The sequence below is a fragment of the Pelodiscus sinensis genome, chromosome 23, assembly GCF_049634645.1.
Source record: "Pelodiscus sinensis isolate JC-2024 chromosome 23, ASM4963464v1, whole genome shotgun sequence".
NCBI classification, from domain to species: domain Eukaryota; kingdom Metazoa; phylum Chordata; order Testudines; family Trionychidae; genus Pelodiscus; species Pelodiscus sinensis.
In genome coordinates, this window is record NC_134733.1 from 10,295,846 (window position 1) to 10,397,653 (window position 101,808).

At 47.7% G+C, this 101,808-nt stretch overlaps 5 protein-coding genes across 7 annotated transcripts; 3 read left to right on the plus strand and 2 right to left on the minus strand.

Moving 5' to 3' along the window:
• Positions 1-10,373: 10,373 nt before the first annotated feature.
• On the plus strand, positions 10,374-20,569 carry LOC102463762 (chymotrypsin-C). The gene is made up of 8 exons (XM_006132725.4): positions 10,374-10,491; positions 11,923-12,011; positions 12,532-12,629; positions 13,951-14,073; positions 15,325-15,461; positions 17,244-17,389; positions 19,177-19,326; positions 20,414-20,569. Exons 1-8 carry the CDS (start codon positions 10,452-10,454, stop codon positions 20,429-20,431), a joined length of 801 nt encoding a protein of 266 aa, XP_006132787.2. The 5' UTR covers positions 10,374-10,451; the 3' UTR covers positions 20,432-20,569.
• Positions 20,570-34,355: 13,786 nt separating this feature from the next.
• Positions 34,356-42,980, plus strand: LOC102464019 (chymotrypsin-like elastase family member 2A). Its single transcript, XM_006132726.4, has 8 exons — positions 34,356-34,408; positions 34,714-34,802; positions 36,846-36,943; positions 38,435-38,563; positions 39,958-40,094; positions 40,795-40,940; positions 41,722-41,874; positions 42,815-42,980. Exons 1-8 carry the CDS (start codon positions 34,366-34,368, stop codon positions 42,830-42,832), a joined length of 813 nt encoding a protein of 270 aa, XP_006132788.2. The 5' UTR covers positions 34,356-34,365; the 3' UTR covers positions 42,833-42,980.
• Positions 42,981-44,790: 1,810 nt separating this feature from the next.
• On the minus strand, positions 44,791-61,764 carry CASP9 (caspase 9). Its single transcript, XM_006132727.4, has 10 exons — positions 61,516-61,764; positions 60,035-60,248; positions 59,110-59,199; positions 57,057-57,094; positions 54,811-54,987; positions 53,501-53,590; positions 51,785-51,932; positions 49,435-49,614; positions 48,075-48,184; positions 44,791-45,344 (listed from the first exon to the last, which is right to left on the minus strand). The coding sequence occupies exons 1-10, from the start codon at positions 61,645-61,647 to the stop codon at positions 45,252-45,254; spliced, it is 1,272 nt and encodes a 423-aa protein (XP_006132789.2). The 5' UTR covers positions 61,648-61,764; the 3' UTR covers positions 44,791-45,251.
• A 1,296-nt stretch (positions 61,765-63,060) lies between these two features.
• Positions 63,061-85,247, plus strand: DNAJC16 (DnaJ heat shock protein family (Hsp40) member C16). 3 transcript variants are annotated; one of them, XM_014578377.3, is made up of 15 exons: positions 63,061-63,199; positions 65,334-65,519; positions 67,392-67,458; positions 68,534-68,867; positions 70,841-71,025; positions 72,660-72,764; positions 73,305-73,463; positions 74,606-74,736; positions 75,450-75,633; positions 76,672-76,854; positions 77,915-77,991; positions 78,815-78,895; positions 78,989-79,084; positions 80,178-80,345; positions 81,490-85,247. In XM_014578377.3, exons 2-15 carry the CDS (start codon positions 65,353-65,355, stop codon positions 81,884-81,886), a joined length of 2,334 nt encoding a protein of 777 aa, XP_014433863.2. In that variant the 5' UTR covers positions 63,061-63,199; positions 65,334-65,352; the 3' UTR covers positions 81,887-85,247. The 3 variants fall into 3 exon arrangements, with proteins under 3 accessions (XP_014433863.2, XP_075762653.1, XP_075762652.1); XM_075906537.1 differs by lacking the exon at positions 63,061-63,199 and having other exon boundaries at positions 65,317-65,519; XM_075906538.1 differs by lacking the exons at positions 80,178-80,345; positions 81,490-85,247 and having other exon boundaries at positions 78,989-79,839.
• Positions 85,248-85,957: 710 nt separating this feature from the next.
• Positions 85,958-101,512, minus strand: LOC102446543 (agmatinase, mitochondrial). The gene is made up of 7 exons (XM_006132740.3): positions 101,053-101,512; positions 98,792-98,994; positions 96,076-96,124; positions 93,130-93,325; positions 91,147-91,326; positions 88,613-88,697; positions 85,958-86,281 (listed from the first exon to the last, which is right to left on the minus strand). The coding sequence occupies exons 1-7, from the start codon at positions 101,391-101,393 to the stop codon at positions 86,208-86,210; spliced, it is 1,128 nt and encodes a 375-aa protein (XP_006132802.2). The 5' UTR covers positions 101,394-101,512; the 3' UTR covers positions 85,958-86,207.
• Positions 101,513-101,808: the final 296 nt, after the last annotated feature.

The window sequence follows — 101,808 nt, forward strand, 5'->3', positions numbered from 1 at the left end:
GCATCCTAAGCCAGTGGAGACTGAGCCACACAGGGTACGTCTACACTTGCTCCTTAGTTCAAACTAGGGATGCAAATGTAGGTGATCGAAATTGCTAATGAAGCAGGAATTTAAATATCCCGCACTTCATTGGCATGATCTTGCCGGCGCATTACTCCGCTCAACCGCTGTTTCGAAACGCGCCAGTGAGATCAGGCTAATGAATGTGGGATATTTAAATCCCCGCTTCATTGGCAATTTCGGTCGCCTACATTTGCATCCCTAATTCAAACTAGGGAGCAAGAGTAGACGTACCCACATCCAACAACTGGCTCAGCCCTGCAAGCAGCCCCGCCTCCTGCGTTCTCTAGCTTCCCTGGGCAAAAGATGTCATCTGATTGCTTCCTCCTCCTAGGCTCAGGTTACAAGAAAGTCTGAGCCATTGTGAATGTGCTGGGCTGGGCAGCCTGGGGCAGCCTCCCCTCAATGAGAGTAACACCCAAAACTCCCATCCTCAACCAGGCATCAATGCAGTGCCCAGGGAAACTAAGGCAGGGCGCATGTGCGTGTGTGCGCACGCGCACACACACACACACACTCATCACAAGGACTAGATCACACTGCCCCCTAGTGTGTGTAGAATTGCAACAGGCAGTTCTGTTCACTGTGTGGCTTTTCCTGGCTGCTGCATAAACCAGTGAGTCCCAAGCTTTTTCATGACCTCCAAACTCCTGGAGGCCTCTTCTCCTGCATCAATAGCTGCTCTCTGCAGACTAGTTTAGGAAACACGGCTTGAGACTCATAGCCTGGACTAGGAGACGGAGAGCAGTCTGAGGGGGCGATTCTGCCCTCGGACACTGAAACCAATGGCAGTTTGTATGTGTGTTTCTGAGTGGGCTTTGGTTCTTATGACATGGGGCTTGGTTCATCTGCCCCATAGACTGGCAGCCTGGCCTTATGGAGAGCTGTAGCAAGCTGTGTGGAACGCCGAGGCAGGCGCATGAGTCTCAGGAGAAGTTTGCAGGAGGCACCAGGAAGCCAGCCTCCGTGGAATGTGAGCTGCAGCACCTCTGTCAGCAGTGTGAATTTTACAGACGTGGAGTCCAGCATGTGGGTAATTAGGAAAGCTGGGAAGAAATTCAGAAAGAAACGGCTCAGCCTGAAGATAAGGGAAAGGTGTCCTGCTGGAGGATGTTGGACTGTGTAACAGCTGCAAGAAAAGTAATGGAACCCTCATTACAGGGGCCATTTAAGCCACTGCGCCTTACGGTGCACCCTGATGTAGGGAACGCCGAGCACTGAGCTAAAGAACAAGGTAGCGAACGACCCTGTGCAGCCCCGGGGGCCACTTCAAAAATTTTTGAAGTAGCCCTGGGCCACCTTGGAAGGGGCGGGGCCTAAATGGGAAGGGGTGGGGCTACCCCACCCCCAGACCATGATTGGTCTGGGGGTGGGAGAGCCCCTTTGTCCCCCCCCTTCCTACTAGGCACCCATGTCCTGGAAGAGGCTTGGCACGCTCCCCCGCCCTCAGGCCAATCAGGGCCTGGGGAGCGCGCGAAGCCTCCTCTGCTCTCCCCCCACCCTGCGAGCAGCGTGCGGCACTTCGAAGGCTTTGGGCAGAGCAGAGAAGGCTTCGGGTGCTCCCCTGCCCCCAAGCCCTAATTGGCTTGAGGGCGGGGGAGCAGCAGGGCCTCCGTGGGCCAGATCTACTCACTTGGTGGGCCGGCTTTGGCCCACGGAGGCCCTTTAGCCCACCCCTGCCCTAGGAGATGATAGTGGAACTCTCTCTCGGCTGAGGCTATGCTTGGCCTTAGAAATTCACACAGTGGAATTATGGCCAAAAAATACCTTTGTCATTGGATCATTTTAGATTCTGGTTTCTAAGTCAGGGATTCTTAACGCTTATTCACTAATCCTCCTGCTAGCGACTCTGACTCATTGGGTCACTGTGGAGGCTGTTGCTCTGGCAAGTTCTAGATGAAATTTTCATCACCCCAAATCCTTTCATTACCAGCAGACCCCCTAGTAAACAAAATCTCCATGTGCCTGTGGATTGCTCCTGGATAATTAAATCTCAGCAGCTGTTTATTTTCCTGCGCATGACCCTGTCAATGAGCTCTGAGGAAGGGGAAGGAAGAAATGGTGCAAAACTCCTGTGTTTTCTAAAACACAATAACATGAGCGAGTTGCCCATGAAAATTCCCTACTGCTGCCAGACCACATCTCCCAGCAAAATGCAGGACAATGTAGCACTTTAAAGACTAACAAGATGGTTTATTAGATGATGAGCTTTCGTGGGCCAGACCCACTTCCTCAGATCAAATAGTGGAAGAAAGTAGTGGTTGTGACTACTTTCTTCCACTATTTGATCTGAGGAAGTGGGTCTGGCCCACGAAAGCTCATCATCTAATAAACCATCTTGTTAGTCTTTAAAGTGCTACATTGTCCTGCATTTTGCTTCAACTACCCCAGACTAACACGGCTACATTTCTATCACTATTCCACATCTCCCAGCTTTCTCTTGCAGAGAAATCAGTAACTCAGCACAAGCTGAAAATGACAGTATTGGGCATTAGGAAAAAAGGAAGATGGGCTAACGAAGAAGGGGAACAAAAACAGCACAAAGACATAACAGAATAGGGCAAGAGAGGGGTACAAGGGAGACCAGCGAATGAGCTTGAGCTGTGGGGAGAATGGATTTTGGGACATTAGACACAAGGAGATGCATGAGTGGGGAGGAGATACCAAGTGCTAGTCAGGGTCTTCCAAGATAGGGCAAGTCAAGCAGAGACCACTGGGGGGGGGGGGGGATGATGCTGACTATGACCATTGTCAAAGTCAGACAGGACTCACAGATTTGTCAGACCGCTCTGTTTATTAGCAAAGCTGCTCTGCTAAATTAACCCAGAAAATGTGAGTGCCATACAAGGTTCAAACCCCTTGATTTATACAGTCAAAAGAAAGTCAAAATTAACAGGATTAAAAGGGGGCAAAACTTCACATAATTAGTGTGAGGCTAGTCAAGTATCTTCATTTCCACATCAAGCACACAGCAATCTCCTGTCCATATCTCCTTGGTTATCTCACTTGCGTTCTCCCTAACACCTAGGCTACGTCTACACTGGCCCCTCTTCCGGAAGGGGCATGTAAATTTCACTAGTCGTCGTAGGGAAATCCGCGGGGGATTTAAATATCCCCCGCGGCATTTAAATAAAAATGTCCGCCGCTTTTTTCCGGCTTTTAAAAAAGCCGGAAAAGAGCGTCTAGACTGGCCCCGATCCTCCGGAAAAAGTGCCCTTTTCCGGAGGCTCTTATTCTTACTTCAAAGTAAGAATAAGAGCCTCCGGAAAAGGGCACTTTTTCCGGAGGATCGGGGCCAGTCTAGACGCTCTTTTCCGGCTTCTTTAAAAGCCGGAAAAAAGCGGCGGACATTTTTATTTAAATGCCGCGGGGGATATTTAAATCCCCTGCGGATTTCCCTACGACGACTAGTGAAATTTACATGCCCCTTCCGGAAGAGGGGCCAGTGTAGACGTAGCCCTAATGTTCCTTTTCCTATTAACTCTGGCTAGCACTCTGGAATCTGCATACCTACAAACAACATTAATATCCTTTTCTTCTTCCTGTTCAGAGACAAACAGTATTCCTTCAACTTATTCAATTATTACAGCATAATTCATCTTTCTCTTACAGTATAATTCTTTCTACTTTCACACCATGCTAGGTTTTCTTGTGCTGTTGACAGTTATTGTTACTACTCAATAATCCTGCCATTTTCTCCTCCGTCCTGCATAGCCAGCACTAACTAGTGGAATCTCTGGTGCCATTAAGTTTAGAAACAATGAGCAGTCACATGCCACTAGGAAATTATTTCGAAATAATGAAATTTGAAATAATTCCTGAAATAACAAAATCGAGCTAGCGTTATTCCCCGAGGAAACCAGGAGAACAGGTTTTGAAATAACCAGCCCCATATTTTGACGTAACGGGCTTGGTAGTGTGGGCGCTCTGCTTATTATTTCAAAATAAGGAGGGTTATTTTGAAATAGCTCCCTAGTGTAGACTAGGTCTTAGAGACTACACTGCATGCTTATTTTGGAATATGCTATTCCAGAAGATATAGTCCGAAATAGCTTATTTTGCAATACAGTGTCCACATTACAGGGAAGCCTCAAAATTAGTCTGAGATAGGCTCCCAGTATGTGAACATGCAATCTCTATTTAGAGCCCCAGGAAGCACTGAGGAGAAATTACTTAGCGTGGCCCTGGTGAAGAGCTATTTCAAAATAGCAGCAGTGAAGCAGCCAAATAGCTATTTGAGAAGAAGAGTTATTCCTTGTGGAATGAGGTTTACAGAAGTTGGACTAAGCCACCCATTATTTTGATATTATTTCAAAATAATGGAATTGCTGTGTAGACACTTGGGCTACGTCTACACTGGCCCCTTTTCCGGAAGGGGCATGTTAATTTCAGAAGCCGTAATAGGGAAATCCGCGGGGGATTTAAATATCCCCCGCGGCATTTAAATAAAAATGTATGCCGCTTTTTTCCGGCTTTTAAAAAAGCCGGAAAAGAGCGTCTACACTGGCCCCGATCCTCCGGAAAAAAAGCCCTTTGAAGTAGGAATAAGATCCTCCGGAAAAGGGCTTTTTTTCCGGAGGATCGGGGCCAGTGTAGACGCTCTTTTCCGGCTTTTTTAAAAGCCGGAAAAAAGCGGTGGACATTTTTATTTAAATGCCGTGGGGGATATTTAAATCCCTCGCGGATTTCCCTATTACGGCTTCTGAAATTAACATGCCCCTTCCGGAAAAGGGGCCAGTGTAGACATAGCCTTGCATTGTTATTTTGGAATAATGCTAGTTATTCAGAAATAATGATGCAATGTAGCTGCACCCTTAGGGTATGTCTAGACTGCATCCCTCTGTCAGCAGAAGGATGCAGATTAGGCAGGTCGACATTGCAAATGAGGCCTAATTTGCATAAAAATGGCTGCCACGTTTTGCCAACTCAGCACTTTGTTGAAAAAAGCTTTCTTTCTCGACAGAGCCCCCTCTAGACTGCCGCTTTTTGCAGACAGTTTCCTTATGCCTCCTGCAAGGAGGTTTACAGGCTCTGTTGAAAAAGGCTTTCTTTCTTGACAGCTCCCCCTCTAGACTGCCGCAAAAGCAATGGGGCTCACACACAAACGCACATGCCACCCCCTTGGATAGGTTCCCGTGTAGAAGTATCTATTTCAGAGCTGGCAGGACTAAATGTCTTACCTGACAACGAAATTAAAAGCCTTTTACGGCCAGAAGGGACCATCTAAGCTGCTCTCCTGCCTAACACCCAACCAAATGCCCTGCCTCAGGACTTTCACCTCTAGCTTCTCTTGGCATGAGAAGGTTTGGCAGTGACATTTGCTACATGCCACCAGCAAGGGCTGGGGATGGAGTTGAGCAGCTGGTTACACAGTTTTCGTGACAGATGGAAAAATGGGGCCTTGAATAGCTGCGTGTTTGTCTTTCGGGGAAACAACTGTTAGCAAATCTCTTCACTCTCAGGACCCTTCCAGCCAGAAGCTAAGACCACATGGCACGGGCTGTGGGAGAGCAGATAAGCAGCCTCGCTGCATTAAACTAGAACTGGCCTCAGGGCCTCATTCAAATCTTGACTCTGACCTGACTTTCCCAGTTGAGACGCACTACTGAGTTCTGGGCTGCGTGGGAATTGGAATACTGCCCAGCCTGGCTCGTTCACCAACAATGGTCCAACTAGCACAAACTTCTTGGCCTGAGGGCCACACTGAGGTTCAGAAGTTGTATGGAAGGCTGGTTAGGGCAGTAGTAGGGGTGGGGGATTGTCCCAGGTCTTGCACCCCTCCTAGAGATGGCGTTGAGTGACATCTCCCACCTGTGCCCAGGTCTTGTGCTCCGTGAAAGGGTAAATAACACTTCCTGGTCCAGGTGCTCCACACCATTCACCAGTTGATAGCCCTTAGGCAGCTCTGTGCTAAGCTGAATAGCCCAGTCTTTTTAATGGTTAATCGCTTTAATTTGCTCTGCCTATAGAGGCTGTTCCACACCCCATGTCATTTTCATGGCCCTTCGCTGCAGCTTTGCCAATTCTTAGGTAGCATTTTTGATGTGAAGCGATCAGCCCTGCAAGCTGTATTCAGGGTGTGGGCCTAGCCCATGGCTTTATCTAATGGTGTGAGGGGAATCTTCTCTTTATTTTCTAGCCCTTTTCTAACCATTCCCAATAGCTTTTTGGCAGCTGGTGCATATTAAGCTCACATTTTCAGGGCTCCACATAAGCTCTATGCTGATGTCTTTCTTGCAGGGTAACAGCTAATGTAGCACCATTGTTTTGTATGTATAGCCGGGCGTATATTTACCAACGTGCCGTACTTTGCACGTCTCAGCCCTGACTTTCCTCTGACATTTTCCGGCCCAGATTGCAGTGACATCCCTTGGCAGCGCTTTGCACTCAGCCGGAAGTGTTGACAAGAATGTCCAATTCAGTAGTAGATGCCAGGCACAAAATTGGGCTCTGGACTTTGAACTCGCTCGTGGTTTTTGGACAGTTCGTTGCAAACAGGGGCACTGGCAGGACTACCCTAGTTGGAAACTCCCTCCAGGCAGCCCATGGTGGCTAAATGTCCAATGCCTGGCAGAGCCCTTTCACCAGCTCGTGAGGAAGTTTAGCGTGGAGGCTACTAAAACAGCACGTGCCACCTGGCCATGGTCAGCTCTGCTAGGCAGCTGCTTTCCAAACACTAAGGCCAGGAGGGCCGGAAGGGTCATGCAGATAAGAGAGATACCCAAGGCGGTTCAGAAAGTCAGTGGCAAACCCAGGAACAATCTCAGGTGCCTAACTCCCCAGTAGATTAGCTTACACCAGATGCCCATTAGCTGCGTAAATATGGTACAAGACCTCCCTATGGAGGCTTGAGAGTGAAATGTTGCTTTGCTTTACTGACACCAGGCTCTTGGTATGGCATTAAAGCTGGTTCATTGTTACCTTGCAGAACATGGGTACACTAGGGCTACGTCTACACTGGCAGCTTCTTGAGCAAGAACTGTTTTGTGGAAGAGTTCTTGCACAAAAAGTCTTCCGCAAGAGCACGTCTACCCTGGCATGTGCTTTTGCACAAGAGATGTGCTTTTGCACACGAGCATCCATGGCAGTGTGGACGCTCTCTTGCACAAGAAAGCTCTGATGGCCATTTTAATTATAGGGGCTTCTTGTGCAAGAACTTCATGTTGCCTGTCTACACTGGCCTCTTATGGATGAGCTCTTGCGCAAGAGGGCTTATTCCTCATGGGGAGAGGAATAACTCTTCCAGAAGAAGCCCTGTTTTACAATACTGTAAATTTACTTGCGCAAGAACGTATGTGCAGTGTAGCCAGCAGGCAAGTTTTTGCACAAGAACGGCTGCCAGACATAGCTTAGGGTTAGTGTATCTATGGTACCAAGGGGCCACAGCCTTCTATGTTGGACCAGTAGCAAGCCAGAGCAATGCTACTAGATGCAATGAGGCTAGTGTAAGGGAAGGATTTGGCTCAAATACTGCTGCCCCCAAAGGTGGCTGAAGCCACACGGGAAAAAAAAATCAGTGTTTATGATTTTGTCCAAGTGGCATGGACCAAAAAGCAGAGTCCAGTAGCTTCACCCAGTAGAAGGGCAGGAAAGACTCCCTCCCACCCACAACACTACGACTTTAGAGGCATCTTAGCAGTATCCTTACCATGCCCACTACCAGCTTTTAAAATACAGATGGCACAAGAGCGTACATAGTCTGCCACAGCTGAATGAGTAGTCTTCCAAGGAATGGCTGCCAATCCGTATGCTGCTGTACTCCGCCGCCTGAGGGCTTGGTTAGCATTGCTCTCAGCAAGTTTCCCAAGATGCAAGTAAATGCTGCAGAGAAGCTGGAAGCGATACCCCCAGTGACCTGTCCCCTGGTTGTGAGTGGTGAAGTATGAGCAATGGCAGGCAAGCCAGGAGAAGGGCCTTGCAGCGAGAGCAATTACCCTGTGGCAAACTCTCCCCAGGGTGCCAAGGACATTGCCTGACATACTTAAAACTACTCTGCACAAAGCCTTGCTGTGGGAAGAAACCTGCTTTGTCCCAGGCTGAGGTGACAGACAATTTACTTCAGTCATACGTCACTCTCCCCGCTCCCCCACACCCCTTTCCTTCCTTGGCTCTCAAAAATCAGCAAATGAATTTGCAGACGTGTGCAATGGTTAACGTCTGAAGGTTTAGAAACACCCCGCACATGTTCCTTTCTCAAGCGAGTAGCAGCCTGAAGCCAGGCCAGCAGGCTGGAGAAACCTTGAACAGGTTGAAACAGCGCCCACCGGCAAGGCTCAGCAAGCAAGGACGAGAGGCCGCTGTTCCAGCTACTTCATGCCGGTGTGGCTCCCTCAGCTGTATGGCACGGCAGGGCTTCCTGCAGAAGAGATGCTGGGAGGGCCACTGTGAGGGGAAGGGTCTCACAGTAGCTGCTGCCATCCCCGATGCATCAATGAATAACCTAAGCCAGAGGGCCCCACACTGTGGCGTGTGACCCCCTGGAAGGGGGGTAGGAGAAACATTGAGGAGAGGAGCAAGCTGGGCCAGCCCCCAGCAGGGGGAGAACACTACTCCGCCCTGCTCTCCTGCCCTCCCTCAGTTCTGCTCTAACCCTGCCCCCAGCTTCATCCCTGCTTCCCAGCCCCATGCCTGGCCCAGTTCTCAGCCTCAATGTGGTTCCACACCTGGCCCAGCCCATGCTCCCAGCCTCTGTCCCAGGCCAGGGCTCTGTTCCTGGTCCCAGACCCACCCACTCCAACCCTTCCCCCCGCTGCAGCCCTCTTAACCCAGCTTCATCCTCCTCCCACCTACCCCCACCCCATGTCAAGGCCCTGCTCCTGGTCCTGGGGTGCGGTGAGGGAGGAGCATGCACAATCCTCAACCGTTCAGGGCCACTGACCTATGTGCTGATAACAGAGCTATTGCCAGAAGCAAAATTCACAGTCTGGCTGCAGGAGGAGAGAGACTTGAACTGGGCTGGGCCCAGGGAAATGCTGCTGTTTGGTTCCCTGCTCCATTACATGTAGCTTCCTGGACCTTCCCCTTGCTGGCTATAGCGCCCAGTAAAGGAGCCCTGCATTTGGCAGGGTGGGGGAGGGCTGTCAGTGTCAGCTGTCAAGGTCAGCTGTTCTGTAAGACATAGATCTGCAAGTGCTTATCTGTCACTGGGACTGTGGTTCCTAAATCCCTTAGGTGCTTTTGAAACACCTATGTGATGGCTGAAGGAAAGGAGCTAGATGACACAGCAAGAGGGACAAGAAGTGAAGGTCCAGGTTGAGACGTCAGCCTTGGACTGTAGGAGAGACATCTCAGTAGCCACGTCCAAGACAAAAGCGTGATCAGCGCTTGCCTGTCCCGTGACATTTGCCCCTTGAAACTGCGGAAAGCCTGGGGAGGGAGGGTGTAAGACCCAGTCACAGAGAAGGAGGGCCCAGTGGGGAAGAGAGAGGAAATTTAGGGTGCAGGAAGCCTGCGGGATGCTCCGATTTCCTCCAGGCGCACTGAGCGACAGAGGAAAGTGTTGGCTCAGTGTTTGCCACTGTGAACGGACGGAGCTCACCCCTTGTCCAGCATCTGGCACATAAGCAGCATGCGTTACCAGCAGTTTTACCAGCCACTCTCAATCACATCATCTGCCAGGGGAGGTGCGGCCACCTCTGAGGTGGAAGATGCCAAAGGGGCAGCAGCTCACAGCAACACGATGCTGGGGGGGTGAAGAAGAATGCTGGAGACAAGTGAGTCTTCAAAGGGGGAAGCAGGAAGGACTTTGCCACTAACGACCCCGCTTTGGCACCTGGACATCCATGGTGCCACAACATGGGTTAGCTACTCTTGCTTTGGGGGCTTTCATGCTCCCAGGTGACCAGGATCTCAGTTCTGAAATGTCTAGATAACGCCCAGTAGAAGGCCTTGCCAACGAGCTCATGAGAGGCATCCAATCAGCAGCTCCCTGAAATGTCTCTGCTCCCTGACAGGATGACTCAACTTTTCACCCTGAAAAGGAAGCGGACTTGGCTCTGTACAGTTCACTCTGCAGACATCTGGCAGGTTTCAACCATGAGCCCTACCCAGATAAGGTGGTTGCCAACAGCCTTGGGCTATACAGTTCTCTTTCCCCACTTTCTCCTGAGCCCCAGGGATGCCTCATGCAGTCACAGCTAGGACTTCAGTGCTCTCTCCAGACAGAGAAATGCTACTAGGGTGCCCATTGCAAAGGCAAGGCGTTACTTCTTGTTCCCCAGGCATCATGTTTGCTGAACGATAACTTGCCAAGGTTAGGAACAAATATTGATCTGACCGCGCATTGGTTCTGCGCTTCGGCGACTCTCCATTCTTGGCTTTAGGTCAAAGGGGGCTTCCCTTATAAGTAGTCAGCCCTCGGCATTGCTCCTCACTGCTCCTATCCAGTCACCATGCTCAGGTTTGTGGTCCTCACTTTTCTGCTGGGCTGTGGTAAGTTGTTTTATGTGGCAACTCCATTCTCCTGGGCTGGGAGGGGAGGCCTGAAATGAGTCTGGGGCAGTGTTTCCCAATTTTATTTGGCCACGGAACCTTTTTAAACTTGAAAGAATTTTGCAGAACCCTCCTCATAACAGTCTACTATATGGAGCTGAAAAAAGTGGACCACAAATAAGTAAGGATAATAATAAACAAATGTTTAACAAGGTCCTGAGATCAGCATTTAGTTTCACTGCACATATTTTAAAACAAAAGTCACATAATATTAATTTTTTTTAATCATAAAATGTTACTGTAATGGAATTTTCTTGCGGAATCCTTATTTTCACTTCGTGGAACCCCGGGGTTCCGTGGAACACCATTTGGGAAACACTGGCCTGGGGGGTCGGCCAAAAGACAGTATTTGCAACTGAAGGGCTTTCACTCATAGAATCATAGATCCATAGAGCTGGAAGAGACCTCAGAAGGTCATCAAGTCCAGCCCCCTGCTCTAGGCAGGACCAATCCCAACTAAATCAACCCAGCCAGGGCTTTGTCAAGCCGAGACTTAAACACCTCTAGGGATGGAGACTCCACTACTTCCTTAGGTAACCCATTCCAGTGCTTCACCACTCTCCTAGGGAAATACTTTTTCCTAATATCCAACCTGGACCTCTCCCACCACAACTTGAGCCCATTGCTCCTTGTTCTGCCATCCATCACCACTCAGAACAGCCTTTTTCCAGCCTCTTTGGAACCTCCCTTCAGGAAGTTGAAGGCTGCTATCAAATCCCGCTTCACTCTTCACTTCTGCAGACTAAACAGACCCAACTCCCTCAGCTTCTCCTCGTAGGTCATGTGCTCCAGCCCCCTAATCATTTTGGTTGCCCTCCACTGGACCCTCTCCAATGCGTCATCGCCAGCTGGAGAACAGGCAGCTGCCTGGTGTGCCTCCAATCTACTTCACAGGGACTTCTTCCAAGTGCAAGACGGGAATTCAGTGTCCAGGCCCCCCATTAGACATTGGCCTCACTAGAGAGATTCCAGACAAGGTGACCCGGTCACGCCTGCTGAGAATGTGACAGCTGCACTTGAGAATGTACCACATGCGGGGGATTTCCTGGGTGTGATTTACTGTCAGTGCTCACAGCCTATGCAAGGCAGGTGTGCCGTAAGAAGGCTTCTCCTCCGCCTGCCTGCATCAGCCCTTTAGGGAGCATCGCTTCTGCAGACTCCCAGCTCAGCTCACCCAACTGGCACTCAATACAGCAAAGAAGGCAGTGGGTTTGGGAGGAAATAAAGCTCCCAAGCAAAGTCCTCATCCTGAAGTGCGCTTGGGATGCCTCAGCAGAGGTGGTCAGCTAACAGGAGCATAAGGCCAGGCTCCCTGTTGGAGGTTGTGGTGCTTTGTAACTGCTCATCTCTCTTCCCTGCTGCATTTCCCAGCCTACGGCTGTGGCGAGCCTGCCAGCCCCCCTCTTATCTCCCGAGTGGTCGGAGGTGAAACTGTCAATCCCCACAGCTGGCCCTGGCAGGTAAGGAAGCAGTGTTATTATTGCACACAATTGGGCTGTGTCTAGACTGGCCAGTTTTTCCGGAAAATCAGACGCTTTTCCGGAAAAACTTGCCAGCTGTCTACACTGGCCGCTTGAATTTCCGCAAAAGCACTGACTTCCTACTGTCTGAAATCAGTGCTTCTTGCGGAAATGCTATGCTGCTCCCGTTCAGGCAAAAGTCCCTTTTGCGCAAAAGGGCCAGTGTAGACAGCTCAGATTTGTTTTCGGCAAAAAAGCCCCGATTGTGAAAACAGCAATCGGGACTTTTTTGCGGAAAAGCATGTCTAGATTGGCACGGATGCTTTTCCGCAAAAAGTGCTTTTGCGGAAAAGCCTCTGTGCCAATCTAGATGCTCTGTTCCGAAAATGCTTTTAATGGAAAACTTTTCCGTTAAAAGCATTTGCGGAAAATCATGCCAGTCTAGACGTAGCCCAGGGCTTTATTTTTAGCCACTAAGTACAATCCAGGCTAACGGCCTCATGACTTTGGTGCATTCCAGATCTCCCTGCAATACGACAAAAGTGGCGTCTGGGCTCATACATGTGGCGGGACCCTTATTGCTGACAACTGGGTCCTCACAGCTGCCCACTGCATCAGGTAAACCAGCAGGTCTCAACTTTTACAAGAGACTGCACCCCTTTGCAGGATTGGTGCAATGTTCCTCCTAATCTTTTCCTTCCATGAGTGGATTTTTTCCCATGCATGTGCAGAATAAATTTTGTCACATGCACAAGGGCATGTGTGAATGTGCACCTCTAGGGGAATCACAAATCACACAGGGGCACTCTGCTAATCAGCTGAGCAGCACTGGAATCTCTCCTGAATGGCCGCACAAGCACCCAGCTTACAGGGAACAGTACTCGCGTACCCCAGTTTTCACCTCACTTACCAAACACTTGCTTACAAAAATCAGACAAATAAATACAAGTGTTCCAGCACATGCTTACTGAAAAATGGCATGCTTTCTCATTTTTATCACAGAATTATAAAAATAATTGGAATATAAATATTGTATTCACATTTTATGTATAAAGTAGTATAAGCAAGTCATTGTCTGTATGAAATGTGACTTTGCTAGTGGTTTTTATGTATGTAGCCTGGTGTAAAACTAGATAAATATTAAGATGAGGTGATGTACCCCCCAGAAGACCTGTGTGTACTCCCCTCCGCTCTCCTCCCCCCCCTCCCTGAAGTGTACAGTGAGAACCACCGAAGCAAACAAACAGCTATGGGTGAAAGAGGGCAGCTAAGCCATGAGCACAAACTCAGAGCCAAAGTCTTTTGCTAAGGTGGGGCGGGAAATCTTTTTTGGGATTGGGTGCCACTGACCCACAGAAAAGTCAGTCGGAGGCTGCACAAAAACCCACCTCATTGATGTGGACCCTGACTGAGAAGCAGAAAGACACCTCACATATTCCCTTTGCACACCAAAGCATAAGGGCATGGGCTAGTAGATTTTTGTGGGCCCTCCTAGGCTCTGGGTTGGGGCTCCCCAATGCTGGGGGGGGGCAAGGCTTGGGGGCAGGATCCAGACAAGCAAGGGCCGGATCTGGCCCCCGGGCCATAGGTTCCCCATCCCTGTCTAAGAGAACAGGCCCAGAGTCTTTGACAAGGAGGCCAAGAAGTCCAAGTGTTTAGTGCAGTAAAACAAGCATGTGATCAAAGGCCAGGAAGGGGACCAAGAGTGAGACTATGCAACACATGCTAGGCATGTGTGTTGGGTTTTGCCTTTATCTAGTGACTGGTGCACATTGAGGCTAATAGTTGGCCGCTAACGGAGTTACTTCCTTAGCTTGCATGGATGGCCATGTCACAGCCAGGCAACTAGAACCAGGCCTAGAAGATCAGCAGGGAATTTGGAGGAAACCAAGAGAGGCGTAAGTTTAACCGGGTTTTCTCCCGCTGTTTGTTCTTATAGCAGCAGCAGAACATACCGAGTTCTCCTGGGGAAACAAAACCTGAAGGTAGAGGAGCCAGGTTCAGTGGCTGCTGCTGTGGAGAAGATCATCGTCCATGAGAAATGGAACTCCTTCCTGATTGCGTAAATTGGCTGGTTTCTAAGGCATGAGGGTGGGGGTCAGGCACTGCAGTCTCTCTCTTTCTCGCTCTCCAATACTGCTGTCAAAGCTTAGCTCAAATCAGTCAGATCTGTCTCTATTTCACCAATTGGCCTCAGAGCCACTTGGATTAAACCATGCCTCTGGCAACTGCAGTTAGGAAAGTTGCTATTCAGACGGTCCAATGTTTGCTGAAAGATCATAGAATCCTAGGGCTGGAAGAGACCTCAGGAGGTCATCAAGTCCAACCCCCTGCCCAAAGCTGGACCAATCCCAACTAAATCATCCCAGCTGGGGCTTTGTCAAGCCAGGACTTAAAAGCCTCTTGGGATAGAGATTCCACCACCTCCCTCGGTAAACCATTCCAGTGCTTCACCACCCTCCCAGTAAAATAGTTTTTCCTAATATCCAACCTAGACCTCTCCCATCGCAACTTGAAGATGTGCAAAGAACTCTTTTCTAATGTCAGCAATCTTCATTCGCCCATGCCCATCCCAAACACACTGCTGGCCTATCCCTGCTTTGACCTGGAGTCATGTGACTAGAGTGGGCGGGGCAGGTTTTTGGTTCCCTTATCTGAGGGGGTTGCAGTGAAGGATGAGGTTTGGTGAGCTCGTTCTCAGGAAGGATTGCTTTTGCAATGCAGTGCCACAGTTAAAATGAATCAATGCCACCCAATTCAAAAGCCAGGCAGGCGGGAGACAGAAGCACGGCAGCAGTTATTTTATGGGTCTATGAGCTAGCCATGTATTTTGGACTTTGTTTATGCTTATAACTCAAGATAAAGGCATGTGGGTGAAAAAGTGGCAGGTAAAATGCTCGAAAAGGCCCAAGTGACTTAGGCACCTAGGTTTCACTGACAGTCACAGTACCCTGGTCATTTTTAAAACTGGGACTTAAGCCATTTTGAGTATGTTGCTCTTTTGACAGTACATTGTTAATATTGTATCTCCATTTGCAGTGGGCTTATTTTTAATACCATCTTGTCAAAGTTTGGATCCTACTCTCATATTGTTTCAACACCCCAGTCCTGCAGCCTTTCCACAAGCAAAATTCTCACTGAAATCTGCCCTGCCTAGAGCTACTGAACTGGGTTTGTGTCTTCTCTGCTCAAACCCATGGAGAGGAAGGGAAGTTCCTGCAGAGGGAGAGCTCAGAAAGTTTCTCAGTCCTCAGGAGTCCAGAGTTTCCCGGCTGAGTTTAAACTCCCCCTCCTAATCTCATTTGGTTTTCAGCAACGACATTGCCCTGATCAAACTGGCTGAGCCTGTGCAATTGAGCGACACGATCCAGCCAGCCTGCCTGCCCGCAAACGGTGCTGTCCTGACTAACGACTTCCCCTGCTACATCACTGGATGGGGACGCCTCTGGAGTGAGTAGACCACCTTTTCCTATAGCCACGGTCCCATCTCTAGGGCTATGTCTAGACTGAGGGCTTCTTTCAAAAGAAGCTTTTCCGGAAGAGATCTTCTGAAAAAACTTCTTCCGAACGAGAGGGTCCAGACTGCCAAAGCGCATTGAAAAAGCTATCTGTTTTTTTGAAAGATAGCGTCCACACTGATTGGACACTATCTCACGTTTATGCTGTGATTATTATGGATGGAGTGGCCACCAGGGCACCTGTGCTTTTCCTCTTTCCTCTTCTTCCAAAAGAACTTCCTCTTCCCCATCCACACACATCTTTTTCTGAAAGAAAAAAGCTTCTTTCTTGTAAAATGAGGATTATCAATGTTGGATAATTAAATCTCAGCAGCTGTTTATTTTCCTGCGCATGATCCTGTCAATGAGCTCTGAGGAAGGGGAAGGAAGAAATGGTGCAAAACTCCTGTGTTTTCTAAAACACAATAACATGAGCGAGTTGCCCATGAAAATTCCCTACTGCTGCCAGACCACATCTCCCAGCTTTCTCTTGCAGAGAAATCAGTAACTCAGCAGTGTGGATGTAACTCAAGTTTTTTCAGCAAAATGGCTGTTTTTCTGAAAAAAAAACCCCCCTCTGTAGTGTAGACATACCTTAGAATGTTTCCTAATACCAACAGATTCCAGGCTTTGTTGAATGTTCTTCAAGCACCCTGTTTCAACAATGTGTCCCCCTCTGCAAGCTTCCCCTGTCACTGTCCCCATGGCTATTCGCCCTCTCCTAAAGCCCATGCCCTGTGACAGGCTAAAGTGAGCAGTATCTGGTTCAGTGGAGGTCAAAGCCTGGGAACTGGTACAGGTGGCCAAAAAGATTGGAAACTATTTTGTTGGAGCGAATAGGACACAGTGCCTCCAGGCTGACTGAGCTCCTGAACCATAAACCCATGGCTGTCTGAGCTTGGACTTCTCTTGGAACCAGATCAGCTCTCAGACTCTCAAGGAGAACTTATGGCTCTTCCACTCTCTCTGATTTATAAGAGGAGAGTGACTAGTTTATCTGTGTGACAATGCAGCGTTGTACCCTACTGTACGCTCCTAGTCTTCTCCTTAAATGCACCTTTGCTCAGTTTCTTTCCATGACACTTTTACTCACCCTCAGGGTATGTCTACACTACCCCGCTAGTTCGAACTAGCGGGGTAATGTAGGCATACCGCACTTGCAAATGAAGCCCGGGATTTGAATTTCCCGGGCTTCATTTGCATAAGCAGGGAGCCGCCATTTTTAAAACCCCGCTGGTTCGAACCCCGTGCAGCGCGGCTACAGGGGGCATGAACTAGGTAGTTCGAACTAGGCTTCCTAGTTCGAACTACTGTTACTCCTCGTGGAATGAGGAGTAACGGTAGTTCGAACTAGGAAGCCTAGTTCGAACTACCTAGTTCGTGCCCCGTGTAGCCGCGCTGCACGGGGTTCGAACCAGTGGGGTTTTAAAAATGGCGGCTCCCCGCTTATGCAAATGAAGCCCGGGAAATTCAAATCCCAGGCTTCATTTGCAAGTGCGGTATGCCTACATTACCCTCCTAGTTCGAACTAGGAGGGTAGTGTAGACATACCCCAAGTGAGTCTTCTTTGCTGTTTGCATCCTTCATATACGGGTATCACGTGTGATCGCCAATAGCCAGTCAAGCTGATGTTTCCATTCTCTGGTGTGGGCAGAAGACAGAAGACCTGGCTGCCCACCTGTGTACAATGTTCCTGATGGTTCTTCTTCTCTTTGTGACCCACTCTATTTACCAGCCAATGGTCCCATCGCGGATGACCTCCAGCAGGCACTGCTGCCCGTGGTGGACCACGCCACCTGCACTAAGTGGGACTGGTGGGGCTCCAGGGTCAAGGACACTATGGTCTGTGCCGGAGGAGATGGAGTCGTTTCTGGATGCAATGTAAGTCTTCCCAGAACTATAGTGCTGCAGGAAGGTGAGCAAATCCTGCAGGCAGGATATGGGGTATATGCTGATGTGTTCCCAGCTGCCTCAGTGACTCTTAGGGACACCCTAGCTATGCAAATTAGACCAATTGCTCTGCGTGATGACATCAAAGTGAGGCTCAGCATCTGACATTTGCTGGCAAGCTGAGTCATGTATCAAGTTTGGCCCACAGAACTCCTTGGAGGTTCCAACCCAAAGAGGGGAGTCAAGTCATATCTCAAGCCAAGAGATGTTATTTACTTCTTTTTGGGAGATGTAGAGAAATGTTTGGACTCAACCTTACAAACCAGTGCCCTTTTTGATCTTTGCAAAGTAATTAGAGATCCCACCATAATTTTCAAAAGAGCCCTATGTCACTTCTCCTAACTGCTGAGCACCAACACTAACCAGCCACACCAGAGTGGCTGCATTTCATTGCTGATCGATGGATGTTGTTGACTGAGAATGTAAGCGATTAGTCAACTAGTCTACTAGTGCCTCAACTAGTTGGTTCCCCCCACCCCTTGCTGCCTCTATCAGCAAGGGCGGGGAGCAGGAGCTGGTACTGGGGGCAGCCGGCTTAAAAGCTGGTTCCACCCAGCACCGTTTCCACAGGAGACAGGGATGCAGGGGGGTAGCGGGGACTGGGAGCAAGCCAGGAATCAGGTGATTCCTAGCTCATGCCCTGTCCCAGACACAGTGCCTCTGCTTTTTAAATGTATTAAGAGTCTGCCGATGCTTAATACATTTAAAAATCAGAAACGCAGTGTGGGGAACCCGGTGCGAGCAGACTCTCAATACATTTAAAAGCCTAAAGCACAGCAGAGGAGACCCAGTGTGAACTGGGAATCCGCTGTCTCGGCTCACGCCGGGTCCCACTTGCTACTCTCCAGCCTTTTAAATGTAGTAAGAGCCTGCCAGCTCTTAACACATTTAAAAGGCAGAAATGCAGCGGGATTAGCTCCTGGCGCGGCTCCCAGGCTTATTGACTAAATTAGTCGATGGAAAATCCATCGACTAGTCGATTAGTTGTTTAAACTAACTTTAACATCCCCACCGTTGAGAAAGCATTTGGACTCCAAAGCACACCATAAACGTAAAAGAGTTATCCACTTCACAGCTGGGCAGAAGGCCCATCCTCTGAACTAAAGAGGCTGTTGCAGGTTAGAACTGAAGTGCATTGGTGGCGAGGAAGCCTGAAAGTGCTTGCCTCACGCATGTCTGAACATGAGCCTCGAATTTTCATGCAGAGACTAATTCACCCACATCTGGAATTCAGCTTGGCCACATACCTGATAGAATGAGTTACTCAAATGCATGAAAGAAGATACACAAAGCTGCCTTAAACAGGTCAAACTACTGGCTATTTCCTACTCAGAGTATAGAGGAAAACAGGGTATTTTAAATAGTGACCGTTCTGAATTGCCCCTAAGAATTTGCAGAGATGCAGGACACACACACACACACACACACACACACACACACGCGCACAATCATGGGAAGGACTGTTAGGGCATGTCTACACTAGGAAATTATTTCAAAATAACTAAATTTGAAATAATAACTCCCGCAATCACAAAATCGAAATAGCGTTATTTCCCGAGGAGAGCAGGAGTACAGATTTCAAAATAACCAGCCCGTTATTTTGAAATAACGGAGTTGGTAGTGTGGACGCTCCGCTTATTATTCCAAAATAAGGGGAGTTATTCCAAAATAAGTAGGGTTTACTATAATTAAATTCTCTCTGGCTTACGTTCTGTCAGGGCGACTCTGGAGGCCCACTGAACTGCCATGGTGCTAACGCTTGGGAAGTACACGGCATTGTGAGCTTCGGATCTGGCCTTGGCTGCAACACTCGCAAGAAGCCAACTGTCTTCACCCGGGTGTCTGCCTACATCGACTGGATAAACGAGGTAGGGATCAGCCCATGAAAGCAAAGCTCCTTGTTCTCAACTAGATTTCTGCACACTTGCATGAAAGGGTTATCTAGTTGCTCTTACTGAAGTATCTAAAAGCAAACCCATCCCAGAACCACCACCTGTTTGCTCTTCAGTCAGTTTTAGATGACTAAATCAAAGGTATAGGACTGTACCAACCCCCCAGTTCTGAATTCCCTCAGACTCTAGGGAAGTTTTGATCAGGATCACAATTGATCAGCCTTGGTCCATCTCTACCCTGCAAATGGTTTTGTTACAGTCACACAAAAATGAGGCGTTCTAGTGTCTAAAGTGTGGCTCCTAGGTCATTATTTAGTTGCTGAAGTAGCCTGAGGACCAAAGAGAGTCCATTGACTTCAAGGGGATTTCAGGGAGAAGTACTGGGTAATGAGCAATGTTGAAAGTCCAGCCATTTATGAAAACCCCAGCTTTGAGCCTCCAGGCCTAGAAGTATTACACTGTGCTGTACATGCCAAGAGGAGAGCAGGCAACTTTGAGAGATGTACCTCAGCTGCACCATGCAGAAGCATTGGGGATTTGCCTCAGATGCAGAAGTTACCTTAGAGGATAACAGCTGTTAGGACATTCTGAAATTTGCATAGAAATCTCCCAATTTTATGACATGCTTGTTGCCCGTGTATAAATCTTATTCGTTACCCCAGATATTGGACCCATCTTTTACAGTTTGCCACCAGTTTTCCCTCTGATTTTTCCATCCATGTGTGGAATAAATTTTGTTATGTTCACCAAGGCAAGTGCAGATGTGCATCACCAGTAGAAACACATGTTGCCGTCTTTGGGCACAGTGGGCAGTCTGCTAATCAGCTGGGCAGCATTTGACTCTCTCCTGGATGGCCACCCAAGCGCTCAGCCTACAGGGAACACTGCTCACCACAGTACATGTTACACCCCTCCAATAGGAGAGTGCTATTGATGCTTCAGAGACAGTGGCTTTGCAAATAAGTATGTGCTTTCCCAAGGAACCATCTACATTGGTTTAGTGTAAAGCTGTAATTCATGTTTAAACAATTATTAACACTGCTTCTTTTCTTCCCATCACCAGAAAATAAATCTCAACTGAAGAGCCTGGCTTATTTCATGGCTTGTAAATCCCAGGACACCTTAATAAATGTTCCCATCATAACTGTCCGCGGTCCAGAGGCTGCTTGAAATGTGTCAGAGACATTGGTTCTTGTTACATTCTGCAGGCCAGATCTGCAGCTACTGTAAATACACACAGTGCCCAGTGTTTTACTTTTTCCCAGGGACTTTTCCCCAGGGAGAAGAAATAACTGAGACTAAATGATTGAATCATGGTGTGACTATCAATAGGCAAGAGGTGAAAGCAGAGGGTTGTCCTTAATACTGTTATTATGGCAGCAACACCGAGAGTACTCAGTATTATATGCCACCAGGCACTGTCCAAATGCAGAAGAGAGTGCCTCAGACAGCCAATTCCTAAAGGACTGGCAATCCCAGGCCAAGCTAACAACAAGGGGTATCAGCTCAGCAGAGGAATGAGCCAAAGTAGTCTGGCATCTGTGCACAAAGCTGTAGTGAGACTCGCATTGCCTTGATTTGAGATGTGGACACATTCCCTGATACAATGGCTGTATCTCACCCGTCTCGCATCCCAAATCAGCAATCCCACAGCAGTTGCACATGACCAGGCTCAGCTCTTTGAGGAGGGCGATTATAAAATATCCCTCTTCTACAGGGCAGTACCTTCAGGGTCAGCTTGCCCAAGGATAAAACATTTTCCTCCATGGCAGAGGGAAGCATGTCCAGCCATAGGCTGACTGTCCTGTGCTTGCAAAACCGCATAACACAGGTCTGTGGCCTCGTTTCCCTGCAGCCACTCAAAGGAAGATTTTTGTTATGCACACACAACAAAGCAAAGGGTGAGAAAGGGGCCGGTCTTACCTGGGATCCCTGCTTGCTCCTTTCAGTTTGACTTTGAAAGAGATGTTTGGATGTACATACAAAGCCATCCTGTCCATAGGATGGTTTGGGGCAGCCGCCCCAGGCCACGGGCCTGCAGCAGCTGCCTCCACTGTCTTAAGGATGAGTGAGACCTAGGAGATTATGGGGGCCTGGTGCAGGGCAGCATAGTACCCTCCCACGCCTTCTGCACTCACTGTGGTGGGATCTGAAGTGGCCCCGCAGCCACTTGTGCTCCAGCTCCCACTGGTGAGTGTGGGAGGGAAGGGGGTGACCCCCGCTGCTGCCCCATGCCACTGTAATTCCCCAGTTTGCATTACTCGGGATAGGGGGCAAGAGAGTGGAGCAGGGGTGGGACGCAGGCAGAGTAGGGGGCAGGGCTTGGAGAAGGGGTGGAGTGGGGGCAGGGTGGAGCGGAGGCAGGTTGGGGGCAGGGGTGTTGCCCCAGGCCCCCCAGGGATGGCCCTGCCCACATATGCCTTTCTATATCATCCAGCAGATCTGGCTGAGGGAACTCAGGGATAAAACGACACGTTTCCATCTCCCTTCACACCCCCAGTCTCTGGAGTGAGTGGAATGTGCACTCGATAGAGGGAGGCGGAGCAAAGCTGTGGAGCCACTCCATGGCGCCCCCTGCAGCCTCACGGAGGCAGTAGCCGCCGCAGCTGCTAAGCACCCTGCCACCTTCAGGACAACTGCACCTGTGGTCCAGCAAGGCACCCACGCTCAGGCTTCCAGCTGCCCAGCTGTCACCTCTCCTGGGTGGAGACCTGCCTGGCTCACATTCAGACAGGGTATTTCCCAGCTGCGCTGTTCCTTGCCTACACTGTGAGCTCCCTGGCAAGCCAGACAACCTAATCCAGTCAGCATCCGCACTTTGCTTTCTCCGCAGAGTACACAGGGCAACAGCACAACCCTTTCTAAGCAAAGCACGTGGAGTCTTAAGGTGAAAGCATTACCGAGAAAACATTAAAAATAAAAAAAGAACCTGCATACCTGCAGGTAGCTTACTACATCACCCCCTAACTCAGGGGTGGGCAATAACTTTGGAAGGAGGGGGGCACTTCACAAATTTCGGAAGTGGCTGCAGGCCGACCTGGAAGGGGTGGGGCTTGGGCAGAAGGGGCAGGGTTGAGAGCTACCCTACCGGAAGCTTTGCTTGCCCTGGGGTCCCTCCCCCTGACTTCTGGCCAATGGAAGGAACCTGGAGCAGATGGGAGGGTGCTGGGGGTGGAGGCTTGTCTGCGGTGGAGGCTTAGAATTTACATAACACAGCTAGTAGCTCCTGGCCCTGCTGCTAACCTGTTGCCCAGCAGGGACAAGCCCTCTGAACAGAAGCAATTGAAAGGGCTCGCACCTCCCAGGCAACAGGCCAGTGGGACTGAGTTCTGCGAGCCCTTTCAATTGCTACTATGAAAGGGAGTGTGCCTTTCCCATGCCTGTCGTTGCCCTAGAGCATTGCTAGGGAGCCAGAGACATGCGAGCCCTTTCAACTTCTATTATGTAACCCTTCTGCTGGGTAGGCCTGGCAGTAACCAGGGCTGGGTTCAATATCTTGGGGTCCATCTCACATAGAATCGGCTCGTGCCCCCACCCAGTAATCTGGGAAATTCACGCACCCCTGGGCGCCTCTGAGAGGCAATGCTTCCCCACTCGCAAGCACTGAGTCTGAGTGTAGGAAAGAAACATTTAATGAAACAGAGAAGTCATACGGCATTAACTTGGGGAAAACACCACAAACAGAGTTCATAACCCAAACATGAGCCAAGCCCCCACCCCAGCCAAGAATCGCCCAAAGTCCAAAGAGTCCGACACCCCAAAAGTCTCTGTCCCTGGTCCGTGCCACCCAGAGTCCCAAAGTTCACCCGCAGGGTTTCACCTCCCAACCTGGGTAGAAATGGGGGTGGGGGAATAGCTAGGGGGTACTTTATATAAAACTCCGCCACACTTCACCAGCTGTCTCGTCCCACGCCACTGGACGCTCCACTGGGTGCCTGCCGCCACTCCTCATCTGCTGCTGCCGCTCCACGCCACGCCGCTGGTCGCCGCTCCTCGCCTGCCACTGCTCCTACCAGCCACATTACACCACCACTCCACTGGCTGCAATGAGTCTGGCTCTCAGTTATTTCACCTGTTTAGCCACCAGCTGGACTGGGAAAGGAATCCCGCTTCCACTGAACTAGCAAAAGAAAAGACTCCTCAGAGAGTCTGCTTTAGGTCTGCCCTTAAAACAAAGGGGGAAAAGGGACAGGTAGGGACAGTCTCATAGCTCAAACCTGGCAGGTGTGAAGCAGGCTGACTCAAGCCCTTTAACCCTTCCCTCCAGCTCTGTTCACTCAACTCTGGAAGGGGGGAGGCTTGTTCTTCCGAGACCTCTTACCATGATGGTGGTGTCTCTCCTGCAAGCACTGGTGGTATGTTTTACATTTCCCATATTTAGCATGATTAGTTACCCCCACAACAGTCCCAAATTGTATACAATTCTCCACATTCCATTCCAACACTGACCTTCCATCAGCCCTGGCTGAATGGGATTTCCATAGCCACACCTCAGATTCTCTCCTGAGCAGTATTTACATGTCAACAGTTAACAGTTAATTACCTTGCAGAGCTAAACAACTGTAGTGGGCACACCCACCCCTTCTTTTAGCTGGCTGATAGCAAGCAGCAGTTCAGCCCCTGCTTACAAGTAAAAGGGCTCGCACCTTTCCCAGGGCTGCTAGGCAAGGCGTGGGGAGGACAGGAGGCCTTTAAATAGAAGCAGTTACAAGGGCTCATGCATCTCTGGCTTGCGTGTCCCTGGGGGTGTGTGGCCTGGAACTGCCTCCTGGGCCAGATCAAAGCCCTAGGCGGGCCAATGTAGATGGGCCCATTTTTCAGAAAAAAACCCCTCTTTTGCACAAGATTCCTTATTCCTCAAAAAATTAGGTTTACAGGATGTTGCACAAAAGGGTTTTTTCCGAAAATGGCCCCGTCTACACTTTGGGGGGGGAGGTGTTTCCGCAAAAATCTTTTCTGCAAAAAGGATTGGAAGAGAATATGCAAATGAGAGCATGAGATTTGCAGATGAGTGCTTCATTTGCATTTCCTCTTCCGCAAAAACCAGAGTAGACGGAGCCTTACTCTGTACAGCAGCATCCACGAAGGGTGCACAGGGCTGGGTACCAGGCACTGTGGAGTTCTAATTCTTTCATTGTTACCTCATCTGAGCCACCTCATTGTTCTTCTCTTGGGGAAACGGGACCGATCCTTCCCTGCCTTATGGGGGGGGGGTGCACAGAGGGAGGTCGCTGTCAGCGCTTTGAGGATGAAAGTCTTTCTGCTGTGCACCTGCTGAGAGAGACAAAGACGCTTCACAGAGCGAGAGGCGAGGGCCCCAGAGGCAAGGGCCCCAGAAATGAAGGGGCAACACCAATCCATGCTCACCAAACAGCTCCCCATTGGTGACTTTAACGTTCCCTGTATGCCCTACACTGGAGAAGGACAATGCTGGACAATAGTCATATTCACACCCACCCCTCTGCCACCGTTTCCTGTTCTCTGCATATGTCAATTGGCTTTTTAAAATTCAAGTGCCCTTAACGCTGGGGAACTGAGCAGACTGGTTAAAAGCTGCTCAATCCCTGTTGCACACACAGATCTATTTGCCCCTGCCAGTGTGCTGGGTTTCCCGCCGCGACCCTGCTCCAAATGGTGCAGTGGGTTTTGCTCTGTGTTCAGTGATTCCTCTGCTGTGGCTTGACTGAGACCGAGTGCGTCTCAAATCTGAGCCACAGGGGTGCGCTGCAGAGCTCCGACACGGTGGCAAAGAAGAACCACAAGGTAACGCATGAAAACTTCTGCAGAACCCAAAGCCTCAGGGAAGATGTTCTGGTTGTGCCTGGGTTCCCCGTCTTTATGTGGGATGAAGAGCACTTCACAGGAGGCTGTTACAGCGTGTCAGGTGCTCAGAGTGCTGAGTAAATCAAAAGATCCCCCAAGAACTAACCAACTCTCAATGCAAATCATACTAAGAAAGGCACATTACATGTCGGATACTGACAGTGTGCAAGGCACTGACATGGCTGGAGGAGCTCTGCTAACTACCAAAAAGGACTTGCAGGCTTTTTACCACCCTTCCAAAATCATCTTGAATTAATGATGGGGAAACCCAGAGTGAATTGTAAGAACTAGCTCCATTTAATCCACTAAACAGTCATTACAGGTTGAACCTCTCCAGTCTGGCACTCTCTGGTCTGGCAACATCTGTGGTCCAGCATGATTGTAGTTAGCTGGACATCCACTTCTCAAGGATGTGGCCAAGTTTTCCACAGTCCCATAAAGTTTGTTTACAGCCATCAGACCTGGTTCTCAGTGTTCTATGCGGTTATTTAGCTCTAATTTACCCATCGTCTAAGAGCCCAGAAAGCAATGGAAGGGTTGGTAATGCTGCTAGACAATATTGACCTCCTGTGGGTCAGCAAATTCTCTGATTCGGCATCAGTCAGGTCCCAAAGGTGCCAGACTAGAGAGGTTCAACCTGTACCTGGGAAATGATTATATAACCATAGAACCAAAGATGGATTTGGTTAGGAAAAGCTTGGTGTAAGGGCTCCTGGAAGTAGCGCAGGCAAACAGCTATGCAATGACCTTCTCCCTACAATCCCGCTCTCCTCACTGGGATAAATAAAAAGCCCTTTAAAGCTGCTGTTAACATACCCAAGCTGAGAAGAGGTTTACAGGAGCAGCATCTGCATCTTTACTGTTTCCTAAGGACATGCCCGCGGCTCAATGAACTGTGTGAGTAAGTCATTAAAAAGAAGAAAACAAGGAAAAAAACCACCAGAGGGTGAAATGGAGGAAGTTTTGCCACTGCAAGCAGAGCGGAGAGCCAGGAACAGGCTGGCAAAAGCCCTTCTGAATCCCAACACGGCTGCCAGATTATTAGTGGGAGAGAAAAATAACCTATTGGCAGCAGTGATACACGCAGTGAAAAAAAACCCGTTGTCTTCTTACTGACTGTAGTGTAAATCTATTGCAGTCAGTAGGTTACATTTGGTGTAACACGGGGGTGAGAGGAGAAGCAGGCTCAGTGAGCCCATATGCTTGCTCTTTCTTAGCTCTCCTAAAGCTCTCTCTTTGTGGGGCAGGTCTGCTGTGTTGGAGAGCTGGGAGGCAGCAGGAATCAGTAAATAGCTAGAGCCTTTAATCTGCCACTCTCCAGTTTCAGTCCAGTCCAGAGGCCTGATGCTGTTGCCATCTGTCAATAAATATATATTTTATTACATGAAATGTGTGTGTGAGAGTGTGTGTGGGGGGGGTCTCAGTCTAGATCCCATTGGCCAAGTATCCGCCCAAGTTATTCATGTTATTAATCTCAGGACGGTTTAGGACGGGCCATCGACACCATCAATCAACCTTACAAGTGATCCACTGCCTTTACTCGTGCTAGGTCTATATATGGGGGAAGCAAATGAATTCCATAGCCAAGTCTGTAAAATCAGCATCTTCCACTAGCCCTCAATTCCCTCATCCTTTGTGCCAAAGACAATTCTCCCAACATCTGTCTCTGTTTTCTCCCCTCCTGGGTTCCAGATATTCCAAAGTGACTGGAATATTGCAGGGAGTGTTTCCCATGAGACCCGCTGAGCAGCGCCGTATTCAGACTGCTAACAAAAACAAAACCAAACCAAAAAAAGAAAAACAAAATAAAACAAAACAAAAAACAAGAACATAAGAATGGCCATACTCGGTCAGACCGAAAGTCCATCCAGCCTAGTATTCTGTCTTCCAACAGTGGCCAATACCAGGTGCCCCAGAGGGAGTGAACCAAACCGGTAATGATCAAGCAATCTCTCTCCTGCCATCCATTTCCACACTCTGACAAACAGCGGCTAAGAACACACACACACACACACACACACACACACACACACACACACGCTTTTGTGAGCTACAACTCACTTTCTTGGCTGCTGAAAAAAAATAAAAGAAAAAAAAGGGGCTATAGCAATGGGCATAATCTGTAAGAGGATCATGCCTGTGGCTTTCCAAATATAATCAAACAAGATCTGCCCTATTGCCCACCATTTCTACCTGCATACAGTGCTCGCCTAGCCATCTTGGATTTGTGGATGAGCCCAAATGCATGAATCATAGAATCATAGAATAATAGGACTGGAAGGGACCTCAAGAGGTCATCGAGTCCAGCCCCCCACCCTCAAGGCAGGACCAAGCTCCGTCTACACCATCCCTGACAGATGTCTATCTAACCTGTTCTTAAATATCTCCAGAGAGGGAGATTCCACCACCTCCCTTGACAATTTATTCCAATATTGGACCACCCTGACAGTTAGGAATTTTTTCCTAATGTCCAATCTAAACCTCCCCTGCTGCACTTTAAGCCCATTACTCCTTGTCCTGTCCTCAGTAACCAAGAGGAACAAATTTTCTCCTTCCTCCTTGTGACACCCTTTTAGATATTTGAAAACCGCTATCATGTCCCCCCTTAATCTTCTTTTTTCCAAACTAAACAAGCCCAGTTCATGAAGCCTGGCTTCATAGGTCATGTTCTCTAAACGTTTAATCATTCTTGTCGCTCTTCTCTATACCCTTTCCAATTTCTCCACATCTTTCTTGAAATGTGGCGCCCAGAACTGGACACAGTACTCCAGCTGAGGCCTAACTAGTGCAGAGTAGAGCGGCAGAATGACTTCACGAGTTTTGCTTACAACACACCTGTTGATACAACCTAGAATCATATTTGCTTTTTTTGCAACAGCATCACACTGTTGACTCATATTCAACTTGTGGTCCACTATGACCCCTAGATCCCTTTCCGCCATGCTCCTTCCTAGACAGTCGCTTCCAATCTTGTATGTATGGAACTGATTGTTCCTTCCTAAATGGAGCACTTTGCATTTCTCTTTATTAAACCTCATCCTGTTTACCTCTGACCATTTCTCTAACTTGCTAAGGTCATTTTGAATTATGTCCCTATCCTCCAAAGAAGTTGCAACCCCACCCAGTTTGGTATCATCTGCAAACTTAATAAGCGTACTCTCTATCCCAATATCTACATCATTGATGAAGATATTGAACAGTACGGGTCCCAAAACAGACCCTTGAGGAACTCCACTTGTTATCCCTTTCCAGCAGGATTTAGAACCATTAACAACAACTCTCTGACTACGGTTATCCAGCCAATTATGCACCCACCTTATCGTGGCCCTATCTAAGTTATATTTGCCTAGTTTATCAATAAGAATATCATGCGAGACCATATCAAATGCCTTACTAAAGTCTAGGTATATGACATCCACCGCTTCTCCCTTATCCACAAGGCTCGTTATCCTATCAAAGAAAGCTATCAGATTAGTTTGGCATGACTTGTTCTTCACAAACCCATGCTGGCTATTCCCTATCACTTTATTACCTTCCTAGTGTTTGTATAGGATTTCCTTAATTACCTGCTCCATTATCTTCCCTGGGACAGACGTTAAACTGACCGGTCTGTAGTTTCCTGGGTTGTTCTTATTCCCCTTTTTATAGATGGGCACAATATTTGCCCTTTTCCAGTCTTCTGGAATCTTCCCTGTCTGCCATGATTTTTCAAAAAACATAGCTAAAGGCTCAGATACCTCCTCTATCAGCTCCTTGAGTATCCTGGGATGCATTTCATCAGGACCTGGTGACTTGCTGACATCTAACTTTCCTAAGTGATTTTTAACTTGTTCTTTGTGTATCCTATCTTCTAAACTTACCCTCTCTCTGCTTGTATTCACTACGTTAGGCACACCTCCAGACTTCTCGGTGAAGACCGAAACAAAGAAGTCATTGAGCATCTCCGCCATTTCCAAGTTTCCTGTTACTGCTTTTCTCTCCTCACTAAGCAGTGGGCCTACCCTGTCCTTGGTCTTCCTCTTGCTTTTAAAGTATTTATAAAAGGTCTTCTTGTTTCCCTTTATGCTTGAAGCTAGTTTGATCTCATTTTGTGCCTTTGCCTTTCTAATCTTGCTCCTGCATTCCCGTGTTGCTTGCCTATATTCATCCTTTGTTATTTGTCCTAGGGTGTGTCTAGACTACCTAGTTTTGTCGACAAAAGTGGACTTTTGTCGACAAAACAATACCAGCGTCGACAAAACCGCGGAGTTCTGTCGACATAACGTCGACAGAACTCCGCGGTTTTGTCGACGCTGGTATACCTCATTTTACGAGGCATAACACTTTCTGTCGACAGAACTCTGTCGACAGAAGGTGTTATTGCCTGTAACACTGCGTCCAGACTACGGAGTTCTGTCGACAAAGCGGCTTGCTTTGTCGACAGAACTCCATGTGTCTGGACGCAAATTGTCGATGGAAGTTTTGTCGACAGTATCTGTCGACAAAACGTCCGTCGACAAAACGCGGTAGTCTAGACGTACCCTTAGTTTCCATTTTTTATATGACTCCTTTTTTATTTTGAGATCATGCAAGATCTCCTTGTTAAGCCAAGCTGGTCTTTTGCCATATTTTCTATCTTTCCTACACAGCGGAATTGTTTGCTTTTGGTCCCTTAACAACGTCCCTTTGAAATACTTCCAACTCTCCTCAGTTGTTTTTCCCTTCAGTCTTGCTTCCCATGGGACCTTACCTACAAGTTCTCTGAGCTTATCAAAATCTGCCTTCCTGAAATCCATTACCTCAATTGTGCTGGTCTCCCTTCTACCTTTCCTTAAGATCATGAACTCTATTATTTCATGATCACTGTCCCCTATACTGTCTTCCACTTTCAAGTTCTCAACTAGTTCCTCCCTATTTGTTAAAACCAAATCCAGAACAGCTTCTCCTCTGGTAGCTTTTTCAACCTTCACTCCTTTACCTTCCACTAACATTTAATCCAGGGGTGGGGAATCGAAGGCTTGCCTGAATCTGGCCCCCCCCTCAGCATTGGGGAGTCTGTGCTGTTGGTGTTCCAGCCTCCCCCCCTCTCCGCCCAGTTGCCCCACTGCGAGGCTAGAGCACACAAAATCTACTAGCCTGGCCCTGGTGTGCAAGAGGAATGAGGGGACTGTCTTTCTCCTTCTCAGTCCGGAGCCACATCAGTGAGGTTTTGGGGTTTTGTTTGTTTGGGTTTTGGTTTTTTTTTTCTCTTCTCACTTGTGTGCAGCCCCTGACTGATTTTTCTGTGGGGCTATGTCTAGACGGCAAGCCTCTTTCGAAAAAGAACGTCTAGACTGCAAGCAGTACTTTCGAAAAAGCAAGCCGCCTTTTCGAAAGAAAGCAGCGAGTGAGTCTGGATGCTCTCTTTCTAAAAAGCCCTGTTGGCATTCAAGAACGCCTTTTTTCGAAAGAGCACTTTCGAAAAAAGGCGTTCTTCCTCGTGAAATGAGGTTTACCGCCGTCGAAAGAAAAGCCGCGTTCTTTCAATTTAATTTCGAAAGAACGCAGCTGCAGTCTAGACGCAGGTGATGTTTTTTCGAAAAAAGGCTACTTTTTTCGAAAAAAACCCCTAAGTCTGGACACAGCCTGGGTCAGCGGCCCCCCAACCCAAAAAAGACTCCCCACCCCTCATTTAATCTCTTACCTGCTTTTGCCCTATTTTCCTGCATCCACATTACAGGAATGTACCCTGCAGTCCCTGAAGAGGGTGAGCTCACAGCTGTCTCCCAGTGCACACACCGCGTGCTGGATCCTTGCTGATGACAGCAGGCCAGGCTATTGCATAAGCCTTTCCCCAGAGGTTGGAGACTGAGCTTCCATGCAGTTTGCCAGATGGTGCATTCCCAAGAAGACCTTAAAAACAGAGGCCCCATGGACTGTGCGCACCTAGCGTGACCAGATGTCCTGATTTTATAGGATCAGTCACGATATTCACAGCTTTTGTCTTATGTAGGTCTGTTACCCCTTCCCGATTTCTCACACTTGGGCTGTGTCTACACTGCACCCCTTTTCCGGAAAAGGGATGCAGATTAGACAAGTCAGAATTGCAAATGCAGCGGGGATTTACATTTTCCCTGCTCCATTTGCATGAACATGGCTGCCACTTTTTTCTGGCTTGGGGCTTTGCCGGAGAAAAGCGCCAGTCTAGATGGGATCTTTTGGAAAATAAAGCCTTTTCCGGAAGATCCCTTATTCCTCTTAAAATCAGGAATAAGGGATCTTCCGGAAAAGGCTTTATTTTCCGAAAGATCCCATCTAGACTGGCGCTTTTCTCCGGCAAAGCCCCGAGCCGAAAAAAAGCGGCAGCCATGTTCATGCAAATGCCACGGGGGATATTTAAATCCCCCGCAGCATTTGCAATTCTGACTTGTCTCATTAGCATCCCTTTTCCGGAAAAGGGGTGCAGTGTAGACACAGCCTTGCTGACTAGTGACAGACTTCCCCAGGCCCGGCAGCGAAAGGAAGCGGGTGCGCTCTGGTGCGCAGCTCCGGCAAGAGCTGGCTGAGCTGTGGCAAAAGCCAGCAGGGAGCTATTTAAAGAGCTGGCAGGGACCCGGGTTGCAATATAGGACAGTACTTGTAAGAAATGTTACGTTACTTTCACCCTGGACAATGTGAGTGCAGGGAGGAGGGGGGCTCAGCTCCCAGGCTCCTAAGAAGGACAGGACCTTGGGTGGCAGGGGCAGGACAAGGGGCTTCCCCCAGCCAGTCTCAGTGCCACCTGGACTGCACCACATTGGGCTCTGGTGGCAATTGAAAGGGCTCAGGGGCTCCGGCTGTTGCTACTGCCACGGCAAGTAGCACTGATGGCCTGGAGCCCTGGGTCCTTTTAAATCACCATGCCCTGGATCCACAGCTGCCTTTCTCCCTCACACTGGTCAGCAGCCCTGCTATCTGGTTACCCTGTGTGCACCAAAGCACCCCGGCAGGTTTTTAAGGCCTGGTCTGCTCTAGGACCTTAGTCCGAAATAACACACACACCTCCAAGATGGAATTTGGAAGCAGTGCGACCACACGCCCAAGCCCATTAGTTGAACAGCTGTGGAATGCGAACTCTGTCCTACTTTTCACGAGTAAGGCTATTTCCGAACTTGTAAGTCTGAAATAACGTTCGTGTGGACGCTCTGGTACTGCTAATTCAAACTAATTGGCCTCCAGGAGGTCTCCTGCAGCTCCCCAGAGTCCAAAGTAGCGCGTTCTCATGAAGGGAGTCAGCCTCGGACTGCATTCGATTCTTCCCCATTGTGAGGACACGAAGTTCGAATTTGTAAAATCAGGTGCCCAGAAGTCAAACGTAGTGAATTCGGAACAATCTCCTAGTGTAGACGTGGCCTGAGAGTAGTCAGGGTTCGCATATTCCTCACAGATCAGTCGTGAGCCTGGGCCCAACATTCCCTTTGTCTCATGCTGATATGCATAGCACCAACTGCTGTCCTTCAGCCCTGAGGTGGGTAGCACTGCACAGGTCTGCTTTGAAGTGTGTTCAGAGGCTGTAGGATGAAAGGTGCCATCTAGTTATTTGTTTTCAGTTATTAACAATAATAGGGTGTTACATACGGTGTGAAAAATTGAGACTGTATGTACAACATTTGAATTCTGGATGATTTTATGGAACTGCTTTGTGTCTGGATGCCTCCATATGCATGGGGATATCTGCTACTAGGTCTGCGAGCAGGTTTCGCCCAACCTTGGGACAATGGAGACTTACTAATGTGAATTGCTCCCATTCAAATGGGAACACCGCACGGCAATGGGGTGGCGGAAGTCTAGGGAAACCAGTTTGAACAACTGTGTCTACACGGAAGGGGTTGGAATTGCCCCAGGAGCGGGAACAAAGATGTGATGAGGGAACAGCCCTTTACAAACGCAGAGGCTGGGCCACTCAGAGAGAGCTTATGTCAAGAGAAAGGAGCAACGGGGCACTTGCCTTCATAGCAGAGAGAGCCCTTTCAGACTCCACATCCAGCCATGGCCAAAGGAAGTTTAACAAACTCTGTGAGTTGAAGGAGAAGCTATGACTTGCAGGAAGAAGACCCTGAACACTTTAAAGACTCTGACCTAAGCCCGAAGGACTTTTGGGAGGGGGGAACACATGCAGGGTGTCCATTATTAGGCCTGGATTTATATTTTGTGCTGCCTGAAGGGGGTTAGGATCCCCTTTTGCAAAACCTTTGTGGACTGTCCTTCAACTGGAAAGTGTAAACCAGAGTGCTCACGAGGCTCACTTGAGCAACCAGGGCATCTTTGTGGAGTCAGCACTAGTTCTGAGGCCTAGGACAGCTGGATCATGAGGTTCCATTTCTGTGACAGGGAAAACAGAGAGCCTGTGCCATGGGACCATGCTAGAGTTGCCAAAAGAGACAGTTCTGGAGCTGCCTAGACTCAGGAGCCCCTAAACCTCACATGGTCACGGCCCAGTTTGGGGGGATCCATACACAGCAGCCTGGTGAGTTTCCAGCAGGAAGAGCTTTACCAGGGCTGTGAAAAAAATTACAGTTTCTGGCTTGCTCAGTCACTTTGGAGCTGGAGGAGAAGGCGGGGTGGGACCGTCTTTGCATCTTAATATTTTTGAGGGCAGGGCTCTAATTATTGATCCCAACTCCCCACTATTCTCACCTCCTGAAAAAAGGCAACTTAGGCAAGGATCTAATACTATTCCAATGCCCGTCCCTTCAGTGCAGTCCCTTCCTTGCCTTTGTCCCTTTTGCAACATGCCCAAATGTCCTTCCTCGCCCTTGCCCCCTCCCTTACCGGACACCCAAACCCTGTCCCTGGCAGCTTTATCCTTCCACTGCAACCCCAGGCTGGTTGTGGACTACAGGGCACCGTGGGAAATGCTGGGGTGAGATTTACACCCCCAATTTCAGGTAATTTCCCCTCCCAACCACCTCTTTGCGAACAGGATTCAAGGTAGCGGGAGTACGAACAGCTGCAACAAACAAAATGTTGCTCATGCAGCACTCCCCCCACCCCCTGTGCGTGCAAATGCATTTCAAGGTCCGTCTTTTTTTAGCATTTGCACGCACAGGAAAACGTCCCATGGTAGCGAAACCTTCCCACTGGTGACGAAGCCACCCTCCCCGCCCCTGCTGGCCGTATCGCCCAGAGATAAGCGTGACAGACATAAAAGCAGGCTCAACAGAGACGCTGCTCCTGATACAGCTACCCGCCACCATGATCGGTATCCTGTTTGTTACCCTGACGCTGACCGCTGGGGGTATGTATCCTGCCCAGGTGTAGAGTTTAATTTCTGCAGATTTCCAGCTTGATTGTGCGGTCCTGATGCTGCCCAGCAACCTGGAAGCACACAAATATCAGAATAATAGGCATGGTGCGAGGGCTGGACTAGAATCCGGCCTGCTGGATGGCTTACGAACATCAATAGCAACAGGGGTGCCAGATCGGCCCCTCAACATCACAGGAGAGCGGTTTGATCTGATGTTCCACACGGAACAGGTCAGTTTGGGGGAGACTTAACATGTTCTTAATTCTGGTGTTGACCTCATCTTGTGTCCCTTGCAGCCCTCGGTTGTGGGAATCCTGCCTACCCACCTCTCTTGACCAGAGTAGTTGGAGGAGAAGATGCAAGACCATTCAGTTGGCCCTGGCAGGTTTGTGATTTCCTGGTTCCCTTAGCCCACTCCTGGATGTCTTGAGCCACTCTGCCTTCCCGTTACACTGGGCCTTGCTTTGCTCAGCTGACACCCACGTTGATGTCACTTCCCTGTTTGTCTGCCAGGCGATCCCTTTTCAACACGGTAGCCGTTCTATTCCAAACGCCGCGGCCTCAGGGGTCAGAGCCCTACTGACTTCTAGTGAAACTCAAAAAAACGGGAAGGCAGAAAGAGGAAAGAGCCCCGGGACCCCCTGCATCTGGTTAGCAGGCACCGCAGCTTTGGCTGGTTCTAGAGTAATAGATACAGTCCAAAGAACTCAGCCCTGCTCATCATCCCAATGCAGCGGAAGATTTTGACTCTCTGAAAGACTTCTCTCCTGCATGGCGCGAGAAGCAATAATTGCTCAAATTAAACAAACAGGACAGTTTACATATGTCCCTGATGTAAGGGGGAGGGGAAGACAGCATGCAAGGAGGAGGGCAGGGGGAACAGAGGCATGCAACTTAAGGACCCCTGGTGCATGCAGAGAGCTTGGTCTGCTGAGGCAAGCGGGAAGCCGCGTAGGTGTATTTTGCCTGTGGTCAGAATGGAACACACTACAGGGACAACCGGCCTTGTGCTGAAGGGGCAGGAAGCAGTGTAAGAACTGGGTTCTGTCCCTAGCTCTGCCACACACTCACTGTCTGGCCTTAAGCAAGTCCTTTAGCATCCAATCCAGCTCCCACTGAAATCAGCAAAGGGGAAAATCCCTCTCCCTGGTGTCAGTGGCAACTGGCTCTCTTTGTGCTCAGGACCATGTGGCGACCACTTGATAAGCTTGTCAATAAATAGCAAAGAGCATGCTGGGAAGCGATACGGGCATGGTGTTTTGGGACACGATGCCTTAGTTTCTGATCCCTGTCCCCTGGGCACATGTCGGATTCATTTGCTAATGTTAGAGCTTCTCCTATAGAAGATGCTAAAGATGAGTTACCTGGTTACTGTTAACTTCTCAGCCTAGATAGCCGTGCTGCTTTGCCATGCTCTTTAAACAATGGATCTGGGTCCTAAGTGATCTTTGTCCACAGCTAATAGACCAACCAAGTGTCAAAGCATGCTGGGATCCTTCAGGATGAAAGCTCAGAGGAATAAGGGCTTGTCTTCACTTACCCGGAGATCCACACTGCGGAGATCGATCTCCCAGGGTTTGATTTAGCAGGCCTCGTAAGGACTCACTAAATCGACCGCTGATGGCACCCCCATCAACCCCAGTACTCCACTGGGGTGTGAGGAGTAAAAGAAGTTCATAGACTCACAGAATCCTAAGGCTGGAAGAGACCTCAGGAGGTCATTGAGTTTCTCCTATTGCTGTCCTGCAGTGGGGATGCCATGGAAATTCAACCTAAGGTACGTCGACTCCAGCTAGGCTATTCTCATAGCTGGAGTTGCGTAGCTTAGGTCGACTTTCTCCAGTAGTGTAGACCCAGCCTAAGAGAGCAGTGTCATATTTTGCTAGAGGCTTGTTCAGCAAATAACTGCTGTCTCAAAATAGGGAATATTTAACCCTCAGAATAGACTGAAAAAGCAGCACTTCTATAGCTCATCACCTGCTCAAAGGATAAGAAATGACACCTCTGTAAAGCTGATACCCCCACCCCCTTGGCTCATTTGGGCAATGGGAAGCACAGAGAAGCTAAACAACCTACGCACAATTAATCGAAAGCAGAGCAGAAATGACACCTCGGGGGTTTCTGGATCCTTAGATTCCCTCTCCATGATCAGGTCACTGGCCCACTAAAGCCAGTGAAACATTTTTTTAAAAATCACCTTCTGGGACCGATTTCTACACAGAATAACACAGGGGTTATTTCTTCTGTGGTCTCGGTTTGACCCATGCTTAGTAAATAGCTTTGGGAAAGCAACGCTGAAACAAAACGTTGGAACTAACCTTGCCCCAAGAGAAGGATCTGGACCTCGAGTACTTTGGTGCTCAGATGTCCACCTCACCCCACCAGGAGAGGCCAAGCAGTGAGTAGCATTCTCGCCGTATCATTCCAGGTCTCCCTGACATATAACTACAATGACGGCTGGTACCACACCTGCGGGGGAACCCTCATTGCACCTAACTGGGTCATGACGGCTGCTCACTGCATCAGGTACGTTGGCTGGACAATCGTTTCTTTTAAGTCCACGTGCTGGAAGCTGTAAATGCTCGGAGCTAAGGAGAAAGACAAAGCACATTACTAACAGGCTCTTCAGTCCCATACCTGCTGATTCACTGGAAGGGGGAAACGTCCTTCTTCCCCTGCTTGTGCAATGCCCTGAACTGTTGGCTTGATTTTTTGCAGGTATAACTCTAACGGGCATTTATTCAATTACCCAGACCTTTTAAAAATCAGCTGTGCTCTGTTTACAAGCACATGGAACAATGAGTTCCATGGGGTCTCTAGGGCTATGTCTAGACTGCAAGCCTCTTTCGAAAGAGAGCGTCTAGACTGCACGGAGAAATTTCGAAAAAGTGGCTTGCTTTTTCGAAAGAAAGCATCCAGTGAGTCTGGATGCTCTCTTTTGAAGAAGCCCTATTTACATTGAAGAACGCCTTCTTTCGAAAGAGAAGCTTTCGAAAGAAGGCGTTCTTCCTCGTAAATTGAGGTTTACCGCCATCGAAAGAAAAGCCGCGTTCTTTCGAATTAATTTCGAAAGAACGCGGCTTGAGTCTTTGACGCAGGGGAAGTTTTTTCGGGAAAAGGCTACTTTTCCCGAAAAAACCCCTGAGTCTGGACACAGCCTAGGTCACCCGCTTCCAGGAAGAACTAGTCCCTTTGGTTTTAAATGCACCAGCCATCAACTTCAGTGAGAGCTTCTTGTTACTGATCAGGGGTGTAGCCGTGGGTGGGCCTGAGTGGGCTGTGGCCCACCCCTTTTGGATTCAAGCCCACCCCCCACCAGCTTGCTCAGCGCTCTGGTCTGGGAGTGGGGCCGGGGCTTATGTCGCTCTGCCCCAGGGCTCTGGCTGGGGAATGGGGCTGGGGTTTATTCCCCCATCTCTTCTGTCCCACTTCCGCCTCCCCATTCCTGCCCACCCAAGATCAGGGCCCATCTAAGTCGCCGATTATGGAATGGTGCAAAAATGAGGAGAGGGATCAGTTTTGGCTGCATCACCTTAAATGCCCCAATCAAAGCCAATTCTCCTAACCAGCAGCTCACTACAGGCCTGTTTCCTATACACCCATGCACTGGAGCATGTCACTGCCACCTCCCGTCACAGAAAGCATGGCCAGATACGATCTCCCACGGGCTGGCTGTGTGTGAGGTACAAGCGCCAGGGTGCCCCGTACTATGACACAAACGTCCGCATCAGTGGAGATGCTTTTGTAACAGACCTCGTCGCACTACGAGTGAGGCCTTCTGAATTGCTCAGGTGTGCCAGGAAACGGCAGCCTCGTCCTCTGAAGATCGGCTGGGGCCCCACATTTAGCAGGAATCTTGACGGGAGCCAGAGGACCATATGGAGGTGCAGCCTCTAGTGGTTCCAGCCTGCAATGCTCCCTCCGAAGCCAACTATCCTCCGTTAATTTACAACAATGCACGCTGGCACGTTTTCCCACTGGAGCTGAGTGTCTCTCCCTGTTCCTTTTCCTCCCCAGCTCTTCTCTGACCTATATGGTGTTTCTTGGCAAATTCAACCTAGTGGCTTATGAAGAAGGAGCGATTGGAATCAGTCCACAAAAAATCATTGTCCATGAAGGTTGGAACCCAAGCGACGTTGCAGGCGGGTGAGTGGATAGCAGCTACTTGAACCATGTGTGAGAGAGGGACCCAAACCAAACCCTCTGGGTCCAAACACCCTTGCACTGTGGGCAGCTCCGAATCTGGATCCCATTGTCACAGTATAGGCTAGAGGTCCTTAAGTGGTGGCTGGAGAAACATTCTGGGGAGTTATGGCTAAGGCTGAGATCAGCTGCTAGCCCCATGCCCAGGGCCCTGCTCCCAGCCCCATAACAGGGTCCCTAGCAGTCAGCCTAGGCCCTCAGCTGAGGTACAGCTCTGAGCCCCACCCGCACTGTGGCTCCCAGCCTTGGTCCCCTTACACCTTTCCCCATGCCCCCTTGGAGCCGCAGCCCTGCTTCCAGCCTGCGGGTAAGGAAGGGGGGCAGTAAGGAGGGCATGAGGTAAAAAATGTGAGGACAGGCTCATGCGGATGAGTCCAAAATCCTGAGAGACTGGATGTGGGGAGCAGTCAACTCTTTCCCCAGTTCAACCCCTTGAATGCTGATTACTGAGGCTGAGGAAGGCTTGAAACACTACTGACCTGCCGCCCGCTGTAGAGAGGAAAGGCACAGCCCACTGCCCCCGCTGAGGGGTGGGGGGAAGGGTTTGGGCAAACCCGTCCTCTTAAAGAGAAAAATCAGCTAAAATCCTGGATGCTCCAGCACAACACCTGAGTTTGAGTGCTGACTCAGCAATACACTGGAACATAAAGACTTCACAGGCCTCCCTTACCTCATGCAAGGAAAGGCCCGGTGCTCCAGTAGGGCCAGGAGGCTGCGAGGCATGGGTGTGGGGTGGTGTATGGGCAGCACTGACTGGAGGAGGAGGAGGGGGTAGGCCTCTTGAACCCTTTTATCCCTAAGGGAACATTTAAGGCAGAACCAAAGAACTCACGACCCTGGTCCCTACAGAACGTCTGCGCCAGCCTAAGAAGGAAGCCTCTGGCTGAGAGGCCATTTCCTGAGGGTCTCTGAGTAGAAGGAGGAGTCAGTAATAGTGTGGGCAGCTCCATAGGGAGCCTCTCGCCAACCACAGGGAGCTGAATGGAAATGAGTGATTTACATCAGGGATCCTTGAAAAGCCCGAAACTCCAGGAGCCTCTTATCCTCAGACCTGTATGGCCAGAGGAGCTGAAGTTGCTGGTGCATGGATTTCCACATAACTTTTGGGGACCAGGGAAGGAAAATGCAGGAACTCCCGCAGGGCCTGTGAGCACGAGGCATGTGTTTGGAGGATGAGACGCCTCTGCCATGGTCTAAGGACATTTCCTTCCTCCTCCTCCCCCAAAAGGCAGGGGCTCCCCTCAAACAGGCCCAGCACTCTGTCAATGCCACATCTTAATAGGTCTGTGTTTTCTTCCATGTTCCCTCCACCCTGGCTTGCGCCCACACGAACCCAGCAATGACATCGCTTTGATCAAACTCTCCCAAAGCGTCGGCACAACCAACCAAATCCAGCCGGCCTGCCTCCCTCCTGCCAACAGCATCCTGGCCTCTAACACCGTCTGCTACGTAACAGGGTGGGGAAGACTGAGGAGTAAGTGTCCATCCCGTTCCATAGTCACACTAAGTCCTTCTGTGTTAACACATCCTTGGGAATGGACTGGAATAAGGTGGTGTTTTTTCCTGGGGCCGCTTAACCCTCAAATCAAAGGGGGATCAGACCAGGGCTTTGGCTCCGCTCCAGCAGCAGAGATGGTTTTTGCATTTTCTTTGCCGAACGCTTAGTTTTTTGTAAGGACTGGGGGTGTTTGCACAATGGGGCTGAGACCTCGAGAGGCAGCTGGAATCCAAGTCAGTGTGCTCTGCCGGCTGCTGGGGCAGCCTGTGTACATGGCAGAGTCGAAAAGGCCCTTTACAGAAAGGAATGCTAGTGAGGGACAGCCAGCCTGGAACAGGGCAGGCCCCATGCAGGGAATGGGCATGATGCAGGCAACAGCCCCTAGCTACCTTGTGCTTCAGTCCTGACCAGGAGATCCTGGCCTGTTTGCTGACACGAGTAGCAATAGGAGGCTGACATGAGAATGCTAAACTGCTGAACGTTGGGAATACTGAGGGAGCCATTATTAAAATAGAGGCAGGTTTCCTACTGCCTGAGATACTTTCCCGCAGGAGGGATGTAAGCAATAGAGACTGCAGCCCTTCTCTGCTTGGAATCCCTGTGGACTCTTGTCCTTGGCGGATGTGATTTTGCTGTTTCTCGCTCATCCGGCTCCCTTGTTTCTGTTCTCCTCCAGCAAACGGTCCTCTCCCCGAAAAACTGCAGCAAGGGCCGTTGCTCATCGTGGATCACGCCACCTGTTCCCAGTCTAGCTGGTGGGGCAGCGTAGTGAAAACCTCCATGGTCTGTGCAGGCGGTGATGGGGTGATCTCCAGTTGCAACGTGAGTCCCGCGAACTTGGCACTTCGGGGGCCTGGCTTTAAGGAGTCTTGCTTTGTGGGAAGGAGCTAGGAAAGTGGGCAGGGTACTAGGATCTGCCCATTCCAGATAGGCTTTGAAACCCCTTCATATAGGTTGATAGAAATTCATGTGCAGAAGGACTATCCATTAACACAATGTTTCTGTGGGTCCCGACCCCTCGGGGGGTCGTGAGCAACTTAACAGGGGGTCGCAGTATCACAAAGCCTGAGAACCCCTGCAGTAACACATTAACATAAGAACATGTGAACGGCCAAACCGAGTCAGACCCAAGGTCCATCTAGCCCAGTGTCCTGTCTGCTGACAGCGCCTAATGCCAGAGGCACCAGAGGGAGGGAACAGAAAGAGGAATTATCAAGTGATCCCACCTCTGTCAAACAGAGGCCAGGGACACCATTCCTGCCCATCCTGGCTAATAGCCAGTGATAGACCTAACCTTCATGAATGTATCTAGTTCTTTTTTGAACCCTGATAAAGTCCTGGTCTTCACAACATCCTCTGGCAAGGAGTTCCACAGGCTGCCCGTGCACTGCATGAAGACATGTTAATGGCCTCACATACAAGAGGGACCCTCTTCAAACCCCTGGATCCAAACACCTGCTACATGTTGCGACCTGAACATGGCGGCTGGGAGCCTTCTCATAAGATTGGACCTGCGTTCACTCAGTTAACACTCCTGCCTTTCCACCACGTCCCATTTCCAACTTTACTGATGTTCAATCTCTCTGCCTCTCCTTCCTTGCAGGGGGACTCTGGTGGCCCACTGAACTGCAGAGGTGCTAACGGCAGGTGGGAAGTGCATGGCGTGGTCAGCTTTGGCTCCGCTCTAGGCTGTAATTATTACCGCAAACCCTCCGTCTTCACTCGGGTCTCTGCTTTCAACGACTGGATTGCTAGGGTAAGGGTCTAGTGTTTGCTGCTGATCAAGAACAGAAACTCTACTGTGAACTTTTAAACAGTCATCCCAGGGTAAAACAAGACAAACCCCGCACCCTCAAAAAAAAAACCTCCCAGGGTTTGTCCATATGGGGAAATTGGCCAGCACACGTGGGCACACTTACACCGGAAGAGCTAGTGCACTTTAAAGTCACACCCTAACTTATTCCAAAATAACTTCTCTGCATGGACAACCCCTTCTCACAAGAAAAGACAACACTGTCTTGTTTCTAGGGAATTAGATCCTGCAGCAAAGGTATGGTGTCTTCCTGTTGGATGCAGCTATCCAAATGATCTTCATTTCCAACCAAAGTGGAGATGGTTTGGAATAAATGTCACACTTTATATTAAAGATATATTTGTAATGTTTTAATAGATTAGCATTGACATCCAAATCCTTAATATCATCTATGACTATGATTATCAGTAACACAATAATATTATAAATTATTTATGAACTATGCATGAACCCTTAACATAAAGAGTGATTCAGAAGCCAAATCACTGGTCTTTGGCCATGTCTATACTTACTGTGCCAGAGATTGATCTTCTGGCATTTGATTCAGCGGGTCTAGTAAAGACCCACTAAATCAAATGCTGGGGGGCACCCCCAATCAGCACTGGTACTCCTTGATTCGGCCTCCCACTGTGAAGACGGCACCAACTTTTGCTTAAGGTATGTTGACTCCAGCGACGTTATTTACGTAGCTGAAGTTGTGTACCTTAAGCCGACCTTCCGGGTCTAGTATAGACCTGGCCTTTAAGGAAGAGAGAGGGATGTGGATGTAGGATCAGTTTATGTATTTAAAGGGACAATTTGTAGAGTGTGGATGTCCAACTCTGTTTACAGATTTCCTTAGCTCGCTGGTCTGATTTTCCCTTTTGTTTCACCCTTTCTGTAGGTTATGGCAAACAACTAACCTGAAGAGCTGTGAGCAACAGATTAACCCTGTGCTGGGGGATGGGAAGCAATTTAGCTGCTTGAAATAAAGTCGTAATCATGAAATTACAATCAGTTGAGGTGCTGAAGGAATCCGTGTATAATAAATAACGGACATTTGTTTGCAACACTCGTGTATACGCCTGTGCCTTGGGGAAAGGGAGGGTTTCGGGTGAAAACATTGTTGCAGGAAGTTTACTTCCAGTTGATAAAATCCAGCATGAATGGACGTGGCACATGAAGTACAAAACACGGAGAAGAGGGGGACTCACCCAGAGCCATCTCCTTCCACAGTCACCCTGCTGTCCCCACACTTCATTCTAATCCCACTTTCCCGTACTAGGCCCCAGCTGCCAACTCTCCCCTTGCCTCATACCTGATCATGGGTGAATGATAAGAACCATAAATCCCAATTCTCTTGATGGGAACCCAAAATACGTCATGTAGAGTTCCCATTGGTTCCCTTATTCAGTGATTTCACGCATTTACTCGTTATATGTTATGCCCAGATTGAGGAAATTATCCTGGAGCAGCTGCTGGCTGCAGAGCTGGTCGTAGAGGCAGAGAAACCTCTGAAAGCTACTTTGAAATATCAGGGAGGCTTTTAAAAACAGCAGCCAAAGGAATCACGCACCTGATTTTAAATAAAGAATCAGCCATTAAGCATCACAGACTAGCTGCAGCTGGTCTAAGCCACTCTGGTGTTCCTGGTAAGCCTGGATGGCTGTGAGAATTCATTAGCAGGAGAGTTAATGAAGAGCCAGCAAAATACCTTTTACTAAAACTGCCGTGCTTTTATTCCCCTAGACCCTGGGAGAAGCCTAGCAGCAAGAGAGACATCAGAGAATGCCAGGCTAGGGGGAGAAGAAACAGGAGACTCATAGAATCATAGAATACTAGGACTGGAAGGGACCTCGAGAGGTCATCGAGTCCAGTCCCCTGCCCTCATGGCAGGACCAAATACTGTCTAGGCCATCCCTGATAGACATTTATCTAACCTACTCTTAAATATCTCCAGAGATGGGGATTCCACAACCTCCCTGGGCAATTTATTTCAGTGTTTAACTACCCTGACAGTTAGGAACTTCTTCCTAATGTCCAACCTAAATCTCCCTTGCTGCAGTTTAAGCCCATTGCTTCTTGTTCTATTCCTCAGAGGCCAAGATGAACAAGTTTTCTCCCTCCTCCTTATGACACCCTTTTAGATACCTGAAAACGGCTACCATGTCCCCCCCTCAGTCTTCTCTTTTCTAAACTAAACAAACCCAATTCCTTCAGCCTTCCTTCATAGGTCATGTTCTCTAGACCTTTAATCATTCTTGTTGCTCTTCTCTGGACCCTCTCCAATTTCTCCACAACTTTCTTGAAATGCAGTGCCCAGAACTGGACACAATACTCCAACTGAGGCCTACCCAGGGCAGAGTAGAGCGGAAGAATGACTTCTCGTGTCTTGCTCACAACACACACACCTGTTAATGCATCCCAGAATCATGTTTGCTTTTTTTGCAACAGCATCACACTGCTGACTCATATTCAGCTTGTGGTCCACTATAACCCCTAGATCCCTTACTGCCATACTCCTTCCTAGACAGTCGCTTCCCATTCTGTATGTGTGAAACTGATTGTTCCTTCCTAAGTGGAGCACTTTGCATTTGTCTTTATTAAACTTCATCCTGTTTACCTCAGACCATTTCTCCAATTTGTCCAGATCATTTTGAATTATAACCCTGTCCTCCAGAGCAGTTGCAATCCATCCCAGCTTGGTATCATCTGCAAACTTAATAAGCGTACTTTCTATGCCAATATCTAAATCGCTGATGAAGATATTGAAGAGAGCCGGTCCGAGAACAGACCCCTGCAGAACTGCACTTGTTATACCTTTCCAGCAGGATTGTGAACCATTAATAACTACTCTCTGAATAACAGAGCAAGACAAACTATATATAAAGAGCGGGGTCTTTAATACAAAAGGGCAACAGATGCTGCAAAACTATCCCCCCTAATACTGGCTTTCAATTCAGGTGCACTTTTGATTGAAAGAGAATAAACACAAGCACAATTACAAACTGCCAACACTTTGCCCTCGCCTCCTGTAATTGTAGCTAGAGTGGGGCCATAAATGGCTACTGGAATGGCCCTCCGGACTAGTGGAGGGCAGGACTTTTCCCTGCAGTCCTGTCACCTGTCTGAAATGAGGACACGACCAGTCTTGGCCTGATCGGGCAGCAGCTGAGACGTTGATTTCACCGTAATGAGAGTGGAATCACATTAAGCTTCCCAGGAGAAACGAATCCACGCAAACAGAAGCATCGGTTCAGAGCAATCATGGCCAGGTGCAGAATCTCTGCAGGCTTCTTGGTGACTCTCTGGGTGTAGGCAGAGACCTCCCAGCCACAACTTCATTCGGTCATGAAGAAGAATTGTTTACGGAGGAAGTTAAAGCAGCCCGGCATCTGCTTGTACCGTCCTTTAGCAGACACATCACGAGCCACCTGGGAAAGAGAAAAGCCAAGGAGCGGGCTGGTTGCTGGCTGAGTGTGGGGAAACCGCTTTTCCCAGCACAGTTAACAATCCATGTAGTCAGGAGGGCTGCCTATGTTAGGGAAGGGGGAGGAGAGGCAGTGGATAGGTTTAACATTTGTACGGTGACGGTGTTTTTTTGCTGGCAGAATTAAGACAACTCTGGAGAAGTGCAGGGCAGCATCCCAGAGCAGGTCTTGTGTGATATCTTCGCACTGGCTTCATAAAGAGCCTGGCTACGTCTAGACTGGCATGATTTTCCGGAAATGCTTTTAACGGAAAAATTTTCCGTTAAAAGCATTTTTGGAAAAGAGCGTCTAGATTGGCATGGATGCTTTTCCGCAAAAGCACTTTTTGTGGAAAAGCGTCTGTGGCCAATCTAGACGCACTTTTGTGCAAAAAAGCCCCGATTGCCATTTTCGCGATTGGGGCTTTTTTGCGCAAAACAAATCTCAGCTGTCTACACTGGCCCTTTTGCGCAAAAGTTTTGCGCACAAGGGACTTTTGCCCAAACGGGAGCAGCATAATATTTCCGCAAAAAGCACTGATTTCTTACAGTAGGAAGTCAGTGCTTTTGCGGAAATTCAAGCAGCCAGTGTAGACAGCTGGCAAGTTTTTCCGGAAAAGCGGCTGATTTTCCGGAAAAACTGGCCAGTCTAGACACAGCCCCTGTGAATAGGTTTTTGCCTCTAAAATGCTTCAGAGCCCATTCTCATCAGATGCTAACATCCGAGGGCTTCCTGTGAGCAATCATGCCTGTATCACCAACACCTGCCCACACAGGCAGGTCTTGGTATGAATCAGAAACAACCTTTCCTTTGCTCAGAAGAAATTAATCATTTCTTGTGTGTCAACACTTTCCGGGAGTTTTTTTCAAAACAGAAAGATCTGTTATGCTGAGGGTAGGGAGAAAGTGCCCTAGTTCAGGCAGAAACCGATGGTATAATCTCTCTTCCCTCTTGCATTTGCTAAGAGTCCCCATCGCCTCCCCAAGAATTCTGCACTGGGACTGAATGATTTCTAAGCATCCACGTGCCAGATTGAAAGCAGTTTGACCAACTTGGAAGTAGAGGGCCTGATCCTGAGTTCATTGCAATCAATGGGAGTTGTGCCACTGACTTCAATTGGAGCAGAATTAGGTCCAGGAGACTGAGAGAACAATTTTTCTTTCCTGCTTTGAAGACAGTTTAGGATGCTTCTTTACATATGGGTTACTCAAAAGACAGACAAAATTCGGAAATCTGGAAGTTCATTTGCCTAGTCCTGGACTGACAAAATAACAACTTCCCATCCAGCTATCTGAGTTGTTGGTAGATGCACAATTCACAATTTCTGGTAAGTGAAGGATGATGGTTATTGTTGGGCACTGCAGAGTAAACACAGTGTTGTTTTTGCTAGAGAGCAAAATGGACCTTTTTGGGCTATTTCACAGCAGTGTGATGGCTGTAGTAGCAGAACAAGTGCCCTTAAACATTCGTTTGGGAGGTAAGGATTTTCAGTGAATTATTTCTAAAACACCAGACCCATCCTTTGCAATATGGGAGAGTTATTTCTGAGAACCTCTGCCTTCCCTTCATTAGTATATACTCAAACTTACTGGTTCATATACACACACATTTACATTCCATGCACATAATTAAGATGCAGTGACATCGCTCACACACCAAGATAACAAGTAACATTAAGACAAGCATCTGGTGGGGTTATCCATATAAATAGTAGGATGATCCAGGAGACAAATCAAAAACTCATCACGGCAGCAGAGAGTGTAAAAGCAACAAGCTAAGCCAAATATGGAGAACGTACAAACACAGCCCTGTCTTGTTTGCTATTATATGTCCAAGTAGGAAATTATTTCGATTATATTGTGCTGCTGCTGGTTGCTCTGTTGTGTTGTTTTGTGACAGGACAGACAGATGGTTCTTGGCTCTGAGGCCAAGCTAGGGCAGGCCACTAGGCAAAGGTTAAGGCCAAGATTTTCAAGAGTGACTTGTGATTTTGGGTGTGAGACCTGAAATGGAGCTGATCTTCAGACTTTTTTGAGGCATTTCTTGTTGGGTCCCACAAAAGTGAAGCACTCAAAAAAATCACTTGCCACTGCTGAAAATGTAAGAGGCTAACGCAGGGGTGGGCAGGATCCGTGGGCTGGATCTGGCCTGCCAAGTGGGTTGATCTGGCCCGTGGAGGCCCTGCAGCTCCCCCGCCCCTTGGACAATTAGGGCCTGGGATTGGGGGAAGCACCCGAAGCTTCTTCCACTCTGCAAGGAGCACGCGGTACTTAGACGCGCCATGTGCTCTTGGCAGGGTGGGAGGAGAGTTTGCGCACTCCCCTGCTCCCAAGCCCTGATTGCGCACTCCCTCTTCTGCCCCTAGGCCAATCAGGGTTTGGGGGCGGGGGAGTGTGCAAAGTCTCCTCCCACCGCCAGGGGCATGGGCGCCTAGGGGGAACCGCTGGCGGGGGGCAAAGACTTCACACACTCCCCCACCCCGAAACCAATCATGGTCTGTGGGTAGGGAATCAAGGAAGTATCCTGACCCCGCCCTGCCCTCTTGAGGCCCCACCCCTTCCAGTGTGGCCCGGGGGCACTTCAAAAATATCTGAAGTGGCCCCTGGTAAAAAATGATTGCCCATCCTTGGTCTAACGCCTAACTGCAAGCACACATGCCTACATCCCACAACAGTCATAAAGAGGAACCTTTACCCTGAGTAGCATGTTTAGCAGGTCTTCATTATGGGCATATTGCTCAAGGACGCTGTCCAGTGTTTCGATGTACCATGAGCCGCTGTGCGTATCCCGCCAGGAGACAAAACCTTAGGAGAACACGGAGAAAGTAAGGAACTCGCTGTCGACAACAGGCCTTTGGGGTTTCTTCCTAACTCCATAAGGAGAGGTGAGGATCCTACGGCCCACAGGCCTGATCCAGCTCCCGGCTTACTTTGATCCGGCCCAGAGCAAATCTCCATGCTGTGGGGCTGGAGCCCCAAGCTTCGGTGTCCCCTTGGGGGCCTGGAGCATGAGTGGAGCCCTGGCTCCCCAAGTGGAGTGTGAGTGAGGTGAGTGAGTTGGGATGCTTTGTTTGTTTTTGGCTTCTCGCTGGGGGCCAGGTGAGTGAGGTGTGGTGGTTTCGGTTTTTATTTTTACTGGTGTGTCACCCCCAAGGCTATGTCTAGACTGCAAGCCTCTTTCGAAAAAGAGCGTCTAGACTGCAAGCGGAACTTTCGAAAAAGCAAGCCGCTTTTTCGAAAGAGAGCACCCAGGCAGTCTGGATGCTCTCTTTCGAAAAACCCCTGTTTGCATTCAAGAACGCCTTTTTTCGAAAGAGCACTTTCGAAAAAAGGCGTTCTTCCTTGTGAAATTAGGCTTACTGCCGTCGAAAGAAAAGCCGCATTCTTTCGATTTAATTTCTAAAGAACGCGGCTGCAGTCTAGACGCAGGTGAAGTTTTTTCGAAAAAAACCCTGAATCTGGACACAGCCCAACTGATTTTTCTGCTGCTACTCACCAAAAGGTCCCCTCCCCTGCCTTTGGGGATAGAATTTCCACCCTATAGATAACTTCTTCTAAATCCATCACTAGAACACCTATAGCCTCCATGAAGCAGAGACTCATCCAGTGGCTACAGACTCACTGGATGAGCTGGGGCATGTAAAAAAAAACCCTTTCTGTGCCTGTTTCCTTCATCTAAAATGGGGGTAATAATTGCTTGCTTTGTGCAGGTGAGGGGCTCATGTAATGCTTGCAAAGGACTGAGATCCTCAGATGGCAAATGCAGAGTGTTATTATTCACCAAAGAAGAGGTCCTTTAAGGGTGTCGAAGAGAGAAAATAAGAAGCCCACCCTCTCTCTTACATTGTACTTTCCATCCATAGATCTGAACGTGTTTTAAAAAGGTGATGAGGATCATTCTCCTCATTTTACAGCTGGTGAAACTGAGGCAGAAGGTGGGGAAGTGTCAGCCGGCAGGTCAGAGTCAGGAACAGAACTCAAACCTGCTGAATCCTCGGACAATGCTCTATCTGCTGCCTTCTTGCTAGGCCAGTGCTTTCCTCACCCCATCTCACCTGGAAAAGTTGAGTAGGATACCAAGATGTCACTGGGAGTGGGTAAGCTGGCTACTGCATCCGGCTCATCCAAGTTACTGGGCTGCATCTGAAAGGGACGTGCATCCGACGCTAAAGAATCTCCATGAAGTTGGTTTACGGGTGAATCAGAATCCACCTCAAATCCTCGGTCTTTTTGCTCTGCGAGAAGCAAACAAAAAACCCTTCTCTGCTACTTACGTAAGCAATAAGCCGTGAGCCCTGTCATGATTATGAGGGTTAGCCAGCAGCCTGGGGATTAAGGAGTTAACTACACCGAGCCAGGTGGAGTGACCAGTAGGAATGTAGGTGGGACTTTCAAACTGGGACAAAGGAATTTGGGTTTTTTCCTTTCTCCTTTTGTCCCTCTGAGAGAGTTCTCTGCAGCTACAGAGAGGGACAAGCATGTCTCTCTCTCTCCAAGACACCATTCTTCATTTTCTGTAAGTAGGGTAAAGTTTAGGTAGTTTCGTTAGGCTTTATTGTTTTAAGGGTTGGGTATGGGATCTGAGATCTGGCACTGCTTAAAAGATGTTTTGGCTTTTCTTTGTAACTAAGTTCTAGGCCCATGGAGTTTCTCCATGAGTATATTTTGTTACCTTCCCATCTAGTCATTATGCTTGCAACAAGAATATTGTTGTAATAATAAAAGTTCTTTCTTTTCTTTTTATTAACCTGGCATTGGTTACTTGTGTGCGCTGATTTTTATTTTAGGGATGAGATTTCCCAAATGATCTTTCCCCTGATTTCTTTATCAACATTTGGGAGGTGGCAGCGGAAGTTTTATTCCCAAGATCTAGGTTTTTTAAGATTTTGGGGGAAGTTTTATACCAAAGCCTGGTAGATCAGGCTTTGGGGTACACTTGCTGGCCCCCACTTCTGCATTTATCATGCCAGAGTGGAGAAGGAGACATGACAAGCCCCCCACTCATTAGCAAGTCTGGTCTTCCAATGAAAGGAGCCTTTTGTTTCAGCCTCTGCTACAGTGGCAGACTCAGAGCCACTGCAATTCACCCCAGTGCAGAGTCCATTCCTGCCAGCCAGATGCTCTGAGCCAAATGCAGAGAACTGAACCAATCAGCTGTGCCAGAGAACATGCAGGAGTGGCACCAGGTTGCTTCCCTCTCCCCAAAGCTCCTTACAATCAGTTCTACTGCGGTGGAATGCACCTTCTGCTCTGAAGCGCTTCTAGCGGCTCAGTCGTTAGAAACCTCGCTCTCTAGGCCAATCAGCACGATGCCTAAGTCAGGGCTGGACAAGACGAGGCTCAGGGGGCTGGGTCCGGCCCACTGAACACTTTGAGCTGGCCTGCAGACTGCCTCCGGCCACTTTCTATTTATATCCTGCTGCCCACTCCACCGAATTTCCAGGCGGTGGCTCAGGCAGCAGGATCCTATTTAAATGGCTCACGTTGCACTTCATGGTGCTACCCTGGCAGTGGCTGGAGCTGCAAGCTCTTTAAATAGTCACAGCAACCCTGGGAGGCTGCCAGGCAATGTGGGAGTGACAGGGCCGTGAGCCGTGAGCCCTTTGTTGTGTTTTTAATTCAAAGCCTCCAGCCCCAGACAACTCTGGGGGAGGCTAATCCCCAGCCCGGCCCCTTTGTTTCCAGGCCACGCCCCTTCTGGGGGTGGAAACAGTCTGTAACCACATAGAAAAATTCATTATGCCTCCCCCCCCCACCCCCCGGCAAAAATGATTGCCCACCTCTGGCCCAAGCAATATAAATACAAGGCAGAGAACAAGAGAATCAGGCTGAGCAAAGGGAAGAAGAACAGCAAAGGAAAGAGGTGATGTAGAATTATTATACTTCAAGTGCCAATGCACACGCAAGCAGACACACAGCTGCTTCTTCTCCTGAAGGAGCCCCTAAGGCAGTGGGGGGCAAACGGCAGCCTGTGGGCCACACACTGCCCATTGCAGTTCTATGTGTGACCCATGAGATATCTGGTTTACTGTTGCCCATGCACACAGTTGCCAGATTTCACTGGTTTTCAATCACATTGGGTTTGGGGTTTTTTTGCTACTGATATTACTAAAGTGACACTCATGTGAAGTGAGAAGAGTGCTGATTGCACACTACACTGAGTGACAGAGACCTGCGCCCCCTCTGCATCCAATCAAGCGCTGCTACGGCTCAATCGGCACAACTCCCAAATTCTCGGTAGACAAGCGCAGTGAGCAAAACTAGCCCAACTTGGGAGACCGTGTTGGGTACAATAATTTTGCAGCTGAGCTGGAGGAGGGCCACTTCTGCAGCCCCACTCACCAGCGTAGGCTGCCCCTCACTGACCTAAGGCAAAACACTAGTGGAGCTAAAGCCAATATTCACCTCCGCCACAGGCTTGAATAAAAAAGAGTTTGGGTTTTCCTCTTAAGCTTGGGCAGTGGGACCCATCGAAGTAGTTCACAATCTTTTCAACTGGAATGCGCTTTCCGTCTGTGCCGTAAATGCCGCCAGGAAACTGAATGTGGCTGGTCTGAAAAAGCAAAATCCACAGGCTGTTCACACTCAGGCAATTGGTCACCCTTTTCTCTGGTATAAACAACCTCCACTTTAGAAGCCTTTCCTTGTATGCCAGGAGGGTCTGATGCTCTAGTATTTGGGATGTGAGTTACGGAGAGAGAAAATCCAGGTGTTATTTTAAACCCTCCAAACTCTAGAAACCCAGGCTCCTGATCTTCCAATAGCTCTTTTCCCCCACAAAGTGGGATTTCTCACTTCTAATTTACCCTCTGTCCCATAGCTTCCTAACAGCCATTTCTGTAATTTCACCTCATTTCCTCTAGCTAGGCGCTAATACCGACCGGTATTTATTACTGCTACAGGTTGACTATCTCTAGTCTGGCACCCTTGGGACCTGACCGGTGCCGAACCAGAGAATTTTCTAAGCCACAGGAGGTTAATCTTGTCTAGCAGCATTGCCAACCCTTCCACTGCTTAGTGGGGGGTCTTAAAAGGCAGTTCCGGGTAAATTAGAGCTAAAGAACAGCACAGAACACCGAGAGCCAGGACGGGTGGCTGTAAACAAACTTTATGGGATGTCAGGAAATTTGGCTACACCTGGGACAAGTGGACATCTGGCTAACTCAAATCATGCCAGACCATGGATGTTGCCGCACCAGAGAGTGCTGGATTAGTGTGGTTCAGCCTGCAATTGGACACACATACTCAGTGACCCCTGGAAGTTCCCCTGGCTGATGTCAAATTACCCCATATAAAACATTGTTGAGCAGTGGGCTACCCACATCAACAATAAACTCTGAACACACCCCAGCTGCGTCTAGACTGGCCAGTTTTTCCAGAAAATCAGTCACTTTTCCGGAAAAACTTGCCAGCTGTCTACACTGGCCGCTTGAATTTCCGCAAAAGCACTGACGATCTCATGTAAGATTGTCAGTGTTCTTGCGGAAATACTATGCTGCTCCCGTTCGGGCAAAAGTCCTTTTGTGCAAAACTTTTGCGCAAAAGGGCCAGTGTAGACAGCCCAGATTTGTTTTCCGCAAAAAAGCCCCAATCGCGAAAATGGAGATCAGGGATTTTTTGCGGAAAAGCGCATCTAGATTGGCACGGACGCTTTTCCGCAAAAAGTGCTTTTGCAGAAAAGCGTCCTGCCAGTCTAGACGCTCTGTTCCGAAAATGCTTTTAACGGAAAACTTTTACGTTAAAAGCATTTCCGGAAAATCATGCCAGTCTAGACGTAGTCCCCATGTCCCAGAAAGTTGCCCCTCATCGAAACATTTCACAGTTATAAAGCAACCTCCATGCCTGCCATCAAGTGAGGCCTCCATCATACATGGTGATCAGGCAATCGCCACCATGCTGAACACTTGGCTCAGGACGCAGTTAGAGCTTGGCAATACACAGCAAGGAAGGGAGAGGTCCCACTGGTTTACGCCCATGGGATGAGATCAGGACAGGAGGGAGAAGAAACCAGTCCCCTCTCTGATACCCAGGGAATGTTGGCAACCAACACAACAGGCTTTTCAGGAGCAGGCTTCTCCCCCAAGCCCGGAGAGATGTGAACGAGAATGCCGATCCTCCTACCTGACACCCATGGGAAAGGATCACCACCAGGCAGCAGTCCAGAGCGCTGTGGTCCTGCCTAGCCAGGCGCTGCAACTCCGAGGCAATTTCCTACACACATTTGCAATGGTTAGACTTCAACACTGCCATTCTGAGTCGCCAATTTAGCAAGGGTTATCACCAGTTCTACCCCTTGTCAATCTCACGTCAATGTCACACTGCTGAAAGGTTGGACTGATTCCCCCAAAGTCTGACCCACACAAGAGCACACACAAGCACACACTGCTCCATGCTGATTTGGAGATTCGGCTTGGTGGAGGAGAGCAGACCCATGCCTCACTCCAGAGCCCACTCCTTCCCCTCCCTTTTGCCAAGAAGGCTGCTAAAATCAGTGCCAAGCAAGATGACGGTTCTGTAACGCTGACACAGAGTCCCACCCTCTGTTCTGCACGTGGGACAATGAGCCACTGTTATATGGAACACGTTCAGAGAGTCACTGCAACCTCCTGCTACTTCACATTTACTGTTGAACCAAAGAGATTTCTTCTGCATGTTGCTGTTGTAAAGGACACGCTCACTTCTGTGTTTGATCCGAATGCATCACAACTGGAAGGCAGTGCATCCAGGCCAACCAATGCACTGCCTCAGATTGATAAATAATCCAACACATTTGTTTGGGTAGAAATGGGCGCTCCAAGAGATTGAATGTCCTACTTAAGATCAACCATTCTATAAGACAAGACAAACAGAAAATTGAGCTCCTGGGTACCCCAATATGAGAGAAGCTAAGTCAGAGGTATCAAAGAGATACATCCTTAGACAATTAGTTATAAATCATCTTCAGGAATAAAAACTCTGCCCCGAGAGACCAAATCATGAGGGTTCTTGTTTGTTCTGTTCCTATAGCAGTAAAAGACAAGATGATTGTTTCTTCGAACACTGAAGTTTGGGGTGGGGGGGAAATGTGGCTTTAACATCAGAGCACACATTGTCACCCTATAGCAACACCGTTAGGGTATGTCTACACTGCAAATGAACATGGGATTGTACCAGAGGTAGGTACAACAATGTCAGCTTTGATCTAGCTAGCATGGATAATGGGAGCAGTGTCAATGTGGTGTTATGGATTTGAAGCCACCCAAGAATGTCCCAGACTTGCTGGAGGACATGTACACAGGCAGTCAGCCTATGCTGCCATGTCCGTATGACTGTTATCTGAACTAGTGAGATTACAGCTAGCATGGGTATGCTCTGTCTGTGCTACAGCCACACCTCCGCTTGCAGCAAAAGCTCTTAGGCCATCGCCTCTCGGCAGATGCTTCCACCCTTACCTGAGCTTTGAGATCTTGTCGGATGAGGACATCAAAGTGCAGTGACTTGAAGCGCTTCTCCAGTTTCTCACAGTCTACGTTGGAGCCCTCTCGAGAAGACAGGTCAGACGTTTCAATGAAATTGACGTTGTTGATGATGAGGCAGTAGCCACACGGGTCAGCTTTCAGAACATAAACCTGGCACATGTCGCCACAGGGGAGCAGTCAGCAGACAGACTGAACTAAACCTACGTTTATTCAGTGCCCACTGGCTAATCCAGCAGGATGCAACTCTGAACCAAAAATGCGACTTTTCATGAAGCTCATTGGATTGCTTCGGTGAATTCAATGTATTATTTGCCCAGGATGAGGGGTGGAGAATGGGATCCACACACCACTAAGGAGTGAATACAAACTACTGGGATAATGTAGCACATCTAGCTTTACTTTATTCATGCAGTCCAATTGAAATCAATGGGATCAGCAAAATCAGGGCTTGATTGAAATGGATACAGGGCCAAATTAACTTCCATTGACTTACAACAAGGATGAACTTGGCCTCCACTTTACTAAACACATAGGTCTGCATTCATGGTACTATATTCAGTTGTAACAATCATGCTGCATTCGTGTGCGCAGTACATTTCCATTAGTGAGGGGTTTATCTTAGTATATTTCACACTATAATTACAAACCTAAAATACCCACTATACAAATACAGCACACTCTAAGTGTTGCACGAGTTAATTATTAGTTGTCTTGATAGTAATTGCTAAGGGAAAAATATTTGGCTATGTGGCTGGTCATATTTATGTTGCCATTAGAGGAGTAAGGGTGGTGTGACAATTGATCTAATCTGAACTGAGCTAGCCCCGTCAAAGCAGCAGGACTCATTCAGATGCTAGATCTGACACCTGGACATCAAAGTCACATTTGCTAGTAATTATTTATCTTTTAAACAACACAATACTGTTTGAGTCAAATAAACTGTAAATACGCACAATATAAATTACCAGACTGCAGACAAAAAATTTCAAAAGCACCTAAATCCCTTTAACTTTGGCACTGAGGAACAGATTTAGGCCTACTTGACACTCAAAAGTTGTGTCAGCATAGCACTGTTGGTTAGGGCAGAGGCGAGCAAAATACAGCCTGCAGACTGGATCCGGCCCACCAATCCTTTGGCTCCCATGGGACCCATTGGAATCCTCAGGTGTGGTCCCTGCAGGTCCCGCTGGGCTGCTGGAAGGGAGCCACCTAGGTAAGCGCCTCCTGGCCAGAACCAGCATCTGGCACCTCACTCCCTCCCACAGCCCAACTCCCTGCCTCAGGTTGCCACCCAAACCCTCTGCATTCTGCTCCCCCCTGTTCCAGGTCACAACTCCCTCCCAGACCCTGCACCCCCTCCAATATCCCACCCTAGGACCAGAGTCCTCACTTGCATCCATACCCCCTCTCCAACATTGTACCCCCTGCTGCACCCCAATGCCCTGGCCATAACCTAAACCCTCTGAATTCCTCCCCCAGGTCAGAATCTTCTCCTGCACCCTAATCCCTTGCCCCAGGTCACAACCCCCTCCTTCACCCAAACTCCCTCTCAGACCCTACACTCTCTCCTTCACCCCAATAGCTCCCTTCTGCACCCTGCCTCCGTCCCAGACCCTGCACCTCCTCCATAGAAAAGTGTGGCCCCTGACCACTTACCAACATTTTGGTGTGGTCACCCCAGTAAAAATGATTGTCCATCCCTGGGTTAGGGAGAGGAAGGACAATCACACCCATAATTGAATGTTCTAGGGCTAGCAAAGTCCCTAGAGCAGATGCAGTTATACCCATGAAAAAGGCCTTTTGCTGTTATAGCTTATTTAATTGGGGAAACAGATATAAGCTGTACCAGATGAAAAGTCTTTTAGCCCATTACACTGACATATCCTTTTTAGTATAGACAGAATCTTACAAAGGTATTTAGGCACCTGAAATGATGTCAAGTGCCTAGCAAGATTTATAACAGTACCTTAGTGAGAAAGGTATCTAACTCCCATAGACTTTCAATGGAACGTAGGCAACTCATCTGCATAGATACTTTTGAAAATTACACTAGGCACCTGTCTTCCCTTTAGACTCCTAAATACCTTTGTAGATCAGAGTCTTAAGAGCCTAAGTCCTTTTAAAAATGGGATTCAAAGTGGGTGATGGTGGGGGAGAAAAAGGAGGTGGTTCAGGTAAGAAATAAGTAAAAATACTGTATAGAAAAACAAGATACTAACCATATCTGAGTTCTTCCTGGATCTGTCTTCAGCACAACCTATAACATGATAAGAGAGAAATGACATACAGCTCCACTATCTACCGCACATTCATTAGAGGGTTAGGTCCCTGCTTAAAAGGATTAATATTAATGCACTTTATTTCTGGATACATTCAGTCACACCTGAATGCCTCCTTATTCCTAGCCACACACAGGAAAGTAATATTTCATTATCTGATTGTTCATTTACTGGAGACATTGAGAGAGACATTCTGGAGGTTCATTTATCATGGCTTTGGATACTGCCAGTCAAAGAGTATGTCTATGCAGCAAAGTTATTTCGAAATAACAATCCTTATTTCAAAATCACTTTCCTAGCGCCTACACAAGCCAACTGCTATTTTGAAATTAATTCGAAATAGAGGAGGGCTTATTTCAAAATTAGTAATCCTCATTCCACGAGGAATTGCACCAATTTCGAAATTGCTATTTCAAAACAAGCGCTGTGTAGACACTTATTTCGAAATAGGGGGCCTCCAGCCCTTCCCAGGGTGCCCTGCTGACTGTCCTGGCCACAAGGTAACTTCTGACCTGATGCCCCACTGGAACCAATTCCGGCTGGCCTTAAATGCGATTCAGCGTCCAATCAGTGTGGATGCGCTATTTCGAAATACCAAAAAGGTATTTCGAAATGCATTTTGTGTGTAGACGCGTTATTTCGAAATAAGATATTTCAAAATAACTATTTTGAAATTAGATATTTCGAAATAACACTGTAGTGTAGACATACTCAAAGAGTATTGCCCACAGAGTCATAAATTTGAGCTCTGCTTGTCAGAAGAGAATTGGATGGGAAATCATCAAGAGCCTTACCACCTCACACACAGGCAAACTAGCCTGGCCTAGAAAAGTCTCTGTAACAATCCATGGTACAACTCCAACTTGTTCTGGTGGCATCTGGTTGTTCAGATTGATTAAATTAGATCTCAAATTAACAAATACTGTACATCGTACTATATCCCTTATGGCTGCACCTCTCCCATTATTCAGAACTTTGGTGGATGGATCAGTCACGACAGAGTCTTGTTTTTAATCTGGTTTTAATCTTGGTATTTTCTGAGTTCAGTTAATGGCTCAGAGGCTCCTAGCCACTAGCCAGAAACATGGACCAACACTATGGCTGTGATTGAAGTAAGAATACATGGAGATACCCGTTCAACAGAAGGAAACAGCTGCAGGTGGCTGCTAGTCCCTGCACACAAGGAGAAAATCAGAATGGCTCAGAAGCGACACCTAGATGGGCAGGGAATGGGAACAATGTGTAGGCAGTGAGATCAGCCCAGCCTCTGGCAAAAGGCTGCAGACAGAGGAAGGTGCAGGGCAGAGGAAGGTGCAGGGCAGAGAAAGTGCCTCCAGAGGAATTATGGAGCAGCACAGATACACTCCAGAGCAGTGACTGACAACCAAGGCAGTGAGTGGGTCGCATGAGTGGCTCTCCTTCGACTCAGTGGATCGCAAGATTGAAATCCAGTGATGGGCAGCCTGTAGCCCATTGGGGTTCACCTGCAGCATCTGCTCTCTGACCCTTCCCCCATGCCTCTCACGCATGGAGCTCTTCACTTCCTACTCCTTCCTCTCCCTCCCAGCACTTCTGGGGCATCATGAATCTGCTGAGTTGTGCTCCGTCCCTGCTCCTGCCCTTCCCTCCCAGAGCTTGAACCCCCACGAATCAGCTGATTCACAGCACTGCAAAAGTGTTGGGAGGGAGGGGGAGCAGTAGGTAAGTGCAGGGCTCCACTGCCCCAGTGCACAAGAGGCACATGGGGGAAGGGGACAGAGAGGGGGTGCACAGGCCACAGGTGGAACCCCAATGGGCTACAGGTGGCACTCCAACCCACCACTGCTCCGGAGGGTACTACAACCAGGAGGAGGATTGGCACAGTATGCTGGCCACCCTGAGCATCCCTGAAGAAGATGGGCTGAAGGGACCTTCATGAAGTCTGGGGAGAGAGGAGAAGGAATGAAGGACAGACAGGGTGTAAGTCAATAACTGACTAGCAGAGACAGCTTACCTTGAGACGCTACACTGGGACGCCCCGGCTCTTGGCATCTTTCAGTCACAGTTCGGACTGGGGCAGGCAAATATTCAGGATCCTTCACATCTGTAAAGGTAGAAGGCATCTGGGCCTTGAGTGACCATTCTTCCTATAGACTTGAAATAATAACTCCCAAAATAACTATTTCAAAATAAGTTATTTTGAAATAATTTCCCAGTGTAGACATAGCCTTAGCTTCATTATCACAAGTCCTACAATTGACTGGAAACTGCTTTTGTTGTTATACATACCTTGGATTCTGTATTTTCCACTTCAACTTATCTGATTAAGTGGGTTTACCCAGGAAAGCTCATGAACTAATATATGATGTGTTAGTCTCTAAGGTGTGCCAGGACTACAGGCAGTCCCCGGGTTACATGGATCCGACTTACATCGGATCCCTACTTACAAACGGGGTGAGGCAACCCCGCACTAGCTGCTTCCCCCCAGCAGACCAGGGAGATGCGAAGCTAGCGCTCCCTCCCCAGCAGACCAGGGAGACGCGGAGCGGCTTTTCTCAGCAGACACCTCAGCTTGAGAATAAAGGACTGAGGGAAGTGAGATGTGGGAGAATAAAACTGAGCTCTGGAGAAATGTTTGGCTAGAGTTTCTCCTACAATATGTACCAGTTCCGACTTACATACAAATTCAACTTAAGAACAAACCTACAGTCCCTATCTTGTACGTAACCCGGGGACTGTCTGTACTCATTATCTTTAAAGATACAGACTAACACAGCTACCCCTCTGAGATTATACAATCAGTGATTCTGGAAGACATGTGGACGATCAGATTTTACAAGCTGTTAGGCAGCCTCCTGTCTGTACCTGCCTGGCAACAGAGCTTACAACTGCAGAATCCAATTTTGCTTGTTTATTCTGAAAATAACACCACTACTCACATGTATCACCCTTTCCACCACGTAAGCCAATTTTAATTGGTTTTATATCAACTGGACACAACTGTGGGAATTTGTATCCTTCACTCAGCAAAGCAGCAAGGTCATCCTGTCCAGTTTCTTGCAGGCTTGAGACAAATGCAGGAAAAGCTTGTCTCCCTCGCGTCTGAAGGTCTGTAACCAACTGCCTCGCTTGGTCTCTTCGAGTGCCTGCTCTCTATAAGGGAGCAAAACCAAGACAGAAAGCATTAGCATCCAGTGCACAAGTCATGCCAATGGTCCAGCATTTCTAAATAGCACAGTGATGAATATGAGAGGGCAAGGAAAAGAACAGAACATAAACTAATCAAGTATAGCTTTTTTAGTCTGTACCCAGGCAACTCCAGGGCCTACTGATGTCCAAATGTCAGCAGAGTGAAGAAGATTCTGCCATTTCACTGCTGTTTTTCAGAAACTCTAGGTGGCAGTGACAGTATTAAAAATTATATCACTTCTATTCAACTGCTGTTGGAAAAACCTATACACAGATGTGGTTGAAACTCTCGTGCCCCATCAAGCCCCATAACTCATTGATGGCCCTTCCATCTTCCACATCAGCCTCTGGTGAGAAACTCAAGACTCTGCCTATTAGACACCCACGTACTATCATCTGAGATAGGTGGGGAAACTGAGGTACAGAGACATTTCCCTATGTCAGACAGAAAGTTAGTGGTAGAGTGAGGGTATAAAACCCAGGGCATCTGATCCATTCTCCACTCCAATCACTAGACATCACTGGCTCCCACAAGATGAGACAAGTTCTACTGTATCATACATAACTTTTTAGTTGCTTGGTTTTGTATCATACAAACTAACCCCAGCCTTAAAGAGCTTCTCTTGGCTTGTTTTCATCCATGATTGGGGTGGGGAGGAGGGAATTATGCCACTTTCATTCCGACAGTTGCTCTTCCAGCTAAAGTCATAAAGCTCAAATTCACAGCAGCTCTGCAACTTGGCTCCAGCAATAACCCAGAGCAGAGATATTAGAAATCCAGGGAGCTACCCAGAAATTTTGATTTTCCAGTGGCTGTGAAAGTTCAGATGTTTACAGGCCCAGCAGCTCGCAGCCCGACAATGGCATCTAGTGGCTGCTTGGTTAATTTCAGGAGAGTTCACCAGGAAGCCGAAGGGGGTAGTGCCAACCCCACCAGCGATAGTGGGGGCTGGATGGGTGTTGATGTGAAGGGAGGGAGAAGAGACACCGCCCCCTTTTCTACACTGCAGTCTCTAGTTATTGGGGGGGGGGGGGTAAATATGAATTACCCTAGAGCAGAGCAAGGGGGAGGGGGCTGAGCAGGGATAGGAGGAAGTCAGGAGCAGGGTGGGGGTGGCGACAGCCAGGGCAGAACGGCGGGGGTGGGAGGATGGAGCGGGGCAGGACAGAAGCTCCCCAGATGCAGCCCCGGGTGCGGAGGAAGCAGCGGACCCAGGGTAGGGGAGGCCACCTGGATCTCCTCGATCATGTCCTGGGTGAAGACTCCTTTGTGCAGCAGCAGGTCCCAGAGCGGAGCCACCTGCAGCTCTTGCACCAGGCGCAGGCGGCTCCTCTGCAGCAGCAGCCGCTGAGCCTCCTCCATCCCCGCCACCCCGGGGACCCCCTCCGGTGGGTCCCGCGGGAGGGGAAACTGGAGACGGCCGAGATGCTCCGCCTGTTTCCGGGAACCGTCCTCAGCCCGGCCCCCTTCGGAGCGGTCTATAGGATCCGCCTTTCCCCTAGGCCTCTCCTCCTATAGGGGCCTCCCGTTTGGTTCCTTAGCCCATAGGGACCGCCCCTGAGCCCTACCGCGTGTAGGGGCTGTGCTACAGTCTGTGCCTGTCCTTCCCTTTTTACAGCAGCTTCCCTCACAACACCCTCCCTACTGTCCATAGGGGCCGAAAAGAATCTACCGGCTCTGTCGGGCTTTAGAGCCCCTATTGCCCTTCCGCTAGATGGATTTCAGTTGTATTTACTCCCCCTCTTTAATAGACAGTTCTTCCCCATGAGGGAGCGTTGCACAGCTAACAGCAGTTCTGTGTGTCACTATCCTCTGTTTGACTAGCTGGCATGGATCCATACCGGCCTAGAGGGACCATTACTTTGTTCCCCTCCATGCACGGACTCTCGCATTGGTGTGGATTTTAAGTAACTGTGCTGAAGCCTGTTGGTTCTACTGGCTTTCCACTGGCACAGCGGGACCCTAGTGTGTGTTCTTTCTTGCCATTGCACTAATTGACCCATACATGTGTGTGTAAGCGAATATATTCAGGCTATTTAGAATAATTAATGAGGATAGGAGAGGACTGGCACCTACATCTAGCTGGTCAAGCCCTTTAATTCAGTTACCACTCCAAGAAAAAAGTGGGGGGAGAAAGTAGGGCTAGATAAGAAACAATATCGTGAGGTCAAGAAGCCACAGGGTGATACCACACCATGGAGATGCAGGCTGACACCATGATGACACAACATCACATTGTGATGCAGCACTACATTGACCTGAGCTAATACCAGGACACATCGCATTGTGACTATGGTGACATGGGTTGACACAACACGGTCACATGGTGATGTGGCATCATGGGGACATGGGCTGATACCATGAGGTGACATCCCATGGTGACCCAGCACCACTGACATGGGCTGATACCATGAGGTGACATCCCATGGTGACCCAGCACCACTGACGTGGGCTGACACCATGACACAAGTGCAGCAGCGAGGGGTGCTCCCACACCCTTGGCTTCCATTATGCAGTTTGGGTTCAGCAGCTGTCTGCATAGGCACAGCCACACGCACACCCTCCTCACACACAATTGTTCCAGCGCCCCTGCTATGACATGACATCACAGCATGACACAGCGCCACAGTGACAGCCTGACACCACGACACACCCCAGGCCTGAGTGGTGGGATGCCAATGCCTCCCCACGCCAGGCCGTGCCCCTCCCACCTGCGTCTCCGCTTGTATCCCGCCATGCTCCGCGCGATGGGACTCGCTAGCTCTTGGAGGGCCGCGCTTCTCTATAGCCCGTATCGCGTCTCTATGACCGGGCGGAGCGGAGAGCGGAAGTGAGCCGAGCGGCGTCTCTATGGTGACGGCTGAGAGGCGGGGCGGCGAAGCCGGAAGCGGGGACCGGGCGCCCGGAGCACAGGGTGGGTATCGCCCCCCCCCATCTCATTGGGGTCCCAGCCTGGGGTGAGCGTTGCCCCTTTAAGGGGCTTCGACATGTGATCTAGGGCGGACCCTCCCCGCGGGCCGTCTCGCCCGCCCGCCCCGGGCTCCGAGCGGCGCCTGGGGCCTGGCATGGTCGGGGCGCCCTGCTGGGGGGCGGCATTGGGGTGTGGCCAGGGCTACCCGATGGGCGGTGACGGGGGGGGGCAGCTGTGGGGGGCTGGGGGTCCTGCTGGGAAGCAGCGCCGGGAAGCACGGGGCGCAGAAACGAGCGGGGTTCCCGGCTCTTCCTCCCACCGCAACCCCCGGCCTGGGGTACCCCGCGTTGTCAGGCTGGGATGTCAAGCGCTGGGGGGTGTCACATGACACGTGCCCCCAAATGTACATTTCACACCCATGAGAGTCTATAAGAGCTGGGAAATACTGGGGGGGGGGGGGGGGTGAGAGGATTTTTTTTTCAGTGTTCCGTGCTCGTGTGTCTCTTTAAACAACCCCCCCCCCCCCCCGCTAGACCAGTGATGGTAGCTCTGAGAACCTGTTGGTAAAATGGACTGTACTTACCGTCATTGCTCAAGATGTGAACTATGCAGCCTATAAGCAAAAAGCATAAACAGTGAAAAGCTGGATTTAAAAAAATCTTTCCCCTGTTCGTAATGTGTTATAAATAACATCTGTGAATAAACTTATGTACGCTGTTAGTTTAACAATCTCACCACAGCTGTAAATGGTTTCCCTTGCTGTTGCAAGTAGTGTTCAAGATAATGGTAATAGATTAAACAAAATGAAAGAATAAAAAAAATTAATAATGTGTATGGCAGCTTTTCTGTAGTCAGTTTCACTGCTACCATTGTGCGCTTAGCCATAGGATCACATTCTGAAACTAGGAGAGAAGGGTTTTTTATTTATAATAGGAAAATATGGATAAAAAAGAACAACATGGGGGGGCAGGAGTAATAACTAAAAATATTCTAACATGCTTTTTGAACTGACTGGAGTTCAAGGAATAGTCTAGCAGCACCTTAACAACTAACAAAACATGTAGATGGTATTATGAGCTTTCATCAGATGAATGGAGTTATTAAAAGTCCAGTTATAATAGGGAATCAGGTGGGGGGAAAAAAAGGTTCAAGAAGAAATTCAAGGTGGCATTGTCTCTTCAACTAACATGGTCCCATGTAACTGTCAGCCATCAAAAGACTTCGGTTTCTGATTACTACATAGTAATGATTACTGCATTTTGAAAAGTGTACTGGTCTCTTAAGTGTCTCTGCTAGTCCTGATAAAAGACTTTAGATAATGGGATGGCAGAAACAGCTAGGCTACGTCTAGACTGGCATGATTTTCCGCAAATGCTTTTAACGGAAAAGTTTTTCCATTAAAAGCATTTGCGGAAAAGAGCGTCTAGATTGGCATGGATGCTTTTACGCAAAAGCACTTTTTGCGGAAAAGCGTCCGTGCCAGTCTAGATGCGGTTTTGCGCAAGAAAGCCCCGATCGCCATTTTTGCTATTGGGGCTTTTTTGCGCAAAACAGTACTGAGCTGTCTATACTGGCCCTCTTGCGCAAATACATTTGCGCAGAGGGCTTTTTCCCCGAATGGGAGCAGCATAGTATTTGTGGAAGAACACTGATAATCTTACATCAGATCGTCAGTGTTCTTGCGCAAATTCAAGTGGCCAGTGTAGACAGCTGGCAAGTTTTTCCGTAAAAGCGGCTGCTTTTGCGGAAAAACTTGCCAGTCTAGACAGCCCTATTGTTTATTGCTTTTTAATACCTGAAAACTGGTAGTGAGCTCCTATTAGGTATAAAGCACAAGTGTCTTGCTGTAGAGTTCTCAAGATAGAAGCTACTAAAATGTTGAACTACACAGGGAAGCAAAATTATAATTGGAATGATATGATGATCATCACATGCAAGGGCAAGAACAGACCCTACTAAATCCTACCTTTTTAGTAATCCAAGAGATGAATTCTGGTCCTAGTTGTTTGAAGGAAATGGGGCTTTTGGTCTTGCAGTTTTGCCACTGGTGTAGGATTAAATAAAGGGGTACATAGATTTTGCATCAACCCCTAGTTTTGCACTTCTGTTTTATGTATGCGAAAACTCTTCTGTCCAGGTTGCCTAAAGGAAGAGAAATGGAACTGAAAAAATTAAGCATCTCGTTGATTGTGGTCCTGGTTCTGGTCTTGGTCCTGCAAATTTTATCTGCAGTGGATTTTGATCCATACAGAATCCTTGGGGTCAGCAGGACATCCAGCCAGGCTGATATTAAAAAGGCTTATAAGAAGCTTGCCCGGGAATGGTAGGTGTTTCAAAATACATTGCATATTAAATGATTTCTGCAAGGCAGAGTCAGCTGTTTTGATGAGTGCACCAAATATTTGTGAGAAAAAGCATCATCTACAAAATAAAAACAAAGACATTTAAAATTATACAATAACCATTTTACCCTGACAGTCTACTTGCTCTTACCATGTTCAGTAAAACCATATTATAACTAGTGAGCAAGAGCCTTAGCTGGTGTAATTCATTGTAAATCCACAATGTAAGTATACTGATTTATTCCATCTGAAGAGCTGCCCCATAGTTTTCAGGTAAATGTATCTGCTGAGCAGGAAGAAACTTTTTTTCTTTTAAAGAAAAACTGTACAGTGTTTCTTAATAAAGGGCCCAATTTTGCAGCCTGATAGTGAGAAATACTTACTTCAATGAGTAGTATCATTACAGTCAATGGCACCTCTTTTGTGAGTAAGTACTACTCAAATAAGGTTTCTGGAATTGTACCTGTAATGTTTAGTTTTCTTGTTTGTATGTGTATTCTATGTAAAAGGTCAGTCAGACCCTAAATTCTGTATATGAGTCTTGTTCCCACATGCCTTGCACCAGTGACCTGTCAACTTCAGTGAGACTATTCACAAGATGAAAGATTACACATGTCAATGCAAACTGCAGGATCTGGCCCTGAATTATACCTACTAGTGCATATTGCATATGCTGTAATATTTCCTGATGGCATTTTCTTCCAGTTCATCCAATGCTCTGGGCATCAGACTTTGGAAGGTCTAATATGAAACTCCCCCCCTCCTGTTTTGTACTTTACAAAATATAACATATTAGAAGAATCACTGAGGGCAGAAATTTAAGAAGCAAATGGCTTTAAATAACTTCTGTACTATATCTTTAGGGTTGTCATAGGAATTGTTACTGAGTAACACTCACCAGTGTTCCCTGTAAGCTGTGCACCTGGGCAGCTACCCTGGAGAAATTCAAATACCACCCAGCTGATTAGCAGAATGCCCACGGCCACCAACATGTGTTTCTATTGGTGTTGCACATCCACACATACCTTGGTGCACATATTTATTCCGCATATATATATATATATATATATATATGGAAAAATTAGGGAACATTGACACAGGCTGGTCACATGTGCTAATTAGTTACATGTGCTCCTCACAGCCAGCTAGTAACTCAACTGAGTCAATCTAAAAAAATTGATCATGGCCAGCTTCAAGTCAGTGATTTTTTTTTTTTTAGTCAAATTTTTGAGGTTTCTGAAAAGAAGTGAATTAAACTAACTCAAATTATGACCACACAATAAGACCTGTTTTAACGCTGAAGGTGAGAGCTATTGTATGGTATCTGGAAATTATCTGTACTCTTATCTGTAGCTTTAGGGGTCTCTCAGAACCGAGGCATTATACAAGAAAATTATTAAGATTCAGAATAGAATTGCAAATATACCAAATAGTTGCTGTGCCTAATATATATAGGGCAGCAGCTAGTGCATGTATCTTTGAAATTGGTAGGATTATTGCTGAAGGAATTTTCTGCCTGGTGTCAAATCTAGTTTTTAGTTCCACTTGGATCATTTATTTATGAAACAAAATTGGAAACCGAGGAAATGCTTCCACATACACCACTCAAATCCTGTTGAAATTCTTTATGTAGAACCTGTGTGGGAGAAATAGACTTTTGCCATAAATCTGCTTTAAACATCAGACAAATTAAGAAGTAGATACCAGTAAATGGCATTAATGTCTACATATCCTGCTTAATAGGAGTATTGCACTGAAGCTGACAACCCTAGTGGCGTACTTTTGCCTTTCTGTGATAAACTGCTGCTGCTTTCTAAAGGATAAAATCCATTTTCTGTATTTTTGCATTGTAGGCATCCTGACAAAAACAAGGACCCAGGAGCAGAAGATAAGTTTATACAAATTAGCAAAGCCTATGAGGTATTGGACACCATTTGGTAACTTTGTGCTGTTTTTAGGATGTATATTAGAGTCTGGAAAGTGCTGTTCATCTTTCACAAGTAGCCTTTACTATTTTCCTGTTATGTCTACATGGAACAATTTCTCGGCTCTGTGTATGGAAGGGTTGGGTGGTGGAATTTGTCTAGGTTTTCTTGAAGAAAAAAAAAAGTTGCTGATAGCTGCAGTCTTAAAAAAATTGCTATCCATTTAATACTCAGATGTGAATTAATCTCAATAAATCATGAACATCCCACAATTGGAAATATTGTGAAAGAATAAATGTAAAGTTCTATCTTTTGATTCTTGAAAAGCATCAAGCAAAAAGTAAGGAGTGTCCATTGAGCTTAGCAGAGCAGGCTGGTGCCATCTCTTTGTATTTGTTGTGCACGTTCCAGTGATGTTGTAAGTGGGTTTAATGGTTTGAAAGCTTTAGTCACTTCTAAAACATTATTTGCATAAGTAGCACTTGCAGGTCACTCGTCCAAGCCTCACTGAATCAGCTACTGCAGCATGTTGCATCTCTGATGCTGAGTCCCCAGGAATAATCTGAATTTTCCTCTACCAGTTCAATAGACAGTTTTTGCTGCAAATTCTGCTTGTTTACCTGAGCATATCAGCTCTCCCAGTTCATTTGACTGTTAAATGTTTGACATTGTGAGAAAGCCAAAGTAGTCTGCTGGACTATGATTGTTTTAGGACTCAATTTGATGGCCTGTTAGCTGAGAAACTGAAATAATAAAAGAATTTGGAAGACATACAGTGTCAGAGCTAGGAAGCTGGAATTCTCCAACTAAATGTTCTGTCTCTTCATGTGAGCTCTGTTTCACGCCATGCCACATAAATGGATTTTGCTACAGAGACAAGATATGACAGTTCCCTTTCTTGGAGCTCAATTGGGTAGACATTCAGCAACAGGAATTCCTTTTCCCAGTATGTCTGCTCCTTATTGCCATTCAGTTATTTTAAGAAGGGGAATTGTCATCCTTCTAGTTCTCATTCAGTATGAGCCAGCCAGCCCTTGTTTCTTTTCAATCTTCTTAACTCTGATTGACAGATCCTCTCCAATGAGGAAAAGAGATCCAACTTCGATCGTTATGGAGACGTGGGTGAAAATCAGGGGTACCCTCAACAGCAGCAGCACCACCACTTCCATCACTTCCATGAAAGCTTTTACTTTGATGAATCCTTTTTCCACTTCCCATTTAATTCGGAGAGACGAGACTCCTCTGATGAGAAATACTTGCTGCATTTTTCGCACTATGTGAACGAGATTGTGCCGGACAGTTTCAAAAAGCCCTACCTCATTAAAATAACCTCGGATTGGTGCTTCAGCTGTATCCACATTGAGCCTGTGTGGAAGGAGGCTGTTCAGGAGCTAGAGATGCTGGGTAAGAGAAGCAAATTTAAAAAACTCAAGCTGCAATGTGTTTTCAGGGAGAGGCTCTCTCAGCAGTTTCCATCCTAGGCTGTGGCAATTGACTTCAGCTTCTGGGGTTGTGTTTGAATGTGAATTCAGCCACCGAATTCCTTTGTGGTTTATCAGTGAATGGATTTATTTCTTTTATTTTCCAGTGTAGTTGGAGGAGGGAGCACTGGTCTCTTTTTTTCCCTAAAACCAGTCTTCATCAGTGAAACTGAGACAAGGGAAATGTAGGCTTAACACATGAGAAAACACTTCAGAATTGTATGGCTGGGTCAGTGGAAGTTGGTGAAAGCCCCATCCCTGGAGGTAGTTGGAATTAGATGAAACGAGGCTTTAGTAAACCCTGCCCAGGAAGAGGATGATCGGGATGCAATCTGGGGAGTCTCTTCCATCTCTAAATTCAGTGATTGTCTCCTTTTCTGCTGCAGTGTGATTCCTAGTGCCTGTGTCATTAAAAATACCATCAAGGATTATTGCATGGTCAGGAGCTACTATGTTCAGCCCTGCAGTATGAACATTGCATCGCTCTTTGAGCTATACCAGGAATGGTACTGAGATGCACTCTAGAATCCAAAGAGGGTTGTGAGCCATTCATGTAGGATACAAGACGATGGGAGAAAATGTTGGCATCCAAAGTGAAAATCAGGGAACACTGGTGTCGCGAGAACCACAGGTCTGATGATGCATACCCAAGGGGGGAGAAGGACAGAACCAGGTGGACTGTTTTAGTAAATCAAAGATATTTATTTATAACAGTGATGAATTTATAATATTTATTCTAAGATTTTTAATAGGCCGTGTTAATAATGAATTTACAGTATTTATTATATTTATTCTATGATTCCTAGTTAAACATGTCAGAGATATAAGGATGGGAATGGCCAGGGGAATAGTCTCTATTCTAAAAATATCCAGCTACACTAATTAAATAACAGATATAACCACAAACTCTATGTACTACCCAAAACAACTACAATACTAAGCTTATATAACAAAGAAAATCAAATCATACATACCAACTTACACAGCACACGGAACGTTTCAAAGATATCAGTTCGGTTGCGAAGGCCTTGGTTGTGCCCGAGAGTCGGGGAAGGAGGCTGGTTGGTTAATCAGGCCAGCAGCGCTTTGGAGTATACGGGAAGGCACACGCACTGTGGTAGATGTGTTGCGAAGACCTCCTTGAGCGAACTGTGCGATGGGTATTTATCCCCAAATCTGCACGTCGCTTTCCTGCGCTTGCATATTACCATATATGGCCCAATGGTCACCAAGTGGGGGGGTCTGTGCCCCAGGGGTTGGGATGAAACTGAACAGGTTTCATGTGACCAGGTAAGCCCCGCAGTTCTCACACCAAGGTGACGGGTGGGAGAGTCTGAGGCTATTTTCCCCTTTTCACACCTTCCCTTTTTCTAAAGGCAATGGTATGCAGGAAGTGTGCGGCTGGTTTCTCCCGAGGAGTACTGCAGCCCAATATAGCAAGAGCGACCTAGCCAAACTTTTTACTGGGGGGGGGGCAGGTTTTTTTTTCTACCAACTGGAATTATAAATACTTAACTGGAATCGAAGTATATCATGTTTCTTGCTCAGGGTGAAAATTCCTATCCCCTTTCTGGATCATCTACAAAAATGGGTATGGTCCATATGGAGGAGAACATATATTCCAAAATAAGAGTGCAGGAACAAGAAGTTGCTGCACTGTATGTTGAATGTAATATTTTCTTTGGGGTTTTAACATGCCAAATAGAGGAGCTTTAGGCAGAAGATTAGGGAGGAGATGGTGCCATCGTTACTCATTCCTGAGACCAGAGTAATACAACTCTCCTTGGAATGTGAGAAGGGGAAATACTGTGTAGTACCCGCTGACTAATTCATCCTCTCAGTGTGCTGGGTGACCACAGGCATGTTAGTTCTGAATCCCTTGCCTTTCTTTTTCAGGAGTGGGAATTGGAGTTGTCCATGCTGGCTATGAGAGACGCCTAGCACATCACTTGGGAGCACACAGCACACCATCCATTCTGGGACTCATTAATGGGAAAATATCCTTCTTCCACAAAGCAGTCCTTCGCGAGAACCTGCGGCAGTTTGTGGGCAGCCTTCTTCCAGGGAACCTAATAGAGAAGGTACTCAACATGGAGAACAGTGTGTTAGGGTCTGATACTTGATAGTGTGTGCGAGACCCTTGCATCTCTTTGTTGTCTCTGACACTGCATCAGACGGAGTCAGTCTCTGATGTGAGCTTTGTCTTGGGGTTGTCAGAAGTTTCTGAAGCTGTTTTCATGGCCTTAATAAAGGGAGAATGGTGGTTCAGATGAGTGAGGTAGTTACAGCTATAAATGCTGGAGCTGGTTTTGAAGGAACCACTACATGCATGTACAAGATGGAATTTTTCTTCATCTTCCCCTGTATATAATATGTGCCACAGATAGTAGCAAGACCACTTCCTCACACTGACAATACCCCACTTACCATAACTCATATCCTTCAGAATTAAAAGCGCTCTGCAGTGCTTCTTAGCAAACATTTGACCATACACATTGGGGCTTGTAACCACAAGGTGCCAATTTGACACTGTTTGGGATTACACCAGAGATAGTTATATTAAAGAATGATGTTGGAATTCTGCTTTGAGGGTACCAAAATGTTCAAGTATGAAAATGTTGTTCTGGTTTGGACATGACCTTGGAAACCATCATTGTATGTCTCTTCCCCTCCCCTTGCCCAGTCCTGCAAACTATTAAGTACTTCTTGCAAGATTTTCAGTTTTCTCAGCTTCTGCAGACTTTGGGCCTGACATCCATTTCATTTTAGTAGGCTTTGGATCATTCTGTTAACTTGAGTAAGTTTTGGATTGGGTCTTCAAATGGGAATTGAGCACATTGAGACATATTTGAGTAAACATATTGTTGACTTCTACTCTGCCCTTAGAGCTTATTCGCCATCCGAAGTCATCAGTAATAGAGATGTTAAATATCGAGTAATTGACTAATCGAATAGTTGATGCATTTTGCATTGACTATTCAATTAGTCGATAGGGCATCTCTGCCTTTGAAGTGTAGTAACACTGTTTGGATTGCAATTGCTACACTTCAAAGGCGAGAGCATCGCGTAGAGCCCGAGGTCAGATGAGGAGTACCCTGGAGCCTGACACCGGGCTCTCCGTGGTATTTCAAAGCAGCAGTGCCGCACGGAGCCCGGGGTCAGCAGAGGAATCCTCAACTGATCCTGAGCTCCACGCAGTGCTGCTGCTTTGAAACGCCGCATGCAGCCTGGGGACACCCCAGCTGGCCTCGGGTTGCACGTAGCGTTTTAAAGTGGCAGTGCCACATGGAGCACAGGGTCTAGCCCCAGGCTCCACACGGCGCTGCTGCTTTGAAGTACCCCCTCCACTCTCTCGCCCCCCCCGCTGCCTCTTTCTGATAGAGGCAACAAGAGTGGGGGGAAGTGACTAGTTGACTAGTCCTTCACATCCCTAATCAGTAATGACCACCAGGTACTTGCTTGTGGAAATGATTATGATGTTACTGAGAAATTTATGACATCAAATCTAGAAACTCGCAAAAGCAGAGAGAACTGCTAATATAAAAAAAATGGTTTGGCCTTCGCAGGAAAAGATGCAAAGGTTGGCCTTTACACAAAAATCATAACATTTTGGGAACTTCTTAGAACCCAGTTCTAATTCAGCCATTTAACCTTATTGAACTTTAGTTTTCTGGATGTATTGAGGTTGAAACTAATGTTCTGTTTTACATTTAAGATTACAGATAAAAATTATGCCAGATTCCTGTCAAACTGGAAGAAAGAAAATAAACCCCATGTCCTTCTGTTTGATCATATGCCACTAGCACCATTGTTATACAAGGTAACGAGTGTGTGTGTTATCTCTGGCATTTGGATAGCTTTATAAATCCTGCTGTTTTAGTAGAGAATGGGATCTCAGTGTAGACAAAAGCTGAATAGTTCTTCTAAGCAGCATTACCCAGCCTGAATAATTTCATGTTGTGTTGTTTGAAGACTGCAGTTGGGGTCAAAAGAAGAAATCATAATTCCTTTCCCACCACAAATAGTTAATGATCTGGGCCATTTGAGCACTGGGTTTGGTTTGAGTTAGAGGATGATGAGTTGCTAAAGAAATATCTGGCAACATATAGAATGTTTAGATTGTAAAATAAATGTATGAACCCTCCAACCTTCCTGTGGTATGAAGAAGACGCTAACTGAATAATAAGCTTAGTAAAGGGAATGGGCTGACATTGTGTCATTTGGCTGTTATAATGCTGACTAGGTCAGACTTAACAGTGCTGTTGAGGTTAGGCAGGAATAGTCACCATAAGATGCATTGGGGAAGCATCAAAGCATGATCTGCAAGGTAAATATGCACTGGAACTTTGTTTCCCTCTAGCTCGCTGCTTTTGCATACAGAGATTATTTGTCCTTTGGATATGTGTATGTTGGACTCAGAGGGACTGAAGAGTTGTCCAGACAATATAACATCAATGTCTACACCCCCACCATCATGGTCTTCAAGGAACATATTGATAAGCCTGCTGACGTTATTCAGGTATCACTTTGTGGCCTGTGTCTTTGTCTGGGTTGCAAGTAAAATAGATAGCAATTGCTTTTCTGGCCTGTTTCTTACATCAGAAGTTGGTCATGGGAGCATTTAAACCCGACTCTAGGTTTGGTGGAAGCCAAAATTAAAGCTTCAGAAGGATATCGTGAATGACTATCAGAGAGGGAGGGAGCTCAGTAGGTTTCAACAGACATGTGAACTAACTTGGAGGATAATTGGGTGGCAGCTGTGGTTTTCATTTGGATGTAGTTTTGTAGCTAAGTTGGTGAAGAAGGGCAACTCCTTCAGTATATCAGTGATTGTACAGAGAGTGGACAGCTCTTAAATTCACTATTGTCTGAAGTCCTTCGTCTCCTAGGAAGAACCCTTGGCTCTGAGGAATTCCTTAGAAAGATTAGTCCATGAGACTTAGAGGTTCCACAGAGAAAGTGCATTAATAGTGAGAGGCAGCATGTGGGATATGCCCAAACCTTTGTTCTTGTGCAAGTATGCCCCAGTAAATGCTGAGTTATCAGATCCTTTGGTCACTGTTGTGCTTTCTGACAGTTGGGATTTTCAGATTACTGGATGCTTTAATATTTTCCCCCTCAGCACCAAAAGCCATGAAATACCCCTTCTCCCGGGGTAGTCCTATGTGGCCACGCTTCGAGTCCCCTGAACATCTCTTCCATTGGGTGAAACATCTTGTTGACCTTCATTAGGGTGACCCTTTAACAATACAGATTGAACCTCTCTAGTCCAGCATCCTTGGGACCTGACAGGTGCTAAACCAAAGAATTTGCCAAACCATGGGAAGTCAGTATTGTCTAGCAACATTGCCAACACTTGCACAGCTTACTGGGCTCTGAGAAGACATGTAGGGGGTAAGTGAAGAGTGGAATAACAGCACAGAACACAGAGCCAGGCCTGGTGGCTGTAAACAAACTTTATAGACCGTGGGAAACTTGGCCACACCCATGATAAGTGGACATCTGGCTAATTAAAATCATGCCAGACCATGGATTTTGCAGGACCAGAGTGTGCCAAACAGGAGAGGTTCAACCTGTAGAGCATTTGTGTTCCATGTGTGTTGAACATCTTTCCAGTTTAGCTGAATAATGATGGTCTCCTATTTGCTTTGTCCTTTCTAGGCACGAGAAATGAAAAAGCAGCTCATTGATGACTTCCTCTCTCAGAATAAGTTCCTTTTGGCAACCAGACTCACCAACCAGAAACTGTTTCATGAGCTGTGTCCTGTGAAGAAGTCTCACCGTCAGCGGAAGTAAGGCTCGCTGTGATAGGAGTTCCTCCTCTCCCCATGCTCTCCCTACTCCCCCTGGCTGCTTATTGGTGACCTCTCGTTTAACTTTCGGAGGGGGGTGTCCATAAAGGGATTCATTGGGAGAACAGAAATTGTTAGATAGGATCAGAGCAGTGGTTAGCCTGTCGCCATCAGTGGTCAGTGCCAGATGCTTCCCAGAAATGTCCAAGAAGCCCTTCAGTGGGACAGCCTGCACCCAGGAAAGTTTCCTCCTAACCCCTAAGAGTTAAAGATTAGGTCTATATCCCTTCAGGGGGAGTGGGGGGGGGGGGCTTTATTTTTAATATTAGAACTTGGGCTGCTGGTTCTCATTCATCAAAAGTCTGTTCCGCTTCTAAATCCTGTTAAGATCTTGGTCTCTGTGCTAAGGCAATGAGTTGGGTGAAAGTGCTTCCTTTTTATCAGTTTCAACCGAGCCACTCTTCAGTTCTGTTCACTACCCCCTTGGTTTTGTATTATGGAGCAGAGTACCTTGCAGGAACTCTGTGGGGACAGGGACGCAGAAGATGGGACGGACTGAGACTGGAACATTGACCAGTAGAATATGTAAGAAGATAGACACAGTGAATTGTATCTCTGGTTTGTCAGGATCCATTCTAGTTGGCAGGTTGGGTTTGTTATTCCTTTGTATCTCCAGGCCTGTTGTGAATCCTCCATTTCATTGTGTTGTCTAGGTACTGTGTGGTTTTACTTACTGGCGAGGGTGACAAGTTTGCTAAGACCTATGAGGCATTTGTGGCCTTTGCTCTGGCAAACACAAAAGACACCGTGAGGTTTGTGCATATCTACAACGACCGTCAGCGAGACTTTGCCCATGCCTTGTTGATGGATGAGGAGAAATATTGGGGGAAATCTGCCGTGAGTGTCACATTTTTCCTTCTGTTTAATCTGTAATTCAGTTGTTCTTTCTCTGAGCTTTATTCTTTTTCACCCCAGCCTCAAAAAAAAATTTCTTTTTGGGGGAAGAGAATATTGCCATTGCTTCTTTGCAGTATGGGAGCATGTTATGGGCAGGATCAGACAGACCTGTCTACTTCTAACAAATTCTCTTGTATTGCATGTTGGTGTGTTCTGCCTCCAGTCAGCTTGTGCTGAAATCCTCATGTGGACCTTCATGTCTTGTGTATTGCAATTCTGTTCTTTTTGATCTGTCTCAGTCCCAGCTCTCTAGATCCAGGATGTGCAAACTCCATTGTTTGCTTTCTGACGTGTACAAAGTGTAACCATAGCATCTTCCATTCTCATGATTCCACTGGCTCTGTTCATTTCACTGTCCGGCTCAAAATTGTCATCTTTATCTTAAACCCCTCCATGAACTTGCTCCTGACAGACGCATGGATGGACCCTGTTTTTCCCTTCTCCTCCCCAGCCTAATGCTTATTTAGCACTGTTCTACTCTCTCATTTTACTCTGTCACTTCACTCAATGTGAGAGCATTTTCCTCTGCGGCTACTACTATTTGGAATGACCTTCCTATATTTTCACCCCCAAATCCTTTCTTTATCTTACATCTCTGCTGTGAAGACATCCCTCTTTTCCCTCCTGGCTTATGTGTCTTAATTACTTTCTTTCTTGCTAACTCTTAATATGATGTGGAATGCAGGGTATATGAAAAACACTATACAGAATAAGTGTTGTGATTCCAAAGAATAGGAGCTAGGGTGTAGAGAACACATGCTGTTCATCTCTCTGATTGTTGGGTATTATGGAACGTGTAGTCAGTGTTTTTATACTTGTTCCCATTCCAATGCTTTGCCTGCTCTTTGATATGGGTGTTGTGAGACATGAACTGAAACAGCTGGTTTTAATCTGGATCTAAGTTCTGAATTCTCATTTGACATTGTTCCAAGTTGAGATCTTGTTCCCTAAAGCTGGTGATGTTATTGATTTGTTCAGGTGGCCATCCTGGAAAGGCGCAATAATGTAGGAAGAGTGGTCTATAAAATCTTGGAAGATGCCTGGCAGGGCAGTGAAGAGGATAACTTCATTCTTTTGGATCTTCTGGCTCAGTTAAGAACAGATGCTGGTCTTCTTTCTTCAGACACTCTCCTGCCAGATTTGAATGATGAACTTGCTCCTGTAAGTATTCTCAGTTGTATAGAGGTGTAATGAACCTCTGTTAGCTGGTTCTACTTAACTCTAAGGGTGTGTCTAAACTACATGGCTCCATCGATGGAGCCATGTAGATTAGGCTGATTGGCAAAGGGAAATGAAGCCGCGATTTAAATAATCGTGGCTTCATTTAAATTTAAATGGCTGCCACGCTGAGCCAACAAACAGCTGATGAGCTGTTTGTCGGCTCAGCGCCAACATGAAAGCCCTTTATCGACCTCTCTGTTATGCCTTGTAGGATGAGGTTTACCAGGGAGGTCGATAAAGGGCTTTCATGTCGGTGTGGGAGCATCCAGACTAGCGCGCTGAGCCGACAAACCGTTGATCAGCTGTTTGTCAGCTCAGCGTGGCAGCCATTTAAATTTAAATGAAGCCGCGATTATTTAAATCGCGGCTTCATTTCCCTTTGCCGAACAAACAAATCTACATGGCTCCGTCGACGGAGCCATGTAGTTTAGACATACCCTAAGATTGCATCTCTGTGGTCAGTGATGGGAAGTATGGAGATTGAGTATTAGAGAGGCAAGATTTTCATTTAAGGATGTAAACGTTTACTCGGTTAACCAATAAGCTTGATGTTTATGTTTCAGTTAATGATTAAACTCCAAGTCCCACCACATGTGCCTAGGGACCCTCTTGGTAGTCTTGTGTGCCTTAGCTTCTAGCTGCCACCTGTCATCTCAGCTGCTGGCCCTGTGCCCGGGGTTCCTGCCAGATGCTAGCTTTGGGATGCCAGGCACAGTTGGAAGCAGAGTCTCAGGCATGGAGCACCAGGAATCCCTGGGTGCACTCCACACACCCCTAGTTCCCTGGTTAAATGTTTTTAGTAACTTACACAGTTCCTGTTTTTACATGTTATTTACATCCCTACTTTGCTGTGTACTCATCAGGAGCAGGGGATAGCCCCCGTGATGTGAGGTAGTTGAACTGGTTTGGACAAGGAGTGCGAAGTCACCTAGCTGATTTGTTTCTCTATGGGTGGCGGAGAGAGCAGTCACCTAGTCATTGATGTGTTGTATCTTTACAGGTGTTCTTTCTCCGATGGCTCTACTCTGCAATGGAGTATGTCTCGGACTGCTGGGACAGCATATTTCATAACAACTGGTACGGAATGAGATTTTAAAAGATCAATGTAGCTCTTATTTTGTGTATAGGCTTAATAGCCCTCTGTCTTGCCTGAGGAGAAATTCAAAAGCATATCCAAAGCTAGAGAGGTATTTGACAGGGACAGGAGACACATATCTTCTCTTGGAGAGAAACTGTGGGCCAGTGAAGAGCAATGAAGTTGAGATCTGCCACTGGATTCTGTGCTATTGAATACACACCATTCCTGTTGGCAATAGGCCTGGCTTGGTAGTCTTGCTGTGTGGGTTTTCTTTAGCAGTTAGTATTTTTAAAAACATTCTTCCATTTGTCTCCCTGCCTTTCATTCAGAGAGGGGAACATTGAGAAAACATCCATTAAAGGCCTTCAGACAGGAGACTGTCTGTTCAAGGAAAATGATATGTTGTTATTTGGGGTGGAAGGGAGTTGAAGTCCTGTGGTAGAAGTTGACTGTAGATCGGGGTGGGCGATATTACTGCGGTTTGCCAGGGTTAGCCCCAGATGGGCTGCCACTGCTAGAGTTACCTGGGGAGGCGCAGGTAAAGACGATTCCAGCTCCCGTTGGCCAGGAATCGCCATTCCCAGCCAATGAGAGCTGCAGGAAGCAGCACAGACCGGGACACAAGTTCCCACTGCTCCCATTGGTTGGGAACAGCGATCCACAGCCAATGGGAGATGCAATTGCTTATACCTGCGGAGGTGCAGGTAAATATAGGGGCAGCCTAGGAGGGGCTAACCCTGGGAAACCGAATTCGGCCCACAGGCCAATATTTGCCCACCCTGCTGTAGGAACTCAGAACTTACTGCAAACCTTCTCTTTTAGGCGGGAAATGATGCCACTTCTGTCCCTAATCTTCTCAGCCCTCTTCATTCTCTTTGGCACTGTTATTGTTCAGGCTTTTAGGTGAGTACCTGCCAGACCATCTGTTGAAGCCTTATGCATCAAATTCCTGCATCTCACTTGAAACTTACCCTGTTTTAAAATGCTCCCTTGCAGTGATTCAAGCGATGAGAGAGACTCTCCTCTCCCTCAGAAAGACGACCCCACTGAAAAGAGTGAAAAGAATGATGCAGCCTTCAGCAAAGAGAACAGGTTTCCCTTGCTAACTCCTTCCTGCACCAGCCAGGCCTTCTCTGCACCTGCACTTTCCTGCTCAAGAAACTTGGCAGGGCACCATCTTGTCACTACTGCCTTTTCCCCCCAAGCAGAGAGGGCAGTTGGGGAAGGGCAGTGAGTAGATAGTTGGGAAATAATAGAACTGGTGTGAACTTAGTGGTGTTGCTGACAACCAGCATGTGAGCAGCAGCATGTGGGTGAGTGGAGTGTAGCTGATAAAAAGGGTGTGTAGGGAATGGACACAGTTAGGAGCCAATCAGTGGAAAGCAATACATTGAATATAAGTGTCTACTACAGCGTTATTTCAAAATATCTTATTTCAAAATAACGTGTCTCTACACAAAATGCATTTCGAAATAGCTTTTTGCTATTTCAAAATAGCGCATCCACACTGATTGGATGCTGAATCGCATTTAAGGCCAGCCAGAACTGGTTTCGGCGGGGCATCAGATCAGAAGTTACCTTGTGGCCAGCAGGGCACCCTGGGAAGGGCTGGAGGCCCCCTACTTCGAAATAAGCATCTACACAGCACTTATTTTGAAATTGGTGCTATTTCTCATGGAATGAGGTTTACCAATTTCAAAATAAGCCCTCCTGTTTCGAATTAATTTCGAAATAGTTGGCTTGTGTAGATGCTAGGAAAGTTATTTCAAAATAACAGCTGTTATTTCGAAAAAACTTGCTGTGTAGACATACCCTCTGGGACCAAGAGCCCCTCTGAGATAGAGAACTGGAAAGTAGCTGTTACCTGAGCAGTGACGAAAACCTGTCATATTCAAGGGGGGATTGCGAGTTCCACCTGTTTGGCCCTAGACAAATGCTTTGTGGAGCGATGAAAGAGAAGAGACAATGACTTGCCAAAGAGCATCTAATCTTTAGCAGGCCAAAAGTAAACTGCCTTAATAGATTGTGGATAGAGCGTGTCAGTTTTCATGAGTTTTGCCCTGTGCCAGATTATAACCCACACATTGTTACATGGGTTTGGAGTTACTTTTCACTAGGTCACTCTTTCCTTATAGCGAACAGGTGCATTTACTGTCCTTTGCTCCCTTTTCACTCTGCCCAACAGGATTCCCAAAAAGGGCTTTGTGGAAGTGACTGAGCTAACAGATGTAACCTATACTAGTAACCTGGTGCGCCTGAGACCGGGTCACATGAACGTGGTTCTGATCCTTTCCAACCCCACCAAAACTACCCTACTTCAGAAGTTTGCCCTGGAAGTCTACACATTCACAGGGTAAGTCTGGAGTTCTTTCTTGGGTTTCTGCTGTGCTCTTAATGACCCGCATAGTGTTGTGCAGTGGATGGGTTGGAGAGAGTGTATTGTTCCATTGCTTTTTAACATGTACACTTGCATGCTTGCTCCCAAGAACAGCTTGAGCTGGGTGCTTACCACACCTGCAAGAAGGTTTAAACTGGTAGTTGTTTGCTGGCCTACATTAAATGGGTTCGTAGGCTCTGTCCACTTTGTAATGAATGTGTGTCCTCTGTGCTGCCAGTGGTGCAACCGGTAATCTCAGCAGGCTAAGGACTGGATGAGTGGAAGAGCCATGGAGCCTCAGTTCTCCCCTCCAGGTCCCCACTTATGTTATGCTTGTGTTTGGATAAATACAGGGCTTCAGTTTCCAGGGCTGTCAGTCAATCAGCCACTTGTCACTGTAAGTCAGTGTCAAGGGGCAACAGGCCCTTGGAGGCCCCTTGACTTTACTTTTGATTGAGTAACCTAACAGCTACCAAGTCTATTCACAGAATGGCCTCAGTCAATATACGCTCCCCCTGTATTCAGAGTATTACAGCCCAGCAGCCTCAGTTCATATATCATAGAAAAAGTTCCCTCCACAATGGGGTATCTAAGGAGCTGGTAGGGGGATCCAGACCCTCCCTCTCACCTGGGTCCCAGCCCAGTTCACTGCTCTCAGTGGGGAATCCTGCCACAACAATTCTGCTACAGCAGTTCTCCACCTGGGGCTATTTCCTACCAGATCTTGTCAGAAGTCCTCTTTCTCTTCACACTCAGGTTCCGCGGTGTCTGCTGTATCCTCTCTGGGCCTGGCTGCCGCTACTTGGTTGGACAGCACCTCCTTCCCCTTCAGCAGTCAGCCCTGACTCAGCTGCTCCAGAGGCTTTTATAGCCAGCCTGCAGTTGGAGCATGCTCAGTAGGGCTGTGGGGGTGGAGCCCTCACAGCCACCTGGGCCAGGGTAACTCCTAAAGCTCCAGTGCAGGGTTGATACACTTGTCACAGTCAGAGTAGTTTGTACAAAAACTTAGAAAATACATTACTTCAGCCCTCCTTCAGTTTCTAACCTTGATGTTTCTTGTGTGATGTCTGGTCTAAGGTGGAACACTGTCTAAATTGGCTTCCTGTCACTTTTTCCGCAGGAGCAGCTGTCTTCATTTCTCCTTCCTGAGCCTCGATAAGCATCGAGAATGGCTGGAGTATTTGCTAGAATTTGCCCAGGATGCTGCCCCCATTCCAAATCAGTATGACAAACATTTCTTGGAGCGCGACTACACTGGTTATGTCCTCGCTCTAAATGGCCACAAGAAATACTTCTGTCTCTTCAAGCCTCACAGAGCAGGGGATGAAGGGGGAACAATGGGCTGTGAGGATTATGACCCATTGCTACATGCAGGAGAAACCCGGGGAAAATCCTCTTCCAGTCCAGGAGCCAGACAAGTTAAAAACAAATTAAGCAAGTTGTCTTTGTGGATGGAACGTCTCTTAGAAGGTTCCTTACAAAGGTTCTATATTCCATCATGGCCTGCATTGGACTGAAGGCATTTAAAAGAGATTCTAACATTACAAACTTTTTAAGATGACAACCATGGACGATTCTTTCCAGGAATAAACAGTCATGAAAATGGACAGTAGGTTTTAGATGAATGCTCCTAGGCCTAGTGAGTAGAAATATCTTCCTACATCTTTGACCTAGGATCGAAAGATGAAATATACTGAAGTCCTCTGTACCAAATTGTTCTTGTATTTGAATGCTGTACTATCTAAGACAAAAACCAGTCTATTTTCCTTTAATGTCCTGTTCACCACATCGCCTCTGTCCTCTTTTCTCAGTGGAAGAAAACCTGGGAGTTCTTTGCAACAGTGACTCAGTTTGGACTGAATACAGTGAACCTGTTACGTAGGTCAGGTCCCCCTCTCCTTCCCAATGCTTAGCCCATAGTGCATGGCGTGATACTGGGAAGACCCTACAGACTCTCCCCCAACCTCTGCAACTCTGAAAGGCCTCATGCCAAGCATTCTTATGCATCAGCTTTCCCTGCGGTAAGTAATTTAGGAGTGTGGTTGGGGGTATCTCCCTTGTAGCAATCCGATAGCTGATATTCCCAGACAGTTGGGGCTAGTAGGTGATTGGCATGTGTCATGCGCCTTGTGTAATAGTTCCACATGCAGCTTCACCCACTAAGCCATAACCAGGGAGGGAAGGGGGATTAGCTCAGCCGTAAATACTGTAAAGATGTGGAGCCATTTAAATGTACATTGTTTTCCAGATGCCTTTCCGCTTCTGTCCATTTTTAGACTGCCTCTTAGAGCCATAACTCATGTCCTCAGATTGTAGGCATAAGCTGCTATGAGCCAGTAGACATGTAAAAGAAAATGTAAATACCTGCTAGTGAAATAGCTCGGACACCTTTCAAACAACAATGGTACATCTCTAGTACAATATTAACTCTTCTTTGTATCAAGGAACTTAATTCTTTAATGATTGTATTTTTGAACTGTTACCCAAAAATGCTGTCATCCAATCGTCTGTTACATGTGGAATTAGTTTTGTTGTAGACAGAAGTTTGCAAGATGCTTCGTTTCAGCTTCTCTCACTTTGCTTTTATCCTCAGCTCTTAACATACAGGTTGCCTTTTTTTCTTCTTTTTAACCCGTGGTTCATTGTAAAACTGAACTGGTTCTAGCCTGTGGCATTACTGTACTTAATTATATCAGATAGGCTCTCTACCAGCCATTTGGCTTGCCTAACGAGCTGGCTTTTTGTTAGAGTAAAGTAGTCACAAATAAATGGTCTCTTGCTGCTGCTACCTAAAAATCAAGTTAAATTGAAAAGGTTTCTTTTCAAAGCAGGGAATTAGACTCTTGTGACACTGCTACTTTCTTTCCTCTCTGTTCATCTGCGAAGACACAATCACTATCTAATGCTTGCTGTAAACTCAGTAAACTGCTCCAAAGTGCCCTAGACAGGAATTTGAGGCTTCCACAGGATGCATGACGGCCAAATTCTGCATGAGTTTTCCTTTGATTCAGATTGAGATTAACACCTGTGCAGCAGTCTGAACCTTCTTGTGAAGCACTTCTCCCAAGCATGGGAGATTACTTTAAAACCTCACTACGCTCACCCCTCCCCTAAAAGAGTAGCTTGGTTCTATGGATAAATATTCTACCACATGAACCACCCTCTGACCCAAGTGGGATCTAGGCATATTCAAGCAACCTGACTGGCTGAGGTATTCCTCACAGCTTTATAGCAGTGAGGCAGTGGGTCACTGAATTGATGATTTGCTGCATTCTGCTTTGTTTAGAGAACAGATGTGCTTCAACTAACGAAAGACCACTTGAACACTAATCATAATGCTCTTATATATAAGGGTACTATCAGGTTCAAATATTAGAATCAACTGACCTGGTCTGTGTTACTTAGGACTTCTCAGATTATACTCTTATCTGCAGTGTGTAACTGTTTGATTACCAAGCACAAGCTGTGAGGAATTTTTCTTCTGAGATCTGCCGAAATAAAATGCTGAAAAATCCTTGAACTACCTTAAAAGCCGCAGACTGACTTTTCAGTCTTTATGCTATTTGTTTTGAAGCTGGTGCTGTAGTTGGTTTAGGTGATGAAATAGCCTGGTTATTTTCTGGTGTATGTAGCCAGTTGTACCTTTTGGGTCTTGCATGCTATTACACAGTGCTGCCAACCCCAGTGCTGGACACACTAGAGAAGAATCCAAATTTAAAAAGAAAATTCTTGAAGCTCTAAAAGTAGCCACACAGTGTCTCCAGGCGTGGGTTAGGCCCAGCAGGAGCGTTTACTAAACCTGGATGTTCGTGTCTCTTCTACTCAGTTTAAAGCCCTAAGAGTGATGCTGGTTTCTAAGGGCCCCAGTGTGCTTTGTAGAAGAAAGTCCCCTAGTCCAAGGATCCAGGATAAAGCTATAGACCCTATTTGGAGGGCATAAGTGCTGGGTAGGCCTCGCGCTTGTTCTTTACAGAGGGATGACTGACCCTGTGCATAAACACCTTCTGATATGGGTTTTATGGAGGGATCATTTGGACTAGTACTTCTTCTGGTGGTACCACGGATTCTATTCCCTGGGGAATCAAAGTGAACACAGAACAAGGGTCCAGGCAGTCACACCAGCTCCTTTGTACTTGTAGGTGATGTTTCTTTTGTGGGCTGAGGCACACTTCATCTGTTCAGCACAGGTAGCACTGCTCTGATAGCCAGATGGTTGCATTATTCATTTGGTGCAAAAGACCACTGTCACAGGCTCTGCTTGGAATTAAATCTCTCTGCTTTCCCTCCACCCTTTTCCAGATGCTGCAAGACCATTACCTTGGGATAATTCTGTTGCCCCTGATTTGCTAAGTAATGAAGGAAATGCACTTGGCCATTCTCAGTTTGTGTGTGATACTTTCGTGAGTTAAGAGTGAGGAAATTTTAACTGTTAATGTACTGCTCAGCTAGAAACTCAAATAAAAGCTTTTTAAAAGTAAAACTCCTAGAAGCTGAAGCAAAACATCTTTACAACACAGGGAAATGTAGCCTAGAGTCCAAATACTGTACCTGACCTTTCCCTTTGATTGTGTGCGGCACACAGCAGCCTCGCGGCGATTGCTGACTCAGATCTGTACGGTCAGTAAAAGCTTGCCAGGAACTAATACACTATAGTAATTCAGCCTGGGAGATTGGATTGAAAAGCAGGTAAATATTTTGCACTTTTGATACTCTTAGAGGGGGGGAAATAATTTATTTGTCAAATGTCTTTTTTTAAGTTTTGTTTTTGTATTTGTGACCAAGCACTGATAATGTCATTTTGTTTTAAGATTATTACAGATTCACAACTGAAATAAACTATTTTAATGTGAGAGGAGGTGGCCTTGTATTTTAATATACCCATTGACAATGCAGCCTGGCATATGTGAGTTATTTGCAAAAATTCTACAGATGGTAACTGCTGGTATTTTAGGGAGTAATTCAGAAAATGCAATGGGCTAGTTAGTTATCTCCACTCAAGCAAGGGCTGCTTAACCAAGGACAGCTTTTGCCAAAAGCTGCCCTATAGTTTAGCCAATGTTCCTATTCAGGATGTTAAACAGTGGTTAGTAAATTAATCAGGTAGTCAATAGAATTTCCATTAACTATTCAATAAGGCCATTGGCTGCGCCTCTGCTTTTTAAAGGTAGTAAGAGCTGCCAGGCTCTTTCTACATTTAAAAGGCAGAGCCGCAGCTGTCTGGGACCCAGCATGAGCCAGGACAGCTGAGGCAGCTCTTACTACATTGAAAAAGCAGAGCCACAGTGGTCTGGGACTGGGTGCAAGTCAGGACAACTGAGTCCCAGCTTGTGCCCACTCACCTCTGCTTTTTAAATGTAGCAAGAGCCTGTGCCCCAGCCTCCCTTTCCCCTCAGCATCAACTCCTGCTCTCCGGCTTTCTGCCTCTGATACAGAAACCCCAATTTTAGGTCTCAGCAGCCAGGTTTTTTATATAGAAAGAAATCGAGCCGCCATTATTGGCTCCAGGTGCTGCTAGCCATATTACTGCAGCAACATTAACATTACATCTGTCCCCCTCTCACCTTTCAAATCTGCTTTTGGCATATGAGGAGTGTGAAATGGTTTTTATTCTCCATCACAAAGCTTCATTTTCCCTCACTCCTCTAAGTGTAAAGAGCGAGGGAGGGCAGAAATGAAAAGCAAAACTTGACTGAGTTTTTCCATTTGGGCTTCTTTCTTCATTCATATTATGCTGAAGTATTTGCACAGAAAGGCTGTGAATATTAAACTCTGCTTGTAGGTGAAGAGACAGCAGTAGTGACTTTATTTGCATAAGCTGGAGGCTTCCCCTATAAGGGTTTAAAGTTTTTTGACTCCTGGGAGTGCGCACAACATTTCAAACAGCAGATTTGCTCCCATGAGGGCTGTGTTACCTATAAACACAGAAAAAACTGTGAACATCCAATCACTTCCAATTAAAGTGTCAGTCAGAAAGTCATTACTACAGGAACAAGAAGGTTCCCTCCCTCCCCCCACCTCTTCCTCCAGCACTGGTTAGTTATATCAAGGCCCCAATCCTGTAACTGCCTCCATGTTGGCAGAATCTCATTCAAGTCACAGGTGAGTTTGCCTGAGACCGGAGGTTTAAAAGCCACACACCAGTGAAAAGCTATCTGTTCTGGTCAGCTACAAATATATTTATGCTGAATGCTTTAGTTCTACCAAACTGATTTGCCTTCACAGCTGGAACCTAACCCAGCCCCAGGAAATTAGAGGAACTAATAGTTGACAGCTGAAACAACACTCAAGTAACTTAACTTTTAGTCATACAAGTTTCATTTGCTCAGAAGTTTAAGGCTGTATCTAGGGGGTGAGGGACACCCAAAGCCTGTCCCCTGATTCGCAGCTGGTGCTACTTCCCTACTGAGTGCCTCAATGGAAAGTTGTCTTTATCATTGTACAAGGGACTAGGACACACTCAGTTCCATTGGTACCATCACTCGCTAGGGCCAGGCCCGCCGATGGGGACAAACGGGGCCCCTGCACAGGGGCCTTGTGTTTCAAAGGGGCCTGGTGCTCCTGCCACGAGCAGTGGTGGCTACAAGCTCCGGGCCTCTTTGAAACCGCGCAGGAGGGCCGCTCCATGTGACTCTGAGGACTAGGGAGGGGAAGGGCCTTGCACCATGCTCTGGGTGGGACTAACAACTTCCTGAGTTGGGCCTCCCACACCTCGCCCCCGGGCCCGCAGCAGCTGTTGGTTACTGAGGAGTTTGAGGAGTAACCTTAGTTCAGACTAAGGGCTTTAGTCCGAACTAACGTGTCCCGGCGCGCACTTCCTGGTTCGAATCAGCTGCGATTCAAACTAGCACACCGGCGAGACCATGTTAATGGAGCGCGGGATATTTAAATCCCCGCTTCATTAACTACTTCAGTCGTCTCCATTTGCATCCCTAGTTCGAACTAGGAATGCAGTGTAGACGTACCCTGTGGGAGCTGCATCAGTGAACACACATCCACCTTTGGGCAGCATCAATGCAAACAAAGGCTCCAAGTTGGCCCCTTTCTGCCTATAGTTCACATTGAAATCACTCTCAAGGCAGAGTGGCCCCACTGTTCTTAGCTCTACAGGTCTCCAGGAACAGATAGAGTTTGTATTTGCTTTTGTATAAACAATCCCTTCTCCCCCCTGCATGACCCAGGCTATGTGTGTATACCGGGGTGGCCAAACACAGCTCTTCTGCAGTTAAAGTGCTACTCACAGAGCCCTCCAAACCCCCTCTCCTATTCTCCACCTATCGGGATGGGGCAGGAATTTGGGATCTCTGCCTTGCAGCAGGGTGATGGGGAAGGGACTTCTGTCAGGGTGCGGGGGGGAGTCTCAGGACTTCAGCTCTCAGGAAACTCAAGAGCTTCAGTAGGAGTGGGGCTGAAGCCCTGACCCCTGGCAGCTGCCTCCCATGGAGTAGAAGTTCCAAGCCCTGGAAGATTCACCACAATGCTCAAACTTCTAAAGATTGTTGTGAGAGACTTTGGGGGGGGGGGGGCAGTAAGTTTGGTCACCTGGGATATATACACATGGCAAAGTTGGTCCCATTGATAATGCAGAGTTCTGCTAAAAAGAGACAGGCTTGTGCACTGCCCGAGGCAGAGCTAATGCCCACATTATCTTGTAGGATGTGCTTTGCCAGTCAACAGTTTCTACACGTAATTGGTTCAACTATTGACTTTTCTAAATTAAAATCATTTTAAATATTGGGTTTTCTTCATTGCTAGGGAAGCAGGACTGATGTTGCTGTATTAACCTGGCTGGCACAGTAGTACAGAGGAAGCATTGCTTAGTGGTTAAAGCATAGAACACTCAGCTGAGTTTTGATGGATGTTGAGGAAGCCACACCTTGGTTATTCAAGAACTGCAGCCTCTTGTTTACATGGCACTGTGTGTCTCCAACATCCTGGGGGTAAAACACTCTTCCATACCCTGAAACAGCTGTTTCTAAGAACTACTTTGCATCTCCTTAAATAGTCTCCTGCAACATGCCATTTGAATGCTCTTTAATACACACGGTAGGGTCTAGCTGACGATACATTTTTCCCACCGCCTTCACTATGTTATCTAGGATGCCCACGCTGTCTAGGACAGTTTTGTTTTGATCTCTAACCCAGTGCCCACAGCAAAGCAGGAGCCACTCTACGACTGACAAACCTTGGATATAGCAGTTCTCTAAGTTGTGTTTATTGTCCAACTATTGTCCCCTTTGACTCACCAGAAGCATCGTACACCGGTGCAACTTCAACAAGATCACATCCCACTATATTCAGTCCTTGGCAACCACGAATGATCTCCAAAGCCTATGGAAGGTTAATAAAGGGCAAGTTTTTCAGTTTCTGAACTGTTCGTTTTGAAAGCATTCTACACAAAGAGACATGAGTTTGTTGTTAAAGGCAGCAGAAGTGAAACCTGTGAAGATACGGTCTGCACATTCCCTTCCAAGATCACCGCTGTAACCGAAGGCTCTCTGTTTCATGCTGAACAGACGGAGCAGGAAGCAGAGGATCAGATGTATAAATACTGAGACCTTGTCTACGCTGAGAGAGAGGGTTGAATTCATGAAGGTAGAATTTTAGCATCTCATGGTCGAAGGGGCACGGCCTCGCTGTGTGAAAGATTTCAACCTAGTGCGTCCCCAGTAGGGTGGCGACCGTTGATTTTGAGACCCGTGTAGTGTGGGTAGCTACCCCACAGTTCCTGCCACCCTTTTGCATTATGCTCCAAGTGCCTGATGAGACCAAAACAATGCAGCGGGCGGTTCTGGGTAGGGATGCCAATGTGTGGTCAACTACATGATTAACCAATAAACCTTGGCTTATCGGTTAATCCTATCGACTACACTTGCACGTGCGCACGCACGCTGCCTCTCTGGAGAGAGAAGAGAAAAGCAGTGTATTACTATCCCCCTGTGCAGCAATCAGGCGGTGTGAGGACAGCCTTTTGTTCCAGGAGCAAAATGCAGGACAATGTAGCACTTTAAAGACTAACAAAATGGTTTATTAGATGATGAGCTTTCGTGGGCCAGACCCACTTCCTCAGATCAAATAGTGGAAGAAAATAGTCACAACCATATATACCAAAGGATACAATTAAAAAAAATGAACACATATGAAAAGGACAAATCACATTTCAGAACAGGAGGGGGATGCGGGGGGGGGGGGGGGGGGAAGGAAGGAAGGTAAGTGTCTGTGAATTGATGATATTAGAGGTGGGGAGAGTGGGATGTTTGTGAGTTAATGGTATTAGAGGTGATAATTGGGGAAGCTATCTTGGTAATGGGTAAGATAGTTTGAGTGTTTGTTCATTCCTTGTTGGAGAGTGTAGAATTTTAACATGAATGACAGTTCAGAGGATTCCCTTTCAAGTGCAGATGTAAAAGGTCTTTGTAGCAGAATGCAGGTGGTTAAGTCATTGAGAGTGTCCTTTCTGGTTAAAATGGCAAGAAACTGTTTTTTCTTTGTGATCTTGTCTGATATCTGTTTTGTGGGCATTAATCCTTTGGTGAAGTGTCTGAGACGTTTGTCCAATGTACATAGCAGACGGACACTTTCGGCACATGATAGCATAGATTATATTTCTGGATGCGCAGGAATATGTTCCAGGACACATCCCTGCGGGTTCAGTGTGAGGCTGCCCTTGACTCCCTCCCCCTCCTGCACTCTAGGGCTCCTGGGAAAGGGACTCACACAGACACCAAAGGAGCCTGTAGGAGAGTGGGGGAGATGGGCAGGAGTTCAGACTCCGAGGAGCCTGTGGATGGGAGGGACCGTGGCAGAGTTGAAAGTCCTGGCCAGAGCGGTCCCAGCAGGGCACTGTGGAACGCCTCCAGGAGGCCAAGAACGTCAACTTTCACAGCGGTACATCTGCACTACCCTAAAATTGACCATGCAAGCTCAAATGTATGATTACTCCTGCTGCTCATGGGGACAGAAATAGACTTCTAGGGCCTATAACGTGGATGGAACAGGCTTGGTAGGGTGGACTCGTTTAGAAAATCGACCTAATACAGTTACATTCGACCTAAACTCGTAGTTTAGACTAAAGCTGGAGACCCCATCAAAGTGGCTATCAGCTCAGTCTCTCTTAGCGGGGAGTTTTCCCACAATAGAAGGCTAAATACCAATCTCTCTCCATATTACACTTTGGGGCTACATCTACACTGGTGCGTTGTCACACAAAAACTCTTTTGCAGAAGAGTTCTTCTGCAAAAACTCTTCCAGAAGAGAGCGTCTACACTGGCATGTGCTTTTGCGCAAGAGCATCCATGCCCGTGTAGACACTCTCTTGCGCAAGAAAGCTGACGGCCATTTTAACTATAGGGCTTTCTTGCGCAAGAAATTCATGTTGCCTGTCTACAATGGCCTCTTCTGGAAGAGCTCTTGCGCAAGAGGACTTATGCCTGAGCGGGAGCGTCAGAGTGCTGGTGCAAGAAGCCCTGATTTTATACATTAGAATGTCAGTTTACTTGCGCAGGAACACGCAGCCAATGTAGACAGGCAGCAAGTTTTTGCACAAGAGCGGCCGCTTTTCCGCGAGATCGCACCAGAGTAGACACAGCCTAGGAGTCCTCAATTATTTCAATTCTGATACGCCAGTTTTCTTTTTTTTTAAAAGGATTTCTAAATTCCACTTAGATCCTTAGATTTCAAGGGGGCAGAAGGGGTAAACCCTGGAACTTGCTTTAAAAGGAGCCAGGTTTCTCCTGTTTCCACTCCGCACGTTCAGGAAAAAGTCTGAGCAACTCCTTACCTGAGCAGGTGTAAGGCCAGCAATTTCAGGAGTCCCCGTGCCAGGGGCATATGCAGGGTCTAATCCATCAATATCAAAGCTGATGTAAATGGGCTTGGCTCCCATCTGCTGTCTCACCTCCCCCATCAGTGGGACCAATGACTTCATCCAGCAGTCTTCAGCCAGGACGACGCGGAATCCCTGTTGGAGGAAGGGAAAACATACTTGGCTTCCACTGCCTGAAACACGCTGCTGGGGAAAGGAAGCCGGTGGAGAGAGCGGTGATCCAGTGCGACGTTCCTGAAACAGCTCCCCCAAGCCGTGATTTCTCTATATGCCCCTTTAGCACCCTCCTCTCTCCCCAGCGCTCAACGAGTTACATGCAGCGTTGCCAGTTAAATCATTGTCTCACTAGAGCTAGGTGTTTAAAAGTTGTTGTCGTTGACCACAATTCCATGTAGTTGTTGACTGGAAATTTACAGTGTGTATTAATGTTTCAATATCAAGGTAAAGGCCTATATATAACATGCTTGTATGTGGAAACGTATAATAGGTTTGACGAGCCTGAACAGAGATTAGCTACTTCGTGCAGCTGTGTCTGTTAGGTCAAAGGCAGCGCTCTCATTTCAGTCACATTGATTCTAAAACGTTATTTATAAACAGCGAACCAGCCTACATTCAAACGCTGCTGTTTACTGGCGTCCTGCGATGTTTAAAACATGCGGCTGAGAGTTAGCACGGAATTGCCGGGCCGGTGAAAACGTACCACTCCTCCTTGTTCTCACGGTCACACTTCTCAGCCCTCCCTCTCCCCCCTAATTTTGAGCACCCGCTCCCTAGCTAATTTCAATTGCTGGGGGAAACACAGCTCCTTAGCACTAAGCAGATCATCACTGGGGCTTCCAGCCATTCCGTGGCCTTGCCTTTGCTCTGTCTTCCATGACACCCCCATCCCCAGAAGGACAGACTGTGGTCGCAATCTACCTTGACAAGTAGTGCTTTTTCCATAGGTGAAGCTGTTTATGGGCACATGTGGCTGGAAACAGCACAGGCGTGATAGCCGCGAGTGGGCAGTGGTGCATTTCACCTGCCATCGGATGCAACAGGAGGAGGGGGACACTAAGGACACGTCTACACAGCAAGGCTAAACTTGAAATAAGCTACGCAACTTGAGCAACGATAATTGTGCAGCTTATTCTGACTTTTGGCGCTGTCTACGCAGCCGTTATTTCGAGATAGAGCGCCCTTCCCCCAACTTCCCTTACTCCTCGCACAATGAGGGTTACAGGAGTCAGAGTAAGCAGACCTCCAACTCGACGTTATTTCGACATTATGTCAAAATAACTGTCAGTGTGTAGGCGCGGACTGTGGTATTTCAGAGTAATGTCAGTTATTCCGAAATAACGCTGCTGTGTAGACATAACCTAAATTAAAAGAATGGCAGTAGGTGGCATTTTTTTCCTATTCTATGTGTCCTAGATGCTGGGGTTGGACTGGGATACATGTTCCGTGCAATGGCATCACTTAGGGTACGTCTACACAGCAGCGTTACTTCGGAATAACTGAAGTGATTTCAAAATAAAGTGCGCGTCTACACAGCAAACTGCTATTTCGAAATAATTTTGAGATGGCGGACTTCTTACTCTGACTTCTGTAACCTCATTTCATGAGGAGCGAGGGAAGTCGGGGGAAGAGTGTTCTTTCTTCGACTTCCTGCTGTGTGGACAGTGCCAAAAGCCGAATTAAGCTAGTTTGACATCAGCTACGCTATTGACGTCGCTGAAGTCGCATATCTTAATTCGACTTTTGCCCTGCAGTGTAGACATGCCCTCAATGAATAAGATCATCTGGAACCTCTTGCCTTTACACAAAACCACGCTCTTAGGAAGAGGGACATATTGTTATTCCCAGGACTGCACGCCATGGGTGTTTTGGCCCTGGCTACATAGGCAGAGGCCAGAAGAGAGTAGAGGAGGTTTTGGCAGCAGTATACACTACTGGTACCTGATCCCGGTTGTATTTGTAGGGATCCAGAGTGTAGGAGGAACCTCTGATTCCGATCTGAACCACGCGTTTGCAATCCAGAAGCCCCTCCTCCACACAGCGTCGGAACGGCGTCCCGTGGTAGATCTTCTCCCCCAGCGCTTTATCACCTGTGTCGGTATGAGCGTCCACATGCACCAGTCCCACGGGACCATGCCTAATTGGGACAGGGCAAGCACAGACGTGGCCTTAGCTCCAGCTCTGTGCTCCCAACCAACACATACATACACACACACACAGGTGGATCTCTCTGACCTTGTGCAACCCTTCATAAAATCTAGGGTTCTTCACTCTGACAGCCATCTAAACTCCAAACAGGTCATAGAACCGATTTCAATGGCCTAGGACCTCTCAACAGGCATGTGACTATTCAGCGGGTTGAGGAAAGCAAGAAGCACATGATCTCTCACCAATTAACTCTGCAGCAAAGAGAACCAGAAACAGAGTGTGGACACACGATGCCAGCTGAGATCAGGAGAAACTGGCTCTGGATAAGTGAGCAGAGCAAATGGGAAGATTTCCAGCCTCTCACTACTGATTGACAGATACTGCTGCAGCTGGACTTTATCCTCCATATGACTCTCCCACCCAGTCTGAATAAACGAATCCTGAAATCCCAGATGTAAGAGAAACCATTTAAAAGTTACGAAGAATAGCAGGACACTAAGATGGCTCCATCATGAGCTTTTTAGATGACCTGAAAATTATATAGGAAGTCTACAAAACAGCAGAAACGTGGACAATTTGCTGATGAGGCGTATCAAAGAATAGCACAAGCATGGAGGGACAAAATCGGAGAGATGGGCACAAAATGAGTTACCCCTCCAAGGGGGATAAAAGACAATCAAAAGAGATTCTCTGAATATATGAATAGGATGAGAAAGACAAAGGCAAGTGTAGGTCCTCGGTTTAGCAGTGAAGAGAGCTAATAGCCAACAACACGAAGGCTGAGCTATGTAATGCCTGTTTTGCTACAGTCTCCACTAAAATGGTAAATTGTGACACAGTACTTAATAAATGTTAAGAACAAGGAATGCAATGGGGAAGAACACGCTGACTACATCTAACAAATAAATATTTTCAAGACAGCAGGCCCTTTTGAAATTTGTATTCGGGTACTTAGGGAACTAGCTGGAATGGATCTGAGAATTAGAATAGCTAGATACAGCGTAGTCAAACACTGGAATAAATTGCCCAGGGCGTTTGTGGAATCTCCATCTCTGGAGACATTTAAGAGTAGGTTAGATAAATGTCTATCAGAGATGGTCTAGACAGTATTTGGTCCTGCCATGAGGGCAGGGGTCTGGACTCGATGACCTCTCGAGGTCCCTTCCAGTCCTAGTATTCTATGATTATGTTTGAGAACCCGTGGAAGATAAGTAAGGTCCCAGGGGACTGAAGAAAGGTAAACATAAGAGCTGTGTCCAGACTGGCAAGTTTTTCCAGAAAATCAGCCGCTTTTCCGGAAAAATTTGCCAGCTGTCTACACTGGCCGCTTGAATTTCCGCAAAAGCACTGATGATCTCATGTAAGATCATCAGTGATTTTCCGGAAATACTATGCTGCTCCCGTTCGGGCAAAAGTCTTTTTCCGAAAGACTTCTGCGCAAAAGGGCCAGTGTAGACAGCACAGTACTGTTTTCCGCAAAAAAGCCCCGATCGCGAAAATGGCGATCGGGGCTTTTTTGCAGAAAAGCGCGTCTAGATTGGCCACGGATAATTTTCCGCAAAAAGTGCTTTTCTGGAAAAGTGTCCTGCCAATCTAGACGCGCTTTTCCAAAAATGCTTTTAACGGAAAACTTTTCCGTTAAAAGCATTTCCGGAAAATCATGCCAGTGTAGACGTAGCCAAAGGGGAATAAAGAGGACCAAAAGAATTGCAGACCAGACAGCCTAACTTTGATTAAGAAAGAATCTGGACTATATTAAATAAGAAATTTGTAAGCACCTACAGGATAACAGGGTTAAAAGAATAGCTAGTATGGATTTGTCAAGAAATCACCGCAATCTAACCGAATTTCCTTCTCTAACAGGATTACTGGTCTAGTTGGTTAGGGGGAAACTGAGGACACAATGTAAATAGATTTCAGTAAGCCTTTGGACACAGTCCCACATCACATTCTCATACGCAAACTAGGAAAATGTGGTCTAGAGAAAATTACTGTAATGTGGGTACAAAACTGGTTGAAGACTGTCCTCAAAGAGTATTTAATCAATGGTATGCTGTCAAGCTAGGGGAATGTGTCTGGTGGAGTCCCGCAGAGGTCTGTCCTGCATCGTGTACTATTCAACAACGACATGGACAATGGAATGGAAGCGGATGTTGTACAAATTGCCAATGACACCGAGCCAGGAGGGGTTGCTAGCACTTAGAAGGCCGGTATCAGAATTCAGAACAATTTTGACTAATTGGAGAACCGATATGAAATCAACAAGATGAAATTAAATAAAAACATTGAGAAGAAGACAAAGGAGATGCACAGCTATAACATGGGGAACAACTGACCAGGTGGCAGGATGCTGAAAACGATCTGCTGGTTGCAGCGGATCATAAATTGATTATGAGTAAACAATGTAGCGCTGTTGCAACAAAGATCATCATCAATCTGGTGGGCATAACTAGGAGTGTTGTAGGCAAGACACAAGCAGATAAATTCTCTGGCTTCTCCCATCAACTGGAGTACTGCGTCCTGGTCAGGACACCACACTTTATAGGAACGTGTTAAACAGGGAAGGTCTCGGGATAATTGGCCTTGCCACAGTGCAGGGAGCTCTTGAGGTCCTTCCACCTTCATATTTCTATGAACTGCCCAGTAGAGCACCGACTCAACAACTCAAGGGGGAAATCACTTCTATCACCACAAGGGGTCAACTTTTACACATGCCACATTTTCAGATTTTAAACTTACTTTTCTGCCACCGCCTGCAGGATTGGGTATGTTATTGTGTGATCTCCACCTGCAACGGGACAGGGAACAGAGAACACGTCAGCATTGATCAAATATATTTTCCAGCCATAGGCGCTCCATTCATATTGCACCTCTCGGGAACACATCAGCACTTTACAAAGAGAGATCATCCTTTATTCACCTACCTGCCATCCCAGAGCATTAAATTGGTGGCAGATAGTAAGAGAAGTTGCCCGTTTTTAATACTAAAAGCTCTCAAAAATCCACCCAGCTTTTGTTCTCTTGCTGCAGCTGGTACTCAAGGCCAGCTTCTAAATGTAGATACTGGGCATACAGATGTATATTCAGGGGATGCTTCATCCACTGCTTGCAGCTGCCTCTGGGGTGGGTCGCAGCTGAGATTTAACAACCCACAGCAATGCTAAACAGTTGAGGAGTGGAATAACCCAGTTTGTCACTGAAACGTCAATGGGAATTTGGGAAGGCAGAGGACATCTCTTGCATGGAATCTTTAATGAGCACAAGCCGTCTGGAACTCTGTTTTACAAAGTTTTACCTGAAAGACTGCACCTCCTACTGACTCAGAGGGAAGATCGCTCCATATCAGGGATGTAAAATCCCATTTAGTCATTTAACCAGTTAAACGTTAAGTTTAACCAGATAACTGGGATCTCTAGTGGGACTGCCAGCTGCCCGACACCCCGCAGTGGGCTCAGCAGGGCTGGAGCAGCCCTCCACCCGCAGCAGGCTGTGGGTAGGAGGCTGCTGCTGGGCGCTGGTTAATCAGCTACCACAACCATCATCCATAACTAGCATCAGGGTTACATTCAACCCCCTGCCCATCCTCACACTGCTGCCTCTATGTCAGAGGCAGCAGCGTGGGAGGGGACAGGTTGGAGCCAGTGCTTGAGGGGAGGGGTACAGAGGCAGCAGTGCAGGGGAGAGGTAGGTCGCTCCCTGCAAGCCGCCTTCTCTCTCCCCTCTCCTATCCAGTGTAATCATGTAACCAGTGACATTTTCAGCAAGTTACACGTTTATCTAAATAAATGCATTTTAACATCCCTACTGCTTAGCTGTGAGACCTGGAGAGCCCACCATACATAGTAGAAGAGCTCCAGTTCATAAAGAAAAATCTGACAGTTCCTAGTTGCAATAGCCTACCTCGTATTTTGGTAAACGGGATGACAGGAGATCTGCGAGTGTTTGGATTTCACTACTGGGAAGGGTGCTTCGGCAGCAGTTTGAGGAGAGGGATCCCAGCTATGTGTTATAAATACAGGCACAGTCCTATATACAGACTCAGGACATTTGAGTAGACTGAACCTGACTTGTAAGCTTTCTCCTGACTGCCTACGTTCCCAACAGTGAAGTGAGTGTCGGATTGCAAAGTCACAGGCGTCCCAAGGTAAAACAAACAGGCAGTGCACGTGGGCAAAGGACCCTCCACAGGCTGGATCCAGCCCATCAAGCTGGTCCTGCTGCTCCCCCACCTCCAGGCTAATCAGGGCCGGGGGACAGGTGAGTGTGCAAAGTCTCATCGCCTCTGCAAGAGCACATGGCAGTTAAAGAAACACACCAGCTGTTTCAAAACAGCCAACGTTTATCTCTAGCTGCTGCGGGCTTTTGGCAGGGGGAGGGAGGAGCTTTGTACGATCCCGGCCCCCAGGCCAATCAGGGCCTGGGGGAAGCACGCAAAGTCTCGCGTGTCCTGACCCCACCCTGCTGGGGACGCGCAGCAGCTAGAGACAAGCCGGCTGTTTTAAAACATCTGGCATGTCTCTCTAGCCCCTGTGCGCTCTTGCAGGAGTGAGGAGACTTTGCGCACTCCCCAGCCTCAAGGCCCTGATTGGCTTGGGGGTGGGAGGACTGCAGAGCAGCCATGGGCCTGATCCACTGGCTTGGCAGGCTGGATCCGGCCTCCAGAGTGCCCTTTGCCCACCCCTGGGCTAGAGAGATACACCAGCTGTTTTAAAACAGCCAGGGCGTCTCTCTAGCTGCCACACGCTCTTGTGGGGATGAGGAGATTTCGTGTGCTCCCCCGCCCCCAGATCCTGATTGGCCTGGAGCAGAGAGAGCGTAGGACAGTCTCCTCTCATTAGGCACCTACAGGAAACCGCCAGCTGTTTTAAAACAGCTGGAATTTCTCTTTAAGGGGCAGAGTGGGGGAAGACTTCTCACATTCCCCCACCCCAGGCCAATCAGGATGGAGAGGGAAGCACAAGAAGTCTCCTGACCCTTCCACTCAAAGCTCCGCCCCTTCCAGGGTGGCCGGGGGCCACTTCAGAAGTTTCTAAAGTGGCCCCCTTTTAAAAACTATTGCCCACCACTGACATATACCAATACAAGTCCTGATGTTTTCTCCCTCCACATACCATCAGCAACCGCCATTTGGCTGAGTGATGTGCTAATGAGAGGTATAAAATGTTGGCTCGCTAACACCTCCAAGTCGTTTTTTTTTTCATCCAGTTGCAAAAATCTGAATGTTTTAGGAAGACCCAGAAGTGGGAGACTGAAATATCTCCATGGGGAGGAGGAGGAGAGTCACACTGCTGCATTCACAGCACCCTGTTAATAAATTGGTCTCTATCCGTTGCAGTCTATGGGGTGGAAGGAGGGAGATGGCCTTAATGGATCCTGTTGTCCTTTCGGCTGCCCACTTACTAGCCAGCACTGCAACAGCAAAGCATGAGACGGGGCCCAGGCGTGGGGTCCTTACCCAGCGTGAGGGGAATGCAGCCGGCTGCCACAATCTTCTGATAGGCTTCTCGGATTTGCCTGCAGCTCTCCGGCAGGTTGTAGAGGTTCACATTCACATCGCCTATGTCGGCCACCATGAGGGAATGGAAAGGTGCAGCCCCGGTGCTGGGATTATATGACCTCACCATGCTCGACTCGGCCCGAATATGGCGAGGGCCAAACCTGGAAAGGAAAGAATTGAACACGTCATTCTCGGGGATGGTTTGAGAAGGAAACTTGCACAGACCCACGGGATTCTGAACACGCAGCTAATTGGGCACAAACTCCTTCCAGACTCTTAGGAGTTGGTCTCACTCGGAAGACCACTGGGGCAAACATGTCAAGGGGGATTATTGTAATGGAATAGCCGACGTCAGATACATAATGAGTGTGACCTATTGGCTTTAGCACATGGATCATCTGTCGATCCAGGTAGAGAGCTTACTGCAAAGCTAGAGTGCATGCAAAGATTTTCACATGCAACTATGATTCTAGGTGGCCAACTTGAGGACTTACAGGGGCCTGATTTTCAAAAAGGCTCAACACCCACCTTTTAAAACTCCGCTCACTTTAAAGTTTCTCTATTGGGTACCCTAAATTATCAGGGGTTTTAACAACTCTTTGCCAGTCACACTAGATCTGGGGTGGGCAATTTTTTGGCGGTGGGAGGGCGCTGCCAAGATTTTGGTAAGTAGTCAACTTTTCTATGGAGGTGGTGCAGGGTCTAGAATAGAGGTTGGGTGCAGAAGGGAGCTCAGAATAGGGGACTGGGCGCGGGAGAAGGTGAAGGGTTTGAGGAGTTTGGGCAAAGGAAGGGATTGTGATGTGGGGCAGGGAATTGGGGTGCATGCTCCAGGTGGGAGTATGAGTCCTGGAGAGGATTGTAGCCTAAGTAAAGGGTGTAGGAGGGGATACAGGGTTTGGGAGGGAGCTAGGGTGCTGGAGGGGGAGTGGTCTCGTCAGGAGGTGCTTACCCAAGTAGCTCCTGGCCAACCGCATTCTCAGGCAAGCTTCCCTGCCTGCCAGCAGCCCTCAGCTGGCTGTTTCAGGTGGCGCTCTGTGCTGCAGGGGGGAAGGCTTCATGTGCTGCTCCCACCATGGCAAAATCTCTCAGCTCCTATTGGCTGGAAACCGGGGGCTGGGCCACAGGCAGGATTAAAAGGCTTGGAAGGCTGAATCCAGCCTGCGGCCAGAGCTTGTGATTCTGCCCTAGCACTCGATTTACAATAAGGTGTCTGACTGGAGCCCCACATAACAAATATGCTTTCTAGCGACTAAAGCTTAATCTTAGCAAGTTACAAACTTTACCTAAGCAAACTTCACCTAAACTTTACTCACATATTCCCAGCAACTCCAGCCATTTGGGCAGGAGGCCTTTACAAGCTATATGGTCCCCTAAGTGATGGTTATCTAGAATGGGAAATAGAAAGTAGAGCAAATAGGCAAAGTCTATTATTGTCTTTGCATCAAGAGCTGGGTAGACGTCATGGGGGGTACAGATTCTGTCCCTTGACATTCTGCTGCTTGTTAGCTTGATTGCTCTGGTTCCATCATATCTAAATGAACCTTCATTGGCCTTTGGCTTATAGAGGTTGACCCAGAAAGATAAATCCACATTCGTCTTAAGCCAGGCTGTTTTATCAACTTTCTCCACAACAGATTATAGGTAAGTATTTCCAGCACCCACACACACACCCCCCTCTGTGCACCACCCATCCATACATCACACTGATCGTCATGACCAGCATGTCACCTGCTTTCATAAAAGACCTTTACTCGATGTGCTTGTACAGTACAATCATATCACAATCAATGAGTTGCTTCAACTGAAAATCCTTTAGGGTGTTTCCCCCCTGGATGTCTGGACCTTGATTGTCACATTACAAACCCACTCTGAGCGCTGGCCCCAGAACAGGACTGAATGGACACCAAGAGCAACCCGGCAGTCAGTCCCGTGTATTTCACAGCCATGGGAGCCTGCAGAGAGGGGGGTGCAGCAACAAGCAGCCAGAGGAACCGGGAAGGGCACGTGGGGCACCCCATTTAGCAATGAACATTTTGGCCAGGGCACAGAGGGGCGATGCACCTTCCCCAGTGCTGCCAGGAGTCACCTGTGCTCACAGCACTGAGCCCCCTGGGGATTTTCTGGACTCTGTTCAACACGAGGCTTCGATTTCTCCCGCGGGGCACGGTCACCAGGCACCAAGGGCCCGTGTTCCTGGGGTGGTGGCTCCCCCCTACCTTGCGCCAGGGCGGTTGGAGGTTCCTGTGTCCAGGGGCACCCCAACAAAAGCCGCATCCAGCCCCTCCGGTGAAGCCTGGACAGGCAGCCTCAGCATGGAGCAGATCCCCACGGGCCGGGCTACGAACTGCGCGCTGGGGGGCACATTGAAGCTGGAATCAGAGAGGAAGCGGCGAGGGGGGCCGTGCCCGGAGAGCAGGGAGCCAGCGGCGGCCCGCACACGCGGCTTGGCTCGGGGGGCTGCCGGGGAAGTTTCCGAGAACTCGCGCAGGCAGAGGCGCGCAGCGCAGCGCGTTCTCCCCAGCAGCTGCCCGCTGCCCCGCAAGACCAGGCGCTCCATCCCGCGCACGGCGGGCCCCGCAGGCTCCGAGCAGGGAGGCGCCGGGAAAGCAGAGACACGCTGCGCTCCCTCCCGCGGGCGGGTCCAAAGTGCAACCCAGACGCCTGCAGCCGCCTGGGCGCTACGTCCTTCCCCATCTCTCTTCCCTCTCCTCCCCCCAGCTTTTGCCCCTCTTGCATTCTGGGAACTGGAGTCTTTCCCCCTGTTCTGGTTGTACCACGTGCAATGACCCCCAAGGCCTGCTCAGACCAGAGCCGGAGCACTTGAATTTGTGCAGCAGGATGCCAAGTGGCAGTGGGGGTAGGGGGAGGCGGCTAGGTTGGATATTAGGAAAAACTGTTTCCCTAGGAGGGTGGTGAAGCACTGGGATGGGTTCCCTAGGGAGCTGGTGGAATCTCCATCCCTAGAGGTTTTT

What these genes read in the sequence shown, in the direction of transcription:
- LOC102463762 (XM_006132725.4), top strand. Translation starts at nt 10,452, where the DNA reads ATGCTCAGGTTTGTGGTCCTCACTTTTCTGCTGGGCTGTG. An exon ending in CCCACAGCTGGCCCTGGCAG is followed by an intron (nt 12,012 to 12,531) that starts GTAAGGAAGCAG and finishes GGTGCATTCCAG; the next exon opens with ATCTCCCTGCAATACGACAA. An exon ending in TGGATGGGGACGCCTCTGGA is followed by an intron (nt 15,462 to 17,243) that starts GTGAGTAGACCA and finishes TCTATTTACCAG; the next exon opens with CCAATGGTCCCATCGCGGAT.
- LOC102464019 (XM_006132726.4), top strand. Translation starts at nt 34,366, where the DNA reads ATGATCGGTATCCTGTTTGTTACCCTGACGCTGACCGCTGGGG. An exon ending in CCTGACGCTGACCGCTGGGG is followed by an intron (nt 34,409 to 34,713) that starts GTATGTATCCTG and finishes TGTCCCTTGCAG; the next exon opens with CCCTCGGTTGTGGGAATCCT. An exon ending in ACGGCTGCTCACTGCATCAG is followed by an intron (nt 36,944 to 38,434) that starts GTACGTTGGCTG and finishes TTTCCTCCCCAG; the next exon opens with CTCTTCTCTGACCTATATGG.
- CASP9 (XM_006132727.4), bottom strand. Translation starts at nt 61,647, where the DNA reads ATGGAGGAGGCTCAGCGGCTGCTGCTGCAGAGGAGCCGCCTGCGCCTG. An exon ending in ATCCTACTCAACTTTTCCAG is followed by an intron (nt 48,185 to 49,434) that starts GTGAGATGGGGT and finishes TGTTCTCCTAAG; the next exon opens with GTTTTGTCTCCTGGCGGGAT. An exon ending in TGCTAAACATGCTACTCAGG is followed by an intron (nt 45,345 to 48,074) that starts GTAAAGGTTCCT and finishes TCTCTTTCCCAG; the next exon opens with GTGGCTCGTGATGTGTCTGC.
- DNAJC16 (XM_014578377.3), top strand. Translation starts at nt 65,353, where the DNA reads ATGGAACTGAAAAAATTAAGCATCTCGTTGATTGTGGTCCTGGTTCTG. An exon ending in AAATTAGCAAAGCCTATGAG is followed by an intron (nt 67,459 to 68,533) that starts GTATTGGACACC and finishes TCTGATTGACAG; the next exon opens with ATCCTCTCCAATGAGGAAAA. An exon ending in TGAATGATGAACTTGCTCCT is followed by an intron (nt 76,855 to 77,914) that starts GTAAGTATTCTC and finishes GTATCTTTACAG; the next exon opens with GTGTTCTTTCTCCGATGGCT.
- LOC102446543 (XM_006132740.3), bottom strand. Translation starts at nt 101,393, where the DNA reads ATGGAGCGCCTGGTCTTGCGGGGCAGCGGGCAGCTGCTGGGGAGAACG. An exon ending in CTGCAGGCGGTGGCAGAAAA is followed by an intron (nt 93,326 to 96,075) that starts GTAAGTTTAAAA and finishes TGTCCCAATTAG; the next exon opens with GCATGGTCCCGTGGGACTGG. An exon ending in CTGGCCTTACACCTGCTCAG is followed by an intron (nt 88,698 to 91,146) that starts GTAAGGAGTTGC and finishes AACCTTCCATAG; the next exon opens with GCTTTGGAGATCATTCGTGG.